Source organism: Xenopus laevis, chromosome 2S (genome assembly GCF_017654675.1).
Source record: "Xenopus laevis strain J_2021 chromosome 2S, Xenopus_laevis_v10.1, whole genome shotgun sequence".
NCBI classification, from domain to species: Eukaryota; Metazoa; Chordata; class Amphibia; order Anura; family Pipidae; genus Xenopus; species Xenopus laevis.
Genome location: NC_054374.1, coordinates 129468246 through 129584553, shown reverse-complemented (window position 1 = coordinate 129584553; position 116308 = coordinate 129468246). Strand labels below are relative to the sequence as shown.

The following is a 116308-nucleotide window of genomic DNA, read 5'->3' as shown; positions in this document are numbered from 1 at the left end:
ACATGGGTATTATAATATGCATTTACTAAATATGTTTTCAATATATTATTTAATCACTGAATGTATTCTTACATACATTGCAGGATTTTCAGCTAATCTTTAATGAAAAAATGTATTATTAAACTAAAGCTAAATATATATATTTTTTTATCTATTGTAGTTGACAACAAAGGATTTCCGCATCCATTTCAAGAAGCCATGGGTACATTTGGAGCCTCAGGAGACCAAAAGTTATTCAAGTGATAAAGTAACTCTCACAGATTTTTCCTATCTGAGCGACACCTGGGGCAGCTGAGCCATTTCCGGAGAGTGACCCCTCATTGGTTGCATCAGGACCTACTATTGGACCAACACCATCAACATCATTTAGCTCTGCAATTCTCTTCCGTCCAGCCTCAAGTCTTCAATACTGGACACACCTTTGATCAACCTCTGCTACAGGTCTTTAACTGTAGGCTTTTATAATAAGCCCTCGCTATCAGCCCCATCTCTTGCCTGTACCACTGGCCCCTATATATCTTTGGCCCATACCACCGGCCCCTGTTTTTGGCCATTACCACCAGCCCCTTTTCTGGCCCTTTCCACCGGCCCCCATCTCTGGCCCTTTCCACCGGCCATTATCTTTTGGCTTTACCACCGGCGACTACCTTATGCCCCCATCTCGGCCCATACCATTTGCCCCTATTTCTGGCCCTTACCACAGACTCCTATTTTGGCACCTAGCACCAGCCCCTATTTTTTGGCCCATACCACCGCCCCCTGTTTTTGGCCCCTACCACTGGCCACTACCTTTGGCCCATACCACTGGCCCCTATTTTTGGCACTTACCACTGGCCCCTATTTTTGGCCTATACCACTGGCCCCAATTTCTGACCCTTACCACCTGCTCCCATGTTTGGTGTTTACCACCGTCCCCTATCTTTGGCCCTTACCAGCAGCCCCATTGTTGGCCCTTACCATTGGCCCTTATTTTTGGCCCCTACCATAGACACTATTTTTGGCCCATACTACCAGCCACTAACTTTGGCCCATACCAACGGCTCCCATCTTTGTCCCATACGATTAGCCCCTATTTTTGGCCCATACCACTGGCCCCAATTTCTGATCTTTACAACTGGCCCCCATCATTGGCCCTTACCACCGGCCCCATCTTTTGCCCATACCACCGGCCCCCACCTTTGGTCCATACCACCGACCCCCATCTTTTGCCCATACCACCGGCCCCCATTTTTTGCCCATACCACCGGCCCCCATTTTTGGCCCATACCACCGGCCCCGTTTTTTGCCCATACCACCGGCCCCCACCTTTGGTCCATACCACCGACCCCCATCTTTTGCCCATACCACCGGCCCCCACCTTTGGTCCATACCACCGACCCCCATCTTTTGCCCATACCATCGGCCCCCATTTTTTGCCCATACCACTGGCCTCCATCTTTGGCCCATACCACCGGCCCCCATTTTTTGCCCATACCACCGGCCCCCATCTTTGGCCCATACGATTAGCCCCTATTTTTGGCCCATACCACCGGCCCCAATTTCTGATCTTTACAACTGGCCCCCATCATTGGCCCTTACCACCGGCCCCATCTTTTGCCCATACCACCGGCCCCCACCTTTGGTCCATACCACCGACCCCCATCTTTTGCCCATACCACCGGCCCCGTTTTTTGCCCATATCACCGGCCCCCACCTTTGGTCCATACCACCGACCCCCATCTTTTGCCCATACCACCGGCCCCCACCTTTGGTCCATACCACCGACCCCCATCTTTTGCCCATACCACCGGCCCCCATTTTTTGCCCATACCACCGGCCTCCATCTTTGGCCCATACCACCGGCCCCCATTTTTTGCCCATACCACCGGCCCCCATCTTTGGCCCATACCACCGGCCCCGTCTTTTGCCCATACCACCGGCCCTGTTTTTTGCCCATACCACCGGCCCCCACCTTTGGTCCATACCACCGACCCCCATCTTTTGCCCATACCACCGGCCCCCATTTTTTGCCCATACCACCGCCCCCATCTTTGGCCCATACCACCGGCCACATCTTTTGCCCATACCACCGACACCATTTTTGGCCCATACCACCGGCCCCCACCTTTGGCCCATACCACCGGCCCCCAATTTTGGCCCATACCACGGCCCCCATTTTTTGCCCATACCACCGGCCCCCATCTTCCGCCCATACCACCGGCCCTATCTTTTGCCCATACCACCGGCCCCGTTTTTTGCCCATACCACCGGCCCCCACCTTTGGTCCATACCACCGACCCCCATCTTTTGCCCATACCACCGGCCCCAATTTTTTGCCCATACCACCGGCCACATCTTTTGCCCATACCACCGACACCATTTTTGGCCCATACCACCGGCCCCCACCTTTGGCCCATACCACCGACCCCCAATTTTGGCCCATACCACGGCCCCCATTTTTGGCCCATACCACCGGCCCCCATCTTTGGCCCATACCACCGGCCCCCATCTTTCGCCCATACCACCGGCCCTATCTTTTGCCCATACCACCGGCCCCGTTTTTTGCCCATACCACCGGCCCCCACCTTTGGTCCATACCACCGACCCCCATCTTTTGCCCATACCACCGGCCCCCATTTTTTGCCCATACCACCGGCCCCCATGTTTGGCCCATACCACCGGCCACATCTTTTGCCCATACCACCGACACCATTTTTGGCCCATACCACCGACACCATTTTTGGCCCATACCACCGGCCCCCACCTTTGGCCCATACCACCGGCCCCCAATTTTGGCCCATACCACGGCCCCCATTTTTGGCCCATACCACCGGCCCCCATCTTTGGCCCATACCACCGGCCCCCATCTTTCGCCCATACCACCAGCCCTATCTTTTGCCCATACCACCGGCCCCGTTTTTTGCCCATACCACCGGCCCCCACCTTTGGTCCATACCACCGACCCCCATCTTTTGCCCATACCACCAGCCCCCATTTTTTGCCCATACCACCGGCCCCCACCGTTGGCCCATACCACCGGGCCCCAATTTTGGCCCATAACACGGCCCCCATTTTTGGCCCATACCACCGGCCCCCATTTTTGGCCCGTACCACCGGGCCCCATCTTTTGCCCATACCACCGGCCCCATTTTTTGCCCATACCACCGGCCCCCACCGTTGGCCCATACCACTGGCCCCAATTTCTGGTCCTTACAACTGGCCCCCATCATTGGCCCTTACCAACGGCCCCCATCTTTTGCCCACACCACCGGCCCCCATTTTTGGCCCATACCACCAGACCCCATTTTTGGCCCATACCACCGGCCCCATCTTTTGCCCATACCACCGGCCCCGTTTTTTGCCCATACCACCGGCCCCCACCTTTGGTCCATACCACCGACCCCCATCTTTTGCCCATACCACCGGCCCCCATTTTTTGCCCATACCACCGGCCCCCATTTTTGGCCCATACCACCGGCCACATCTTTTGCTCATACCACCGGCACCATCCTTTGCCCATACTAGCGGCCCCCACCTTTGGCCCATACCACCGGCCCCCAACTATTGCCCATACCACCGGCCCCCATCTTTGGCCCATGCCACCGGCCCCCAATTTTTGCCCATACCACCGGCCCCCATCTTTGGCCCATACCACCGGCCCCCAATTTTGGCCCATGCCACGGCCCCCATTTTTGGCCCATACCACCGGCCCCCAACTATTGCCCATACCACCGGCCCCATCTTTTGCCCATACCACCTGCCCCCATTTTTGGCACATACCACCGGCCCCCATCTTTGGCCCATACCACCGGCCCCCATTTTTGCCCATACCACCGGCCCCCATTTTTGCCCATACCACCGGCATCATCTTTTGCCCATACCACCGGCCCCCATCTTTGGCCCATGCCACTGGCCCCCATTTTTGGCCCATACCACCGGCCCCCACCTTTGGCCCATACCACCGGCCCCCAACTTTTGCTCATACCACCGGCCTCCATTTTTGTCCCATACCACCAGCCCCCATCTTTTGCCCATACCACCAGCCCCCATCTTTTGCCCATACCACCACCCCATTTTTTGGCCCATATCACCGGCCCCAATTTCTGGCCCTTACCATAGGCCCCCATCCTTGTCTAATACCACCTGCCACTACATTTGGCCCTTACCACCGGCCCCAGTCTGTGGCCCTAACACACCAGCCACTATCTTTAGTCCCATACTACCAGCCATAACCTTTGGTCCTTAGCACTGGCCACTACATTTGGCCCTAACCACGAGCACTGTTTTTGGCTCTTTACACTGACCCCATATCCGGCCTTTATCACCAGCCACTATATTGGCCCATACCGCCAGCCACTACCTGTAGTCCTTATCACCATCACTTTTAGTCCATTCCATTGTCCCTTATTTATGTCCCTTACCACTGTCCCCATACCACCAGTACCCTGTCCTCAAGCGCAGTCATCAAGCACTCAACACCTTTGGTTATTTCTGATACATTTGGCTAAAGGATAGAACTAAAGGACTCTCAATTAATAATAGAATAGAATTAGAGTTTTATTGTATAGCATAAGGAAAACTATAGAATTCAACACAAGTAACACATAAAATGACTAGAGGATAGGATGCCAGAGCATTAATACATTACATACATCACTGATCCAGGGACTAGCCAACTGCCAAATTGCAGTCAGGAAGAAATTTTTTCCCATCTGAGCCACATTGGAAACAGATGGTTTTTTTTTCCTTCCTCTGGATCAATTAATAGGAATTGTATGAGCAAAGGATTGAACTGCACAGACACGAGTCTCTTTTCAACCTTTGCTACAGTGTTACTATGTAGTGGGCAGGATGAAAGATTTATAATCAATAAGATAGCAGAATATAGGAAGCAGAAAGCACAGGTACCATACATCAGGTAACACAAGATACACTAACAGAATGACAGTGTAGGATAAATAGGATAGAACAAGATATGGACAGGGAAACAGGGTCAATAAGCTATGTAGAACATAGAGATAGGGTATGTTAGATAGGGAGTAATGGGAGTGAGGGAGTCAGGAAGGATTTTTTCCCCATCTGAGCCATACTGGAGACAGATGGGGTTTTTTGCCTTCCTACAATAGAGTTATAGGATAGAGTTAGGTAGGGACCTGCTCAGAGAGTCTACCTTGACGTGGTGGCAGGCTTGATATCTTTTGGCCAAATCTATTTAATGGTACTACTAAATTAGCAGAATGAATATGTGCAGCCATTCAGTTGTACAGCACTGTATGATTTCGGATGGGGACTTGGACTACGAGAGGACAGATGGGACTCAGGCAGTGACCCAAAGACTAAACGTCCCCTCTTCTGCTATACATCAGACCAAGGATCAGCTCACACAGCCCCTACTGAGCATGGCCCCGAGCACTACGGAGGTCTCTCACAGAGGAAGTGGTGAAGACTGTGAGTATGTGAAACACAGGGTGTTAACAAAAGCAACTGAGAAGTCCTCATTGATATTGGAGAAGTCCTCATTGATATGTAAATCCTGGGAAGGAACCCTATAAACTACTGCTCACCCATTGGGTTTAATTGCCAGGGTAACTGCCAATCAGATCCCAACTGCAGACTGGTTATGTTCTTACCTGGGCTCATTTATGTAACACTGGGTTTTCTGATTTGTATATTAAAAGTGAGAGAAATGGTCCCTTATAAACAGAACATCTAGGGGCCCATTTACTTAGCTCGAGTGAAGGAATAGAGGGAAAAAACTTAGAATTTCAAATGTTTTTTTTTTGGGTACTTTGACTATTGAATGGCCTACTTCGACCTTCGACTTCGACTTCGAATTGAATGATTCCAAATAAAAATCGTTTGACTATTCGACCATTCGATAGTCGAAGTACTGTCTCTTTAAGAAAAAACTTTGACCCCCTAGTTCGCCACCTAAAAGCTACCGAGGTCAATGTTAGCCTATGGGGAAGGTCAACAAAAATCGTTTGATCGATGTATTAAAATCCTTCGAATTGAACGATCGAACTAATAGCGCTAAATCCTTCGACTTCGATAGTTGGAGTCAAAGGATTTAACTTCGACGGTTGAATTCGAGGGTTAATTAACCCTTGATATTCGACCCTAAGTAAATCTGCCCCCTAGAGTCAGGACAATACAAATGACTGGCAGCACCACTGGGTCTGGAATGCTTCTCCACCAGATGGGCAATGCCAATAAGGAATATACTATACAAATGAATAGACTGCACTGCTTCAGTATGCCTCTAAACTCACTGCTAATTAGACCTTTCGTACATGTATGGGATCCTTTATCTGGGAACCTGTTATCCAGAAATCTCCCAATTACAGGAAGTCCATCTCCCATAGATTCCATTACAGGCAAAACTAATTCTTATTTCTATATTCATAAAACAGTACCTTGTACATGATCCTAACTGAGCTGCATGGATTCATATTGGTGGTGTGACCCCAGTAAATATGAGGTCACATTTACGTGAATAAATATATATATATGTGTATGTTTACTGTATCTGTGCATCAGACCAAGCCTAGTTGAGGCGAGAAGAGAAAATCAAAATCATATAATAATGTGACTGTGCCCCTCGAGGCATCCTCACATCAAAGTTCTGTATTACATTAGAACACTGGCCAAGTTCTTACAGAAGCTTTAACGGAAGATTGCTAGTTCTGTGCCTCTCCCGATCAAGGTGGAAAACCAAACACTGACTGATATGAAGAACGAGTGGGAAAGTGACAGAGATGCTGTGAGAATGAAAGTGATCCTACTGTGCAGACAGTCAGAATCTTATGCATGAAGATTGGGTGAAATGAATTAATTTATCAGAGATGGATGCTAGAAGATCTGTTGTGATTCTCACATACTTCTCCCAGAGAAAAGGAGCCTTATGGTGTTCAGTAAAAGTGGTTATTATGGGATAGTTATTGCTTACCCATAAACCTGCTTTCTAACCTCAAAGTCACATTTTAGGGAATTTCTTATAAGGATCGTTTCTCCTTCTATTTCTGTTGCTTTTGTTGGGTTTCCCAACTAATACGGCAGGTTATGCCTCACATTTACCTTTAAAGTATAGATAAGTCTGTTATGTCTGCTCAAGCCAAACTATAATAATAATACAAGTATGGAATCTATTATCCAGAATCATTTTTTGTCCCCACTAAGGGGTTTGCCTAACAGTCTGAGGACCAATGTCCTTGAGTCTGACCAATACTGCAATTTGTTTGAACCACCACAGCTTGATATAATCAAGTTACACTGTGTGACTAGACCCATTAACCTTATTGGTATTAGGGCTCTACTTTCAACTGATTAGTCAGACCAGTTAAATGGGATGAGTTTGTACAGTCAGATGCAGAGGCGTTATCACTGGTGCTGCTCTGGCATATACTGTATATTATACTGTTATACAAATACCAGCATGAAGCTATCCTTGATGTCTGTGACAGTTATACTATGCTGTGATTGTTTTGCCTATTTTGCAGCTCAAAATATTGAGATGATGGGATATGATATATGTTTAAAAATATTCATATACATTGCTGACAGTTTTTATGTGTTGCTTAAAGGACAACTAAAGCTTAATTCACTGGGAGATGCTAATTTGTTAGACAAAGCCTTCCCCCATGAGCCAAAGCACTAATATTCTGATTCAGCTGGTACACCTCTTTTATACAAAATGCACCTACCCAGGGTTCTGGGCAAGGCGATTGCCACAGCCATTTTCTGGGTAGTCCTTGCATGGGCTTGGGCTGGACACATAAGCAAGAATTGCTATACTGTGAATGTGCCCAAGCCTGAGCAAGGACTACTTGCTAGATGAAGAAAAATGGAGGCACTGCACCCAGAGCCAGAATTAGGAGTAGGCCGTAGAGGCAGAGGTAGGGCGCAATGAAGTGGGGGCGCCAAGCAGGTACCTCTTCTTTCAGCCTACCCCTGGTCCAGACCCTTGCTCTCCCACCGCCACCCTACCAAGAAAGAACCTCCTGAAAGGCGCATGGGTCCAAAGTTTAGAGGCCTATTTATTAAATGTTGAATTTTAGTGGTTTTAGAGGTTTTTGAAGCTACAATTAAACTCTTTTCCTCTTAAAACTATGAAAGTAATGAACGAAAGATCTCAATATAAAATGTACGAATGGGAATAAATGCTGACCGATGCACTAAAAATATTTAAACCTCTAAAAATTCTTGTTTCTCGGATAATTACTAGCAAAAAATGTAACTAGTAATCAATAAAAGTCTGAATTGATTAAAAATGGTCCAACAGGATCAGTGCAGCTCCGATTAATGTGTATGGGACCTTGACAGCTTTTACTTGGCACAATTTTTTCATTCTTGGCTTGGAGGCAAGTTTTAGTTGCATAAAAACCAGGTGTACTGCAAATCAGGTTCCTCCTGTAGGCTGCTAGTCCACATAGTGGCTACCAAATAGTCAATCACAGCCCTTATTTGGCACCCCCACGAACTTTTATCATGCTTGTGTTGCTCCCCAATTTCAAGATTTGAATGTGGCTTATGGACAAACAAAGTTTGGGAACCCGTGCCTGTGCCAATGCTTTCTCTGTGTCCACAACCACACATTGCCTAGCATATTCCCAACTGAACCTGGAAACCTCTAAAGGTTAAATGCAAACTGGGCATCCACTGCTGTTGTTTGATAAGACAATCTCAGGAGATGGATGAGTGGTTGGCATCATGGCTACGGTTTTGTTTGCCACCAGCTTCTAATTGCCATCTCCCTGGCTTTTATGGAGTTATCCCTAACTAGCATAGATACTTTAGTAACACAGTTATATGTATGGATTACACACGGAGGATGGAATAGAATAAAATAAAGCTTTATTTTTTGTTAAACACTCAGTACCTGTATTTCTTATTTCTAGTTTTGACTAAATGTAACTGAAAAATATTAAACAGAACCACTGCATATACCCTATTACACAAAAGCCTTTATTTCATTGTTGTAGCAGTGCTGCTGCTTATGAAATCTGGAGACATTTATTAGCAACTTCACTTCAGAATGTTCCTGGTCAGTCATGTTAATCTTAAAATAGCAAGTGACCCCTAGTATGTATACAAGACTGCAGCAATAATCCAAATAAGGTTATGAGATGTGTCCCTTTATATTGAACTGGTAAAATAACATAAAGCTTTGTAGGTATTCTATATGTGATCACTTTTAATCTCAACAAGTCACTTAATAGTTAATTAAAATTTGAAAAAATCTTAACATTTTCTAATGCAGACAGCTTTTAAGCCCCCAGAAAATTACAGTCTTTAAAATTGGGTTGCTATCCTAAGAATTCAGGTCAGGGGTGCCCAACTGAAAGCCTTTTATAGCTGTTTTGTTCAACAACTTACAACATCTCAGACACATCAAATGGCAAAAAAAAATTGTGCAGGTACCTCTTAGATTCCCTGAGGAAGCAGACCTGAGAGCCTGTGAAACTCACTAAAAACTCTCTAAGAACTCTGTAAAATAGAATTCTGCCCTATATTTTCGCTTTCTCTTTCACAGTGAATCTACTTGCATTGTAAAGCAGAACGTTGGTATGTAGCCATCAGCCTGTTGAGGCAATCTATTCTAGGGTATTGAATTTTACCTAGAGGGAAGTTAAGTGACAAGATTGCTGAGTGGACTGCTGTCTGGATCCTCTGCAGCAATGCAATGCCATTATCCTGGGATTTAGCAGAATTATTAATTTTCATTTCAAAATGCATAATGTTTTATTATATATTCATTTTTAAAAGTTGTGTGTAGAGTTAAAATCATTTAAATATTAAAAAGACCAACAGGAGTTTTTATATAGTATGTTAATATTATAGAGAAAAAAAAAGTCCTGTAAAAATAATTGCTTTGATTTTATGGGAAATGTCATTGCCGAATTTCAGAGCTTTCTGCATTATGGGTATTTTGGACTATAGGATCTATCAGAAATAATAGTGCACGCACTCCTGCAGCCAAGGCGGTTGAGGTAAAAACTCTAAGCTTTATTCCATCATGTTAAAAGATATACGTCCTAACGCGTTTCGTATCAAAAGATACGTAATCATAGGCCGTGCCTGCACTATTATTTCTGATTTATTATATTGCCTAAGCTACGGGTTTGGGGCACGGTGAGTGAGTGCAAGTTTCGCAGACTTTTACATTCCTAAGGTCCAATTGGTCATCTTTCAAGTGTCGGACCTGGGGTTTGTACACCCAGGTCAATTTTCCTACTTGGTGAGCTATAATCTAGCAGTTTTTTTTCCGGCACTACACGTTTTAAGCACAGCTATAGCTTGGTGCTACTGTTAATTATTAAGTAGTCATTAAGAGAGATTGGAGCCAGTCGAATTTTTCTTTATAGGATCTATAACTAGGCAAACAAAACACCAAAGAGAGACTTTGCTAGGCGAGGTAATATTGCAACGTGTGATAGAAACCTTTGGGGAAATATAATTAGCAGTGTAAATACACCAAAAAGATTATAGAAGAATAGAACATATTCTGCTGTGTAAGATTTTAATTGGCTGTATACTTTAAGAACAATTTTTGCTTTGATAATCAGAGTCTTTGCACAAAATTCCTTGGGAAAATGCAAGTATCTGCTGCCTATGTAATTTCCATTCAGCTATTGTGCTGACCTTATATGTTTATTATCGAAAATATTTTTAATTAATGTCACTTACTAGTCGTTAGTACAGCGTTCCTACTGTTGATGCTAACCTTAGGCCATCTATAATTCTCAGGTTCAGATTTCATTTTCATCCTAAATATTAAAAGTTGGTTGCCACTACAAGCACTGGTAATGAAAACACCCTTTGTGACATTGCCCTAAATTATAATAAACAATTAATGAAATATAGCACAGGTCTATCATGATTTTACTTAAACATTTACCTTATCTACTGCAATTACTCAAAGTGTGGTGTTATAGCAACAAATTATTGCAGAAAGGGATATGGGGCATCTGATAATCTTAAAGGGGTGGTTTACCTCTAAGTTTACTCATAGTATGTTATAGAATGGCTAATTCTAAGCAACTTTTCAACTGCTCTTCATCTTCAACGAACAAAGGCAGTCCGCGATCCAATGGGATTTTTACCCCTGCCCGATTGACATCTGCCCGACTTTCGCTTGACATCTGGCTTGACAAAGGGGTTTGCCCCGAAACGTTGCACTGCACTCCGCAATAAACCTTTTGGGCAGCATGTGTGAGGTCCTGTTGGCAGCTTTTAGTGGCCCGTGTCTGGCCAGCTTTACTTGGTGCCACCCAGGTACTTTTTTCATGCTTGTGTTGCTCCTGAAGTCTTTTCACATTTGAATGTGGTTCACAGGTTGGGGACCCCGATTTAAACCAAATGCCCCCATGGAATACCAGGAAAGGGAGCATGAACAACATCTTCCAAGATTTCTGTGACCTCACAAATAAACATAAGGTTTCACTATCAATATATGACTTACACCACTTCAAACATAAAGCGGCAAAATGTGTACTTTACAGATTGTCATGTAAATCTCTCTTGCTCTAATAAGCCTCTTACAACCCCAGAAAGTTGAACATTATTTATACAAGCTTAATGGTCCCATAAAGAAAGACAGCCTTCAAAGAGTCGGCATGCAATGGGCTCTTTTCCCACATTCCTTTTTCCTAGATCACCATCCCTTTACAGGGCAAGAAGAGGTCAGAGAAATAAATGGGAGTTTCTGCCATGAGGTGGCGTGAGCACCTTGCCTTAACAAAAGCAAATTGGCTGGTCAGATTAAAATTGGGAAGGACACTACTCCTTTGGTCACACACTGTAAGGAACACAATCACAACATATCATCCCTGCGATTAATGGGGATTGATCAAATAATTTCTTCTGGGGGTGGCATTGATAAGAATACCTTACTTTTGAAGAGAGAGGCGGAATGGATTTTCCGCATTGACACTGTAACCCCTATGGGATTGAATGATGTATTAAATCTATCCTGCTTTTTGCAGACAAGATAACTCCGATATAGTGGCCTATGCTCAGCTTTTGGAAACGCTATAAGACTCCAGTACACCCCCCTGGTATGTATGATGGCCCTTGTGGACATAATGGTTGTGGTATATATTTTTTGGAGTAATATATTTCTCATAGATCTCTCCAAGCAGATATATATATATAATACACAAAAGCCATGAATATCTTGTAAATTATATCCTTATAAACGGTGAGTTCTGATGTCATCAGTTATAAACGGTGAGTTCTGATGTCATTTTAGTCACATGACTCATTGAAATTTGTGTATTATAATAAATAAAGTACCCCCAGTTGTAAAATATGAGGATATTATAAGTTACCTCGGAGTTCCATGACCTGTATAAAAACACTCGGCCTTCGGCCTCGTGTTTTTATATGGTCATGAAACTCCTCGGTAACTTATAATATCCTTATATTTTACAAGAGGGGGTACTTTATTCACTATATATATATACAGCAGGTGCAGAAAGGCTAAACATCTCCAGAGCTCTGTGACATATGTACAATATGCCAAGTTCTGCTTGTCCACCTACAATTGCACTGGCTGTGTTGCTGACCGACTCTTAACCCAGTGTGAGCCAGAAATAAAATCTCCCAAGTGTATTTACAACAAAACATATAGCTGCAAAGACGCCTTCCCCACTTGTGAAGCAGAGTTTGCCCTGCACAATGGAAGAAAGTACAGTTCAGCCTCGGCTACATTATATATCCATTTCCATATAGCCATACCATATATATTCTACCAATGTAGAATTTTGATTATGTCTGGCAAACATTTTGCTTTTAAAGTTATATAACATCAGTTTAGCCTGGCTAAAAAGCAGAGGTAGATATGTCCTTCAGGAATGCCTAGTTCAAATCCCAGTGTCTGTACCATTTACTGTATAGTCTGTTGTGTGTATGAATTGTTTAGTCTGTTCCTTCATGTAACCTGTCCAGTCACTTGACTGGTTCTGTCTGGTCTTAACTAATACTGCACTCATTTCGCTCTATATCTGGTCCAGTTGCATGTCATATCCTGCAGACTTCCACCTCTGTTTAGTTATCCAGCTACTTGCTAGCCTAAGTGGGGACAATGGGAATTCTATGGTAGAGGGGAAGCATGGGTACCACCATCCAGGTTCTTTGCCCCCATCCCCTATTGACACATTCAATATTTATTATATTTTACTACTCCATACCACTGCATGTAGGGCCAATGGAATGACCCCCCTCCATTTTAAGTGTGGCCAGGGCCCCCAGCTCAAGTAATCTTCTAAAATATTTAAAGGCTTTGAGTGTGTCCTTTCATGTTTACATTTGTGGTTCTGGCTGAAAGGTGTTCTGATTATAAGGTAAGCAGGCTTTACAAGCTCATACTGAATTTCTTTCACTGAAATAGAGAGCAGGATCATAGCTAAGAGTTTCACTAATGTTTCTGTGGAATTACCAAAATAAAGTTTAATTAAATCACTATAATCCCAACTTTGTATACAATCCTCCTGTTTTCATTATCTTTAGTTTTTTTTTTTTGATGGATTACAGTGACATGTCATCTTTGATTGTTACATTACTATTTTTTTCAGTGTGTGCAGGTGTTGGATCCATTATCCAGAAAACATGTTATTTGGAAAGCTCCAAAATATACTAAAGCATTTCCTATAACATCCTTTTCAAACATTTTCATTTGTGACTGATTTGTTTTAAGGTTTCCTGTCTTGTGTTTAACACATAGGTTTATTGGTGCTGAAGTAAATTACAACATTGCAGCATTTTCTACTTTGACAAAAAATATTCTATAACAAGCTGTTGAGCCTTCATTTTTTTAAAGAATTGCCACAGGCTGGATTGTTTATCTAGTGTAAGGTGCCATAATTGTGTTTCCTCAATGGGCCCATAGTCAACCACTCTGATGCCAGTTATATAAGCGGGGGAGGGGCAGCAGCCTCTGGTGAGTCCAGTTCATCAACAATGTTACATAATGAGTTAAACTTTACAGTAGTTTCACATTGACGATATGTGATAATTTCTCTTTGATATTGTATTATGTGCTGCCCTCTTCTTAAATTCACATTAAGATTATTTATGTGGCTGTACAGAAAAGCCTTCCTTGTTCACAGGGTTTTTTGTCACATTGAACAGCCCTGGTTCATTGTTTCCAAATCGTTCATATGAACCAAAATGTGTTCCCACCTGTAGAGCGTTACCAGAAGTGACGTTTCTGGGTATTCTTCATGCAGTCATTACTGCTGGCTGTGAGAACTGAAAGGTGGGAGGCAGATTGTGCTCCAGCTCAGAAACAGGAAACATGGAGTTCTGAAAGTAGGTACCAATCAACAATGGAATTTTAAATACCCTAATAATATTGCATTTACTCAGTTTAGAGCAGAGAGAAGTTCGAGCTTTAAATGTGAATTGTATTCAATGTCAGACTGGCCCACCAGGATACCAGGAAAAGTCGCGGTGGGCCCAGGTGTCAGTGGGCCCTCATGCTGCTAAACAGTGGTCCTATTTCATGGCCATTACCTATTTTTACGAGAACAAAGAGGCTAAATAGTTGGAAAAATAGAGTATAGTATGAAAAGAAAAGAGACTAGGAGAATAGAGGTTGAGTGAGGAGAGGAAGAAAAATAGTACTAAGAGTGGGCACCTGGTCTCGAATTAATTGGTGGGCCCCTGGTGTCCCAGTCCGACACTGATTGTACTGCTAAAATGTCTGTTCAGAACCATTCAGCATTAAATGAGTATGATTCCTATTGGGGTTAACCTAGGAAAGAATTGCATTTTATTTCAGGGTGACAATAAGTTAGTCAATTAGAATTATTCTAAGCCCTTAGGAGTTCTTATCAACTACGGATCAAAATGATGGCATTTTCAAAGGTTAATAAATAGAATTCTGCACAGAAAATGCATAGAAACTAATCTATGGAAAAAAGCTTTTTTTACAGTCTTACGCAGTCTACTTCTTGTAAGGTGACTTCAGTTCATATGTCTGTACAGGTATGATGAGAATAAGCCTTCTCTACAGTTAGAACAGAGGCACTTAGACATAGAGAAAGGGACCAGAGGCCAGTAAACATACTGGACACTCTCAGAAAGAAAACAAAGTAAAACAGAACACTGCCGAGAGTAGACCTATTGTAAACCATAAATAAATATGTTCAGAGATGGCCAGCAAAGATAGTTCTCATCATATATCTAGGAACATGGGATATATACATGGCATACTTTGGCAAAGACATGGGGGAGAGAAATTGCTGCACACTGTATAAGTATCTCTCTTCTATAACTCGTTTTGCTACCCCAATGTCTAGCTGCCTGAACTCACCCCTTACCTCTGTGGAGTGTCAGGAAAGTCCATCATAATTGCAAGATGGTTCTTGCTTCTTCAAGGCCATGGAAACATTGTGCACTTAGTGTATGTTTGTATAGTGGCACCATTTAGAGTCTGTGGACATTGCTGAAGCAGAGAAGCTAAAAATCCATCTTGTGTTAGTACCTCCAATGTGGTTTAATAACCCAAAACCTCTTCCCATTCTACTCAATAAAGTTATGTTTCATGTAGTGGTAGTTGCACAATAAGGGAACAGATACATGGAAACAGATACATGAGATGGTATTTTGGTGGTTATGGTTATTTGAATTATATACAAATTCTGCACTCATCAGTTTTTATAAAATGATCATTATAAATGAAATATGTGAGGTTTTCGCCATTGGGGTGTTATATTTTTTTCTGTACTGCACAAAGAGAACTTGATTCTTGGAACTCTCCATGTGGATGCAGAATTACACTGGCAATCCAAATGGTGCATCTGCAATGAGTGTGTGTTTCCTTTTTCCTATACACGAGCATTGAGAAATGAAATTATTATAGTGATTATGTAGTGATGGTTAAGTAACCTGAATGTTTTTTACCAGCAGTAATCCTCTCAAGAGGCTATGGGAAACCGAGTGAGCAATCTTTGCAATGGCGAGTGTCATTTACCCCATGTCCAATTCAGCAGGCCACACTCTAGACCACATTACACAATGTTTCCTTGGCTCCAGTCCAGACTCCCTCATGGTTTCTTGTACAGGTATGGAACCTGCTATCAAGAATGTGGATCTGGGATTTACTGGATAAGGAGTCTTTCCATAATTTGGATCTTCATATCTTAAGTCTGCTAAAATAAATGTAAACATGAATTAAACCCATTAGGATTGTTTTACCTTCAGAAAGGATTAAGTATACTGTACCCAGCTGGGACCAGGTAAAGGTACTGGTTTATTAATACAGAAAAAAAGTTAATAACTTTTAAAAAATATCATTATTTTATGAAAATGGAGTCTACGGGAGACGGCCTTCCCTGTAATTCAGAGCCTTCTGAATAATGGGTTTCCAGATAACGGATCCCATACCTAATGCAATTATGAACACAAATGGAGCCATAAAGGAAAAGAAAAGAGAAATTCACTGGGGTGTCAATGTATAAGGAACACCCAGTGATACAAACGCATACCAAAAGATGGCCATAGATGCAAAGATAAAGTCGTACGAATAGAAGGTTTGATTTTCGGACAGTGTGTGGATCGTCCCAACATTTTCGTACCATGGTGATCAGTCGTTTAGTCGATCAGACAGGTTAGAAGATTTCTTCTGGCTAATGATAAGATCTCTGCATGTATGCCTTTCTGACTATAGCAATGGGTGACGGTCACTACTATTTGTTGGACATAACTTTCATACGATTGCTGTTATGGCCAGAACATGGTCTGATTTGCTCTTTTACTACTTTATTTTATCTTAAAGGTTAGTGGCAGGTCGGAAGATTCATCGGATACAAGTAGGGTTGCCACCTGGCCGGAAAAAATGATGGTTGATCCCAATGTTATTAATAGGGAAAAATTATAAATATATAGAAAGGCTGGTATTTTTTTCCAGAAAAGGTGGCAACCCTAGATACAAGGCTAAAATTTGCAACGTCTATGGCCAGCTTTAGTCGCTGTGCTGAAAATTTCACTGGAACTGGGTCCTGTTCCTGCCACACTGCAATCTTTGCAATGCTCCAGAGATCTGTGCTGAATAAATGGAGTGCACAAAATTGCAATTTGCCTCACTGAAGTGTGCACAACATATTAGGAAAGACTAAAACTGCAGTCTGAGCCAGTTAGTAATACTTTCACACAAGCTTGGACAATACAAAATGTACATAAATAAACATACATCTAAATATTGCCATTAGGCAAAAATAAAATATGAATGTATAGTGGCATTGTAAACCTTTTACTGTCTGTAGATTTGAATTGAAAGTAAAAGTCTGACAATAGGTTGATTCAGCAACTCTAAGGAACTCCAACTCTTCTCTGGAAAGCTGATTTGCATATTCCTAACATTGAGCCCCTACAGAATACTCTGGAATATTACTATAAGTATCTGTTTGGGTCGTTCACTAACTGGAATTGTGAGCCATGGGAACTGTATCGTAATTTTTTATTTCAGAAAAAACAAACAATGATTGATTTGATTTAAAAAAAACACACAGTGTAATTGTCGCTTTTAGCCTCCTACTTATATTTTGGATCTGAATCAAAAGTGATTCATCTCTGAAATAAATAATTCTGTTCCCAATAAATCAGCAGTTCTTGCCAGCTCAGTGCAATATTATTTTTAGTGCAGGTTTATTTCAGGTGTGACATTAGTACAACTTTTAAGATCTTGTAAAGTGGTTGTTTCACCTTTATATTTACTTTTAGTATGTTATAGATATGGATATTATATTATGAGACTTATGAACATGGTCTTAGTTTTCTATTTTTTAAGATTTTTCAGTTATTTAGCTTTTTGTTTGACAGCTCTCTGGTTTGGTAGTTCAGCAGCTATCTGGTTACTAGGATCTTATTTAGCCTAGCAACCAGGCAGTGATTTTAATGGGAGTCTGGAATATAAATAGACAAAGGTTTGAATAGGACGATAAGTAATATAAAGTAACAACAACAATAACATTGTAGAATCAGAGAGCAATTTATGTCTGCTGGGCCACACTTTTTTTTCTCTTTTATGAAGAGACTCTAGCCTCCTTTTTTTTTTTAAATTGTGGTGGGGGCTCTGACCAATTTTCTTTTACTTTTATGAGGAGATCCTGGCCATCAATTTTTTTTTTTTACTTTTATGGGGACCCTGGCCACCAATGTTTTTTTACTATTATGGACAGTGGCTGATAATAGTTTGCATGTTTATATGTGGGCTGCTTTGAATTTTTTTTTTGGCAGGGCTGCTTTTTACTCTAAGCCCCACCATGCATCCCCTTAAAGGGCACCTGTTGGGTAAAAATGTTAAAAAAAAATTTCAATGCCCCCTGCCAGCGCTAGGCTACCCGCACCAGGAGGGAGCTCCCGGTGCGAGAAGCCAAGCCGGTCACCTTAAATGCGCATAACTTGCATGGGACATCACGTGCATGCGTGTAATTAGCTATTTGGGGCAGCTTTTCATTATGCGCATGCGAGTAACAAAAAATGGCTGTCGCACAAATATGTGAAAGGAGGCATTTACCGGTCAACATCCTTCCCACTGCATGTGACTACATGCAAGCAGATGTGGCTCAGATGAATGGCGCAGGGGCACATGGCAGATCCGCTTCTCTTAGCATTTAAAAATATACAGGCTTAGAGTAGTACAGTCTATGCTCCATGTGCTCCACACTAGCAAAGAGGCCACTCTTTGCCCCTGTAACAGTGCAAAAAAGAGGGGTGCAGCATTGAGAAGGATGCCTCAACACAGCAGGGCCGGGCACCCCAGGCAACCTGGTCGACCTCATTGCCCCCCCCCACCCCTGTGCGTAATGGAGCACAAACAGGCACGCATTTGTGCACTTTGCAGTGGGAGCGCAGAACTCGCTCAGCTAGACTAGGGTTAGGCAACAGGGAAGGTACATGCCTGGCGCCCCCCAAGCTTTGCACCCTAGGCACGTGCCTCTTCTGCCTAACCTTAGTTCTGGCCCTGCAAGGGAAGAGTTGCTACTTTTTTTACAGTATAATACTGGCGTGCAGGTGGGACAGTATGGTGGGGGTGAAAAACGGTGAGGCAGATGAGGGTTTGTTGTGGAGAGTAGGAATTGAGCGCTTAAAAGAACTGACCAGGCAGCAGAGCAGATCAGGGAAAGGAATGCAAAAAAAGTACTGACCCTAGCTGGTGATTTCAATCCTATGCAATTTTCCCAGCGCTTCCCTTAACTTTTAGTAAGTGGGCTCATCTTCTTAATTGGGTCACACCGTAATGACCAAAAGATTCATCAATAGACGTTGTATGAAGGAGGCCACAAAGCATCCGCAGTACTGTGCTGCAAAACTTTTATTCCAAAATACACAACATGTTTCGAGTCAGCAAGGACCCTTTCTCAAGTGTGAGTAGCTGGTGATTTATTGGCCAGGCTGGTCCAATACAGTACGGGTGGCAGTGGGAGGCTGAATTGCTTTTGACAGCAAGTAAATATTCTCAATAGTACAGTAATGAAATTAAGTTTCCACTGACCCAGCTGTCTTGGAAAACACCCAACTCAGGGGTGTAACTGTGAGTACATTATTGGGATCCCCCTTGGGTCCACAAAACTAGAGGGATAAATGGGGGAAGGGCCCTGCTGTATTAGTAGTATGGGGCCACATATCTATTGATGGCAGCTCTTATTTTATTATCCTACGTGTTAGGGTCTGATGTCACAAAATGATGTCATCCAAAGGGGATCTCCTGGGTAGTCTGGGGGTGGCATAAAAGTCTCTTGGAAGGAACCATTCAGCCCTGGTTAAGACAATGCAATAACATGTACAGATATGGTCTGAAGAAAACAAAAGCAATATTATACTGATTTATTATACTGATCAGGTTCCTATGAGCTGCTTGTCACCCACAGTGCAGACACTTGCCATGAAGGTACTCGGTACTTGTTGGCGCCTGTGGGTTCTACCCTCCTTGGCAGAGGCATCTCCCACCCCTCCCTGGCAGTGAGTTGGCAGCAGCATTTACCAGGCAGGAATAATAATAATAACAGGCATTAGGCGGCGAGTGAATGGAGCCGGGGCGGCTGTGTCTTTCACGTGAGTACAAAGCTCAGAAGACACGACGTCATGTAGCACGGGATTCCCTAGGCATTCCCAGTGGTGAGCCCCTGTCAGGGAATGTGGGGGAGAGGCTTGAGTCTGTCAGACAGTGTCTGTGCAGCGCAGCAATGTAACTAACGCTGCTCTTGCTAAAACTTCCACTTCCTGGCTCGGGCACAGCTCTCTCTCTCTCTCTGCTTTATTCTTCTTCTCCGCCCACTCAGCAGAATTTCTCCTCTCAGGCTTTTTTAACTTTCTTTTCTTTCGTTGTCACATCCTGTCAGGGGAAGACGGTGGAGAGGACTGAGAGAGAGGAGTCAGTGGCGGCGGAGCTGGTGGAACAGGTAAGGGGCACGGTGTGTGATGGGGACACGGTGTGACTGAGGGGAGGCTCGGTGCCATTTGTGCGTATGAGACAATTCTAGTCGTGTGTGTCAGACTGTGTGAGGCGCATCCTGCTACTGCTGCAGCCTGTGACTTGTGATGCCTTCTGCTCACCCAGCCCGGAACCAACCAACGATATCTAATGGTGTATAAACAGTCTCCTGTATACTGTAGTGGGGGTGCGATGATAAGGAGCAGGGTCTCTGGTATTTCATGCAAAGCTCTGGCTGCACACAGGCAAGAGGGAGTATGTTACCTCAGAAGCCATTACTCAGCAACTACCAACTGTACCTGCAATAAATGCACTTCTGCCATCTGCTCTGCATCTGCTGATATACCAGCAGGCATTACATTGGCCTGATCAAGCTGATTTAGGAACATACATTTGTGGTTTTTACAACAACTTCCTTCCTGTTTGTGCGCCAATGCCCTGCCTGCCAAGTGGTACCGTCCAGTGGTGTAACTAGATGTTACTGGGCCCCACAGCAAAATCATTTTAGGGCCCCCCAAAATATCCAGAGGTGTCCAGTTTTACCAACATATATATTACAATTACACATTCAATTAGGGCCTCGTGGGGCCCCTATACCTCCTGGCCCCCCTGCACCCTCTGTAGTTTCCTCTACATCCCTGGTGAGGCAACATGGCTTTGTTACCTAGGGTGGCAATATGGCTCATGGCAAGAAGGTTGCATATAAATTAGGGATGCACCAAATCCACTTTTTGAGATTCGGCTGAATACCCAACTGAATTCGAATCCTAATTTGCATATGTAAATTAGGTGCGGAAAGGAAAAGGTGGGGAAAAATGTTTTTTACTTCCTTGTTTTGTGACAAAGAATTCGGCCGAGTCCGAATCCCGATGAAAAAGGCAGAATCTCGAATCAAATCCTGGATACGGTGCATCCCTAATATAAATGGAAGGAAACATGCATTTGAATTAAATTCTATCCTCTGATTCTGAATACGACAGGGACAGTGAATATCAAAGAAGGACAAGAGGGTAATTACAGCATATTTGGGTTTTGCTATTTCTCTAAATTGGGTTTTGGAACCCACATCCCGCTAAATCAGTGCTGTCCAACCTCTGTGGTACTGAGAGCCAAAATTTTACTGGCCTATGTGGTGGAGGGACGATAATGGCAGTCGGTGTTGGCCACGCCCCCTTTAAAACCACACCCACTGTAAACCACACCCATATTACCACAAGAACTTTTAAGATCATATCCACATTAACGGTGGTAGCACACCAAAAAAACAAATGGTTGGTGCTCACTGCAGGGAAATCACTCATATGTGAAAAATTGAAGTTATGTTGAAAACATACCCTTAAATCCATATTCCTCATCCTCCCCTGTGGATAATAGAACCCCCCCAACACATGATTAAACACCTTAGGGGCCCTTAACAACAACTTCCAAATGCTAATAACCCCAAGAACAAACCCCTAACAGGCTTTCATCCCATAGGTAGCATAGGGCAAGCAGAGAATGGCACACACAAGCAGCACTGGGCAAGCAGAGAATGGCACACACAAGCAGCACTGGGCAAGCATAGAATGACACACTCTTTAAGTAGCACTGGGCAAGCAGAGAATGGCACACACAAGCAGCACCGGGCAAGCAGAGAATGGCACACCCAAGCAGCACTGGGCAATCAGAGCATGGCACACATAAGCAGCACTGGGCAAGCAGATAATGGCACACCCAAGCAGCACTGAGTAAGCAGATAATGGCACACACAAGCAGCACTGGGCAAGCAGAGAATGGCACACCCAAGCAGCATTGGGCAAGCAGAGAATGGCACACACAGGGTGGGAAGGCAGAACAGAGCAGGAGACAGGTAAAGATATCATTCTAATATGTACTACATATAGGGACAGTGCTGGTGCCCCATTAGCATTTTGTATAAGGTGTGAACAGGTGAACAATGTGGTCCGTTTCAGTCTGGGTCTCAGGTGTGAACAGTACAGGCTTTAGGATATAAGTGTGAACAATACAGGGGGATCACAGGTGTGAACAATACAGGGGATTACAGTCTGAATTTGAGGTTTAAACAATGCAGGGGCCAGTTAATCTCTGTAGTGATACCTTTTAAAGTTTACATATGGTAAGCAGACACAGTATGTGGGGGGCCACAGAAGGGGGGGGGTCCGCGTACCGCCAGTTGGACAGCCCTGCTCTAAATGTTGCTGAACAGGCAGCAAGCCGAAAACTTTCAGGGGTGTGGGGATTTTAAGTACACCAGCATATGGAGAGTCATGTCATCCCTGCTCACTGATATCAGTGATGTATATTGTCTGTACAGAACTGCAGAATGTGATGACGGCTGGCGCTATATAAAGTATAGTAATAATAAGCATCCACTTCTCATGGCATGCTGCATAGCCAGCTTCCCTTGCCTACCTCTAATTCTACCTGTTATGCCCAGCATATGGATTAAATACACACTGCTCCAAAAATGTATATTTATATGGTTTTGTTTAATTTTTCTGTGCCAAAGAAAACATCTTATTGCAGGTAGCTTAATGGTACAAAGCAGGTCCTGTGTGCAGGTACATTGCTGCGCCAACTTTCCTTTCTTATTAGATTCTGTGCTGTTGTATTATTGATTTGGGCCGTTATAGCAGGGCATTTTCTCACAGAGATCATTGCAGTGAAGCATTTGATTTGTGCATGTACCAGGAGTGTAAAGAGAATGTATTATAGCTTTGCTGCCTACATGGTAACATTTAAAGTACAGGTATGGGACCTGTTATCCAAAACGCTCGGGACCTGGGGTTTTCCAGATAACAGATCTTTCCATAACTAGGGTCTTCATACCTTACGTCTACTAGAAAATCATATAAACATTAAATAAACCCGATAGGCTGGTTTTGTTTCCAATCATTATTTATATCTTAGTTGGGATCAAGTACAAGGTACTGTTTTATTATTACAGAGAAAAGGGGAATCCTTTTTAAAAATTTGGATCATTTCATTATAATGGAGTCTATGGGAGATGTTTATTCTGTAATTCTGGATCCCATACCTGTACTGGCAACACTAAAAATAAATAGGCTGAATTACATGTAAATATGATATACAGTTACCCTGCACATACAATAACCGTGCCGTGATTCACAGGCTATTAGTTCTACAAGACACCAGCATTTTTTAATTGCCGTTGTCAACTGAAATTATTAATGAGCCTGTCCCACCAGAAATCGCTTTCTGAGACTGAGACATGGTGGCTGGTACAGTAGTGTAATAGTGTGCTCTCCAGAATGGCAAGCGAATGAATGCTTACAGCTGGAAAATGTTTTGATTTTCCCTGTGCAAACTACGGTTTCAAACCTTCACAAAATCCCTATTTGTATGTACCAGTTTGCATAGCAGATAGCCAGTGAACTATTTAGAATACAGTGGCGTCAGTGCTGAATTTGATAACATTGAAAGCTCAGGTGTCATTCATGGCTGTCATATACAGATAGGATCCAAAATATTCATGTACAAAACAAGGGCCCTTGACAGCCTGATGTCTATCATGATGTCTACACCACGTAATTGCGTTTTTACCCCTGTACAGAGAAATTGTGGCTTGATGGCTTTCCCTATCTGATTGTAAAGCCTTGTGGGCTGCTTCTTTCTTTTTATTTATTTTTACAGCTACTGATTGTATCGCCTTTTAGGGTAATGTAACAAAGGGTAACTTTCTTAGAGGGAAGCCACCAGAATGTAAAGATTGTCATCAAACCAGTTTAAACTTAAACTGAATCTATTTGTAATGTGCCTACATGAATATCAGCAGTGAGTTCCTTGAGGATACACGTCTCTAACATTACATGCCTGCTTCTAGCCAGTCTGCCCAGCACTCACCTTCAGATCACAGGAGAGGGTTAACACATTAAAATCACACTAGGAGACAGGCATTCAATTACATAATTGTAATCAGGTATCATATCTTAATTCTCAATGCCTGCATGAGGAGGATGATAAACATAGCTTTCCTAAAAGGCAGAAGTGCTTATTGGGCATATTTTTCAGTAGAAGCATTATTTACAATATGATAAGAATGCTAAAGAAAAACATTTGGTCTTCTGTCAGCAGCCTTCTGCTTGGTTACCTCTTTTTCATACCTGCTGGAAAAACCAAAGTTTGATTCCTTGGTTCATCCAAGACACCCTACTTGTATTTGTAAAGGAAGATATGTATATTTCTTGCCTTGACAGACAAATTGACCATTGACAGCTTAAAGAACAGCATCTCTAGTGGTCAAGTTACATGTTGCTGTAGTTTTCTTTGCAAGGTCAATTTGTCAGTGTAAACAAAGTTTTTGATTCCCACTCTCATATAAAATACAGTAAAAAAGCAGTTGGTGGTCCTACAGCTACAGGTATGGAATCTGTTATCTTGAAACCCATTTTCCAGAAAGCTATGAATTACGGGAAGGCCTCTCCCGTAGGCACCATTTTAATCAAATAATATCAAAATTTTAAAAGTTGTTTTTTTTTCTCTGTAATAAAGAAACAGTTCCTTGTACTTGATTCAAATTAAGATAACATTAATCTTTATTAGAGGCAAAAAAACTTCTATTTGGTTTATTTAATGTTTAAATAGACTTAGGGGTTATTTACTAAACTCAGGTCTGACTTTTTGGGGCAAAACTCCAATTTTTCAGGTTTTTTTAAAAACTTACAATTTTCAGGTTTTATTAAAGCTTGATACTGCAAAAGTCTGAATCCAAGTTATATAATAGGAGAAGTCCCTATCCTATTCGGAAGAATCTGAAAAAAATTGAGTTATTCAGGAAAAAACTATTCTGTTTATTACTCGATTTCATAGAGTTTTTCCCAGATCCGATTAAATCAAGCTTTTTTATAAGCAATAAATAAGCTCAATCGTGGATTCTGGTTTAGTCAGACTTTTTTAATTAAAAAATCAGAAAAATTCGGATTTTTAAAAATAACCCCCTGAATGTATGGAGATCCAAACTATGGAGAGATCTGTTATTCAGAAAATCCCAGGTCCCGCACAGTCTGGATAATCGGTCCATGCTTGTTCAAACCCCAGTAATGAACAACAGCCTTCTGCTGCGACTTGTAACGATACCTCCCAACATTTTGTAAATAAAAAGATGGACACACACATTTTTTTGGCCACAACCATTTTTGTGACCAAACCCCCTAATTACTATGTTCATTTTACAAAATTTATGAAAGTTTGAACATATTTCTGTTTTTCCCCCCCCAGTTATTACAGTGTTGCTAATAAAGATGAATTGCCCTTTAAGCTGTGAGTCTTAACTTCTCCCAAGGGACCTCCTTATCTAAATTGTTACAATTACTTATTTGCTTATCTCAAAATTGTTACAAAAGTATCTTACCTGAACCTCCTGGCTGTTCTGGGGTCTCTGCCAAAAGCCAATTAAGTTAGAAACATTGTTTCTTTTTTTAGCTGTTCAGTGCAGAGAAAAACACCAGTACAAACACCGGTCTGCCTGTTGAGCTGTCAAAAGAGGGGCTGTCCCGCTGAAAACGGACAGTTGGGAGGTATGCTTGTAACCACAGCGTCAGGCAGGGGAAATCAGAGCCCACTGTTAAAAGAGTAGTAACACAAAAAATGAAAGTCTCTTTAAGGTTAGTTCACATGTGGAGATTTGGGGAGATTTTGTCGTTTGGCCTCTTCTTCTGGGCAACAATCTCCCCGAACTGCCTCCTTGTGTCTCGCGAGGAAACTTCGGCCAACTTCAGAAAATGCTGCGCCACATGTGCTTTAGCGCAGGCGACTTTTCATTATAGCGGATGGGAAGACACGAGGAGGCAGTTTGGGAAGAAGAGGCGATTAGCCAGGCGACAAAATCTCCCCGAATCTCCTCGTGTGAACTAACCCTAAAGGAATGACAATATATTGTACTGTTGTGCTGCACTTGTAAAACTGGTGTGTTTGCTTCAGACACACTACAATAGTCTATAAACAAACTACTGTGTAGCCATGGGCAGCCATTCAAGCACATAATACACAGTATATAACTGATAAGTTCTGAAGAATCCAATTGTATACTACAGAACCTGTTATCTGCTGTGTATCATGTGCCTTTTCTCATTTTTCAGCTTTGAATGGCTGCCCCCATGGCTACACAGCAGCTTGTTTATATAAACTATTGTAGAGTTTCTAAAGGGCAACACTACATTATATTGCCATTCTTTTAAAACACTTTAATTTTTTGGTGTTCCTTAAGGGCTCACCACTCTGGCACCCCCCCCATGACTACTGCCACCACCAGTGCTGATGATCACCACCACCCATTATCACTGCCACATTTCTGTGCTTCACCATGCAACCTGCCCATGTGCCCATGCAGGAGGGGCCCAACAGGACCAGGTTTTCTCACGATGCCCCATCAAGCCAGTCTGAGCCAGTAAAATTAACAGCATCTGAAGAGAGCAGCATATTGCCCATGCCTTCCCATTGCTGTGCTCATATACTTTATGATATTAGAGCATATAAATGGAAATTAATACCTTATAGACAAGGGGATAATATTCCTTTAATGGATGCGCTTCTGTTCTAAGTATCAGCAACCAGTCATGTTTATTATTATTATGTATGATGATATCAAATACATTTAATTGGTAGTGTTGTATAGCCTTATCTCTTTGTATCTCTGCTGCTGCACAATTTTAGAATATCACTTAGCAAACACAAGCTGCACATGATTTTCTATTAGACCTAAGGTATGAAGAGCCAAATTACAGAAAGATCCATTATCCGGAAAAACCTCAGGTCCCGAGCATTCTGGATAACAGGTCCCATACCTGTACCTTTAGACTAATGGTACATGGGGAGATGTGTTGCCTCTGTTTAAATCTGTGCTATTGCTAATGGCAAATCTTCCCAAAATGCTTTCCCACAGTAGCAAAGGTTTAAATACACTTTACCCATGTGCCATCAACCTTAATGCTATGACATATTGAATATCCTAATTAATTTCCAGATTCCCATTCCCATAGAGCCAGATGCAATTAAATGAGAAAAATTTATCTCACTGGTTATCACTTGAAATTTCTTTTGAAGTCTATGGGGAAATCTATTTCTCCTTTAACTGAATCTTGCCAAGTTTTCAAGCTATAAACCGTAAAATAAAGTTTTCCCACTGGGTTGAATCTGGCCCATTATGTGCAGTCATGTGGTAGTTACACTGCCTTGTACTTGTGTATATACAATATAGCAGATTTTGTGGTTTGCGTTGAATAACGTTGTGCAAAACATTATTGGTGAGAGTTGGGGAAAGGTTTTATTACATTACAATACAACCCTGATGTTGCTGGACTACAGCTCCCAGCATGCTTCAACCATCATTATGTGTTACATCAGAGCCGGGCCAAGGTAGTTTGGCACCCTAGGCAAGGACTTCAATCAGCACCCCCCGTTCTGTAGGACCATTTCCCACCTAATCACTTACAGTTTTTTTAATAAGCCAGCAGCACCCAATATTGCCCCCAATCTGTACCTGTGCCAGCCAGCAGCACCCAAAGTATTGGCCCCAATCTGTACCTGTGCCAGCCAGCAGCACCCGGTATTGCCCCCAATCTGTGCCAGCCAGCAGCACCCAGTATTGCCCCCAATCTGTACCTGTGCCAGCCAGCAGCACCCAATCTGTGCCAGCCAACAGCACCCAATATTGCCCCCAATCTGTACCTGTGCTAGCCAGCAACACCCAAAATATTGCCCCAATCTGTACCTGTGCCAGCCAGCAGCACCCAAAATATTGCCCCCAATCTGTACCTGTGCCAGCCAGCAGCACCCAAAATATTGCCCCCAATCTGTACCTGTGCCAGCCAGCAGCACCCAAAATATTGCCCCCAATCTGTACCTGTGCCAGCCAGCAGCACCCAAAATATTGCCCCCCCCGAAGTCTGTTCCTGTTGTGCCAAACAGCCCAGATCAGTGTGTACCTGTCCTCTCTCTCTGTTTTCCAATAACACCAGCCAGCCGCCACCACACAGTTTCAGAACCAATTATGCCGCACCCTGCAGGCCCGCAACTGCCTGAGCCTCTCTCTCCAACGTGCCAGACCAGCAGAGGCGCACAGCTCCCTGACTCTGCCTGAGTGACGTCACCACGCCAGCGTGCCGCTTACTACAGCGCAGATGCGCAATTGCGCATTTGTCTACTAGTACTTACTCTCTTCCAGCCAGGGCAACTGAGCAAGTAAGAGGGTCGGGAAGCAGAGCGGAACTCTGCTAGGGCAGCCGCATTGCAGAACGAATGGTACCTTAGAAGTTCAAACTTAAAGAAATAAAAAAAAAAGTGTGCCACCCTATGACTGAGCCCTAGGCGGGTGCCTACTCTGCCTACCCCTATTTCCAGCCCTGTGTTACGTTATTCTGGTGTTTGTTGCCAGCAACAACTTTGGTTGAGCAGTTCAATGCAGCAGGATTTACTACCCATTTGACTTAGAATTAATTGTAGCTAGAAATACAAAGGGTTTATATAAATGAACCAATTACATTGCCCTATTTTCTGCAAGATTAGCATTTCCATGTACTTGAATTAGACTTGTAAGACTTACTTTGGTTTCTATGTAACATAACTAATGAAATACATCAATCATCCTATGGGTTTGCTAATGTTTGTGTTTTCCTTTTCTCAATATGGTGTGTACGTCCACACCCTTTTATTGTCATTTTGTTTGCAAAGGGTTGTGTCTCCAGAATTAATTACTGTCTAGTCTAGTTTAACCATTACTAGTACAGTTCTTCATCCTGAGCCAGATCTATTAATAAGGGCTCAGATACAAAGCAAGGTACAACATTCACACAGAATCTGCCACATTTATTTTTACACAAAATGCAAATGATTCAGTCGGAAAGTATTACTCATGGTGATTTTTCAAGGATAATTTATCTTTAAATGTAAGGGTCTGATGTGTTATTTTTAAGTTTTGCTTTTTTTCCAGGTCCTCTATTGTTCAATCCAGTTTAAAATTGATTCCTGGTTACTAGGGTATTTAACTAACATCTGGATAACCATTTAAATTGCAAGCCTTACAGCTTCAGAACAAATAATGTAAATCACTCAACAAACACAAAAATAAAAATAAAGACCAATTGCAGATTATTTTAGAGTTCTGCTTTCTACACCAAGCTAGAAGTTAATTTTAAGGTAACCACCCCTTTAATAATCAAATATAGAGTGTTGTAGTTCAAGTTCTTGTTCTCCTTTCTGAGCATCACACACTCCTGTAGTAATGGCACCCGAGGCTGGCACTGCTGTTCCTTAGTGCTCTTTATTTTTTCGAGACCAGTGTATTAAAATTGCACAAAAATCGTTTGCCCTTTTACCATGGTAACATGTCATTATGGATTTCCCAAAGCTATTTTGGTTTTTAAGCCTGCTGTTCCTCTTAGCTAATTTGACTGACTGCTGTGAGCTGTTTGCAGAACCAGACTGTGCTGTGCATTGTGGAACTTATATTTTGCTATCAGCAGGAAGTTTATTTTTAGGTCTCCCCTTGTGTGGCAAACGAATGTGGCTTATTATTAGTGAAACCAGATCTCCCCCTTGACTCATTTTTAGAATGTAAACTTTTATCAAGGGTGCACCTGCATATTAGAAATCTGTAATGTGTGTAATACTTACACAGAAAAGGGAAGTTTAGGGAGTAATGAGTCTTGTAACATGGTTCACAGCACCTGACACCAGACCTGGTTCCCTTACCCCAGCTACATTTTGCTAAAGGGCCCTAACCTCTCTGCAATTTGTTAGTGCCATTCAGTAACACATTGGTACATTTTTATAAAAGGGTAAATATAGAGCAGGAGTGCCCATACTTTACTAATGTGAGTTCTACTTTTAGCGATGTTGGCCCGTTATCATCTACATCCATAAAAGCATTTTTGGCATTCTGTTCCATGGAAAATATTACTTAAATATTGATTTATGAGAAAATGTATATTATACAAATCTAAATGAAAAAAATGAAATAGGAGCGTAATTTAGACAAACTGTTTGTTGACAGTGTCTTGAGATCTACTGATCACCAGCTGAAGGTCTACTGGTAGATCCCGATCTACCTTTTGGACACCCCTGAAACACTTTATTTGCCATGAAAAATTAATTGAGATCAAATTTGGGATCCTTGGCATCCCATCCTAGATGTATAGGATGAACATCTATTTCCACTACCTAGAAATAAATGGAGGTTAAGGGAGCACTGACAATCACCCTCGAGAAACAATAAGATGGTGTGCATGGTTAAATTATATATAGTATTTGAAAGGAAAAGGAAAACCCTAAAAATTGCACCTCCCCATTGTTAAATCCGATGACTCAAAGAACCAATTAAAACTTAACGTTTATTATTATTAAAATTAAAACAAAGCGTCCAGAAAAGATTAATTAAAATTATAAGATCAGGGGGGATAAACGGACTATAATTATATTGTGCGATATATACAAGCCGTGGGGTGAATATACGACCAATCCAAAGGTCTTGGGATAATCCGGTATATGGATGGGGCTTAATACTTAGTTTCCTGGGAAGCAATGGGTAAATACCCGATCTTACTATCAATTGGTTTCCCTTCCAAGGAACCGGGAGGGTTAAACTGAGGGTGAAGGGGTGGATGGGGAATCAAGCAAGGGAACTTGCGGATCGGGTATTTACCCATTGCTTCCCAGGAAACTAAGTATTAAGCCCCATCCATATACCGGATTATCCCAAGACCTTTGGATTGGTCGTATATTCACCCCACGGCTTGTATATATCGCACAATATAATTATAGTCCGTTTATCCCCCTGATCTTAACATCATTTTAATTAATCTTTTCTGGACGCTTTGTTTTAATTTTAATAATAATAAACGTTAAGTTTTAATTGAAGTCTCACTTGAAGGTGTGAGAGAGCTGGAACCATACAAAAGACCCAGCGACTGTCCAGGGCCCCCATGGGGTCTGCTATATGGTAGTCTCACATTGGGCTGCAGTAAGAAATTAGATCAGTTATCACTTGTGGAGCATAGACATACTCTGCAGACAAATGCATGAAATAGAAGCTCAGAGTACCAAGTGTTTAGTGATTTGCCAAATATACACAAATGTATAATATTTTCTTCAAATGAAGGGTTGAAGTCCAGCCTTAGGGTGAAAACCACTTGCTATCTCTTTGTTCTTCACAATTATATCATATACAGGTATGGGATCCGTTATCTGGGAAAACCCGTTATCCAGAAAGTTCTGAATTATGGAATAGCCATCTCCCATAGACTCAATTGTATCCAATTAATACAAATTTTTAACAATAATTGCATTTTTCTCTGTAATAATAAAACAGTACCTTGTACTGGTTTCAAACTAAGATATAAATAATCCTCATGGGAAGCAAAACAGCCCTATTGGGTGTATTTAATGTTTGAATTCTTTTCTAGCAGACTATGGTATGAAGATCCAAATTACAGAAAGATCCCTTATTCAGAAAACACCAGGTCTTGAGCATTCTGGTTAACTGGTCCCATACCCGTATTTTAGTTGTTTTGCTGAATGTAGAATAATTAAGCCTTCTGAAACTGGTACTGATACATGAGTTACAGATTCAAACTTGCCTGCTACTTTTTGCTCATATCTGCCAAAGAATATGATTCAATTTAATGGCATACCAGGCAGTTTCTCTGCACACATATATATACATAGAGAAAAAGCCAATCTGCTTACATCCACTCGTTGGTGTAGAACTCTGACAGGCATTTCTTAGAAGAAATACATGCTTATACATTTCCACTCCAAAATTTGCTCAGTACAACAAGTTCACTGAATAGGGCTTGTGCTGAAGATACTTCCCTGTTATTTTAATCATGAAAAATATTTTGTTTTGTCTTTGCGAATTAGATTATCAGTGCACAGATAAGAAGGAGTACATTATGCAGGGTAATTATTTGTGCATTGGTAATTTATTTATCTACCCCATAACAACCAAAAACTGAGTGCACACTTGTATAGAAATTTGTATCAATTATTAAATTTCTGGTCAGCAGCGTGTATAAGTGCTGCCCTAGAAAGTGATTGTTCTGGCCCATCTAATCAGAATGCTGTTTTATCAGTGATGCTTTTGCTGCATTTATTGGGTCATTAGATAATCCAGAAATACACAGACCACATCTGCTTACACTGCTCCTTAGTTTTCCATCAGATCATCCTGTGGGCTAGTAGGCCAGATAAGTGTGTGATGTCTACTGGTGTGTGGCCACCTTACATTGATACTGACAAGTTCTTTTACGGGACAGACGTTTAGATATCAGGGAACCTGACCTGTGTATGACCAGAATAAGGCCCAATCTATTATCAGTTAGTTTGTTCCATTAGCAGTCATACCAAGTGGGATTTAATGAAACTGGGAAGATGGAACATTAGTGCTTAGAACTAATTCATTTGCATTGCAGCTAGATGCAAACTCTAGTCACATTTATACAATCATTTGTTTTTCTTTGGTGTGAGATTTTGAGTAGGGCCACATTACAAGTCAATTAAAAGCAGTACATGAGGCTTCAGGGTAAAGAAACCCTACCATAAACATAGTGAAGTCTATTACAAATATTTGGGAAGAAATGTGCCTTTAGTCACAAATGCAATTTGGAGTAAGAAATATTATTGCCGTTACACTGGAGTTGAAATAACCTTCAGATTCAAAAAAGCCTTAATCCATTTTGTGAATATGGTGGTTTTCTACACCATGGAGTTAAACTGTCATACCAGAACGTCACTTTAGTGAATTTGGAATATCAGATTTCATTAGACAAATCTGAAGTACAACTCACACCAAGTTTGTGTTTTGTGGAGTCATTAATATTGTGTATGAAATTAAATATATGAATTTCACCATTTACTCCTTCACACATTAGACATTATATACATTCCTGCTAGGGTTGGATCAAATCCACTATTTTAGGATTCATCCGAATTAATGATGGGCAAATAAATTTGGCAGGCATGGATTAGCGGCAAATTTCCACATTTTGCTGGCGGCGAAAGTTTTTGCAAAAAATGTGTCGCGTGTCAAAATCACTGCGCACATAAAAATTGCCGCACGTCAAAATTATTTGTGTTTCGCAAATTTTTACACAGTTTTGCTACATTTTTTCAGTGAATCGAAACAGGACAGGTTCGCCCATTGCTAGTCTGAATCCTTTGTGAACAATTTCGCTGGATACCGAATCCGACCTTTGATTTGCTTATGTAAATTAGGGAAATGAAGGGGAAGAGAACGGAGTGTGCAGTGTATGGTTAAAAATTGTTTGTGTGAGGAAAAGTTATGTGATTTTTTTGGATTCGGGTCACCTGGCACTTGGATTCTGAGTCCTGAACTGAATCTTGAATTCGGTGCATCCCTAATTTAATGCAGAGATACATTTCATGATATTAATATTACACACACCTGCATGTATACAATCTTAGGTCCTCTACATATTAATGCAACCAAGTCCACTAGGGATCAGAGGAAAGGCTCAGAGGAACAAGGAGTCTAGAAACATCCCTGCTGGGGTTCATCATTTCAAATACAGAGTTAAATTGTCTAACCTTTTTTCTCTAATGTTTTGACAAAACCATTTTGGTGTAGAGTGAGTGTGAATTTGTGTCTGATGATGTGAATTTGTTGTGTAATGATTTTCTGATGAAAATTGGACTCTCTGACCTCTCTTGATGGACTAAAGTCAAAGTTGCTAACCTGCCTTCCATTCACTAGGCAGTCACGTGGGAACTATCATGTCTTTACCTTTCTCCACTGCATCATAAATAATAGATTGTCACTCCATTAAATTCAGTGATTTTTTTTTTCTTCCTAAATAAGGAAAGAAGCTGAGCTGGTGGGATCTTTTTATAGGGCTTGAGGAAGAGTACAAAGTGTTTTATCGTTAATTCTGTTCCCTCGAAAGAAAATACACAGCTTCCCTCTGAAGCCTTAACTGTTCCAACAGAGGAATAACTCTCAGCACAATGTGCTGTTCTTTCTGGCAATTTAGCCCAATCAAAGAGAGCAAGCCAAGTCAGATACTGTTAACCCATGCACTCCCACAACATACTTTATGCAAAGTGCAGCAGAAAAGTAATTCATATCTAAACAGGCTTTGACTTGCCAGTGTATATAGTTATCTTTACAATTAGCCTGTAAAATATTATATATAGGTATTTTCTGATATAGATAACTATGAAAATTTATTGGGAGGGGGGGAGTTTGAAAATATGTTGTTAGTTTATAGTGGTGTTAACCCCCACACATATTAAATGCTTATCCTACTGTATATGTTACATTAGCCGTGCAATATTCTTCTATATTAAGTGATTACCATAAAACACAATGATTTTATGTGTTTTATCTATTTTGCTGGTGGCTTTACGATTAACATCTTGTTATGAGCAAAAATACATGATATTTATTCATGCGGTCTATGCATAGTGCAAATAAACTGATTATTGTTCAAGTGGGTTTCATATGGCAACCTTAATGCAGTTTTTGGATTTAGAACAATATAAAAAAAAAATCTTATTTACCTTAGTAATGATGCACCTGTTTCCACTTGATAATATTTGATCCAAACCAGTGGTGACAGTCACAAAAGTTGTCACTGACGGTGGCTGTTTTGTGGTAAAGCAGGAAGAAACGCTAGAATCACTGTGAAATCAGAAAACTGAAGAACAACACCATAGCAACCAATCCGCAATTACCTGTCAAACAAATTTAAATTTGTTCATGTGGGTTACTGCTTCAGGGAATCATATCATATTCAATTAAACTCCCCAGGTCTTTAAGGGAGGTGTCCCATATTTAATGACATATGCAAGGGATTCTACAGTGGGAATCCTGGTGACGGACACTACATGAGTCATCTTGTTATTATCTAACATAGGGAGATATTGTGCAAGTTACCCATAATATGCTGAAGAATGCTGGTAGTTGTAGCTGCGCAACATTGTTTGCATCTACTAACACAAATAAATAAAAGTATGTTGTAAATTGCTTATACTGTATGTAACCAGTCGGTCTTGCCATATGGACAATTTTGTTGCTGTAGACTGGGGGTCCCCAGCCTTTTTTTACCCATAAAATTTTTTAATTGTTATCGGTTTTTGTTCTCTTGAGAGATACGCTAAAAGCTTGCCAGCTTCATTGCCTTTCTCAAATATAGTCTGTGAGGTACACAACAATTTTTTTTTTGTTTTTTTCAAGAATGTGAAGTTGTAGATCCCTTTGTGCTTGTGCAACCTTTGCATAACTGGTGGGGGATGGATCTGCGTGAAGTGGGTTTGCGCCTTTAGGACCCCTGTGTTCAGATTATTTAATTCTGTATCCAACTGACATCTATATGTCGCTATACTGCCAATGAAGGACCCTCTAAGGCAAGCTTTAGAGGCCACCCAAACAATTAGGTGGTCGGCTGACTCAGCATTCTCTGACCAATAGTTCTCCTGCTCCTGCGCCACCCTTTCATTCACTTCAGTTACATTGAGCCACTTAGGGTTGAGACGCCACATGGGTGTAATACAGTCTTGGTTTGACCTGATGGATATGGAAAGTGGGGCATGATCTGATATACCCCCTGGGAGGTATCGGGCATTATCGATTTTAGCTTGCAATATTGGCATTGCCAGCGCTAGATCTATACGTGATTTTACGTGATGTTTTCTCAAACACTTTTAAATGAAATCTTTTGACACTTCAAACATGCCTTAGTAACATAGAAAACCTCTTCTCATCCACATGGCTTGTGGGTTCTAAAGCTGGCCATAGACAAGCAGATTTTATTCTTTGTGCGACTAACCATGGTTCATTTCAGTCTAACAATCTCCCATTAGCCATTCAGATTAAAATAAGTAAGAAAAATAACAAATCAGATTATGTTCTGCTATTAATTGACAGACAACAATCGTACAAAAGTCATGCCTGACAAATAGTAGTGACAGTGAGTCACCCAGTGATGTTGTCAGGCAATACATGCAGAGATATTATCATTGGCCGACATAAATCTTTTAACCCGTCTGATTGCCATGGAACAGAAAATGTTGGAACACTCCACACAGAATCCGAAAATCGTAAGAATCTTTTTTTCATACTACTGCATCTTTGTGTCTATGGCCAGCTTAAGCAGTCAGTCTATGTTGAATTACCTGGTACATGAGCATTATTTCCTGGAGGCTTATCTCATGACTTTTGCCCACTAGGGGTAGCTGGTAACTGGATATTAAGACTCAAGACCGGTGCAAATAATGTTGGTGATGTGAGTGACGTTTATGTGTGGTCACATAAACCAATTGTTTAACAGCAGCCACAGTAGGCCTTTTGATACCCAGTAGTAACAGTCACTGATTGTGCAGATAATATCCTGCCTATAATTATCTTTGATAAGCAATATTTACAGAATAGGAGATCTTGGAAAACCTGAATGTTGATATTTTAATCAGTTTGTAATCAGCTTGCATGTTTTTTTAATGCAGAGGATGTTAAAGGGTACCAATCATAGGGAGGAGATCGGGACTTGAAAATTGCAAATAGTGGGGAGAATCCGAGCTCTCTCATGATGCGCATGTTTATGATGCTACACATACCCAAAATGAGTGTGTCAACAGGCTCACTCATTATGTGCATACATGTGACCAAACATGGCCACTGCCAGTGGGAGCTCCCTCTCAGTGTGGGCAACACAGTGCTCCCGGAGCATGTTTTGGCCAAAATAGTATTGTTTATCTCAGCCAGAGAAAAATGTTCTATTATCCTGCACCTCCACTGGGGGAAATAATTTTCCTGTAGATTTACACACATACAACTATGACCATGTACCAGAAGATTACCTTGTTTGGCAGCCTTCACATTTTGTGATCTCATCTGAACCTTCTTCTTCAAATCTGCCGATATCCGCAGACAATTTTTGGACCTTGAGCTAACAATCAGATTATAAAAGGACCCTACACACAAGTTTTAAAGCCATTACACACAACACATTATGGCAAGCACAAATAAGGACTTCTTTAAATCAGCAAGCATGTAAAGTGCAATTTCAAGCACAATTATTATTTTTTCACCCATAATGCAGCAGTTTTCCCCAGAATTCCAGTGTTGTTGAGGTAGCAAGGGGGAGTTGCATCTGATGCAGTTGGGCGTGGTGCGTCAAACTTAGTTGTACTCAAACTTTGCTGTAAATTAGACGAATGTGTCCAACACAAATTCAGGGTTCTGTAAGAATTCTGGTGCTGCTGTTTGGTCCACGGTGGTGGTAGCTCCTGGATTCCTTTGCGTCGGAAGGGTAGGCATTAAGGACTGAGCAGTGCTCACAGGGCCGGAACTAGGGGTAGGCAGAGTACCTGCTCTGTCGCCTACCCCATGTCTGGTCCCCTCGCTCTCCGTCTTCCATCGCTTCCTCGCACGCCGATTGGCGCTTCTGCACATATGCGCCGGCATCAGCTCACACATGCGCGCCGGTGTCAACTTGCGCATGCGTGCATTCAGCTGGGGCTCCTGACCAGTGTGGCCCAGCTCTGAGTGCTCAACTATATGGAAGTGCAAAGAGCACCCTTTGACACAAGTAATTTTAATAAAAGGGGTTTTACATGCAACTGGCTGTGGGGAAATATGCACAAATGTATCAGATATAAATGAACCCTATAGATTAGTACTTATTGAGGGCCATCCACCTCTCTGCTCACACAATAATCATTTTTGCCCAGGAATAAAATCATCAAAAGCCAAACTAAAGTTGTGCTGAGAAAACCAGGAAAACTCAGCTGCACAGTGTATAGCTGTAGAGATTGCTCTATGTACATACATAGATGCATACAGCTAAAACCTGACGGATCTTACTGATTGAGGTTCCCTGCTGCTGACGTACAGATTATTATCACTGTGTGTGCACATAGAAGCAGGCAACCTGCAGACACATAGAAACCAAGCACCCACACAGACAATCTGTCACCTGTAAAGAGATATAAACATTTACACCCACACACTACGGCGCTGGAGCCTGCTACCTGGAAACATGCTGTCACCCTTAAAGATAAAAACTATAACCTTTTTACCGAAAGGAATCCATATAATCAACAATACCGGCAAGCTCTAATGCACAAAAACTGCAGATAAATATCTTATAAGTGGTGAATCCTGACATTAGACTAACGCATAAAACAACCCCTGATTATCCTTTACTGACCTAAAAACCAGAGAACACTATACACCAAGCAAAATTGCATTCTTAGTTTCTAACTGATTTGCTTTTTCTCGGTAATATTAAGACTGCAACCTTGTACTGGGATTTATAACCTTTTTATCATGGGATCCAAATTAAAGTGGACCTGTCAAACAGACACAAAAATCTGTATGATAAAAGTCCTTTTCAAATTAAACATGAAATCCAATTTGAATTTTGTATTAAAGCATAGTTGTAAGCTCATTTAAAAATAGCTGTCAATTAAATATTGTCTGTTCCTCCTCTATGCCTTAGGCATAGAGGCTGGGCAGACAATTACTTTCACTTTCCATTCAGCACTTCCTAGATATCACTGCTCTCCCCACATTCCCCCGTTCTCTTCACAGTTTAATTGTGTAGCCAGTGCATGGGGATGGACATCAGGTCCCCCATTCTGGTGCACAAACAAGATTTTGAGATGAGGCAAGACAAGGCTTGTCTTAATAACTGTCCACAAAATGGCTCCTGTCTGCTTGCTATAATTATGAATTCCAGACTGACAGTTAATTTTGCTTGACTAATGTTATAATATAGGGTTTTTTAAAAAAAATTTGGGTAACGGGTCCCCTTTAAGCTATGGTATTAACTCTTTGAGCAGATCTCTGGTTTAGAACTAATTAAGCACCTTGTTTTTATTTTGTATTGTAGAAAACCATAACAGATTGCTAAAGATGATAATTGAGACTCCTTCCTGGAGTGCGTTATCTGTTAGCCGCTACCTCCAGTGGGGATAATAATTTTTAGTCCCTTTCAGGTACAGTCCTCCAAATGAGCAAGGAAGTCAGAAATGTCCAGTGGATTTTATATAAAGTAGAAAATGAGTTTGGTTGTAATATAAGCTGAAGCTACAGATGTGAATAGGCATGCTTTCATCTGGAAGGCCTTCTGTAGGGTACCAAGGTAAAGACTGAATGAATCTGATTGAAGGTCTAAATGCAGTAAGTGAAACCAAATTAAAGACAACATAATGTCTGTGCATAGCAAATGGAAGTGGAAAAGCACATTACTAACCAAGTTACCACTACTACAGCTGCTGCCAATAAATGTTGCGTGTATAGCTGCAGGGAAGAAGCTTCCATGATTTCCAGAGACATGTCTGTTTTGGTTATATGATTAACAAGGCAGATGGAACCGTATTCCAAGTAGCAAGTCAGGCAGTGATTAAACGAATTATATAAACGGGTTATATAACCTATTTATCAGTTTGGTTGAACTTCCATTTCTTTTCCCCTTAAGTAGATATTGCATAAGGGCAATGCATACTTTGTACAATCCATCTTGTATAAATATTTGTTGTTCCATCATATGAACCATGATCCAATCTCAGAGCATAAATAATATAACAGTCACATAGACAAATACAAATACAGCCAACATACACAAAGCAAATGTATTACAAGCAATTTATTTCACACAAAAGTAGGGATGCACCAAATCCACTATTTTGGATTCGGCCGAACCCCCGGATCCTTGGCGAAGAATTCGGCCAAACATCGGACCGAATCCGAACCCTAATTTGCATATGTAAATTAGGGGTGGGAAGGGGGAAACATTTTTTACTTCCTTGTTTTGTGACAAAAATCACGCAATTTCCCTCCCGCCCCTAATTTGCATATGTAAATTAGGGTTCGGATTCGGTTCGGCCGGGCAGAAGGGTTCGGCCGAATCCTGGCCGAATCCCGAACAGAATCCTGGATTCGGTGCATCCCTAAGACAAAGTAATAACTTTTCATAAATCTAACTGTTCTAAAGAAATGTGCATTACTGCAAGATGCTTGTCCTTCCAACTGTTCAGTTTATATAGGCAAAGAGCAGACTGTTAAATGAAGGCTAAGCTGGATATGAGAGATAAGTGTTTCATATAAAATGAAATGGTGACTGATCGCTTTAACATCCGGTGCCTGTTATGAACATTCTGCTGGCAAAGGTATAGAACAGATGTATGTTTTATAACTCTTGCCAATAGAGAAAGGAATAGTGCACCCTAGTACTTTTGTCTTATATACTAACTGTAATACAATCTTCACATGGGTTTAAAAGTATTTTCATAGTTAGTTCACCCCAAATATTGCCCTAATAACCTTTGCATTGGCGATCCAAGTGTATTTAAGCAAACACTACACATTTGTAACCCAGCCTAGTCTTCAGGCTGGACATAGGCTCACAGTTTTGGAGCCACTGCTCTTTAAGATGGCCATACATGGGCAGATTAAAGCTGCTGATATCGGTCCTTTAGAGTTTAGACTGATTCGGCAGCTTATTTGCCCATGTATGGGGGCTCCCGATGGGTCCTCCCGATCGATATCAAGCCAAAATTCGGCCACATATTGATCGGTCAAGTTTGATTTTTTTCCACGATCCAGGATCGCTTTGGCTAGTTGTTGCGGTCCTGCGACCCGTTGGCGCCCATTCATAGCATTGCAATCCGATCATTGGGCCCCAGTTGAGATTTACCCGATATCGCCCAGCCGTTAATGGGCATATCGGGTTAAGATCCGCTCGTTTGGCGACCTTGCCAAACTAGCGAATCTTATAGTGTATGGCTAAGTGGTATAAATCTTCAGCTTTATTGCACTCTTTGTTTATTGATCTTTATCAATAAATGGAAAAGCTTGATTTCACGCTCATTGCTGCAGTGGTCCACAGCTTGCCTCATTAATTACTCTTTTAAATGACTATATAAATAATTAACAGATGGACGTGGAAAGATACAGTACCATAACATATCTAGCTTTAGTGTCTCAGGAAGATGCTGTAAGATAGTTTATATTATGTGACCCATCTAGGGCTGCTGAGGAAGTATCTGCCTATATTTCTCTCAAGCTTTCTAGGTCATGCTTTTTTTCATCTATAAAGCAGCTCAGAGAGCTTTGTGATAATTTTTTTTTAAGCGAATGAAACCATGACTGCAGGATACATTCTGTAATAAAAATAAACAATATGTTAAAAATGAATAAAGGCATCATGTGCATTGTGTCGTATTAGATTAGTTGGGCTGTAATTGATGGCCTGGTTTGTTTGTAGTTAGAATTATATCCATGACTAATCAAAGAGATGGTATTAGAGACAGCCTCTACATGCCAGTTGGGCAGGTTTTTTCATTTAAGGTATGCTTTTTTTTCCCACAGAGGGGTTATTACAAATCTAGATGGAATGCCTCTCTTAAAGAATGTGAAAAAGTCATATATTTTGCTTTACTAAGGACCTAACATGTAATATGCCCACGACTACCGCTGTCATAATGAATAATCACAGATGGAATGTTCTCACAGTCTTGTGTATATATATATATATATATATATATATATATATATATTTTAATACATTATGCTGTAGCCATGAAATATCTGCAGTGCATATGGAAAGCTGCTGGGAGTTATTCTGTGGGCCAGGGGGGTTAGTCATGCTGCATATGTTGAAATAGAAGCAATATGAGCATTGCAAAGCTTATCAGGGGTGTGTCAGCTATTTTTACCTTTTACTAAAATTAAGATTTAAGAAGATTTTAGGAAGTTCTGCTCCGTATGGCCAAGTCTGAAATCAGGTAAGTGCTAAACTGTTTATTGTGGGAATTCTGTTTACCTGGGGAAGCTAATCACAATTAGTGAAACCTTAAGGTGGCCATAGACTCCAAGATCCGCTCGTTTGGCGACATCGAAAAATGAGTGGATCTTTCCCCGATATGCAACGGCATGGCTATATCGGGGGTAATTCGAACGTTCGGCCGTATGGCCGAACGATCGAATTACGATGCGTCAAGTGGCTCCGACGGGTCGGTCGGGTAAAAATCCAACCTTCCCGATCGATATCGTGGCCAGATATCGATCGGGAAGACCTGTTGGAAGCCCCCATACACGGGCAGATAAGCTGTCAAATCGGTCCAAACGACCGATATCGGCAGCTTTATCTGCCCGTGTATGGCCACCTTTAGGCACCCTCAGAAAGCTGGTATTTGTAATCTTGTCTAGAGGCACATTTGTCAGCAGCGCTGTATGAAATAGGCATAAATACTGTCAGGCATCAGTCCTCAATCCTGTAAGAATGGGGGAGACAGAAGTGATATCATGTAATTGGTATGGACACTGCTCTGGTAGGGTAAGGAGAAATGTAAAGAAAGGTCTTATAACAAAACCTTAAACTCACAGACTTGGCGTAGTAGAAGAATACTGTGTAGAATACTGATCAAGGCTCCTTACTATGGTGGTGCCTTATTCCAAACACAGCATTAAATTACCCAAAATATTACCCAAAATAGCCAGGCCCGGATTTGTGAGAGGCCACCTAGGGCGGAAGGATTTTAGGGGAGGCTTGCTGCCTAACTACACACACATTAGTTCAGAAACACTGAGAAGGCGCAGGAGATGCGTTACTTTTTAATATTTCCTGTATGCCCATCCCCAATGCTTTGCTTACGATGATAAAAATCTGATTGAATAAAAGGGAGGGGATGGGGTGACGAACGACAGCGGGCCTAGGGGCGCCTGCTTTGTAAATCCGGCCCTGAAAAATTGTTCTCCATTGCCATTTTTAGTGGAAAAAACACTAAATTTTTTTTAGATTAATTATACCTTGAGCATGCAAAAAGTCAGAATTAAAAAATCCATCATCTCAGACCTTCTGATGTTGTATATAAGTCAATGGGAGAGGTCCCTATCCTATTTAGAAGTTTCTGTGGTCTGCGCTGGAATTAGCCCAAAAATCTGACTATTTCAGGCTTTTCGGGCAAAAACCCCAAAAAATTCTGACCTGAAAATATTGAGTGATTCAAGAAAAACCTCAGAAAAAATCATACGATTCGGATTTTCGCTCACTTTTATTGAGTTTTCAATAAAAAAGAACCCCCTAATTCTTTAAAATCGCTGCATATGGCATCCAACTGGAAGGCTAAAGGCAGATGAAACAAATCCATACCCAGGTCCCAGCATAATGTAACATGCATTTATTGTCGGAGTTTCCCAAGCAAGAGAAAGACTTTCTTGCAAACACTTCTACTGATGTGTCTTACACGGTACATAAATTAAAGTTGCTGTTTATTAGCAGATTCACAGCACTATCCAACTATTGTTGTTTTCAATAACTTAAGGGCCCATTTATGACATAACTGCACTTTATAATTTCTTGGAAGCAGAGTGATCTTTATAGCAATATGTGTATCAACCACAAACTATACCACTGCTTTTGCCTGAATAAAAATATTTCTCTTTTGATGTGCATTTGCTTTCATAACAGAGAAATATTGTCTCACTGTCCTTCACTTTTGGCAAACCACATCGATTTTCCAGTATTTCAGGAACACAAAAACAGCTTTAGATCTTATAACCCTGAGAAATGTAGCTAAATGTGTGTATTATGGAAAAGTACTCTTCACAGAAAACTATTCCTCTCTTTTAAAAGTGTAGATATGTAATGCTATTTTTGTAGAAGCCATTTTTTTCTTCTTCTCCTGGGATCCTAGGATTGATGGGGCATGATCTGCAAGACACTTCTATGTTCTTTAAATAAGTAAAGGCTAATACATAGTAAAATGAACCTTCATCTGAACATGGGTAATGGTTCAAAATCCATTACCATTATCCATACAAATCTTCACAGTTAGGGTTAAACCCAGCATTTACTGCAGTTACGACATCACAACATGCCTATTATGATTATATTGAAATCCATTTACTTGACATACAGTAACTGCCGGATGCTGCAGGCAAAAAAACCCTGTAGAAGTTGCATGTTAAGCAGTGATCAGTCCTTACATACCTAGTACAACCCAGACTAAACTTTGCAAGCTGAGCCTTTTGTCTCTCTATAATGAAATTTGGACTGGCAGCAGTGACAGCAGGTTGCTGTTTACATCGTCACTAAATAAATATGCTCAATGTAAAATATAAAATCAAATATACGTTACTATTTTCTTTAACTACAATCCAACAAAATAGTTACAAAAGAAGGTTAATGGGGGCAAGGAAAACCTACTAAAGGGAGAACTAAAGCCTAACTAAAGAAGTAGCTAGAAATGTTGTACATTATGTTTTGTGCTTCTGCACCAGCCCAAGGCAACCACAGCCCTTTAGCAGTAAAGATCTGTGTCTCCACAGATGCCCCAGTAGCTCCCCATCTTCTTTTCTGCTGATTCACTGCACATGCTCTGTGCTGCTGTCACTTACTGAGCTTAGGGACCCACTCACAATATACAGTAAGCATAGAATAGACATGTCACAATATAAGGCTGATTAGTAAATAATACAGATAATTACTATATGACAGCACAGAAACCAGTGCAACTAGCATCATAATTTAATAATCAGTCCTGTAGCTTCAGCTTATATTAATGGTCAGCCTAATTTTCTGCTTGATATTTGTGAAAACCCCTAAGCTTAGCTTCTCAACAGCTGCTGTGAGCAAGATGGTGACCCCCCTGTGACAAGTGAGTTCCTGGGTTATTTCTGCTATTGAGAAGTTGAAACACTACACTGGTACAATAAGTTCAGTATATAAAATATGGCATTTTTAGCCATATTCATTTTTAGGGGTTAGGTCTTCTTTAAAGCAAATAAGCGTGAGATTTTAGCCTTTGGTGAGACTTTTTAGAATCCATATTTACTCTCAGATTAATGGTCATTTAATGTGAAGCTTGCCTGCCATGGTGACATCTTCAATAATTTAAAAAAATTGGATTGATTACTTGATACAGCAATACTGATAATTGATAAAAGCCAAAAAAAACAGTGCATTAGAGTGTTTTGGTAAAGTGTCCTTCCAGGCACATAATTTGCCCCCTAGTAACTATGGCCTGAAGGGGACACTCTTCCTTATGTTCTGTGTCTGTCCTAGGATCTAGATCTGCCACCCTGGAGGTGGTGTGCATTTTATCAGCACAGTCAGGGAATGTACAGTTCAGCCACAGGCGCTTTGTATGTTCTACATAACAGTTACCTAGTTTCTACATTCCCCATTGCCTTATGGATTGCTTAAGGGGTTGACCAGAAAGCCTTTTCAACAGTTCCCATGCGGTTTATATATATTTATAGTGATCCAAAAATAGTTAACCTGTTGTGCCCCTTTAGTTGCTGAAATAAAAATCCCAGCATCCCACTGACAACAGAACAACACTCTCGGTATGTAGAGACTTTTAACAGCTTCCAGCCCTGTGACATTACGCATTACTTTAACCATCTGTGAGTGGCAATATATGTTTGTATTCTTATATGCCTTGTTCTTTGAACCAGTGCTAATTTACTGTGAGATGCACCTGCTGTCTTTTCTGTCTCACAGAATAAAACACCCTGCTCCCTTTCATCATGCTCTCTCAAAGATAAGAGAAACTGGCAGTATTCATCTCTTCTTCAATATTCTGTGTGTGATGGACTTTATTCTCCTTTAGCCTCTAAGGTGTTCCTTGTAGCTGTTACTTGCCTTTTGTCAATCTTATTCCACAATTGCTTTCGCTCTTTCCAGACTTCCATTTAGCTGCCCTGTCATTTTGAAATTTGCTTTAACTTCTCATACCACTGACTATATTTACATTATTAATGCTGTCCTTTAAAGGGCACACAAAGAAAGGTCAGATTTTTATAATAAATTTTGATTGGTCCAATTTCAAATTCATAGGAGTTCATGGGAGTTTTAAAAAAACTCACATGAATCGAAATTCGACCTTTGATAAATGGGCCTCTCGGGGTTCCTTATAAGCCACTTTTTTTAGACAGACTGAAAGGGCAGCCAAGCAGCTGGTTTAGTTTTGTGCTATCATGAAAAGTATGAGTCAGACAGGGATACTGTCAGATCTTAAAGCTGTAATGGGGTGAGTTCAAGAGAAACAACTGTACTTAAACATTGTGTGACATTCAGTACAGGGCAGTGCCTCCATACCAACACCTCCATACCACTGCAGATACAGATGCAGCTATTCAGTGCAGTTATTTAAAAGAGTATATGGTCTTGATCATATCAGTGCTGATAATGTAGCTACTATGTTGTCTTCTCACTGAATTTGTTACTAAAAATGGCTACTCATCAAGGCCAAATTAATAATGGGTGTGGAAATGAGAAAGGATCAATACCCTCTTAGCAAAGATGTAAGGAAAAGCTAAACCAAATGTAAACTACATAGCCAAACGTATGTGGACATCTACCTGTCCAACAGCTCATTCCCAAATCAAGGGTATTAGTATAGAGTTGATCTTGCCTATGCTGATATAACAGCCTCTAAAGTTTTGGGTAGGCTTTCTCCTAAAATTTGGTTGGTTTACGGCAGGGCTCTGTACAGGCCATTCAAATTATTCCACTCCCATCTGGCAGTTGGGCCAGCTAAGATGGTTGTGGCCTAAATAGCCATTTCAATAATTAGAAGGTGTATAAAGGTATATCAAGTTATATTAAATGGTGCTCCATAAACCAATGTTTCCATTAAAGGGGACCTCTTACCCTAAGAAATAATTCCAAATTGTAATTTTTTGTGTTGCTGAAGTGAAATAAATGTAACTTACTCCATATAAATAATTTAAATCTGGTTCTCTTCAGTCTGTGAATTTACAACAACAGCAATCAGGCAAGCTCCATTTTGTGAACAATGTGATTAAGGAAAGCTTTGCCTCCTCCCAAAATCTTGTTTATCTGCAAAATGGGGGATCTAATGCACATTTAGATGGTAAGGAGGGAGAGATAAGGTGAGGAGTGCAGTGAAATATAAGGAAAACAGAATGGAAAGTAAAAGTAATTGCCTGCCCCACTTCTATGCCTCAATGCCACATTCCCACACCGGGTGGAAAAATGCGAAATCACTTTGGTCAGTTCAATGTCCCTTCCCCAAGAGCTCTGATGTCCCCAGGTAGCGCTGCCTGCCCCAAGGTACCTTTCCCTTTGAAAGTAGTAGCCGCTCCCACGTGGCAAGTACATGAGCAAGACCTGTCCTCACCCTGGGGAAACACACAGTAGCTAAAATATCCACATTTCTGTGGGAAACCCTGTACATTTGGCTCCAAAGTCAGGCATTCCCTCTCTCCCAAGGACGCACTGGGGAGCCCAGCCAATCGGATGGTTCTCCAGCCTGTAACTGGACTAGATGATGTCACAAACAGAAAAACAGGGAAAGGATTTGTCTGACCCCTTAAATTACAATTACTGAGTGGTGTTATTTGTATACAATCAATCTGACATTTCTGTTCTGCTTCCATAAATTCCACGAAGTGTGTCTAACTACATACTGCAACAAACACTTTGCTAAGATGGTTTATAATGCAGATAATGTGACATGTAGATCTTCAAAATGCGTTATTTACTGGCCATGTTGGTGCAGTTCTGCATTGCTAGCATTACATTTTAGAACATCTGAAAGACTGTGACACGAGAAAAGATTATATTAAGCAGAATGGAACTACGACTGTTTCTATATTCATTTTGTAATTTAGTTTTAACCAACATATAGAAGGCTCTTGGTTGATGGGATGCTATAATATTCTGAACTTTATTGAGGAAATTATACATTATTGATATTAGCCCCTGTCACAGTGGAACTGACCATCTAAGGTTTATTGCATTCATCATGGACAATGTTTTTTTTATCAATTTCAGTCAGTTTACAGGTATGGGATCCGTTATCCGGAAACCTGTTATCCAGAAAGTGCAGATTTACAGAATGCCCATCTTCCATAGACTCCATTTAATCCAAATAATTTATATTTTTAGAAATGATTTCCTTTTTCTCTGTAATAATAAAACAGTACCTTGTACCTTGATAACTAAGATATAATGATTCCTTATTGGAGGCAAAACCAGCCTGTTGGGCTTATTTAATGTTTACATGATTTTCTAGTAGACTTAAGATATGAAGATCCAAATTATGGAAAGATCTGTTATCTGGAAAACCCCAGGTCCCAAGCATTCTGGATAACAGGTCCCATACCGGTATAAACACAAGTGGAAGTGCTGCTGACTGGTGCAAAGTGTGCCTTCTCTCAAATGACTTAGCGTCTATAGGTTGTATTCATCTTGTTAATCATTAGCATTTCAATATACATTCTTCAAGGTGAAATTACTGAAGTCCATTGTGTGCATTGCCATTAATAATGCATGTCCATTTCAGCTCTGACATAAGTTGGATTTGTCTGCTTCAATGAAAACCAGTTTCTATCATTTGTCACTTCTAAGGTCTCTCTTGCCTTTTTTCTTCATGTGATTAGTATGCTATGTACAACAAATTGGCCATTCAGCTGAAAATACCTATTGAAGTTGGTGCTGCCAGAAAAATAACAATCCATCAGTTTTAATATATTAACAGTTTTAAACTCCGGTTTTGTGTATCAAGGTGAATGCCTTTTCTAGATGTGACAGTCTCCGTACTTTTACTGCATTCCCAGCTTAATTTTTGCATAAGATGGAAATAAATGAAAGTTGGCACATTGATCTGGGCAGCAAAGCCAGGGAGCTATAAATATCCTTTAAAATATATAAAGGCACAAGGTCTTGATATGATCATAGAACTCCTCAGCAACTTGTAATACCCTTATAATTTACTATAAGGGGAACATTATTCTCTGTGTTTGAGTAGAGATGCCAAAATGCTTATACCACGATACAATTTGAAGTGACTTTCGGCTTCTATGTTTTCAGTATTTTTAAATAATGGAACATGAAATAAGGCACTAAAAGTTTCCATAAGTGTTGTGAGTGCAATACAAGCTGTGTAATTGATTTCTTCAATACCCAACACATTCCAGCTGTGAGATGAAGTGCCAGACAGCAGTAATGCCTTGCTAACCTCTCTCTCTCTCTCTCTGGTCATAAGGTTAAACCGAAAAGCACGTCTCTGGCTTTCGATAATGGCAGATACAGTAGCTGCAATCTGAAAGCATTAGTTTAGTGCTGATAGTTTGCCTGTTCTTATTTTTAATGCCATTTGTGCTCTTAGTATAAAAATACTTAATTTTAACATTCTGTAAACAAGAGGGAAATGATCTAATCCTGATGTCACGGGGGACTGTGAGCACCATATTGCATTTCCATCACTTAATAGCATTTATTAAGACGTCCAATTCCTTTACACCATGGAAAACTCACATGATAGGTAGGTTCCATACCCCATACTCTTTTCTTGGCTCAGGAGAATAACTAAAGAGCAAGAAATCCTTTGACTGCTAGGGGGCCCAAGTGGTATAGGGGGCCCAATGGGGTGCAGACTCATAAAAAAGTTTCATTCTATGTATAAAAAACATTTTTTATTTACAAAATTTATAGGGCCCCAATTGATTTTGCTGTGAGGTCCAATAACTTGTCAATTGCCAGGAGTATTATATAACTGAGTGACCCAAAAGGCTTCAGATATATCAATAAGCTCATGGCGGACTCCAGAGTGAAGCAGAACAGTTACACTTTACTTCTTTTGGTAACACTGCCTAGCAACAGCTGGGTGTTGCCTCTTACATTTCAAGTACCTCAAATGTGCAGTATTTAGGTAAAGCCTATAAAGATGTTTTGTGTAATTTCCTCATGTATACAGATTATGACCGTTTATAGCTGAGCATTGTACAAAGGGAGTGCCTTCTTGGCAGAGAAACACTTGTTATATAACAAAGTACTGCTAATAAAACACAGGGCAGAGACTGTGGGCTGTAGGTGTAACATATTAGTAACACTTATTTTTAAAGATGTGTGCGACTGATTTACAATGATAGTTGCTAAATTGTACCAGTGCAGATGCCCATAGCAACCAATCCAATATTTGTTTATTTGTATTTTTTTCTAACAGGTACTGGGACTGATTAGAACTAATTGCTTATTGGTTATTATGGGAAACTGCACTTACTAAGCTCCTATGTTATTACAGTAAATGAGCCCCACATAATTAAAAGTTTTCCATAGCGGCATAAAACTTTGAACATGTATATAATGTTGCATGATGCTGCCTTGTTAGAATGACTACAATCTCATAGCATGGCCCTGCCTCCTAGCATGATACAGTCCTTTATGTTACCTTGAGACGCAAATGCTAAAGGGCCAAGGGATACAAGAGTGTGTCCCTTAGTGCTCACTTCCGCTCTGGGGTATACTACAATTAGGGGCAGATTTATTAAGGGTTGAAGTGAGAATTCAAAAATTTTTTTGGTCAAAACTCTCAAATTCGAATTGTGAATTATCCAGACTCAAGTTGAGTTTTAAGTTAGAATTTCGAGTTGTATCAATACTCGAATTTGACTATTTACCACCTTAAATCTGCCGAATTGCTGTATAAGTCAATGGGAAAGGTCCATGGATCAATTTGGTGATGTTTGCAGCCTTCCTGACATTCAAGTCTCTCATTCGGAGAAAAAAAACTCAAGTTTTTCTAATCCAAATCGAATTAGATTTGAGTTTTCGGGTGGATTCAATTCGTCCGAGCAGAGAAAATTAAAAATCCCCCCCCAGCCCGGCGAACCTGCATTTCAGTGACGCTGGGGTGGGGGCGGCAAGATCTTTTCCATAGGCTAATTACAAATGAAAACAGGACTTCAGCCTATGGAAGGATGGCTCCGCCCCCAGGGGTGCTTTGAGGGGAACTATTCTGGGTGCAGCACCTACTTGATACTCGATATTTGTCAGAATTGTAGAAGAGACCAGCGCTCATAGCACGAAGTTTTGGACAAGGGGAGAATGACAAAAATAGTAATATAGTGTAGTACTTCTTATGATATGACACACCACTTAGTGCATAGGAAAAACTGATATCTTGTATAGGTGCCTTTAACCCTCTACTCATCCACACTGTGCACTTTCTGCAACGCCACTTCCCAGCATGCGGTGTGTGAAGAATCAATGGTGGGGTACTTACAAACGTTTAAACGGAATAATTGCGTTATAATAATACTTCAATGGGTCGATGGTTTAACCTTTCCAGGTCCTATGGTTCTATAAAGAGGTACTCGACATAGTGTAAAACCGTAAAGAAAATTTATTTGGTCACAAAACGATTAAAATTGCACTCACAATGTTCTTAGTAAAATACGCATAAATAGTTAAAAGTCACCGTCTCTCTGGTTCCCTGGGTCTCACATGCGGTTTGTAAAGATGGTATTTGGCCGGCGTCTTTCCGCCTCGTGTTCCCTGGGCTCCTACTGATGACGTATCTGCCCGACGCGTTTCGTCTTATACGACTTTCTCAAGGGCTTCCAAAGATCTCACTGCATGTGCTCCTCTTATGCCGATGTTCCTCCTGGTGGGTTGACCTCATATCCGCTTCCTATTTCCTTTGTTTGTGCGTCTCCATGGTGAATTGACCTCATATCCACTTCCTGTTTTTCTTTGTTTGTGCGTCTCCATAGTGACGCCTCGACGGCTTGTTAGAGGTTAGCTTCCTGTGTTTGTTCCCATGACAACCCGTTCTTAGACACGCATTTATCATATCAATTTTGCAGATATTTGGGGGTATTGTGTGGAGCAATTCATCAAATAAACATACATATATAATTATATCTAACATACATACAAATGATGATATAAAAAACGATAAAAAATAAGCGATATCAAATAAAAATAAATAACAAATGGTAAAAAAATTTTTTCAAAAATGTGCAAAGCATGTACATATATATACAAACTATAATTTAATATACAGTCCAGATATAACTTGTAAAGAGTAATCTTATAAAAATGCCCTTAGATTGATGTCCACATTCAATCCTTTCGGTATAAAGGTTTCTAACTTATAGATCCATCTACTCTCACACTGTAGGGTCATCTTTTCTAGATCTCCTCCTCTCCATCTGTTTCGAACCTCTTCTATACCCCAAAATGTTAATCCTGCAGGGTTCATATTATGAACATCTTTAAAATGTTTGGACACATTATGTTTTTCATTTCCTTTTTTTATATTATTAACGTGCTCTCTAATCCTTTCCTTTAGTGTCCTGTTCGTTTTTCCTATATATTGCAGATTGCACGGGCATTGTAAACAGTATATAACATTTTTTGTAGTACATCTAATAGTCTGTTTAATTTCAAATTCCCTTTTATTCACCTCCGAAATAAACCTCTTTCTCTTTTTACCATATTTACACGCTAAACATAGACAACATGGAAAGAAACCTGCCCATATATTTTCTTTTGTAGATATTGATTTACCCTTTAAATCTCTATGATTATTTGTCAGCATTTGCTTTAAATTACTCGCTTTTTTGAAAACAACTTTTGGTTTATCTGGAATGATTTTTTGGAGCTCTGTGTCACATAGTAATACTCCCCAGTGTTTCTTAATAATTTTATTTATGTTCCCTGCCTGAGGGTTATACACAGTGGAAAAAACTATGCCAACCTGCATATGGGTTATTGGGAGGAATGTCATATCCTCCCATATCTAAAAAGGGGGGCGGACCTTGTCCTATGGCGGCGCTACATCGACGACATTATTGTCATCTGGAAAGGAACAGAGAGTTCATTATTAGACTATGTCACCTCCCTAAACAAAAATGATTTAAATCTAGAATTTTCATTAACTTACAGTAAAGAGAAAATAAATTTTTTGGATCTGGTTATTTATCCAAAAGGGAATCAACTGCACTTTAAAACTTATTTTAAAGATGTAGATGCAAATAATTATGTAACACCAAGTAGCAACCACCACCCACAATGGGTACAAAGCATCCCTTTCAGTCAAATGTGTAGAATAAAAAAGAATTGCAGTGAAGAAAACATAGCTAAAACACAACTAGATCAGATGAGTAACAGATTCCGAGAAAGAGGATATAAAGAGAAAATTTTGATAGCATCAAGAGAAAAAGTCGATAAAATAGATAGAAAAAAACTACTTGTCAAAAAGTGCAATGACACCATAGGAGAACGTAAAGAAGAAATAGTTTTTTCCACTGTGTATAACCCTCAGGCAGGGAACATAAATAAAATTATTAAGAAACACTGGGGAGTATTACTATGTGACACAGAGCTCCAAAAAATCATTCCAGATAAACCAAAAGTTGTTTTCAAAAAAGCGAGTAATTTAAAGCAAATGCTGACAAATAATCATAGAGATTTAAAGGGTAAATTAATATCTACAAAAGAAAATATATGGGCAGGTTTCTTTCCATGTTGTCTATGTTTAGCGTGTAAATATGGTAAAAAGAGAAAGAGGTTTATTTCGGAGGTGAATAAAAGGGAATTTGAAATTAAACAGACTATTAGATGTACTACAAAAAATGTTATATACTGTTTACAATGCCCGTGCAATCTGCAATATATAGGAAAAACGAACAGGACACTAAAGGAAAGGATTAGAGAGCACGTTAATAAAATAAAAAAAGGAAATGAAAAACATAATGTGTCCAAACATTTTAAAGATGTTCATAATATGAACCCTGCAGGATTAACATTTTGGGGTATAGAAGAGGTTCGAAACAGATGGAGAGGAGGAGATCTAGAAAAGATGACCCTACAGTGTGAGAGTAGATGGATCTATAAGTTAGAAACCTTTATACCGAAAGGATTGAATGTGGACATCAATCTAAGGGCATTTTTATAAGATTACTCTTTACAAGTTATATCTGGACTGTATATTAAATTATAGTTTGTATATATATGTACATGCTTTGCACATTTTTGAAAAATTTTTTTTTACCATTTGTTATTTATTTTTTATTTGATATCGCTTATTTTTTATCGTTTTTTATATCATCATTTGTATGTATGTTAGATATAATTATATATGTATGTTTATTTGATGAATTGCTCCACACAATACCCCCAAATATCTGCAAAATTGATATGATAAATGCGTGTCTAAGAACGGGTTGTCATGGGAACAAACACAGGAAGCTAACCTCTAACAAGCCGTCGAGGCGTCACTATGGAGACGCACAAACAAAGAAAAACAGGAAGTGGATATGAGGTCAATTCACCATGGAGACGCACAAACAAAGGAAATAGGAAGCGGATATGAGGTCAACCCACCAGGAGGAACATCGGCATAAGAGGAGCACATGCAGTGAGATCTTTGGAAGCCCTTGAGAAAGTCGTATAAGACGAAACGCGTCGGGCAGATACGTCATCAGTAGGAGCCCAGGGAACACGAGGCGGAAAGACGCCGGCCAAATACCATCTTTACAAACCGCATGTGAGACCCAGGGAACCAGAGAGACGGTGACTTTTAACTATTTATGCGTATTTTACTAAGAACATTGTGAGTGCAATTTTAATCGTTTTGTGACCAAATAAATTTTCTTTACGGTTTTACACTATGTCGAGTACCTCTTTATAGAACCATAGGACCTGGAAAGGTTAAACCATCGACCCATTGAAGTATTATTATAACGCAATTATTCCGTTTAAACGTTTGTAAGTACCCCACCATTGATTCTTCACACACCGCATGCTGGGAAGTGGCGTTGCAGAAAGTGCACAGTGTGGATGAGTAGAGGGTTAAAGGCACCTATACAAGATATCAGTTTTTCCTATGCACTAAGTGGTGTGTCATATCATAAGAAGTACTACACTATATTACTATTTTTGTCATTCTCCCCTTGTCCAAAACTTCGTGCTATGAGCGCTGGTCTCTTCTACAATTCTGACAAATATCGATTGCAAGTCTGAAGGAGAACAGACATCTCTGAAACCGGCAGAAGAAGCAAACTATTCAAGACCTTAATATATCCTTTTGTGATTTTATTATTTATTTATTCTCCATTTAGGTTTTTGGACTATGTTTGCATTTAGACAAGGAAAGAACTTTGATCTGGACACTATTTTTAGGAGTGAAAGTATTAGTACTATAGAAAATGATGTGTATATTGATATTGAACTATACGATAATTTTGATGATTTGGAATATCTAATGTCTAAAGAATTAAGATTATGGTGGGATAGAGCTACTCTGAACAAATATCTAGAGAATGGAATAACACCTAGAGGCTTAAGACTTAAAAAAGAGCCAACCTTTGGGAGGGAAAATGCTGAATTTATGTCAGAATGGAATGACATTCTCAATGGGTGTACAGTTAGATTAATGCAACTAATTATCAAACAGAGAACCAAAGAGCTCGATGTGATTAATAATAAAATTGAACAGTTGCATTACAAGCTGAACCCCTATAGAGATATGGATACATTTGAGGACTTAGAAACAGAAATGGTAAAAAAACTAGAAAGAAGAGAGAAAGGAACTATTGAGACCAAACAAAATAAATTTAAAAGAGATTTTGATGACTTTAAGTTAGAAAATGTAAAGTATTGGAAAAAAGAAAGTAAGAATAATCAGGAACTAAATAAATCTCGTGATATAGCAAAAGAAGACAAAAAAGAAAAAGAAAAGGAAAATAACGAAAATCTAACAAATTTTGGAGCTGTTAATGAGGCTAAGACAATTAAGACTAATAAAGATAAAGTGGGAAATAAGGTATCTTCACATAATAATTTTTTGGAGGTGGGCCCCAGGGAACCACACAGGGACAAATATGGGAAAAAGAAGGGGAATGTTCAACACACAGTAAGAGAAGAAAGACAAACAAACAGAGGATATCAAACACAATACAGGAGGATGGATACACAAAATCAGGTGATGATAGGGAACAAACACAATTACAAGTGGAGTCACGGGACACAAGAAAAGATACAAAGACAGTTAATTCACAAAACACAAGTAGAGGAACACAGGCAGGGAAGAAACACAAAGTAAAAGAGTTAAAACATGGTGGGATTTTTAATTTAAGTAAGAGGCAACTCACAATAAATGAAGAAAATGTCCTAAAGAAAGGACTAACTTTTGCACCGACAAATAAATTAAACAAATTTGAAATATTTATAGACACTGAAAAATTTATTAGAAAATTAATGTTAAAAAAAGCATTTGCGAAAAATGATCACATACAAAGGAATTACGAACAGCTAACAAATAAAGGGGAAGTTAAAGATGAATTCTTACACACCAATTTGAAGAAAAAATCAGATTATATTCCCTACGTAGAAAAAGGACAATATATTAAACTATATGAGGAACTGATTAAAAAAGATTTGGAAGCTCTACAAAATAAACAAACAATGGTAGGTAAAAAGAGGAGACCGAATTTAACTAAGAAAGAAAAAATTGCAATAGAACATTTAAAAAATGACGAAACTATAGCTATTCAAGCTGCAGACAAAGGAGGGGGGATAGTAATTATGGAAAAAGAATTTTATATAAAAATGTGTCAAAATTTATTAAATGATGAGACAACTTACAAATGTTTAGAAAGGAACCCTATAGAAATATATAATTCAAAACTTACTAAGCTGTTAGACGAAGCTAATACTGTGGGTATTCTAAATGATAGTGAATGGAAATATTTGAAGATAAAACATCCAAGGTTGCCCGTGCTATATTGCTTACCGAAAATTCATAAAAATATAAATAACCCCCCAGGAAGGCCTATTATATCTGGAATTAATTCCCCTACTAGTAATTTGTCACAATATATTGATAAAATTTTACAGAGATATGTTATATCATTACCGGCCTATTTAAAAGATTCTACTGAAGTAATACGAAACTTACAAGATGTTGAATGGGGAACAGATATGGTGCTGGCAACATTGGATGTTAAATCTCTTTACACTTCAATAAGGCATAGTCAAGGCCTTAAAGCAATATCACATTTTCTAGGAGGAGATGAATTAATCCCAATTGCCCAGAAAGAATTTGTACTAAGAGGAATTGAATTTATATTAGAGCATAATTTCTTTTGGTTTCAAGATAAGTTCTACCTTCAAATATGCGGTACCGCCATGGGAACAAGGTTCGCTCCCAGCTATGCCAACCTGCATATGGGTTATTGGGAGGAATGTCATATCCTCCCATATCTAAAAAGGGGGGCGGACCTTGTCCTATGGCGGCGCTACATCGACGACATTATTGTCATCTGGAAAGGAACAGAGAGTTCATTATTAGACTATGTCACCTCCCTAAACAAAAATGATTTAAATCTAGAATTTTCATTAACTTACAGTAAAGAGAAAATAAATTTTTTGGATCTGGTTATTTATCCAAAAGGGAATCAACTGCACTTTAAAACTTATTTTAAAGATGTAGATGCAAATAATTATGTAACACCAAGTAGCAACCACCACCCACAATGGGTACAAAGCATCCCTTTCAGTCAAATGTGTAGAATAAAAAAGAATTGCAGTGAAGAAAACATAGCTAAAACACAACTAGATCAGATGAGTAACAGATTCCGAGAAAGAGGATATAAAGAGAAAATTTTGATAGCATCAAGAGAAAAAGTCGATAAAATAGATAGAAAAAAACTACTTGTCAAAAAGTGCAATGACACCATAGGAGAACGTAAAGAAGAAATAGTTTTTTCCACTGTGTATAACCCTCAGGCAGGGAACATAAATAAAATTATTAAGAAACACTGGGGAGTATTACTATGTGACACAGAGCTCCAAAAAATCATTCCAGATAAACCAAAAGTTGTTTTCAAAAAGCGAGTAATTTAAAGCAAATGCTGACAAATAATCATAGAGATTTAAAGGGTAAATCAATATCTACAAAAGAAAATATATGGGCAGGTTTCTTTCCATGTTGTCTATGTTTAGCGTGTAAATATGGTAAAAGAGAAAGAGGTTTATTTCGGAGGTGAATAAAAGGGAATTTGAAATTAAACAGACTATTAGATGTACTACAAAAAATGTTATATACTGTTTACAATGCCCGTGCAATCTGCAATATATAGGAAAAACGAACAGGACACTAAAGGAAAGGATTAGAGAGCACGTTAATAATATAAAAAAAGGAAATGAAAAACATAATGTGTCCAAACATTTTAAAGATGTTCATAATATGAACCCTGCAGGATTAACATTTTGGGGTATAGAAGAGGTTCGAAACAGATGGAGAGGAGGAGATCTAGAAAAGATGACCCTACAGTGTGAGAGTAGATGGATCTATAAGTTAGAAACCTTTATACCGAAAGGATTGAATGTGGACATCAATCTAAGGGCATTTTTATAAGATTACTCTTTACAAGTTATATCTGGACTGTATATTAAATTATAGTTTGTATATATATGTACATGCTTTGCACATTTTTGAAAAAATTTTTTTACCATTTGTTATTTATTTTTTATTTGATATCGCTTATTTTTTATCGTTTTTTATATCATCATTTGTATGTATGTTAGATATAATTATATATGTATGTTTATTTGATGAATTGCTCCACACAATACCCCCAAATATCTGCAAAATTGATATGATAAATGCGTGTCTAAGAACGGGTTGTCATGGGAACAAACACAGGAAGCTAACCTCTAACAAGCCGTCGAGGCGTCACTATGGAGACGCACAAACAAAGAAAAACAGGAAGTGGATATGAGGTCAATTCACCATGGAGACGCACAAACAAAGGAAATAGGAAGCGGATATGAGGTCAACCCACCAGGAGGAACATCGGCATAAGAGGAGCACATGCAGTGAGATCTTTGGAAGCCCTTGAGAAAGTCGTATAAGACGAAACGCGTCGGGCAGATACGTCATCAGTAGGAGCCCAGGGAACACGAGGCGGAAAGACGCCGGCCAAATACCATCTTTACAAACCGCATGTGAGACCCAGGGAACCAGAGAGACGGTGACTTTTAACTATTTATGCGTATTTTACTAAGAACATTGTGAGTGCAATTTTAATCGTTTTGTGACCAAATAAATTTTCTTTACGGTTTTACACTATGTCGAGTACCTCTTTATAGAACCATAGGACCTGGAAAGGTTAAACCATCGACCCATTGAAGTATTATTATAACGCAATTATTCCGTTTAAACGTTTGTAAGTACCCCACCATTGATTCTTCACACACCGCATGCTGGGAAGTGGCGTTGCAGAAAGTGCACAGTGTGGATGAGTAGAGGGTTAAAGGCACCTATACAAGATATCAGTTTTTCCTATGCACTAAGTGGTGTGTCATATCATAAGAAGTACTACACTATATTACTATTTTTGTCATTCTCCCCTTGTCCAAAACTTCGTGCTATGAGCGCTGGTCTCTTCTACAATTCTGACAAATATCGATTGCAAGTCTGAAGGAGAACAGACATCTCTGAAACCGGCAGAAGAAGCAAACTATTCAAGACCTTAATATATCCTTTTGTGACCTACTTGATACTGACACGTTCCTATGATTTTTATAGGAACATGTCGGTAACGCTTTAATAAATTTCGATTGATCCAATTTTGAATTTATGGGAGTTTATGGCAGTTTTAAAAAACTCACATAAATTTGAAATTAGACCCTTGATAAATGTGCCTCTAAGGGTATACCAGAGTGGGTATTTGCTGTGGGCTTCAGATATCAAAGGGGCCCCTTGCCAAAGAAATGTTAAGAAATCACATTGGACAGATTATATTATGTAGAAAATAGCTGGAGTCCCAGGTGGGGGAATTCCTCTTTACAGTATTTTTTCCCTGGTTTCAGCAGTGCCCAGGCCTCTAACTTCAAATCCCAGCCCTGATTTGACATTCAAATATTTAAACATTCTCGCTGTCTAATTCATGGACAGGTAATTTGTATTTTAGTGTTGCTCTGTATTTAAATCTCCAGCTCTTGTTAGGCCCATATGTATCCATAACAAGTCTAAAAATACCCACCAACTTGAGCTGACGTCTGCTGCTCAGATATATGTTCCTCTGCCAAGGACTGGAAATGATGATAACCTACCCATTTAAAGAAAATATTTCATACATAAGGTCAATGAAAAAACTAGCTGCTTGGGTGAATGAGGAATGGAACAATAGCATTCCAGATGGGACTTCTGGGTTCTGGCAGAGACCTGATTGATTATTGTTCTGGTTGTTTTAGGGAAAGAATTCTGTGTTGCTCAATACAATCTGATAACAATCGCTAAAGCACAGTCTGTCCATGTATGTAGGTGGTGTCTATTTATTCCGCACTACATCACCTCCATCAAGATATTAGATTTTTTTTTTTTTTCAATCGGGTATACCTGACACCTCACAGATTGGCCCGGATTTATCCTGGACATCCAGATGTATGCCCCAAATGTAACCTTGAACAGAAAAAATACATGCATGTATTCTGGGACTGTGCTCAAATCCAGAGATTTTGGGCAGAGGTTTTGGCATATGGTGCACTTAAGCTGGGACTCCCTAATGTTCGCTCCCCTGAGCTCTGTTTGTTGGGAATTACCGAAGGACTATCGCTGACCTCTTAAGAACGGATGAGTCTGCTGCAACTGCTACACTTTGCCAAGAAAGCCATCCTGATGACATGGAAAGCAACAGCCCCCCGACAATAGGTTTCTGGAAAAAGCTAATTAATGACATTCTCCCCAGCCAAAAAACTCACCTTCATAACTAGAGGCTGCCCGGACAAATTTGGGAAGGTATGGGGTGGCTGGCTAGAAAGAGACCTGGATACTTAGGTGCTCACCTCCTCGCAGGGCTGGAAGAAAGAGTGACATAGTTGCACTTGGCAAGCTCGTAATTAGGAGCTAACTCACCCTCTTTTATTTTTTAATCTTTGTTACATTCCAATGGATTGTAAAACAGGACGTTAATGCCATAGACTTTGATCAAAGTCCCTTAAACTGGCCATAGACGCAAAGATCTGATCGTACGAATTGTTTAAACCTCAAATTCAGACTGTAATCCCCTGTATTGTTCACACATGTAATTCCCCCTGCATTGTTCACACTTGTGACACCTCCATTGTTCACACTCCTAAAGATCTGTACTGTTCACCCCTCAGACCCAGACTGAAACATTGTTCACCTTCATACAAACTGCTGAAGGGTATATATATATATATATATATATATATATATATATATATATATATATATATATATATCTGTACAAAAGTAGAGTGGAGCACTTAACCCGTCCGTGACTTAGTCCACTTACATGGACAAATTATATATACAACAAAAAGTCCAGACCAATTCAAGGTAAAGACATCTATGGAACTAATACTAATATTTGTGTATGTAAAATAATTGATACCATGTAAGAAGTAGGTGTGTCTATGTTATGGGACATGTTAAATAGGATATGATGTCACTGTGAGAATCAATGCTTGACAAAGGGGCGGGAGCTCCGAAACGTTGCATGTTTGCATGATAACCTATATTCTGGTAAAATTTCAGTTTTTCTTTACCTTGAATTGGTCTGGACTTTTTTGTTGTATATATATATATATATATATATATATATATATATATATATATATATATATATATATATATATATATATATATATATATATATATATATATATATATATACATACATATATACATGTTATTGTTGAACTTTATGATCATTTTATGTACTACACCGTTGTGTGATGCTTCAAGTTGTACCTCAGCAGATGGAGAGCTGCAGGTTGGACTATTTCACTGATTACACCCTGTGCCCAAGTGCACATTTTTGTACTTTTCTCTGATAAATGCTCTGTCATATCCAATCCATTCAATTATCCCTGCAGTGCTTCTCACCATAGTATTTAGTCAGTAGTTCTGTTATGCTGGATATTAGCCAGCCATTAGGCAAAGCTTGCAGAAAGCCCATTCACTAGCAGCTGCCTTCTGTAAACTGACAATTTTTCTTGTAGTCCTTTGCTCACTGGAGACTGATAAATGTTATAAAATAAATGCATTTTTTTCCTCTCTAGATGTCATTAAATATTAAAAAAAGGAAGGCCAAGAAATAAAATTGTCAGTTAACCCTCTTATAGCCATATGGAGTCTTTAATTTCAACTTAAATTTCACTGCTTAAAATTTCAAGCTAGACTGAGATATGGACACATTTTGGTGCAATTCATGAAGAAGAGTGAAGCAGTTTAGAGAAAGTGCATATTGGTCCCAGGAAAAGAGAACATTTACTCATTCCATCAGAGAATAATATAAGCAAAGCATATCAGGAGGGACCAATCTATTGAGTAGAAATACTGCAAGCTGGAAGAATGTGCCCACTTCAAAAAGGACTTGCTTAAGGCAACAGAAACCTGCTCAGTGTACAGAACACCTGCTAAAGTCGGGGTAAACTAGAACATTACGCTTGGTTCTTTTATCAGACTGGAGAAAGACTAGACTTGACTTATGGATGTGCTCACTCTATAGACACTCTGTGATTGTAACACATGCGAGAACTTCCGCAAAATATTTTCTTCTTTGCTTCTCTTCTGTGGGATGAAGTGGGAGACATGCTTGCATTTCAAGTGCAGAATTCAACAGGTCTTATGCAAGCAAAAATAATTTTTTTTTTAAATTAAATTTACAAATGTTTAATTTACAATTTTGAGTTTCTAAATTAAATGAATAACCTTATTAATAAACCTAATTTTTGCTTGTTGAGTAAAGTACTTCGTGGTTCTATTACATCATTTGTTACCATATACGATATATATACCATATACGGATGATATATTTTGTGTGAGTGCTCCTCCTTTATATGTATATATATATATATATATATATATATATATGGACTGAACATGGGACCAGTACATCATAATACATGGATATTTTCTCACTTTCAATACTATGTGTATAAAATGTTCAATCATGATTTTGGGTGGATTGGTTGTTATGTTATGGTTTTTGTTTATGAGAGTATTATTATGCGATGCTTGTTGTACCAGCAGGTATTGAATGCACTTATAGTGTATGTAGAACTTGTGTGGAATCAAAGGGAATATTGCATTATACATGTTGAGAGTTATTTATTAACACTGGGGAAATGTGCCCAGTACAGTAACTAATTAGACATTTGTTTTCTTTATTTATTTATTTTTTTGTAAGTCTTTATTTACATGGGGATACAGAAGAAAAGGAGGGGATGAGGGGTACAGTATTGCAACAGAGACACACATCACGTTTAGCATACAGTATAGAGCATTTATCATCAGTCTATACCTGCAATGTATACCCTTTTGTCTGTAGTCGTTAGTGTTAGGAAGACTTTTTTTTTTCTCTGTTTCCGTTCTAAATATCCTTCTGTGTTTCTATACTAATGCCATCTGAGGTGGGGGGGGGGGGTGGGAGGTGGTGGGGGGGAAACTGGGGGGGTTGGAAGCTAATCTAAATCCACTCTTCATTGGTCCTTCTTGTTGTAGACATTTGTTTTCATTGTTACTTATCAGGGTCAAAGCTAATTGCTGAATGATTGCTGTTGGTTCCTTCTTGTGAGAAGTGTGCACACTCTTTAGCAATGCTACATTGAAAAGTATTTATCTCTATTAAATAAAGCCTATTTGCTTGGTAGACTTGAGTTTGGATTCATTGCACTCTCTAATTGCCCTATGTGCAATGGAGCTTGTTGGGGATTTATGTAAGAGCTGGCAGGATTTGCTGTGTTCTTGCTTAGTCTGCACAGGAATTTTGCTTTAATTTGCCATGGGATTTACTATGCAATGGACTTGAAATTAATAAAATTGGTAGTTTGTGCTTGCTTAGTATACCTAGGGCATTGTGGGAGCTACGATGTACTGCTTTGACTGGGAGATGGAAGACTTTGCATGCTCACTGAGCAGAGGAGGTGGTGGTAACAGAGCTTTTTATAGTGATAAAGGCTTTGCTTAATGTATGGGAGGAGGTTGTTTAAACAGAAGACTTCTCAGTTTGTTTTGATTGTGCTTTCAAAAAAAAAAGAATTATATGTGACTTTAGGCAAAAGGTATGTTCAGCACAAATCCTATTTACCCTATCTGATTTATTTGTATTTATTATTAATAAGTTAATTTTGAAAATGTGGTTATGCACAGTGAGCAATGTGATATTAGGTAATATTTATATTGGACTAGCTTCCAGTTCCTGCAGGCAAACGTTCAGCTTGGTCATCCTAGCTTTTTCTATATAGAAACTCAGTACTTTGTGTGTGTATATATATTTTAAAAAAATGTATATATATGTATAAATATATTTATATAAAAATGTTGGCGTTCCTTATTTGCTGTTTGTATGTATACACGTTTTGTGTATTCTACATACTTGTGTGTGATAAGACAATTCTGTAACATCCTTATGTATTCCTGTGTATGAGTGTCTATTAGGGCACCCCCATGACTTTTGATTTCTGCTAAAAACTCCCACGAGCCAGTATGTGAGTAGTGTGTCTCTCAGTCTCCCCAGGCTCTATATTCACCTTTTCTGCTCTCTCCTTTGCCTCCTCCTCTCCTATCTGTCACACTTCCTCTTCATTTGGCTCATTATTGCAGCAGCACAGTGATTCAGGGAAACTCTGGGAGAATGTGTTAGTTCAGCTAATATGTAATTCAAGGTTTGAGCCAGAATCACACCGCATCCACCCCAGCTCCCCCTTCTCATTATCTCTGCCTCTCCTGCCTTGCTTTGGATCAGCTGCCTCACCTCCTCTTGTTGTGTTGCCGCAGGGCTGTCACAGAGCCAGTATGAGCGACGAGAACAAGGAGTGGGCAATCCTGAGCCCGGAGGACTTCACCCAACTGCAGAAGTACATTGATTGTGAGTATACACCTGGCTTTCCGCATCTTCTCCCTGTATGTAGCCCTCCCCAACTCCCCCTGCTTTTCAGACCTTCAGGTTCAGTGCTTATTCCAGTGATGGTGATGAGGCAGGGAAGCGGGTTAGGCTTTGGGTGTCCCTGAGATTGTGCCAGAGGGAGTCACACTGAAACCAGATACTCTCTTGTCTGTAGACAGCACCAAGAAGGTTAAAGATGTTCAGCAAGAGTTCTATGGGGATGGTACATCGTGCCCTCGCTTGGTTGAAGAGGTGAGTTGTATTTCTTTTTTTATAAGTCACATGCTCTTTCTCTGATGGATGTTTGTACAGCCCAGTACAGCATGAACTGTATTATTCGTACCATATGGTGTGTTACAGTCCACTGTGTATAGCTAGAGTAAGGCAACTACTTCTCTTACACAATTAATTTAAAGTTTGCACTTGAACTTTGTTTCCCTTTAGGCTTAAATTGTTATCTGCTCTTGCTCACCAACCACTTCTGTCTTTAAAGACTGCCATGATTTATTTTCATCCTTTTCCATATTTAAGGGAATGTCTTGATTTAAAGAGACAGTGGCAACTTAAAGGAACACTAAAAGCAGCTGTCTCTGCTGCTACACAATAATAGTGGAGCAGATTGCTTCCATTCCATTCAGTATAAATTATTGAATCAGACCTACAGGAATCGATGGCACAAGAATGCAGATAAGACAGAGCCAGTGTTGCCTCAAATTCTTTTTTTCTGTGTGGGCAAAAGTTATGTTTCATGTGCACTTTTAAAAACTGTAGGGGTCATTTATTAAGTTCAGGGCAAATTAAGTGCAAATAACTGGTGCAATCTGCCATGTTTTTATACGCTAGCCCTACACATTGAAAAATTTCAGCAGGTTACTATGCTGCCAAATAGTATGGCTGTCTTCATATGGGGCAGGTGGGGGGAGGATCATAGGTGTCCCCCATCCTGCCTCTTGCATGTCATTCAGATGCATAAATTAGGAAACTCCTAGATGTAAAGTGTAGCTAGACCCTAAATTTAATACACACTGGAAAAGGGTAATTACATTGCTATGACTGTGTCATGTGTTGAACACACAGATATTGTGTCACGATCGGCACCCAGAATCCAGAACCAATGTTAGGCTCCCTGGTCTCAGCTCTTTCTGGCCTTTCACAGCAGCCTTTCACCTCGGGAGGAGCCCTCGGCTAATTGGATGCTGCCAGTTCTTATTAAGAGAGGAGACAAGCTAAGGGTTCTGGACAAGCAGAGGGGCACGATCGTTAGCAAAGTCTTTTGGGCAAAAGGTCACAATTCAAGGAGCAGGCAGAAAGCGTAGTCATAACCAGGCCAGGTCGGTGCAGGCAGAATACAATCGGAGTCAGACAGGCAAGGGTCAAAACCAGGGTATCAAGAAGAGTCAGTCAGGCACAGGTCAGAATACAGATTTCAGACTAGTCGATTACCAGGCAGGGATCAGGATCACAGAAGATTAATCAGGCAGGGGTCAAACCAGGAATCAGATTCAAGATACAAACAGGCAAAGCACTCAAGAACTCTTAGAGAAGAACCTATAATGGGCAATGAAAAAATACTAAAGGCCCCTTTAAATATCTTTGCTCCATTGCGCGCTGGCGTGCATGCTCGTATAAAACAAGAGGATGCGTGCCGCGCGTGCCTTAAACCGGCACACAGGAAGATACGGCATGGCATGGTGGGTGTCCATGCCAATGGTGCGGCGGGTGTCCCCGCCGAACCACTAGACCACCAGGGTGAGTTGTTACATTTTGCTCAGTCTCCTAGAATCTACATAACAAGGGGACTCCTCAATTTGACTCTTAGCCTTGAGCCATCCCACTTATATACCTTAGTGAAACCAGAGATTCTGTAAAATGGCCACAGCATTTATTCATATTTTATCAAATAAATAGAATCTTGCCACCCTTAGCTGCAGCAGTGTTCGAAAGCAGAATTTAACAGGAGATCGCTATGCTCTGCCGCCGCCAATGAGAGAAGTTCAGCAGTTCGATGAAAGGAAATCCAAGCAGGCTGTCATCTAGAACAAGCAGTAGTAGCATTTGAATCAATTAATCCTCCCTGCAGTCACAGAAGAGAACCTCCTTTCTGCCTCTTCTAAACTTACCTGTGCAGTACTCTGGCAAGGTCCTACCACTGCTGTGACAAATAAAACTAAAAATATAATATCATATAGTACTTTTAGCAATCTCTGAGTTTTATGAAATGAAAAATTCTAGTTTATTGGTGTTTTCCCCTTTAAAACTCCTAACAGTAAAAAACGGTGTTATTTATTAATCTGGCTGCTAAAAAGCCAAATAAAAAAATACATCATTCAAACCTGCCGAGGACATGTAGAAGTCAATAGCAGAGGTCCCTTTTACTATTGGAAGATATCATTATCTGCACTGGGTTTCATACAATAATCTGAATAATTTATAGTTTTTGGGTGATAATTTGAAAAAATCATACAATTCGATTTTTTCACAATTTTATCAAGTCTTTTCCCACACCAGATTTTTAAAGTTAATTTATTGATAAATAAGGTATAAATGTGGATGGGAGTTTGGTCGAAGTGGTTTTAATAAAATAATGATGTAGTAAATAGCCCCCCTAGAAGTATAGGTATCAGACCCCTTATCTGGAAACCTATTATTGAGAAAGCTCTGAATAACAGGAAGGCCATTTGCCATAAAGTTTGTTTTAAGCAAATAATTCTGATATTTAAAGATTACATTTTTCTTTGTAAAAATAATAGTACTTTGTAACTGATGGTAATTAAGCTGTATGAATCCATATTGGTGGCAAAACAATCCTAATGGGTCTATTTAATGTTTAAATAATTTTTAGCAGATTTAGGGGCAGATTTATCAAGGGTCGAATTTTGAATTTCAAAAACTTTGAAATTCGAATTCAAAAAGACCAACCAAATTTAAATCGAAGGGTTTTTTTGGCCGAATATGTCAGTTTTTGATCAAATAGGATCGAATTAGAATCGTACGAATCAAATTAATAGAGCATTTTACCAAACAAACTTCGATTTTTCAAAGTCCACCAATTGACTCCAAATAGGTTCTAGGAGGTCCCCCATAGGTTAAAACAGCAATTCAACAGGTTTTAGATGGCAAATGGTCAAAGTGGAATTTTTTAAGAGTACATGATAAATTTCGAAATTCAATTTTTTTTCAAATTTGAATAGAATTTGGACTATTCACTAGTCGAAGTTCACAAAAATTAGCTAGAAATTCGAATTTTTTTAATTCGAATTTTCACTTTGACCTTTGATAAATCTGCCCCTTAAGGTATGGAGATCCAAATTAAAGAAAGATCCCTTAACAGGAAATCCCCAGGTCCCAAATCTTCTTGATAATATATCCCATACCTGTAGTGATATAGGTTTCATCTATACTATATAAGAAACAATGAAGCCCCTATGCAGCCTGCCACAATTCTTAAACAATAAAGAAAAATAACGATTCAACCTTTGGCAGCAAAAAATTCTGACATCACTTTAAGACACGTCTCTCTTTTTATAATGCTAATCCAATGCTAGGATCTACTGCAATGGGTCAGTAGTAAACGGGAAGACCCATCCTGTAGAACATTTGGTAAAGATTTTGGGGTTAGTGCTTATTTGCACTTCTGGATATTCATAAGACTGTAGCAATCTGACTGTTGAGGTTATCACATATCTGTGATGTTATTATGAGTTATAGGAAGCCTGACAAAATGTGGTCATTTGGTTCTCAGCCTTAGAGGTATGCCACTTTGAGATGCCCTTTATATTATCATTATCCATTTATACTGCAGGACTGCTGAAAAGCATTTGGGATAATAGAAGTGGTTTGATTCAGTTTAAGATTCGATTTAAGCTTAATTTAATTTAAACAGCTTTCATTTTTAAGCCAGTGCATTATACAGCTGATGCAAATGAAAAACATATTATGTATTTAATATTTTATTACTAATGTTATTACTAATCATCTATGGCCATATAAAGTGAAGTTTCTAAGCTAAGTTACTAATGCTTGTTGAGAGAGCTATTAACAGTGACTGATATTAAGCAGACAGCAGAAATAAACAGCTTACCCTGACTTCTTAGCCACTCACCAGAATAAAGTATTTGCATAATCATAAGGAACCTTATATTATACCTTTAATGCAGGGATTTATATACCATGTGACAGATCAAAAAATGGGTCTACGTGATACTGAGATTGGTTCTCCAATATTTACTTAAATGTAGTAAAATTCCTTCCTACAGTAGAAAATAGTAATTAAAAGGAGGTGCATATTTAATTGGAAACCAATTCCTTTGTCAGGAATCTGCCTCATGGGACTAACTAAACAGGAAGATGCTTCATGCTTTCAAGTGCTCAGCCTGAAGATGAAATGTCGATATTGTAACAGCTCGAAACATTTTCTTGGCCTTTGAATTATCATCCATAGTTCATAGCTGTCATGGACAGTTGTGTAAACACACAGACAGGAGCTCTTCTGTAGGTGCAACAGTGGGGTTATGCTTTATACTAATAACTCAGGTATGGGATTTGTTAATTAGAATACTTGGGACCTGCGGTTTTCCCGATAAGATCTCTTCCTGTAATTTATATCTCCATTCCTCATCTAAAGAACATTTAGGGGCAGATTATGAAAATGTGAGTTCAGATTTTTTAAATAAAAACTCACCCATGTTCTATTTATTCCTATTGGATCTTTAAAAGCATATTTATCAAATGGTGAACTCCATTGATTAATGCGATTCTAAAAATCCCATAGGAATGAATAGAAAGTGAGTGCGTTTTTCTGTGGTGAGTTCTATTACCACAATTTGATAAATCTGCAGGGCCAGATTTGCAGTGTGGGAGCCCTCCGCCCGCAACCCTCTACCAGCAAGTGCACATGCGGAGCACTGGCTATCTGCACGTCCTCAGTTCTCCGCAGCAAGCGGCTGGACGGCATGCCGCCCCCTCCGATTCTGCCGCCCTAGGCCTGGGCCTCTAAATCTGCCCCTTAATAAGCGCTTTCTGGATAACAATGGAAAATGGAAGCCTTACCTGTGCAAATGATTCACGTGATGTATAAACACAAACCATTTTTTCTTCTTTCATACCATATACTGTATATAGTAAATATAAATGTCCTAGCATCGTCACCTATACAAGTCCCCTTTAATTCACTGATGAGAGTTCGTTTAAATTTGGAATTTATACAGAAGTAGTTTTCGTTGGGAAGGTGATTAGTAGTGCTGAACAATCAACATGCAATTAATTAATTCCATCCCAATATAAGTGCAGCCGTATCTTACAACAGAAGATTATATTTTCAAACTAAATAAGATATTTTCTATGCACTTGTGTAACACCTCATGGGAATGGGAATGGGGTGACATAGGTGGATTAATCATGCCTTGGAATGCTGTTCTGCTTGTGGCTTAAAACCACTCTTTATTTTTCTCTAGACAATAGATTTTAAAGAATTCAAGTCTTTCTTGAAAACATACCTGGAAGTAGATGACATTCCCAACAATCTATGTCAGTGTCTCTTCATGTCTTTTCAAACACCTGAGAGCAAAGAAAATGGAGAGGATGAGATAGAAGGCATAACAGGTGGGTTTCATACCATGCGACTGGTATAGTCTATGGCTCACAGTACAAAATCAGAATAAAAATTCTGGTCCATCAAAACAACTGTAAATGAAAATAAAGACAAAGTAGATGTTCAGTTATCATTTAAGTTTCCGCACCTTGTGGAGAAAAAGATGGGAAAACCTCTAGAAGGAACAGAATGATAGACAAGGTAAATGTTCTTGAAAATCCTACAGCAGAATTTTTATTTCATTATATTTAGATTTTTTTTTTTTTTGTAACTTACATTTTTTAAAGTATAAAACATAGCAAGTTTGGGTCATTCCAGTGACAAACATTAAATTAGCTTAAGGTTATTAAACAATGCCCCATATTTTTGAGAAAAGTGGGAGGTAATAGAAACTATTGAAGGGAAAAAGGTCCATACCAGCTATTACAATGCCACATACTGTCAGATTATTTCTTATTTTCATGAAATGAAGTCTGTATTACATTTTAATTTTTCACAATAGTTCGGAAGTCTATACCTGTCAACACTGTGAGCCAATGAATACGGATACTTTCTGCAGCCTTACAACATGTAAATATCAACTTTAAAGGGGACCCGTCCCCCCAAAAAAATATTCCATATCCTATTTTATCATATTAGTCAAGCAAAATGAACTTTAATTACACTGTATAAATTATTTGAATTTTGTTTCCTTCAGTCTGGGATGTCCTAATTATAGCAAGTAGGTAGGAGCCATTTTGAGGACACTGTTATCAAAGGAACAGTTACATCAAAAAAATGAAAGAGTTTTAATGTAATAAAAATATAATGCAGTGTTGCCCTGCACTGCTAAAACTGTTGTTTTTGTTTCAGAAACACTAATATTGTTTATATAAATAAGCTGCTGTGTTACTGTTCCTTGCATCATCTCAGAATCTTGTTTGTGCACCAGAATGAGGGACCTGATGTCCATCCCCATGCCCTGGCTACACAATTAAATGGTTAAGAGAATGGTGGGGAATGGTGGGGAGAGCAGAGACATCTAGGAAGTGCTGAATGGAAAGTGAAAGCAACTGCCTGCCCCACCTCTCTGTTTAAAGGAGAAGGAAAGATTAAAACTAAGTAAGCCTTATCAGAAAGGTCCATCTAAATATACCAGTAAACCCCCAAAGTAGTGCTGCTCTGAGTCCCCTGTCAAAAGAAAGACTGCATTTCTTTCCTTCTATTGTGTACACATGGACTTCTGTATCAGACTTCCTGCCTTCAGCTTAAACCTCATTGCCCTGGGCAAGAGCATGCTCAGTTTGCTCTTCTTCCCCACCCCCCTCCCTTCTCTACTGTAATCTGAGCCCAGAGCAGGGAGAGACTCAGGCAGGAAGTGATGTCACACCATGGTTATACTGCAGCTCCTATGCTAAACAAACAGAGAGCTTCTAGAGCGGTTTACTCAGATATGGTAAAACATTCTACAGAATAAATATAGCATTCTAGCTTGCACTATTGAAGCTAATCTACTGGCAATAAAATGCCTCCGTAGCTTTCCTTCTCCTTTAAGGATATTAAGGCATAGAGGAGGGGCAAGCAATATTTGATTGACAGATGAGATTTTTAATTTAGAGTTTACAACAACTATGAATGGTTTAATAAAAATACTATTTGGATTTCATGTATACATTGAAGAGGACTTTTATTATAAATTTTTATTTCTGGGTGACAGGTCCACTTCAATGAAAAGAGAGAGATTTATTGAATTATATTGTGCTATCTAAAACTGGCTCCTCCCTCCTGGCTTGTGTTGTTTTGCTCTCAGGCAAAGTGAATAATTATAATAAGGATTACTATGGACTTAAATCGGGCAGTTACTGTGACTATGAAAAGTCCAGGAAGCAGAACAAATGAATTGTACCATTTAATTTACAAACAGTATAAGACAGGGGTGGCCAGACAGTATATTGGGATCTACCAGTAGACCTTTAGCTGATGATCAGTAGATCTCAAGACACTCTCAACAAACAGCTTGTCTAAATCACCCTCCTCATGCTTTTCATTCAGGTATTTATTATGTTACATAAGAAATAGTTGTTTGTTAAATATAGCAATACACATTTTCCCATAAATTAATATAATATGTAAGCAATATTTCAATGGAGCCGTGCTAACAATGATTTTGTGGATGTAGATCATAATGGGACAACATCACTAAAAGTAGACCTCACATTAGTAAAGTATGGGCACTCTTGGTATAATCACATACATAGATAAGCAGAATCAAATCAGTCAGATTAAACTCATATCCAGATTAGCAATACCTAGTGCCAAACAATGTTATTCTGTGTCAATGTTGGCTCAGCTCTGCAACTTTACTAGTGCAAGTTGTATCTGAGTTTGATTGCCCAAAGGGATATAGGTGTGAGATCCCTTATCCAAGAAGGCTGTCTCCCATATAGTGCATAATATAATTTAAAAAAATTATTTCATTTTTCTCTGCACTAATAAGAAAGAAGACTCTGTATTTATTTGTAAATAAGCTCCATAAATCCATATCAGTTACAAAACAATCATATTTATTTATTTAATGTGTAATTTTTTTATTTATAATAATTTATAATATTTTTTTATTATTTTTAAGGCATAGTGATACAAAATCCATACTAGATGAAAATGAAGGTATACTGTATATAGTAAATATAAATGCAAAGGTCCTAGCATAGTCACTTAATACAAGTCCCCTTTAATTCACTGATGAGAGTTCTTTTAAATTTGGAATGTATACAGAAGTAGTTTTCGTCGGAAAGGTGATTAGTAGTGCTGAACAATCATCAGCATGCAATTAATTCCATCCCAATATTATAAGTGCAGCCGTATCTTACAACAGAAGATTATATTTTCAAACCAAATATGAGATTTTCTATGCACTTGTGTAACACCACATAGGAATTCAGGTGACATAGGTGGATTAATCATGCCTTGGAATGCTGTTCTGCTTGTGGCTTAAAACCACTCTTCATTTTTCTCTAGACAATAGATTTTAAAGTATTTAATTGTAAATAAGCTCCAGAAATCCATATCAGTTACAAAACAATCCTATTTATTTATTTAATGTGTAAATGTTTTTATCAGACTTAAGGCATAGTGATACAAAATCCATACTAGATGAAAATGAAGGAATATGAAGCTAAAAACTTAGCGATCAGGAAGAGGCTAAAAGGTACTATAATTTAAGTTAAATTAAAGCCTTTCCTTGTCCTTTAATAAATAACCCCCACTATGTTGTACCGTATATGGCCCTGTTTAGCCAACTGGGGAAGCTAATTTGATACCCATTAGTCAGCCTGTCAGAGGTTCATCTGGAATTTGAGCCCTCTTTTATGCTTATTGGGAGTGATAGCCAGTATTATCTGGTATTTCTTCTTCAGTAGACAGCTTGACAGGGCAAGTTTTGCTAAATAAAAAAACAATGTGTTCACAGAGTTGAAATCTCTTGTTATACCCCCAACAACAATAATTAAATGCTCATTTGCCATTTCTGCTTGGTAATTGGTACTCCTTTTTATTATGGACTGATTGCTAGCTGGTAGTCTGTAATAAACGGTGAGTTCTATTGCTGACATGCTTGTAGCCTTCCTTTATTTATTTGTCCCTGCTCTGATTGGCTACCAGCTGGGACCTAATTTGGTATCTGGTTGGTAGCCAATCAGTTTAAAGAAGAGAAGGCCAAGGGGAAGGTAACATAGGACCCTGCAGCCAACTGGGTTCTCCATGCCATCTATTAAAAATTAACATCAGAAAGCCTGGAGAGACAGGCTTTGAATAGAAATATCCACAAGAGCAACAAATACATTTCATCATATAATATGCATATTATGACATGCTGTATCCAGTCTGTTTGTTGTAGATTCTGTTTAGTTACAGAACGGCGAGTAAGACTGCAGCTAAAATAATTATCTCTTCTTTCTTTAATAATATTGTAATTTGTATTCTCTGTATTTTGTGTTGATAGTCACATACAGCAGTCTTTTAAAAGTGTCACACATAGTGGTCATGCAGTAAAGCCAAAAAGTTGAATTAACATACTGTACATATCTTTTTGTGTCCAGTTATAATATACTGCCTCCAACTATTATTACTAAAGCCCTTATAAGTAGTGTTAGCTGTAAACCTTATACGACTTTTGTGTTATTTATTAGCAATATGTGACTGATCTGGCCTCACTTGGCTATTATACCCTCTTTGTATTTATTCTGTGTATGTATAGTATCTAATCACTATTAAATGTTTGCCCATATTGTGCTAATAGTTCTCTGGCATGTTTATCCAGAATGATTAACCTACTTTTTGCTTTATCGTGTTCCCAAGTGGCTGCATAATTCTGCAGTTATTCATGTGCTCATCATACCATTTGTTATTATTTAGGTAGTGGTCGTATCAGTCTAAATGACGTGTCCTGTTATTTCTCTTTGCTGGAAAGTGGCACTGCTGAGGATAAACTGGCATGTGAGTAAAATGTTTCTTTTCAGTCTTCTCTGCTCTAGATCACAGTGTTTACTTAATACAATAATAGGTGTGAATAACACTTACGACAGCCATATTGTTACAGAGGAAGGCAAAATGACTTTACACACACATCAGGCCATCATATGCACTCAGCATTTCATTAAAACTGAAAGGAGAATTCTCTACTAATAAGAAAAGAAGTGACATTTTTCTTACTAATTTTACCTTCCCCATTGCTTAAGAACAGGCTCAAAGACAAGCTCATTCTTTTAAAGCATGTATTCATAAAATCTTATAAAAACATCTGCACATCAGCAGTTACTTTTCATGTATGAATTGTATAGATACCAGGGTAGTTTGAACCATATGGCTATGACTGATTATGAATGTGAACAGATGTTGGTTGCCATGTAACATGTAGATTTGTACCTGACTACAAAGAAATGAGCTGGAAACTAAAAATAATGCATATATGTGTTGGTAAAGAGAGGGTCTTATTTAAAGCAAGGCATTAGGACTTTAAAGCAAGAGTGGGAGCTGAGCCTCACTAAGGTTTCCAAAGTTTGATGCTCAAATTGTCTCAAAAATTAACACAGAACTGAATATAACAAGCAGTGAGCCCCACTTCATGAAATTTTGTACTTTGTACATTACATAACAAACTACACAAATTTGATATTTATGATTTGTCTGCTGCCCAAAAACTGCTTGTAACCAAGGCTTCACCAGACTTTGCGCCACTTAGCCAGGTGCCAATTTGCTACCACAATGCTAATTCACTAAAAGTTGTGTCTCGGCAGCAGAATGCTGGCGAAGTTTAACTATCGTTAATTTGTCAGCGCAACCATTTCATAGTGGATTTTCACTAATGTTTTTTTCTGCCTTCATTAGTACAGTTACCCTTAGGTCAATTTGAATAGGGTGGGTACATATAGGTCTTATTTATGACGTTATTAGAGATGTTGGTGCAAATGCTTGAAGTGGCCAATTATTATTAAAAATGATCAAGGAAGCAAAATAAAGACAAAAGAGATCCTCTAATGTCCTAGACATGAGCCCACCTTAAAACAAATGTGGCATGCCCCTCAAATCGTAAATAAAAATAGGTTAAAACAAAAATGTGTAATAGTTGCAAATTTTAAAGACAATCCTGCTTTAAAACATGAAAAAAACACCAGCGTTTTTTAACATTTGAATAAGGTTTAGGCATACAGGATATGATGTCACTGACATAAGATTGAGGAGAATGTAGCTTTATCTTATCAGTTTGCCAGGTCTAAGCTGGTGAAGGAATCTCTGGCATTCAATTTGCATTTTTGTGAAATTGTGGACTAATGATCGTTCGCCTGACCGAAAATGCACCTGGCGAAAGGGCGCAAAACTGCGCTAGCGATGGTCTATTTTGTTAGCGAATTGTCCTCTATGCCTGTTAGTAATATGCCGATGTCCCTACCTGTTATGGAAACTGCTCTGTATCAGTTCGCAAGATCCTGCAGTGGGTGGTGAGGACAGCGGAAAAGATCATTGGGGTCTCGCTTCCTGCCATTATGTCTCCAGAAGGCTACCAGCATTATCAGGGATAGCACTCACCCTGCACATGATCTCTTTACCCTCCTGCCATCCTGTAAAAGATACCGCAGTATTCGACCGCTGACTTCCAGAATGCAAAACAGTCTGTTTCCACAAGCCATCAGGTATCTCAACTCCCAAGGACTGAACTGAATATATTCATAAGGAACTGAAATGTCCACTTTGCCCAGCATAACTGTGTACTAGAGTTGTTGTATAGCACCAGGGGGTTCTGGAGGAACGCCATTTTGTTTCTACTATGTACTGTATTTACTGTATATAGCTGAAATGACAATAAATTCCACTTGACTTGACGTGACTTGAAAACCCTTTGCTGACAATGACAGCCTGAAGTCATGGACATCACCAGATTCTGGGTTTCCTCCTTTTTAATGCTCTGCCAGGCCTTTACTGCAGCGGCTTTCAGTTGCTGTTTGTTTGTGGGCCTTTCTGTCTGAAGTTTAATCTTTAACAAGTGAAATGCAGCTCAATTGGGTTCAGTTCAAGAATATTCCACTTCTTTAATAAACTCCTGGGTTGCTTTGGCTGTATGTTTTGAGTCATTGTCCATCTATATTATGAAACGCCTCCCAATCAATTTGACTGCATTTAGCTGGATTTGAGCAGACAGTGTCTCTGAACACCTCAGAATTCATTCGGCTGCTTCTGTCCTGTGTCACATTATGGATAAACACTAGTGTCCCAGTGCCACTGGCAGCCATGCACACCCAAGCCATCACACTGCCTCTGCCATGTTTTATCGAGATGTGGTATGCTTTGGCTCATGAGCTGTTCCACACCTTCTCCATACTTTTTTCTTGCCATCACTCTGGTAGGGGTTGATCTTGGGAAGTACACAAAGCGGTTATTTCCAGTCTATTTCAAATATGCAACAACATGTATTATATTTCTGATTATAAACATTTGCACCTGTGTATATTTATATATCACTGAATAGCTGATTAATAATGGAGACATTTTCTTGTTTAACTACATTCCACCTATCAAGTAAAACATATATAGTTTCTTTAGTTTGTAAATTAAGACAAAATTCTGTGCCTCGAGTAAATTATATTACATTTTAATAAACTGCACGTTTATAAGATGTTAACTGTTTACTGTACATTACTGTTGTTGAATATCACAGGGCAGCAGTAAAGGTAAAGGAGAGTGGAAAATAATACACAACACATATTCACCAATTTATTTTGGGTGCAGTGCCTGAAGTTGTATTGGGGATGATAGTCTCTGGAAAGTGACTATGACTGTGGGATAACTGGATAATAGTAGAGAGAGATGGTGCCTATAGTAAGAGTGGGATAATAGCCTCTGGGAAGGGAGTGTGACTGTGGGATAGCAGGTATAGTAGGTAGAGATGATGCCTGTAGTAGCAATGGGATAATAGTCTCTGGGAAAGGAGTGTGACTGTGGGATAGCAGGTATAGTAGGTAGAGATGATGCCTGTAGTAGCAATGGGATAATAGTCTCTGGGAAAGGAGTGTGACTGTGGGATAGCAGGTATAGTAGGGAGAGATGGTGCCTATAGTAGCAGTGGGGATAATAGTCTCTGGGAAGGGAGTGTGACTGTGGGATAGCAGGTATAGTAGGTAGAGATGATGCCTGTAGTAGCAATGGGATAATAGTCTCTGGGAAGGGAGTGTGACTGTGGGATAGCAGGTATAGTAGGGAGAGATGGTGCCTATAGTAGCAGTGGGGATAATAGTCTCTGAGAAGGGAGTGTGGCTGTGGGATAGCAGGTATAGTAGGGAGAGATGGTGCCTAAAGTAACAGTGGGATAATAGTCTCTGGGAAGGGACTGTGACTGTGGGATAGCAGGTATAGCAGGGAGAGATGGTGCCTATAGTAGCAGTGGGGATAATAGTCTCTGGGTAGGGACTGTGACTGACTGTAGTATAGCAGGTATAGTAGGGAGAGATGGTGCCTATAGTAGCAGTGGGATATTAGCCTCTGGGTAGGAACTGTGACTGTGGGATAGTTGGTATAGTAGGGAGAGTTGGTGCCTATAGTAGCAGTGGGGATAGTAGCCTTTAGGAAGGAACTGTGACTAAGGGATAGCAGGTATATTAGGGAGAGCTGGTGCCTATAGTAGCAGTGGGTATAGTAGCCTTTAGGAAGGAACTGAGGGTTAACAGGTATTTTAGGGAAAGATGGTGCCTAAAGTAGCAGTGAGCATAATAACCTCTGGGAAGGGTCTGTGGCTGTGGGATAGCAGGGGAGATGGTGCCTATAGTAGCAATGGGATAATAGTCTCTGAGAAGATACTGTGGCTGTGGGATATTAGGTATAGTAGGGAGAGACTGTGCCTATAGAAGCAGTGGGAATAATAGCTTCTGGGATAGAACTATTACATAGCAGGTAAATTTGGGGACCTGCCAGCCCATAAGTTTCCCTGGACTCCCTGCTCTATGCTTAGGGGCCATGCTTTTGTATGAGTTCTGCCATATAGGGGATAAATATTTACAATGCTACATGCAGTTAAGCAGTATGGCATAAAATAACTTTGAGGACCACATGTAGCCCCAGGCCTCTAATTGGATAACTTTATGTTATATAATGAATGGGGCCTTAGATTGAACCTCCACTGATGCTACTGTACTGAGAATTCTCAACATTATCTGAATACTGTAATTGTGCACAGTACATACCTGACTGTGGGCTTACTACTCTCATTAAGGACTGCTTTTTGCTTTGCAACTGACTTCATTTGCTTCTGCTGTGACATTTATGAGGAAGAACAGCGCCATCTTATGTCAATGTGCTATCATCCATGTATTCCCACATTTCACTTTAAATGAAGAGGCATCATTTGTGCAGAGCAGTGCTGAAATCTCTACAGACCCACATTAGTTCACTTTCCAATCCCCCTCATTAAAGGGGTGCAGGGTTTAAAGCTAATATAGGGTTGAGTGGAGTTTGGTATCAGAGATAGTAGATAATGAATAAATAATCTTACCTTATTCTATGAAGAATCCAAAAAGGTATGTCTATACTATGGTTCAATCCTGCCCACAGCCACCAGTGTATATAGTGACAGAAATAAATGGTCAGAAGATGCAAAAAAATTGCATTGAGGCAACATTTTTAACATAGCTCTGTAATGATGTGAAAAAATCTAATATTGTACTGTTGGGGTGTTTAAGATAAAATTGAATTTCCTCAGATACCTCCCCTATTTCAGATGCCTTTTTAGTACACCCTAATAATTTCTCTTCTTTCTATTCACAGTCACCTTTAAATTGTATGATAAAGACAGCAATGGTCTTCTGGACAGCTCTGTGAGTCAATCAGGATTTTCCTATATATATTTACATGTGCTGCTCTCTATTCCATAACTTGATGCAGGCTACTTGACCTGTATAGGTTGGATATTGTGCATACTAACATTTTAGCAGTGAGAATGTACATGATCTGTAGGGAGCATGGTCCTACAAGAACATATTTTACTACAGATGATAAAAATGACTGGAAGTTAGGAAATGGTGTATGAGTGGGACAAAGGATGAATTGGAGATTCATGTAAGGACATTTATGGACTACTTTGTGTGATTGAGATTGAGATAAATTCTATTTAGTAGAGTGCATGAGAGAAGATAATTGTTATACAGGGAAGACTAGGAAGACTTCCTGTATAAAGAGCTGTGGGACTCTGTGGCAATGGGATGTTCTAATTTTTATCTGTAGTAGACTATAGTAGAGTAGATTTCATCCTCTGCAGGTGAGTTTCCTCTCTTACTTTCTGTGGCACTGAATATTTTCACAGGAGGTAGACAGGATTATAACACAAATGATGCGTGTGGCTGAATACCTGGACTGGGACATCACAGAACTCAAACCTGTAAGTGATGTTGGCAATTATCTCTTTGTGCCTTTTAAATATATGTCTCTCTCCAGTTCTCACCATCTTGTCAACTAATTTCACTTTCTGAGGTCCAATTCACAATTATTTCTGTATACATACAGTATATTCCATTATCCTGGTTATATCACAATTCTCTCTGTCTCTCTCTCTAAAACATGTTACTCCTTTTACCAGGATCTTTCCTGTAGTCCCATATAATAGCCTACTATGATCTTATGTTCTTGCAGATGTTAGAAGAGATGATGAGACAAGTGGACTATGATGGCAACGGAATAGTCTCCTATGAAGAATGGGTTAAAGGAGGACTCACAACAGTGCCTCTGCTGGTGCTTTTAGGAATGGAAGTTGTATGTATGAGCTTACACCGACTTCAGTAAATATGCATGCTAGTTGAACACCCTGAGGCTGATTTACAAACATAACTAAAAAAGTGCAGTTGCCGTAACAACAGCCACTTAGTAATAAGTAAATGAGTAAATGAGCCATTCTATGTTTTAATGGAATGGGTATTTTTCTACAGACTAAGGAAATGTGCGCCCATTAGTGCAAACTCTTCTTCCCCAGTATGGCTGTCAAAACACAGGCAGTATTGTATTTTAGAGGGTTACCTTAGGTCTCTGCTCTCCACAATTGAATGCAAATTCTGTTAAAGAGGAAGGCAGGAATTGTACCCATTTTTTGCACTTTGCACACTGCTTTAGGGGTCGTAAATTAGCTCTGTAACAAATGTCTATTATCTGTGTTACATTTTCTACATTAGCTATATCTAATGAGGACAAGAAATTAAAATGTTTATATATTGTGATTGTAGTAAAATTATTCATAGTTTTTTAGTCAGCACTCACCACTTTTCACCTTTCTTTTATATAAGGCAGTGCCTTTTTTTCTGCTTCATATTTTTTTTTGTTTCCTTCTTTCTTTCATGTCTGACAGAATATAAAAGATGATGGGCAGCACCTGTGGCGCCTGAAGCATTTTAACCGCCCCGTGTATTGCAATGTGTGTGAAGCTTTACTTTTCGGGGTCAGAAAGCAAGGCCTCTGTTGCACCTGTAAGTTGGCTCTTCAGCAACTTGTTGAGAGCACGTTCCCAACAATATCCTTAGTGATACACCAATAGCAAGTTCTAAAGGTGCACTTTGCTGCAAAGTCATGAAATGTAATATTACTGTGACACAGTGTCTCTCTTGAAATTAATCCTGTAAAGTGTATTTGTTATTGTCTAAATTAATAAGCACAGAAAAAGTGTTAAACCATTTTTTACTGCCATTTAACAGGGATGCAGTCATATTTTATATAAACATTTCACACTGAAAATATACATGGAACTTTAACAGTTTGTTAGACTTTCACATGCATCAACCATATGTAATTATGCACTGAAATGTACAGTATATATATATATATATATATACAGTGTAGAAGGCTTTAGCACACACTTCAGGAGTTAGGGACCTGGGTGCAATCCAGAAGTAAAATATCCACGACAAAAAAGCTGAAGCACACCAGGATTTTCTTCAAGAAATGTAAAACTGTTTATTCCATCAACGTTTCGGCTCTCGAGTGGAGCCTTTATCAAGATAAAGATTACAACAAAGTGAAAACTATTTAAAGACTCACCCAGCTCACTCCCACCTCCCAGTGACGCCCCCTTTCAGGTGTGAGGGATAATTAGAAAATTCATTAGTGTGACTGGTTCTTCCAATAGATACATTCTGTAGAAGCAAATACATATAAAACACAGAATGTGAAATACAGTGTATAACGTGCTATATATAAATATTAAATGGGCAATCATAGATCCTCAATTAAACGGGCACTTGAATCGGGAAAATCGGATTTACCACTACCCAAACATTTTTTAGCAAAGGGACATGGGTTACCCACTTTGAGATTCATGGGGATTGACTTGGTACCTGAACCTAATAGGGGGGGTGACTGGGACCGGTTACTTTTGCAAAAAGAAGTTTATTGGATTAAAACTTTGGACACCGTGGCCCCTCGCGGTCTCAATGAATATTGCTCTTTTTCTCCTTTTTTGGATAAAAGATAAAAGGGGTAGATTCTGTAAAATGATTGTCAAGTATAATATAGCGATCTCTGCAAACAGTTTGTTTTTAGGTTTTGATACTGGTAATCCTTTTTGTGGATTTTTAAGTGTTTTTATATATAAATTCTATTTTGATGTTTAATATTTAATATTTATATATAGCACGTTATACACTGTATTTCACATTCTGTGTTTTATATGTATTTGCTTCTACAGAATGTATCTATTGGAAGAACCAGTCACACTAATGAATTTTCTAATTATCCCTCACACCTGAAAGGGGGCGTCACTGGGAGGTGGGAGTGAGCTGGGTGAGTCTTTAAATAGTTTTCACTTTGTTGTAATCTTTATCTTGATAAAGGCTCCACTCGAGAGCCGAAACGTTGATGGAATAAACAGTTTTACATTTCTTGAAGAAAATCCTGGTGTGCTTCAGCTTTTTTGTCGTATATATATATATATATATATATATATATATATAATATAATAATTGATAAAACAAAATTGGTTTATATTTTGCAGTTTGTAAGTTCACTGTTCATGAACGCTGTGCCCGCAAAGCACCTAATTCCTGCATAAGCACATATGCCAAATCACGCAAGGATTTCTGCGTAAGTCATAATCTCTGGCATTATCATTATGTTGGTACAGGTAAGGCATCCCTTATCCAGAAATCTGTTATCCAGAAAGCCTCAAATTATAGTAAGCACTGAATCTTATCTCCCATAGAGTGCATTTTAAGATAATAATTCTGATTTTTAAAAATGGTTTCCTTTTAATGATAAAACAATACCTTGTACTTCATCCTAAATAATCTGCATCAACTCATTTTACAAAACAATCCTATTGGCTTTATTTCATGTTTAAATAATTTTTAGCAGACCTAAGGCATGGTGAGCCAAATTACAGAAAGATCCCTTATCCGGAAAATACCAGGTCCCAAGCATTTTGGATAATAGGTTTTATACCTGTATTTGATTGACTTTCACTAATTTCTTTATGTGTTTTGCTCCTTCCCCGTGTGTTCCATTCCATGCATCTTTTCTACTCCTTCTGTGTTTTAATTTTGTTTGCTTCCTTATCATAGTTTTTCTCCTGTCACAGGAACAGGCCCACGTTTGGGTAAGAGGAGGATGTGAGGCCAGCAAATGTGACAAATGCCAAAAGAAAATAAAAAGTTTCCAGAGCCTGACTGGGCAGCGTTGTGTGTGGTGTCATACAAATGTAAGGTGAAATGGTTCTTCCTACTGAAAGTGGCTTCAGAGGGAAGTAGTGAAACAGAAATGCTAATTCAGCAATAGAATTGACACAATGTTGAAACACTTATCCTTATTTATGATTGGTCTCAGGTTATTTATAGGATTATTTACCAGTCCTACAGTATATATATACAGTATATATATATATATATATATATATATATATATATATATATATATATATATGGTTACATGTTTGAAGATTAGCTTGCCTGCTTTCTAAAAATGTTCCTTACACATAATTTTTTTGTTATTTGAGGTTCATGATGAGTGTGCCTCATCCCCACTGTGTGATAGGGGAATCTTAAAGGACCATATATTACCTCCTGCTTGCATATACCCAGTAATCCTGGTAAGCCATTTGTCTAAACATTTGTTTTCTTAAAGGGAATGTAAAGGCTAAAAAATAAAATCCCATTTTTACTTTCTTTAATGAAGAAGAAATCTATCTCCAATATACTTTAATTAGAAAAATGTGTACCATTTTTAAAAAAAAACTAACTGTATGCAGCGAAATCCCCCCTTCATTTTGCTTGCTCTGACTGCTGAGGATAGGAAACTTCAGACGGTCCCTAACTGCTCTGCAGGGAAACAATCATACTTTCAAACGGCAGGGGGAGCCCCACCTTACTTCCCTGACCTCGAGCAGTTTTGTTTGTTTCCCTATAAAGCAGCCGGCAACTGTTTAGAGATTTGTATCCACATGCCCAGTGCAGTCTGCATATTCTGATTATTAATCAGTCTTGCTGTATCGGCTTCTATGGCAGAAATTATTTGACTTGTGCTGTTTTGATAATTTATGACGATCCCTAAGCTTAACCTCCCAACTGAAGCCCAGACCACATTGAGCATGTGCATAGTCTTGGTCTTACAAAGATGATTAACAAAGTTACAAGATGACAGCCCCATGCGGCCAACTTTGAAAGCATAAATCATTTGTTTAATTGGGCAGTAAGTTCATGTTTATATTTTGTATATAAAATACAGCATTTCTAGCAATATATTTCTATTTTATTCTATTCTATTTATTTTATTCTATTTTATTTTATTCTATTTTAGACTTTATTTCCCCTTTAAGAGTCATTTTCATTACAGATTATGTACTACAAGATTTGGTATTAAAAAGTACTAGAATTATACCATGGTTCCTTTATAATCTTCTATTCAATTGCAGTTCTTAGTATTTCATTATTGCTTTTTCTCTTTTAAAGTCATGTATTTAAATTTTTAATGCACTAACTGGGAGCTGATCCACCCTTCCTTTCCTTCTCCTTCCTTTCCTCCCACTGCTTTTTCAATTAAACTTTGCTGTTGTTTTAGTCTTCCATCTTTTGCCATTTCAGGAACGACAGAATAGCCAAAAAAACCTTTTAGCTTCTTCAGAAGAAACATCACAGACATTTAGTACCCCAGAAGGACAAGCCCTGCGGGTGAGAGAGAGCTAAATTCTGACCTATACCTTTTCATTATTTAGTATTACCTTAAATATTTTGCAAGTAAATATAATAGTACTTTCTGTTAGGGATTATCATGTATATTGGCCAGTGCTGCATAAACATTTTGGCCTATTCCTTGCAATGTTTCCATCAAGTGCTCATAAATCCAAAATGACAATGTTATATTGACTATACCCAAAAAGATATTATATGCTGCATGTAAAGGTTTTGGAGACATTTCTATTTGATTCCATGTTTATTGAAAGAAGTTAAGTACACAACATACAAGGAATTTTTTACCGCCAAAGCTCTGCAATTTTAAACTATTTGAACATGGTGTCTACTTTTGGAAACAAACCAAAGAACTACTGGAAAGGAAGCAGACTACCCTATTGGCCATCCAAACCTGTCACTGCCAACATTAATGCGGATAATGTTGAAGTTTAAGTCTAAATCTATAACTAAGCCTATGTCATTGTGGCATTTTATTTTATTTTATTATAGAAACTGCAAATATTCCATAAACCTAAAGATTAAACAATATATATATATATATATATATATATATATATATATATATATATATGTACACAACAATCCTAAAAACTCCTAGCGCACACCGTTAAAGTGCAATACCTGGGTGCTACCTTCAATGGCCAATTACATACTTAAAACGAAGATGCACACCAGGATTTGGCAAAAAGGTTAAAAATCCATTTTTATTAATTTACATTTAAAAAAGAGCTGATCAACGTTTCGGTCTAATTCTAAGACCTTTATCAAGACCCTCTAAGACCTTGATAAAGGTCTTAGAATTATATATTATATATATATATATATCTATATAGCTATATCTTTATGTATATATCTTATTGTGCATAGGATCATAGCAGGATGCTTAAATTTATTCGTCTTGATGGCAAAATGTGGCATTCTAGCCCTCATAAGGTTGTGCCAAGAAGGCACATTAAATCAGACTTTAGAAGCAGCAGTTTGCATTAGGTTAGATATTACACACAGGATACAGCAATTGAAGAATGTAATAAGTATGACTTTATATCAATAATTATTGAACTATTGAATTATTGATTTTTTGTGTTTGTATTTAGATTGCCCCATTACCAGGTACTCACCCTTTACTTGTCTTTGTAAACCTAAAGAGTGGAGGGAAACAGGGAGAAAGGTGAGTTCCTCTTGCTTTTTACAGAGTACAAAGAGTGCAAATGCACCCTCAGCGATACTACTGTATCTTATAGTGTGCTACAGTCTGATTCACTATGATTCCATGTAGTATATATATTTTTATTCCTATCCCACTACTTTGTATATATCAACACCATTCACTAAACGACGAAGCGCCTAACGCTAGCGTGAATACGCCAGCGTAGCGCATTTTCGTAAATTCGCTAGTGTTACTTCGCATCCTTACGCCTGGCGAATTTGCGCAACAGACGTAACTACGCAAATTCACTAACGTGCGAATTATTTTGAACACTACCTTTTACGCCATACTTCCTTCGCCACCTCAGACCAGGCGAAGTGCAATAGAGTAGATAGGAATTGCTTCAAAAAAAGTTAAAAAAATTTCTAAGTCCCAAAAAACGCTGGCGTTTTTTTCAATTTTTATGGTATGATAGGCTGAAAAAGATCGAATTTTTTTTTGGGGCTCCCCTCCTTCCCCCCTACATTTCCTAACTCATGGCAACTTAACTATACAGTGGGCACATGTGTAGGGCAAAATAAAAATTTTATTTGCTGTTTTGAAGGTTTCCCAGGCTTGTGTAGTGCTGCTACATATACCTCCATTGTAACTTGAATTTGGCGCTGTATGCAAATTAAGCATCCGTAACATAACTTTGCTTTGCTTGGCGAATTAACGTAGCACAACTTCGCAACCTTAAGCTCCCCCTGAGCGCAACTTCGGATTTTAGTGAATTGGCGTAGCGCTGGCAAAAATACGCCTGGCGAAGCGCGGTGAAGCGGACGCTGGCGCAATCTTAGTGAATGTCCCACCATATATCATACCTTCTCCCTTTCATAGTGTAACAGCAACAGGTGTAACTGTATACATGTACTGATGATAATACACACTTCTATATGTTACAGAGTTCTGAGGAAATTCCAGTATCTTCTGAATCCCAGACAAGTCTATAACTTGAAAAAGGGGGGCCCTTCCCCAGGGTAAGGATTAATGAAGCATATGAAGAGTGTAACTAAGGGAATGTAGCTAAGGATGGAAAATAAAATATCTCCATTTTTCATTACATGAATCTTTAAGGCTGACTTTTTTCCGGGATGTCCCAGACTATCGAATTTTAGTATGCGGTGGTGATGGAACAGTCGGATGGATACTGGATGCAATTGGTAAGTGTTTTATAGCCCTGTATTCACATGGCTTTAAAGATTGTACACTGTCTTCTGCTGCAACAGCAATGGTACTGATGTAGGACATATAGGAAGGGTCAGTATTTTGTGGGAGAGGGTCATTCTATAAAATGGGAGACAGGAGTTCTATAAACCAGTAAACTATATATTGTATATGCTTTGAGTAGTGCATTTTTACACCTAGTATATTGTGTTATGAGCTAATGTAATGAATCTTTCATATTTATAAGGCTGATGGAACACATATCACCAGTGACAGGTGCTTGCCATTTAGGTCAGTTGCAGGGAGCACAAGCAGTAACACGCAAGCAGTGTGTGGCATGAACCTAAGGCTAATGGCAGACATAGTGTATCTCAGCGTGTGGAGAAACGCATGCTGAATACTCTTGCATTTCTGCACCGAAATCCACCATGTGTGCCTGCTGCAGATCTACTACCTCTGGCATTAGCCTAAATTTTCACTTTAGTCTTTACATCATTTATCAGCTACTATTTCTCCTTTTATTAAGACAAGGCAAACCTTCCATATAGACCACCTGTAGCTGTGCTGCCACTCGGTACAGGAAATGACCTTGCACGATGTCTCAGCTGGGGAGGCGGTAAGTATTTGTTCTGTTGATGAAGAGAAACAATCTTGCTAGTGTATTGATAGCATGTTTCTTTGAGAGTCTGAGGCTTGATTGATCAGTTCCACCAGAAGAGCAGCTATCTTAGTGACATCACATGGTGCACCCCACTATTGGTTGGTTTGTTGCAATAGTGTTAAAAACCACACTGTATTGGCCTGCTATTCTGTAAAAACCATACCGATCTTTAAATACAGGAGATTTGCTACTGTGTCTATACATACAATTGTATGAAGTGCACACAAAAGAAAAAACTTTCAACATGCTTCATCCACTCTGCAAATGTTTGGCTTGCAGCAGTAATACTGCAGAACCTGGGAGTGCCCATACTTTGCTAATGCGAGGTCTACTTTTAGTGATGCTGTCCCATTAGGATCGACATCCATTAAAACATATTTAAATGTTATTTAAATATTGATTATGAGAAAATGTATATTGCTATATTTAACAAACAACTATTTCTTATGTACAGTAACCTTAACATGATAAACATCTGAACAAAAAGCATGAAATAGGAGGGTGATTTAGACAAGCTGTTTGTATACACTGGCTTGAGATCTACTGATCACCAGCTAAAGGTCTACTGATAGATCCCGATCTACCTTTGGACACCCCTAAATTAAAGGTTCATCTGGTAGAATACAGAATTGTGGCGACTTGCTAATTAAACACTGTGAGAGTTATATGTTTCAGGGGAATGTAATAAAAAGTGCAAATTTTGATCAAGTCTAGATACCTATAGAAACGATTAAATGTTTGCTTTAGCGAGCACCACTGAGTGATCGTCTTCCTCTTTCTTCACATGGCTGCGCATGTGCAGTAGAGCAAAAAACCGAAATTTAACTAAAAAGTCGTCAATTTCGTTCTACTGCGCATGAGTCTGCCCCTGGAAATTTGAAGAAAGAAGAAGCCAGAAGAGGATCGCTCTGTGGTGCTCGCTGGAATAACCCCGGCCGGTGAAGTTTTCTGCTGATAGGAGCACCAGCCCTGGGTTTCAGGTAAGTAAATACAATCACTTGGGGGTACCTAAAATTTGGCAACCCCAAGTGCAAGACGACTTTCCTTCTCCTTTAAAACAGGTGACCAGTAAATGCTATCTGCTGATTAGTTGCAATAGGCAACTAGACCTTACCAAATGTTGTACCTTCTGTACATTAACTTTTTAGTGTAGTCCAGCATTGCACTTCCTTAATCATTTCCCCCAGCAGCATGTTTACATTTTGTGTCTGACCTATTGTTATTCCTAGGTTATGATGGAGAGAATCTAATTAAGTTCTTGAAGGATATTGAAAAGAGTATACCTATTAAGATGGACAGATGGAACATTGAGGTTATACCTGAAAACCCAAATGAGAAAGGAGACCCAGTTCCTTACGAGATCATAAACAACTACTTTTCCATTGGGGTGGTATGTACAAGAATTACTAGAACGTGATGTGAACACATGTGAATAATTGAGGTGCAATTAGAAGTGCAAATACAAAGGTGTTTGGGTTATCCTGGTCAAAAAACACTGCACTGATGAGCTCCAATAAGTGCTGATGGACGAAACATTGTATTGTTACAATTACATTTGTGCTTTTATATTTTGGGGTGCCTAGAAGTCACATAGCTTTGGTACCCTATCAGTGTGTGGTATTTTCACATACCCACTAGTTTCCCACAGATACATGGTTTGCTCCTTGCGGCATATACATATAGCCATTTGGAATTCTTCAGGAAGATGTTTGCTTTTCAAATTTATATGATATTGGCATATAAATAGAGTTTGTTTTCAAGGACAAAAAGTCAGAAAGGCAAATACATGTCTACATGTACATGTCAGTTTAAAGTATTTCAGGTCTACAAACTTAACTACACCCCACTGTGAATGTGGGGTATCTGCTCAGGAGAGATGTGAAATTCTCTTTACTCACCCAAGAACTAGTAGTAGATAATAAATAGATAATAAATAGTAGATTCATATTTAAGATGTTGGTCAGTTGAAATGGATAAGCTCACCCAGATCAATATTGGGGCCATCCTTTTGTATAGTGATCCGACTGCAGGGATGCTTGGATTAGTTTAGTGAGGTCAATCGTGTCTGAGATTGCACAAAATGTTATGTACACAGTTCTCTTAAGGACATCCCAGAGATAAAGTTAAAGTCACCATAGGGGTAGATTGTTGCTTAGATGTAGAACACTGCAGAAAAAAAGCCATTTTTGATTGGAGACTGGCAAGAGTTCTCTACAATCTCAGCACTGATCATTTGTTGTTTCTTAATTTTCTCTACTGTCACTGAACTCTGTTTATGTACTTATGTGTTTCTGTAGCTCAGTACAGTGGGGCAAATAACTATTCACAGCAGAGTTATTTTTATAGCTGACTGACTGCCAGCACTCTGTTTCTTAGACTCAAAATTGGTGGGAAAGTCTAGAGGGCAGAAGCAGAGGAGCGATCAGTACTGCCTGGCATTTTCCAAGATGACTTTCCGCTGAAAACTTGTCCTTAGATGAAGGGACAAAGATCTCATATAACGTCATTTCAGCCAGAAACTCAGTCTGGTTTGTTTTCATTAAAGAGACTCTGCATAATAAACACAGAAATAGATACAGTTGTTTTTCTACTTACTGGAATAGAAACAGTTGTTGGAACATATGTTGTCCTCTCCAGTCTAAGGATGGATGTTTCCATGGTTTCAAACCTTGAAAATATTTATTTCAGTAATCAATATTAGCAAAATGTGATGATATTTTAGTCACCTGGGACACATTTCAACTACACATACCCATATACATGCAGATATTGGCTGTTAACTTTCCCATTCATGATCAAGTTGACAGCTCATTGGTCTGTATAGAGGCTAAAACAAGACCCTTTCTGGACAACACCTAATCAGGTTTGGTTAAAAAGTCCTTTTAGTCATGGACTGCATTGAGTCCTATTTTATCCAAATATTGACCTAGGCTGATAATCATTACTTCAATCTCATTTGGTCCACCAAACATCACTCTTGTTATTTTTCTTTTTTTTTTTAAATGTTACCCTATAGACAGCCTTAATATATATGAATGTCAGTGTCTTAACAGATTGCTGACAGTATACATAATTTATGACCATGTCTTCCCCAGATCCAATAGTTTCCAAATGTTGCCAGTATTCCAAGCCTGACCTGACTTCCCAAGCTTCTTAGGCCTAGAAGTTTGGGCATCTATGCTATTTAAAAGCAACATAGAGGCTTTTAGACATTTCATAAATACAAAGTTGCAGATAAATATGGTTCAAAGTGCAAAATATATTGATATCCATTTATAGAAAATAATGCAAGTATATACAGCATATAAATTGCCAGCAATGTTATGTATCTTGCCCTCCATCTTGATATTCACTAATCATACTTTTATCTTATTTTTATCTTCTCTTTGCAGGATGCATCTATAGCTCACAGATTTCACAATATGAGGGAAAAATATCCAGAGAAATTCAATAGCAGGTGAATATCATAACCTGTAATGGACTCATTCCCATTGCTTTTATATTGCTGTGCGGGTTGACTGAGGCAAACAAGAAAGCCTCTAATTTGTTATGTAGTAATGTCCAAAAGTCTGCTCCAGTCCATTAGCCCATATATTTGCTTTTATTAGACATCTAAAAACTAACTGCTGATTGGTTGCTGTGTGTTATTGTACCTTGGCAAGGTTTGCCCATCCTTCTACTGAACCCCTTGATTTATTTTGGAGATGGATATTCCATAGCATTTAATTGTAGCAAGAAATGTTGACAAAAATGCATTTTAGGGCAGTCACATGAGGATTGTGTCTATAGCACTAAATGAAATTCCCCAGTAACATGCTATTTTGTAGGGAAATTCTATAGACAGTGTTGGACTGGGTAAAAACACGGTGGGCCCCAGCCCTTGTTGGCCCCACCCGCCCAGACCCCCTCCGGTCCTGACCTATGGCCCACTCCTCCCGCTTTCCCCACCTGCTTGCCCAGCCCACTTGCCCTGTCAGATCCACCCACTTGCCCCGCCTGCTCACTCGCTCTACTAAGTAGGTAAGCTCAGAGGGGGACGGGAGAGGCAGAGGGTGGTAAAATATGTTTTTTAACTGAAGTATAAATACTGGCATATGTTTAAAAGTGTACTATTTGCTAATAAAGAATGATCCCTGCCACATATGCATATCTAGCTTTTTCTTCATAGAATGAAGAACAAATTGTGGTATTTTGAGTTTGCTACATCAGAGACTGTTTTCTCTACCTGTAAAAAGCTTAAAGCGGCTGTCACAATTGAGGTAAGTTATAGCTTCAGTATTGGATGTATTATTTTCCTTTCTTGTTTTTTAATCTGTACAAATTGCATTACTCCGGTTTTACTTATGTCTAATGGCTGGCAACATTATGGTTCTTTTTGTTCCTTTTGTGGCTGTGGGGTATTACTCTTCATTGTACTAGTACTAATACTGATTTAGTCAGACTTTCTGTTTTTAACTGCAGAGATAAAAAAAATCATAAATATTAATATAATAAATATTAAAAATAGGAATACTGATTCAATGTTTATCGTTTGGCCACCATCACATAGATATTGCAATGGTTGGTTGGTTTGGAGTGTTGTGAAAGTAGTATTAACCATCCTTTTGGTCTGTCTTCCGTCCTACTTAATGTTGCATTACATCTGCAAGGACCTTTATTGGAGGCATCACTGAAGCATTGCTAGAATAGGTTCTTGTCACTGGTCGTCTCTGAAGTCCATGTGGCTATAAATTGGTCAGGACTATAGGCATCCTGTGGGTCATTGTATAGCCCAGGGAGCTCGCCCTCATAAATCTAGGGGTCAATTGGATGTACCTCTATTTCATTGCTGCCAGTTTGGCATTGCATTTACACAAGTGGGTCTTTTGGAATCAGATGACACTATTATGGCATGGGTGTTCTGCACTAAACCCAAATAGCTCTTTACAGTAATAGTCTTGTGTTAACAAGCCTGCAATGAGAAAGCTAGGGAATTTATTCTGATGATTAATTTGCAGTAGCCCAGGGTTGGCATCAGAATTCTGATGTTCCCTGGAGGGTCCTCGAAAAATTATTTAGAATCCGTGTACATTTTAAAAAGTAACTTGGTACTGTAACATGATTATAACAGAAAGAACTAAATATGACACCTACATGAAATGTCATTTGAAGAATAAAAATGTTTTTATTGCACAATTTTAAAGGCATTACAGCAATGTTTTGGGCCAAGCTTGGTCCTTTATCAAGCTAGCTTTTATTCTTAAAAGGACAAGTGGTGCTGTTACATCTCTATATATATGCCAATGGAAAGTGGCCATTGGGGAACCTGCACTATGTTGAGAATTGAAGTGTTGTTACTTTTTGTTTGACCTACATGAAATGTACGAAGAAAATCCATAAACAGACTTAAGGTGGCCATACACGACCGAGTTGGCAGCTTATTGGCCCCTGTACGGGGCCCCCCGACGGGCTTCCCCGATCGAGATCTGGCTGAAAGTCAGCCAGATCTCGATCGGATGGGACTAAAAATCCCGTCGGATTGCGGGACCGCATAAACAAACAGATTCGGCTGCGTTCCAACGGGATCCGACCGCCCGTTACAATTTGTTAGGATCCGATCGTTGGGCCCAGGGGCGTAACTATAGAGGAAGCAGACCCTGCGGCTGCAGGGGGGCCCAGGAGGTATAGGGGCCCCATGAGGCCCTAATTCATATACAATTTCAATAAATATTGGAGAAACAAGTCAACCTCTAAACATTTTGAGGGCCTGAAAAATAATTTGCTGTGGGGCCCAGTAATATCTAGTTACGCCACTGGTTGCGCCCTAGGGCCCATGATCGGATTAGCCCGATATTGCCCACCTCAAGGTGGGCATATCGGGGAGAGATCTGCTCGTTTGTCGTCGCCACCTTTAGAAAGCTTGCACAAGACTCATCCAACATTGACTCATATACACACAGTGTAAGCCTTGCATATGCGACTAAGAAACTGGCACCAAATAGAACTGCAGTACAGATTATCAAACAAAATAATAATAATATTTTCCTGTTTACCTGCCCAGTGTTGTGGCTCCCTGTTGGATCTCAGCTCCCTGGAAGGCATTGCAGTTATAAATATTCCAAGCATGCATGGAGGTTCCAACCTATGGGGAGAGACTAAGAAACATTGGGGAGAACCTCGGAATGCTTCATGTCATAATGCCCCTGAAGCCATCACTGACCCTGATGCTTTGAAATCATGTGTACAAGGTGAGATTTGAAACAAAAGATGACCCAAGTAATGGAATTTAGCATAACTTTACTTACCCCCATTACTGCAACCCCTTTCACCCTCCTTCAAGTGCATCACCAGTACCCTCCACACACCCTCGCTCCCTGTCCGTGCACACATTGATCTGATGCCTTGCATTGTCTGCCCGTAGCAGTCACAGGGTTTCCCATAGATTTACAAAGAAGAATTCATTGTATGCACCATGATATAAAGTATAAAGTACATAGTTTGAGTTTTGTCATAGCAACTAATCAGGAATTTGCTTTGAAACAGTAAATCTCTAATGAGTGCTATTAGAGGCAGATTTATCAAGGGTCGAATTTTGAACGGAGTTTTCTCCCATTGACTTATACATGAATTTAGCAGGTTTTAGGTGGCGAATAGTCAAATTCAAATTATTAAAGGGCCAGAGTATGATACATCTCGAAAATTGAATCAAATTTTTAAAAAAACTCGAATCGAGTTTGGATAATTCCCTAGTCGAATTTGACAGTTTTGAATTTTTAATTCGACCCTTAATAAATCTGCCCCCTGGTGTCTAGATCCTGAGAAACTTTACACATTTTCCCTGTAATGCCCTAGATATACAGTACATACAGATGATAGAAGTATATACAATTACGCAGGGATTTTAATATACAGTACATCTTGTATTGTGGTGTTGCAATAGGTAAGATGTACTTTTATTTTGCTGCAGCTTTTGATAATGTCATATAAGGCTTTTTCTAAACTAAGATCTGTATGTCTTGTTGGTACTCAGGCCTGGATTTGTGGCGAGGCCACATAGGCCCGGGCCTAGGGCGGCACATTTTTGGGGGCGGCATGCCACCCAGCTGCCTGTGCTCCCCAGTGCTTCGGCGCTCGCATGCTGGCGCCTTTGCGCCAGTGTGTGGTAGTGCGGGCGGGCGCTAGGACCGCGCGGAGCGCACGGCCTAGGGGCGCCCGCCCAGCGAATCCGGCGCTGTTGGTACTGTAGGTAGGAGAATCTAGAATGTCTTGAGATTATTTTCAGAGAATAATAGTTACTGGTATATTCTGTTACTAAAGTATTGTGTATTCCAAAACCTTCTGTATTGAGGCAATGATTGATTAATGACTGGGGAAGGTTTTGAATCACATTATCTGCATTTGCCAAGGTCACTCAACTGCACAGAACAATTAAATCATTTTGATTTTATCATCTTTTCAAGGGGATCTGGACAAATTTATTATCTGGGTGTTAAAGGGGTTGTTCACCTACGAGTTGACCCTTATGATCTAAGGAGCAATATTCTGAGACAATTTGCAACTTTCTTTTTTAATAATTTGTGGGTTTTGGGTTATTTAGTCTTTTATTGACAGCTCTCCAATTTTATAATTTCAGCAATCTGGCGGCTAGGACCAAAATTACACTAGCAACCTCGCATTGATTTGAATAAGTGACTGGGATATAAATAGCAGAAGGCTTGAATAAAATATGAGTAATAAAGATGAGCTATAACAATAAATATGTAGCCTTACGGAGCATTTACTTTCAGATGGGGTCAGTGAAAACTGGAATAAGTCAGAAGCAGCAAATAATTTAAAATCTATATAAAAAATAATAATGACCAAACTGGAACTGGAAATTCTAACTAAAAGGGGCAGTCAACATTCAGTTTGGAAAAATGTAAGGTTATGCAACTAGCATATATAGTTGCAAGATAATCTTGAATAGTCTGAAATAGGTGAATCCATGGTGAAAACAGACAAAGCAGAACTTGTGGATGATAGACCAGCCACGAGCAACTGGGGTCAGCAAGTCCTGTATTAATAGGGAGTATAGATTAACAGAAGGAGATGCCATTTCATTGCCTGAGAATGTATATCACTGACTGCATGGCATTTGTCATCATGAAATCTCAACATGAATCAATATCAAATATGGGATTAAGCTGACATTTCAATTTTGCATCCCATAGACCTCAGTGACAAGAGACTGGAGGTGGTGGGACTTGAGAGTGCGATTGAGATGGGGCAAATTTATACTGGACTGAAAAGTGCAGGCAAACGACTTGCAATGTGTTCTGGGCTGACAATAAGGTATGTTTTCAGATTTGAATATGCAATTAGGGTTCAGATTTGGTTGGTATTTTCTCAAATCTTTTGTGGACAAAAATGAATTAATTAGGTGCATCCCTAATCTGAATGCAGATGAAGCAGTGTTTATTATTGCCTTGGGCATATTTATCAAATATAAGGGAACTTTCCTAATCGTTTTTATGCATTCTATTTGAGCTTTGGAAGCTTTTTCCTAATCCATCTGAAGAATTATTGAGTTTATTGAACTATATCATGAATGCAGTGCTGGTGGGCCTCTTTGGTTTGAATGAATCTTGTCATCTCCGAGCTCTCAAGATATCTAGCTAAGATAATGCAATTTGGCTATACAGATTTAATATTAACCTGTGAGGGGTTTTAGCATCTTCCCTGTAGCACTTATTTGCATGTTTGTTCTTCATTGTGAGAATTATTTTTTACAGGACCACAAAGCCCCTCCCAATGCAAATTGATGGTGAGCCCTGGATGCAGCCACCCTGTACGGTAAGCCAGGATGTAAAATAGCCTTATTTACTTTATACATTATAAATACTTTCACTATAAATACTTCACAACAGAATTAGGAAACATTGCCTACTGAGGGTTTCACCTACTTCTGACAACTCCCACATAAAGGATTATTATTATTGTTGCTGTTAGTAGTATTATCCTTTCTTTATATGGACAGTGATTATCATTCACATCCATTTTAGCTGTAGTCAAATTAACCCCCCAAAAAAACTCACACGAATTCGAAATTCGACCCTTGGTAAATGTGCCTCTATATGTGTGTACAAGAAAGATGACCTTACAATGCCTGACTATTGGATCTGTGAGTGGCTGCTATATTTTTGTAACCAATCCAAGCTCACTGTAGCACACTGATCCATTTTATGAATGCAAATGTGGTTTTATTGAGCCAATAAAACCACGTTTGCATTCATGCATTCGTAAAACAGATCAGTGTACTACAGTGACTTGGATTGATTATAAATTGTTCTGACCCTGGGCAGGGGATCTTATAGGCTGTTTAGCACCTGACACCTGAAAAGGTTGATCGGTTAACAAGTAGTGCACTCTATTTTTGTGTGGAATTGCTATAATTTCAGACTTTTTCAGCAGGACTCTTTACCCCTTCCTAGCCCTGATTTGCATATGCAAGCCTTTGGCATAATGCAAATCCTTTGCATGAAAGATGTGGGATTCGGCCAAATCCCTTTAGTGGATTTGGTTTTTTTGGGTCGCTGCTAAAAAGAGGCTTTAAACTCTGTATAAAATGGTCACCATAGTGCAATCCTATATTGGCGTAGTATTTTGTTATCTTTCTGTAGTGGCTTTCAGAAAGCCTAGGGTGTTGGCCTTCCTGTAGTATGTGTAAGTAGGCTATACCCACCATTGGAGATGATGGGACCTGACTAGAACTGCAAGCTGAGCTGGTAACTCCCAGACAGAATCTATGGAGAAAAAAATTTATATGCATTCTCCCTTATAATGAACCCCAAGGTATACTTTAGTTGCCCCTCGTTTTAACAGGCTATTCCCTCCTGTACCATGCTAGAGAGAACATAATCTAAAAAATATAGTCAAAAACAAATCTCTCTTTTTTTCTAGATAAAAATCACACATAAGAATCAAGCACCGATGCTGCGAGCTCCTGCACCCCGTTCTTCAAGCTTCTTTTCCCTCAAGTAAACAAACTTTTATTCCTGATGTTGATCTTAACTATATTTAAGCCAAGAGCCTAATCGCTAGTCAACACTGCCTTATCCTTCCCCACGTCCTTTTGTGAGGTTTGTCAGTCTCGTAAAGAAATGAAGCTGAAGCCCACCCTGTCTTGCCCTTTTTGCTTTTGCCACTTCGTAAACCCAGATTCTGGAGTTTCCCATCTTTCCAGTAGACGGCTGTTGTTTAGCTAGGTTAGGCATCAGAGTGAAGGAGCTCAAGACTCTGGCAATGCCAGGAACTCTGTTTAATAATGTATGTATATTTTAGAACGTGATGCTGGAATCTTAAAGATTTATATATATGTATTTAGTATTTTTTGTAAAGGCCAAGCCACTGTAAACACCTTCTAGTAAGGTTCTTAAATTATGGGGATCGGACCATTAGGATTTGAGCAGCCTGGACCAAAAAATAATCATTTTGGAGAAAGAAGAGTCATTAAATGCAGATATCTATGAGAAGTTAGGTTCTGCTTATGGAAATTGGAACTGTATGCTATCCTCAACTGTAACAATAAGATATAATAATAATATCATAAGTAATATATTAGCCAATCTGCATCATATGACCTTTACATAAAGAGTAATTTTCCAGTTTCCCTTAATTGCAGTAGATACGTAACAATCGTTCACAGACAGTGTGCTTTACAGGCACATCCCACAGTGCTCAAGTATAACATAGTATGTAGAACCTATTTAACTATAATAAAATGCAACATGTGCTCTGAAATGTGTCATGCTTTTAAAGATGGTTGTTCATCCGCTTATTCATTTGGCAAGCCAATAGATTTTCAGTGGAGAGGCCTTGGTAGCACAAGAGAAGTCATTCAGAAGAGCTTCAGACTTGTGGTAACCAGAAACTCTACCTTAGAAAGAAGCTGCAACTCTGGACAACATTCTAACCACTTCAAGAACCAACTGTCACATTTTTTTCTGGCTTCAAAGAACACTCTTCAAAACATGTCCTCCTTTTGTCATTAGTGGATAAGTAAAATAAAGTCATCAAGATATCCATTAGGGTCCATCTGTGTGCTCAAATCTTTTATTAGAAAAACTTGTCTTCTCCTGATCTGTTGATCCTTTCTAAGGTGCTTACATTACATATGGACAGAACCATGGAATTCATGGAAATGTTACTAGCACCAGTGCTCAACATCACCTTAGAACTAGCTGCAGATCACTGCTTTTGCCTTGTCATTTTGCAGATTTTCATAGAAAACACTGAAGGACTTGTTTTCACCAACAGTAGAGCAAAGTCACCCTATACCCTCAATGTGAAGCAGGCGCAGAACTCCTTGGCAAAAGCATACGCATGGGCTTCACCCTTTGGTGGATTTTAATTTTAGTGATGAAGTGTCCACGTGAGACCCATATATTATTGCTGACACAGGTTTAGTACATTTATAATTGCTTTGGTGGTCAGCATTGGTATAATCATTACTGGCCAGCTAGGAAAGTAGTGGTGCTCAACAGTGGCGTAATTAAATATTACTGGGCCCCACAAAAAAATAGTTTTTCAGACCCCCAAAATGGCTTGTTTTATCAATTTTTATCGAAACTGTGTATGAATTAGGGCCTCATGGGACCCCTATACCTCCTGGACCCCCCTGCAGCTGCAGGGTCTGCTTCCTCGATAGTTACACCCCTGGTGCTCAGTGGTTCACTTGTACTGTATATGATTCCCTGTTATATCCAAGCCAATAAGCTGTGATGTTTTAAGAAAGAGCAAGTCTTGCTGCTCCACAGCCATTTACTATTAAAGGTGTTACCTTAGCAGTTGTGGAGGGGTAATATTTCAGTTAGTCAAGTATTGTACAAAAACCTTTCCTTGTCTGTTAAGTGCTGCCAGTCAGTTGTAATTACACAACATTGTGCAGGTACACTAAGGGGCAGATTTATCAAAGGTCGAGGTGAAGTTTCGAAGTGAAAAACTTCAATTTCAAGCTTTTTTTTTTGTGTACTTGACTAGGGAATAGTCATACTTCGATTCGAAGTTGAAAAAAACTTTGACATTCCAAGGTCGAATTTTTTTGAAGTACTGTCTCTTAAAAACTTCGACTTCGACCATTCGCCACCTAAAAGCTGCCAAAGTGCTGTTTTAGCCTAAGGGTGACCTCCTAGGACCTGTATGGAGGCAATTGGGGGAGTTTGGGAGATCGAAGGTCGAAGTAAAAAAAAAAAAAAAACTTTGAATCGAAGTAGAGCTACTTCGACCACCATTCAGTTGGTCTTTTTGAATCTGAAGTTTTTTTTAATTTCGATCTTTGATAAATCTGCCCTTAACTGTGGTAGGCAATGTGCTTTTTAGCATTATCGGGAAAATCCCAGGTCCCGAGCAATCTGGATAATAGATAGGCTTTCCTTGCAATTTCTGATCGAAGGAAAATCGTTTGATCGATGAATTAAAATCCTTCTAATCGATATTCGAAGTCGAAGGATTTAACTTCGACAGTCGAATATCGAGGGTTAATTAACCCTCGATATTCGACCCTAAGTAAATTTGCCCCAAAGTGTATATTTATTGAAAATCCAACATTTCGGTCCCAGAAGAAGGTCACTTTATGTGACCAAAATATTGGATTTTCACAGAGCGGCTCATCTTCATGTTAACTTAAAGTATGCTTTAGAATGACCATGTGTCGCCAACTTTTCTGTTGGGCCCCAACCACCCCATACGTGTGCACATTGCCAGGAGTGGAATCCCCAAACCACTGCACGCACTAGCGGATTTCTGCCAGAAAATGTTGGTGTTCTATGGCCAAATCCAAGAAGTGTGTTATTAAATGGGTGGATCACCTTTAACTATAAGTATGTTATAGAATGATTCTAAGCAACTTTTGAAATTGTCCTTAATTTTTTATTTTCAAATTATATATTTGTGCACACACACCTATTCCCGGGGCAGATGCATGCGCTGTAGAATGAAATACCTGGCTTTTTCGTAAAAGTTTGGCTTATCACTCTACTGCGTATGTGCAACCGCGAGAAAAAAGAAGAAACTAGAAGACCATCAAGCCATGGTGCTCACTAGAAGAACCCTGGGCTGATGTATTTTTCTGCTGATAGGAGCACTGGCCCAGGGTGTCAGGTATGTAAATATAATCACTTGGGGATGCCCAACTTTTGGCACCCCCAAGTAGAAAGTGACTTTCCTTCTCCTTTAAGGGATATGTAATGCACCCAAACCTTCAGCTGCAAGTACTTCTTAAAGGATCAGGAGAAAGAGACTTGCAGCAATTCCATCTTGTTAGAATGCTGTTAACTATACACTACTTGCTCCACTTAGCGGCATTTGTCAAGTATTCAGGTATGGAACCTGTTATGCAGAATGGTTTTGCCTCCAATAAGTATTAATTCTCTCTTCTGATAAAGTAACTTTTATTACTACAGAGGGATTTTTTTTTTTTTTTAAATTTATAAAAATATTTTATTAAAATGGAGTCTGAGGGATCCTGTAATTCAGAGCTTTCTGGATAACGGATCCCATACCTGTACTAGATTTAGCATTCAGGTCACTTTTAAAAACGAAACAAGCAGCAACAGAGACAAAAGTAAAGTAAAGTTAAATGCCTTGTGATTATGTACACTAGTTGGCGGTATCTGCAGGCAGGCAGCTATTTTTGAAACAGGCATCTGTGTATAATGCTTAGCCCCCCACAAATCTACTTGAACAGGTCCCCAGATTGAATGCTGAACCATGTACAATTAAATGCTTAAACGTATTGGCAGTGCTGCTGAATAAAACTTCTGGGCCCCATAACAGAATATTCTTCAGGATTTCTATTTTTGAAATCTGAGCACTAATAAACAGTTAGAGTCTTGGTCTATTTTCTTTATGAGCCTCCCAGGGGCTGCCCAATATTACTCCTTAGCTGACCGCATAACAGCTTAGAAATACCATTACAGTAAATAATAATATGCTTGCAAATATTTGTATTATGCTTGCTCGATAACTAGAGGTTAAAGCAAAGGCCAGTGCTCAGACTGGGACAATACAGAATTATCAGCTTTCCTCACCTAAAGCTTCAGGAGGTTACACAAATAAGTTTCAAGCAAAAACATTTTTTTTTTTTTTTTCTTTTTTATTAAACAAGTTTATTGGGTAGGAACCAGCCATAAGTTGAAAGAAATTCTAACTCTTGGGCCCAAGTTAACTCATTCATACTTTACCAAAGTGATATGTGAGCCAATGTTTATTATTTCATTGCCTCTGCACACTGATTATTACTGATTAGATTTGCCAGGCCATGTCTCTACTGTTCATGACAAGGCATCATGCTATGCCTCGACTTCAGGCCAGCTGTTTCCATCACACAACCCGGCCATTCAAAAGTGGGCTGTTCTCGCCACTCCTGGAGAGCCCCAGAGCATTTTGGAAGAACAGACGAAGGGAAAGCCTGTCAGGGAACCAATTTGATGGAGATGGAGCGGTTGTTAAAGCTGTATAAGACTTTTTTTGCCTAGATGGGGATGGAAAACAAAACATGTAATTAAAAAGCAATGAAAAAGAGTTCATGCTCAGCTATGCAATTATGGTACAGAAGAGAAGGATTTGCATTTAATTACACATACTTGGTTGCTAAAATTGCACCAAGGCAGTTAACCATAGCAACTGCTCATCCATTAGTTTTGATCAGTCTGCTGAAAACAGATCTGTCGGCTGATATGGGTATTTGCTCTGGTGTAGCTTGCCCTCTAATCAGCCCAACTCATCCTGAAAGGCTTGTGCAGTGTTCTAAAATTCAACAAGAATGGGAGCTCAAGTTTTTTTACTATTTAGCAAAAAGTTCTCAGGCACATAACTAGAAATAGTCTGACAGATTATGAACTGGACACAACCCAAACACATACTGCTCAGCTCAGATAATCATTGCAAAGGGCTTTGGTTAGAATCAAACTTGTGTTATAAGCAAAATAAGGGCAGATACTATTTAACCAGTACCAATGAATACAAATATTAAGCTGACTGTGACAGTCACCATTCCTTGGCTCCAGGAGTAATCAGGGCACCAAAGCAAGCCTTGACTTCACTTTTAAATTCCCAAAATGTTTCTTATCTAGATACCCAATCTACATGACAGAGGGCAAAGGTGTCCCTTTATCAAGTGGGTCCATATACCTTATTGTTACTGTTAATTTAGAGCGGGTACATGTTACATTTGCTGAAAAGGACACTGGTATACTGTGTAATATTAAATGACATGCCGTTATACAACAGATTATTCAAAATTCAAGAGGGAGCACAGTACATACCTGTATGTGTAGGCTACAATAACTACAGCAAACACTGCCAAAAGCACACCAACTATGACAATACCACCATTTGAGAATGAGGATCCTGCACCTATGGGTGAAAGAAAGTTATACATATAACAAGGGTTTACTGACACCAGTTTTAGTCATTTGGCTTTAAAGGGTCTGCTCATATGCACAAAACACAATAAGTTATTTTAGCTTGGGACTTGTAATGAGAAAATGTAGAAATTAACAAAAGAGCACATGAGCATACAATTAGCTATTGGCATTTACTCACCTGAAACACTGACTTGTGTACTAGCCATTGCCAGGCTAACAGAATCTGTTAAGGACACATTGACACAATATAGACCAGTTTCATTGAAGACCTGGCGGAGGACCAACTGGCAGTCAGTTGAGGGCTGCACAGTATTGCAGACAGTCTCTTGTGGAATGGTACAGTCAGGATTAGAGATAATTGTGCACACTTGGCTAGGTACACTGTAATGAAAGATCAGAAGGTGTTATTCTCTGCTACTGGTTTTGTAAACAGGAATAGTCATGCAGGAGCACCACTCCAAACTCAAATCATCTCACCTTCCTTGGCATGTGATTGTAAGATCCACTGCATTTTCAGCTCCATCAACGGCTGCAACTGGAGCTACCTGAACAATCTGTGCACTTTCAATGCCCTCTGATAAATAAAAATCGCACAAACAAGGGGTTTCAGTGGATACAAGGAAAGAAATCCTTTTCTATACAAACATAAATGATCCTACCTGCCACCATTTGATATTCTTATGTACTTCAGTATATTTGGCATACTGTGTTATTTGCAGTTTTGTTATAGTTTTTTCTCCCCTGAAAACCCAGCAATCTTTCACATCACTAAAATACAGTTTTATATTAGTGTTTTGAAGAATTTTTTTTTTTTTTGCTTAGGAGGATGTGCGACTCCCAAGACTTCTATACGATAGCTAAAAAATCGCCATCATAAAGCAAGACAAGGCAGCCATAGGTTTCACACTTTTAAATGGCTTATGTAATATAAGATGTCATGTTTGCTACAGGTTGCAACCAATCAACTGGTAGAATTTACTGGTCAAATGGTTAAAAGCGAGCAGCATATTGGTTGCTACGAGTTACTGCACCTAGGTATAACCTACTGCGTTTTATTTCATATGGGGGCAACTGAATCAGTTTTGTTTTAAACAGTTTTTAATGCTCGTTGCAGAGTTTTATATATGCTAAAACTCAGTTATGATATCCTTTTAAAAAAAAGGTATCCTTCCCTACATCAGCGTCATAAAGAAAAACTTACGAACAATATCCAGATCAGTTGCAAATGTTCCATAACGGTAGAGGAGGCAGCCTACAAGTGGATCCTCAGGAGCTTGACGCTTTGCAATAACCACAACCTCCTCGGCAGCTTCTGTGGCTGGCACAGTCAGAACCTCAGCTGTTGTACCGGGCAGCTCATTTACTACAAACAAAGTTAATATCGGTTAAGGTCCAACATAAGTGACTTACACCCACAACTCTTTCTGCAACATTGGTTTTGGTATAAGGCAATACCTATACTGGCACAGTATTTAGCATCTTTTTACTGGATAAGCAAAACAAGAGTTGTTTTTATGAAGAGCTCTATTTATGGGCTTTCTTGGCCATCACATTTTAGGTCTTGCCAAAAATACTGGATTATTGGTTTTGTAATTGAAACAGATTTCTAAGTGCACACAAATTGTGGCATGCCCTGGTTCAGCAAAAAAAACATCTTGTGTGTGCATAAAGTTAAACTTAGAGGCAATGATGTGATTACTGGAGGCCAGACATTTCTCTGTATTGTAAACAAAAACTTTAGCTGCAAAGAAAAATGCACTCACTTTGGGATGGGACACTAGGAGAACCTTCTGCAAGCTCAGCAATTGCCTCAGTGGTCTCTGCTTCTGAGGTCACAGCTTCAGCCTCCTGACTGGGCACAGCTTCGGCTACCGTTACAGCTTGTTCTTGGTTGGGTACAGTTACAGCCTGTTCTTGGTTGGGCACAGCTTCTGCTACAGTTACAGCCTGTTCTTGATTGGGCACAGCCTCCTCTTCCTCTGGTACAGTTTCCTCTCCTGCAACAGTCACACCTGCTTCATCCTCTATAGCTTCTGGCAGAGTTGCAGCCTCATTGTCTGAAGATAATGTTGCTTCAGCAGCCAAGTTGTTTTGTTCATCAGAAGGTATTGTTACTACAATCCCATTAATAGTTCCTTGGGGTTCTGTGATATTACCAGGGAGTGCAGCTGTGGTTCCAGGAGGTGCATCTGTAGATCAAAGTTATTAGAACATAGATAGAAATATGTAAATTAAACTACTTCTACTAGCTTTAGCTGCTACTGGAATAGATCAGTTATAACCCTGGTTTGCACAAGTTAAGTTCTGTTACAACTACAGAAGATTACTTGATGGATGTGCATCTCCTTCCAACCTCAGCCACTACCTAATATAAATACATACCTGTGACTTGTCCACCACTTGTAGAAGCAGCTGCAGTTGTTGGCTGTGCAAGAGCAACTGTTGTAGGTACTGGCTCTGCTGTGGCTACTGGAGCAGTACTGCCACATGGTGCAATAGGAATGGCAGCTTGCAAGACAACCTTTGGTCTAAACACCCCAGGAGAAACATAAGTATGGGTGACGTCAGTGTTTCTGGTGATAAGTGTTCCACTCTGGTCTCCAAAATCCCAGGAGAAGGAGATATCAGCTGCTTGGAGATAGTGGCTGGGATCATGAATTGCTACAGCAAAAGATACTGCTCTGTTCTGGATAAAGCGTTGGTCCTCCTGATCCAGATCAAGAAGCTGAGAGATTGATACAGAAACTGGAATCTGGTCTAAAAAAAAAAAAAATAAAAAAAAAAAAAAAAAAAAATAATATATAAAATTTGTTAATCCCACAATAAATGAAATTACTATTCAGTCCATCTCTGATGAACCTATATACTTTTTTTCACAAGGAAATCCTTTTAGGTGAACAGGTGACTAAATATTTCTGGTGTATGGGAGGAAACATGCAAACACAGAGAGACCTTACATCAGTTGGAGATAAGGCCTTGGTTGGAATTAATCTACTGTAGGACCCCAGTACTGCATGGCAGCAATGCCAACGATTTCTAAATTGAACTTAATTGCTTGAGGGTCATGGAGCAATAATTTGTTGCAGTTGGGACAGGGGTTGTTCTCAAAAAGCACAATGCTCAGCCAAGATGGACTGGGAAAAGACTGACAAGCAAGACTCACCATGCCATGAATAGTTACTATTACTTTAAACTGTTATATTTACCAGTTATGGTGAATTGAGAGGATATGCTGCCAATGGGGATGAATTTCTGGCGGCCACGGTAATGATAAACGACAACTTGCATAGTGTAGGAGCCAAGTGGAATGCCATCAGTCTCCACTGTCAGATTAGAGGAGGGCCCATCTACTACTTGCCAGTATTTACCTAGAATATAAGAAGTTACCTTTAGTGACATTTTTTCAGATTAGAGATCACAAAAAAACAGTTTTGACTGGCAACTCGAACACCCTCAATTGCACATCTTACCCCATGTCTGCCACACGTAAACAAACTTGCTGTGCTTCTTCTCAACACCACGAGGGAAAGGACGGCCATCTGGAAAAGTGCATTCAGATCCCTCTGTAGACTCATCAGGATAGATAGGTTCTTCACTAGGTATCCATGTACCTGTATGCAAGGCCACATACAGAATAAAGTTATGAGCCATGATTATTTTTTTCTTTTTTACAAAAAAAAAAAAAAAACAAAAAAAAAAAAAAGAAAACTGTGCTGCTACAACACCCTACAACGAGGTTTGTAACCGCCTTAAAATTTCAGCTTCAGGGCAAGTGTATTGTATTTCTCGATTTCATTGAAATAGCTAATCCAGACCATCCAACAACCAAGACTGCCTTTTATACTTTCTGCCCAACACGCTAACAGCAACATTTTTCCCATTAGCATTAGGGATGTACCGAAGACACTATTTTGGGATTCAGCAGAATCCTTTGTGAAAGAGAGGGCCCAATACCAAACTGTCTACAAAGGGTTAAAGAGAACTGTGTGCACAGGGCACCATTACTAAATTTTCTACCTTGTTTGTGTGATGAAAAAAAGTCACATAATTAAGGATTCAGATTCGGTTCGGCCAGGCACTTGGTATTAGGCTGAATCTGAATCCTGCTTAAAAAGGCCAAATCCAGGCCGAAGCCCGAACCAAATTCTGGATTTGTTGCATCTCCAATTAGAATCAATACTAAGAGATATGTACATAAAACCAATACTCACCATTGTCTGTGCGGTTTTGACCCCAAACAACCTGTCCATCTGGCAGTACAGTTTGATTGTTGGGAAAGTTCAGCCGAATGGAGAAAGTAGCTTTGGCTCCAGTCAATGTTGGGGCATCATTAACAAGATCAAAGGTCACCTGACCTCCTGCAAATAGGATTATATTAGTTCACTTTGGAATATCCCAGCTCATGAACTAGCAGTCTAGATATGGAAGTTACAGCTGCTCTGGACTACAGGGAGAAATTTAGATTTTGGGAGGCAGAAGTACATTGTCCTTTGTGGTCTTCCTGTGAAGAGCAGGGTGTGTGTACAAGTTTGTAGAATGTCAGTAAGTGTGTAGGGCTGGGAAGCCCATTCTTGGGGGCTTTTGTATGAGGCGGAAGCACCGAGGCTGTTCTCAATACATCAGTCAAACCTGTCTCGACTAACTTACCTTTCCAGCAGTTTTTCTTCTGAGCTTCACTGCCTCTCCATATGGGGTACATTCTGCTGTTCCATGATTTGAAAGGCGACTGTCTGTTACCTGCAACCTGCTGGTTTGTCTGCTGCACTCTGTTCTGAGACCCTGAAAAAGCAGAAAGGTTAATGGGGTCAGAATTCCACCGCTCTTTCATTGAGAAACACAAACGTGAAAAAGGTTAGAATATACTAAGTACAGCTTAATAATGTGCCTTCCTCATCTTTTCCACGAACGTCAGATCTGTCATGCAGGCATTTAATCCTATTAGCAGTTAAGGAGGAGACTAGAAGGAGACCATCCTTACAAATATATTTTGAATAAAGCAGTTTCTTGGTTTCTGCATCCTGCTAGATCACCTCAAGCTAAATCACATACTGCTGCTAGAAAACATTTTGCCTTATTTGTGAATATGTATAGTCATTCCATAAGTGTATCACATAAACTGGGACAGATTCTTGCACAGGACACGTGGTGCACCTTTAAATTAACTTCTAGTATGTTATAGAATGATCAATTCTAAGCAGCTTTTCAATTGGCCTTCATTATTTATTGTTTTTAAATTATTTGTCTTCTGACTCTTTCCAGCTTTCAAATGGGGGTCACTGACCCCATCTAAAAAACAAATGCTCTGTAAGGCTACAAATGCATTATTATAGCTACTTTTTTACTCCTCTTTCTATTCAGTCCCTCTCCTATTCCAGTCTCCAATTGTAATCAATTCATGGTTGCTATGGTAGTTTGGACCCTAGCAACCAGACAGCTGAAATTGCAAACTGCAGAGCTGCTGAATAAAAAGCTAAATATCACAAAAACCACAAATAAACTAAAAAGGTGAACAACCCTTTTAACAGCAACAAACATGGTTTGTACAGACTTTACACCCCAGGGGTGGGGTGATTTCCAGGCTCACTTTTTGGGTCAGTGGAGCCCAAGATTGTCATGTGATGTGAATGCTGAAGTCATACTGAGGGGCTCCAGGCATAGACTAAATCACATGGGTCTTCAATCCTCCTTGGAATTCCACATGTGATGCTCAGCCGACATTTGCAGGGGCCCTGGAGTTTTGTGGGAAGTTACACTGAATTAAACTCAACTTGACCAAAGCAGTGCAATAGGATTGCCAAAATGAGCATTTAGCACAAAGTTGATGCAGAGACTGGTCTGACTGCCGTCTTGGGGTCAGGAAGGAATTTCCCCTCTGACGAAATTTGTGAAGACTTCGGATAGCGTTTTTCACCTTCAATAATGTATTTTTTTTTTCAACCCAAAGTACAATGTTACTATGTTTTGTTCAGGCCTGGACTGGCAATCTGTGGATCCTGGCAAATGCCAGAGGGGCTGCTGTTAAATGCCACAGACAGTAACTATTTAGTGGGCCTGTGAGGGGGCTGTTTGGGCCTCTCTGCAATTAAAATGCACTGCCAAGTGACTCCTCGAGTGCACCAAACACATACTGAACCTTTAATAGTTTAGGGGACCAGTAAAAATATGGTGTAAAATTAGGAAACTGTAGTATACATGAGATATCTAGATATCTCATGTATACTACAGTTCCCTAATTTTACACCATATTTTATCTAGATATAGATCTATCTCCTCATTTATTAAAGCAGAGGCAAGGCACTGTAGACACAGGAACAGATTCAGAGGCACAAGTCTGTGTGCTCCTAGAATTGGCAGAGCTGCTCCTAGAATGGAGGCCATAGAGTTGCGCCTCACTGTATCCAGCATTGCCTTTGTTCCATGACACTGCATATAGAATGGGTAGCAAGTACAAGCTTCCCTTGCAGGCAGCAGCAATGTGCTCTACACCTTAAACTACTTTTTTTTTTTTTTTAATCTGGTGCAGACTATAGCCTGCACTGACCATTACCACAGGTGCATGTGCTCCATATTATTCTAGCACTAGTGTCAATGATCAAACCCCTTAAAAGGAGAACCAAAGCAGTAGGCTACAAATGTTGTATATTATGTTTTGGGCTTCTGTACCAGCCCAAGGCAACCACAGTCCTTTAGCAGGGAAGATCTGTGTCTCCAAAGATGCCCCAGTAGCTCCCCATCTTCTTTTCTGCTGATTCACTGCACATGCTCTGTGCTGCTGTCACTTACTGAGCTTAGGGACCCACTCACAATATACAGTACACATAGAATAGAAATGTCACAATATAAGGCCGATTAGTTAATACATGGCAGCACAGAAACCAGTGCAATTAGTATCAGAATTTAATAATCAGCCCTGTAGCATCAGCTTATATTACAGACCAACCTCATTTTCTGCTCGACAACCCCTAAGCTTCTCACAGACACTTTCCAAGATGGTGACCCCCTGTGACAAGTTTGAAGACCTGGATCATTGCTGCTGGTGCCATAAGTTAACTATATAAAATGGCATTTTTAGGCACATTCATTTCTAGGGTTTATTTCTCATTTAATAGCGATACTGCAAGGAATACACCCGATGTAATTCAAATAGATTTAGAGGTCAGCAGCTGGACTTCCATCAGTAATGCAAAAAACTTGTTATAATTAATTTTAGAGCACCTTTTAAGAGCCTTTACTCACAGACATTTTGCCCAGTGTTCCCCTGCATTCCACTGCAGGGGTGCAATGTACTGTGTCAGTACAGAACCAAAAGAGGCGATTATGCTGCATATTATTGTGCACACCTCTGCAGTGCGATGCAGGAAAGTTAAGTGCAGGGTGAAACACCCATATGCAAGGCCCTTACTGATGGAGGCAGATTGACCTATAACAGACGTCGCCTATCTACAATAAGCCAAAAAATGGTGAATCCTTACTATCAATTATGGCTCTGAACAGGAATTGCATCCATAGAGATTTTCACCCAAGCCAAGTTTATTGGAAGGAAATAAGCAGTTGATGTTGTTAATTGTATTTGTAGAACAGTACAATGTAACTGCTGATTGGTAGCCATGTGTTATTGGATCAATAATACATCCCTCCCCATCTTAATTCAGGACTCATAACCCTTTGCCTATTGTGAGCTACAAATCCTAACATACCCTGCACCTCAAAGCTGCTCGGAACTACAACTCCCACCATTCCATAACAGCTGCAGAAATCCTTTACATTTACTCCTGTGTATTTAGTAGCTCCTTCAGTGAATACAAACAGGCAAGTCATAACCACTATACAGAGGCAACTTTTCCCAGCATTAGCATTTCTGTTCAAGCAGCACCACTGCTGTATAGACCACAATGCCAGACGGTAACTGAAGGGTGAAATCCCAGTGTGCTTGCACAGGTTGAACAAGTGGCTTTTACCTCTTTCCTGAATATAAAGTATATATGGCGGCAAATCATTTCACTTTATTTTCCAAACACTCAAGACTTACAGCTCATGTCACAATTGCTTATATTTTCAGATTCAGTATTTAGTGAATTCTAAATACATTTTTTAAAAAATGCCTGTTCAACTAACAAAAACAGTTTAACAAGCCATATATTAAATTCTACTGTATTGTTACTGAAACTTTTCTGCCAAGAAAATCCTGGAATGATGGCATATTGGACACAGATCTAGCCCACAACCTACATACTACTAAATAGTGAGAGAGAAATTCAAAGACAAGTTCCCCACCTGCAGATACTAAAAACCACAACCCCCATAGACAGAAGAAACCCTAAGAAATAGCATGACAGGATACTTACAGTTCTGTGTCTGTCCTCCAACACAAAGCACCCAGAGAACCACCAGACCGTATACCCCCTTCATCCTGTGTATCATGATGTCCTTCCTGGCCACAAAGAAAATGCCTGACAGCAGCCCTATAAATTAGGAGCAAATTCTCATTAGCATGGTCACACCTTCCAGCCATGACATCAGAAGGATTAATGCATTCCAACTCATCACAGGGGATAAAGTCAAGAAAGTCACAGGTTAAAGCTTTAGGGAGAGTTTCTATCATGTGATGTTATCAATGTACAATTTTGTTATTTAGAGAATTTAAAGGACTAAAACTGATATAAACTCAATCCAAACCTCGCCAGTATCCAAGTGTCGATGAAAATCACAGACTAGCAAGTGGTAAATGCTAACAAGCTCAGACGTTAGAAATCATTCACATTTTTGTTGTGAATGGTGCTTTTTACCAGCTGCTATTTTAAAGGGGTGGTTCACCTTTATGTTAACTTTTAATGTATAGAATGGTTATTTCTAAGAAACTTTTTACTCTTTTTATATTTATTGAATTATTTGCCTTCTTCTGCTGACTCTTTCCAGCTTTCAAATGGGGGTCACTGACCCCATAAAAACAAATGTTCTGGAGGTTACACATGCACTATTATTGCTACTCATCCTTCTCCTGTTCATATTACAGTCCCTCATTCAAATCAATGCATGGCTGCTAGAGTGATTTAGAACTAAATTAAAGGTGAAGTTCACCTTTTTAGTATAGAATGGACCCTTCTTGGCAACTTTTCAACTGGTTCTCATTTTTTTTTAGTTTTTGAATTATTATTCCGTCCAGCTTTCAAATAGGGGTCACTGATCCCGACTCTTAAAACTATCACCTGGTTGCTAGGGCAAATTGGACCCTATAAACCAGATAGCTAGTGAAATTCCAAACTGTTGAGGAAACTGAATCTGGATTAAGACAACGTTTTGCTGACAACGATAACATCAAATTCAGAAGGATGAGGCTAAACGGGAGGAATTGCTTTATTTTTGATGTTATAAAAAACATTTTGGTGTAAGGTTGGCATTCAGACAATTGTTAATGTGTTGTTTAAGGCTGGAACTACACGGTGCGCATCCTTCCGATCCGACTCAATGAGAGGAATCGCAGGCGGCATGTCGAATGCTCTGAATCTAATGTAAGTAATACAAATGTCGCATCTACAAACTGATCGTCGGATGTGAACGCTGCACGATGCGTCAGTCTAATATCTAGATATCAAGATTAATGAAATGAAAATTTAAATATTAGTCAGCAGAAATCTTCTAACCTGTCTAAACCGACCGATTGCCTTGATACGTAAATGTAGGGACGATCTACACATGGTCTGAAAATCGTATGAACCTTCTATTCGAGACAAACCAAAGATAAGATCACAATAGAGATCAATGTAACACTTATATTTGATTCTGAACCTACCAGTGAATATAGTTGCTAATCTGGAACACAAGCAGTGGTCCTGTTCTATAAATTACATACTGGCACACAGTAGTTTTCTTCTAGCATTTCCCAACAATTACTTGCAGCAATCCTGCAGTGTCCACATGTGCAGTACAATATGCTTACAAGTTGGTGTATGTGTATTATGACATAGGGAATTCTTGGGGGAACAATAGCATCATGGTGCTAGAATTAGGGATGCACTCACGAGCACTTGTCCCTGTGTTCAGTTTAAATGTGTTCAGCTGCAGGGGAATAGCAATTATTAGTCCTTTCCTTGTCTATTAGGACACGTTTCTAAACTGTAGCATAGTCAGAATTGCATATGGATCATGGGTCAGTTAATCAGCTGCGTCTGCTACATTATATCAAGAAATCAAACCATAATGGCAGGGAACAGAAAGCCACTGTCTGTCTTTACAAGCCCAGTCGATTTCTTGAAAGCTTTTTTTTAAACTCAAACAGCAGCATCTCTGCAGTTCAAGTGATTTACCAGGTACTCATTAGAATTCACCAAAATGCATAATAACAGACAAAGTGCAGTATAGACTTTTGTTGTCTAAAAAAAAAGGGAAAAAAGAATAAGAAAAAGTTTCAGGCAGTGATTGTTTCATCTCTTGGCATGTTCCAACGCAAAGGCATCAAAGCACCATGTGACAACCTTCTAGGACTGGATCTTTCATTATCCGCCAAGTCTAATGATGTGTAAATGAGCAGGTGGGGCAGGTAGTGGGTTACTGAGCTCCTCATAGAAATGTGACAGTGAACAAATGCACTGTGGTCCCAAAAGGAAACAATGGAATTTACGTTTTAAAGAACTGGATTTTTATCTTTTGGTCCCCAGGTATTGCTGCACTACAAATCCCGGAAACTTTCTGCATATAAATGTAAATAATAAAGAGTGTGTAACTTTGTGGGTGCTTATGAAAGAAATTTCCAGGCTTCTTCTGCACAAAATTGTGGTGACCTATGACCCTGCACAAACTCAAGGGTGACTACTAAGGAAACAGACCCCAGCTACTCCGCAGGTGCTAGGTCTGCTTCCTTGAAAGTTATGTTACTGGCTGAATTCAAGTCCTCTACAAAGTACTACAATTAAGTTTTATCCTGAACCAAATCCTGTGTACTTAGTTAAAACATACAGGAAGTTGTGGGCAGCAACATCAGGAATCCAGGGGTGAAAACCCTAAGGATCTGTACCAACATGTACTGTATTTGTAATTGAATTTGCTGAAACATTTTTCACCCAAAAAAATTTGTCCCAAAACCAAAAGCTCACATTTTCAAGCCAATGAAATCCTGCAGCAGTGGTACCAAGCAGTTTACTCTGATCCCTACTCAATTAGACCTGGGGGCATGGGTGGAGTAACAAAAAAACAAAGTGAAGTTAAGACAAATTAACAGATTTTTTTACTCCACTTTGTAAATCTATTCTTTGACATCAAAAAGTTGGAGAAAAGAAATTTTGCCAGTTTAACTCCGCTTTCTGAATCCGAAATTATTAGCTTCAGCAAATTCACCAATTTCAAATGCATGTAAATTGTGCTTTTGATTCTTATGGAGACATTTGATACTCACAATTCACTAAAGAGACATTTTGGAACCACTCTTTAACTCCAAAGTGTATAATGGATTAAGGCTTTTGTGATGCCATGGGACGTGGTTTTGATGTGGTGTTTGGCTGATGCTGATCAATCAAGGAGAATCCTGGCTGTTTTTCGTAATTTGGACCTTGTTTTGACCTAAGCAGCCCTTCTGAAAACAGGGCTGTCCGGGTGACAACCCTACTTATTGTGGCTCATCGGCACCCCAGGCCAGGCCTGGGATTCAAAATAAGCCCTGGCATTTCAAGTACATGGAGACCCAATTGTCCCCACTTCACCTGCCCATTAAATAGTGACTATCTATAGCATCTTACAACAGCCCCTCTGTAGTGTTGTCACCTTTTGGCCTGTTTAACTCCAGGCAGTGTCTGTAAAGTAATGGGGAAATGGTCGTGACGCACTGAGGCGACTTGTGATGTCAGGGCTACGACATGGCAATAGGCCGATTGTCGTGTTAGTCATAGGGAATCCTGCCTAATTTGGAAAAACGGGCAGGCAGTATTGACCAAGGGCTGTATTGAAGGGCTGTCTAGGTCAATAATGTCTGCCCGGTTTTCCAAATTAGGCAGGATTCCCTATGACTAACACGACCGGACAGGTGGCAACACTATCCCTCTGGCATTTTCCAGAACCACAGATTGGGCCTGGCTGAGGGGGCCTTCCTGTTTTAGCTTTCTTCCATATTAATTAATTAATATGATGTTGAGTGGCAAGATCAGTTAAAATCTGACCCAGAAAATCTGATCAAAATCTGCCATGTAGTTTTACCATAAATGTCCCATTGCCAGTGGCATAATTTGTATAGAGGAAGCAGACTAGGGTTGCCACCTTTCGGGGCAGAGAAGTCTGGGCAGGCTGGCAGGACAGTGATGCCACAGGGCAGAGCAGAATCGTCACAAGATGGTGCTATGATGTGGCAATCGGCTAATCGCCTTGTCAATCTGAAAACTGGCCTGTCCAGGATAAAGCCTGACAGGTGGTAACCCTAAAGCAGACTCTGTAGTCGTGTGGGGGCCTGGCGAAAGAAGGGAGAGGCAGCAGGGGGGTAGTGTTGCCACCTAACCGGTATTTTACCGGTATTTAAAAATGATGCTTGATGCCAATGTTATTATTAGGAAAAAAAAGGCAAGAATATAGGAAGGCTGGTATTTTT

The 116308-nt window shown here is 39.5% G+C and overlaps 2 protein-coding genes across 5 annotated transcripts; one reads left to right on the top strand and one right to left on the bottom strand.

Moving 5' to 3' along the window:
• Positions 1–19995: 19995 nt before the first annotated feature.
• On the top strand, positions 19996–99397 carry dgka.S (diacylglycerol kinase alpha S homeolog). 4 transcript variants are annotated; one of them, XM_041584389.1, is made up of 26 exons: positions 19996–20037; positions 20325–20384; positions 64964–65054; positions 65248–65324; positions 70526–70673; positions 75055–75135; positions 79951–80000; positions 80486–80560; positions 80812–80931; positions 81518–81635; positions 83156–83244; positions 83738–83857; positions 84152–84244; positions 85236–85322; positions 86438–86511; positions 87435–87509; positions 87607–87692; positions 88223–88312; positions 89587–89747; positions 91750–91814; positions 92526–92616; positions 94398–94584; positions 96547–96667; positions 97108–97168; positions 98276–98352; positions 99166–99397. In XM_041584389.1, the coding sequence occupies exons 3-26, from the start codon at positions 64982–64984 to the stop codon at positions 99170–99172; spliced, it is 2226 nt and encodes a 741-aa protein (XP_041440323.1). In that variant the 5' UTR covers positions 19996–20037; positions 20325–20384; positions 64964–64981; the 3' UTR covers positions 99173–99397. The 4 variants fall into 4 exon arrangements, with proteins under 4 accessions (XP_041440323.1, XP_041440324.1, XP_041440322.1 ...); XM_041584390.1 differs by lacking the exon at positions 19996–20037 and adding an exon at positions 20083–20100; XM_041584388.1 differs by lacking the exon at positions 19996–20037 and having other exon boundaries at positions 20232–20384.
• A 3066-nt stretch (positions 99398–102463) lies between these two features.
• Positions 102464–112165, bottom strand: pmel.S (premelanosome protein S homeolog). Its single transcript, NM_001204093.1, is given in 12 exon segments — positions 102464–102845; positions 103639–103729; positions 103919–104121; positions 104218–104314; positions 104942–105103; positions 105504–105929; positions 106123–106497; positions 106947–107108; positions 107211–107351; positions 107952–108098; positions 108388–108519; positions 112086–112165. Coding segments are annotated over 12 exon segments (2151 nt in total). The 5' UTR covers positions 112150–112165; the 3' UTR covers positions 102464–102694.
• Positions 112166–116308: the final 4143 nt, after the last annotated feature.

What these genes read in the sequence shown, in the direction of transcription:
- dgka.S (XM_041584389.1), top strand. Translation starts at nt 64,982, where the DNA reads ATGAGCGACGAGAACAAGGAGTGGGCAATCCTGAGCCCGGAGGACTTC. An exon ending in TTTGAAATCATGTGTACAAG is followed by an intron (nt 94,585 to 96,546) that starts GTGAGATTTGAA and finishes TGCATCCCATAG; the next exon opens with ACCTCAGTGACAAGAGACTG. An exon ending in TGTTCTGGGCTGACAATAAG is followed by an intron (nt 96,668 to 97,107) that starts GTATGTTTTCAG and finishes TATTTTTTACAG; the next exon opens with GACCACAAAGCCCCTCCCAA.